The 114,610-nt window shown below is 38.5% G+C and overlaps 1 protein-coding gene across 1 annotated transcript; it reads left to right on the forward strand.

The window, feature by feature from the left end:
• Positions 1-15,638: 15,638 nt before the first annotated feature.
• On the forward strand, positions 15,639-107,290 carry LOC139710809 (DNA polymerase lambda-like). The gene is made up of 9 exons (XM_071622717.1): positions 15,639-16,436; positions 17,539-17,616; positions 18,926-19,033; positions 20,184-20,363; positions 21,091-21,219; positions 22,431-22,599; positions 101,627-101,718; positions 104,048-104,161; positions 106,414-107,290. The coding sequence occupies exons 1-9, from the start codon at positions 15,639-15,641 to the stop codon at positions 106,567-106,569; spliced, it is 1,824 nt and encodes a 607-aa protein (XP_071478818.1). The 3' UTR covers positions 106,570-107,290.
• The last annotated feature ends 7,320 nt before the right edge of the window (positions 107,291-114,610 follow it).

Raw genomic sequence — 114,610 nt, forward strand, 5'->3', positions numbered from 1 at the left:
TTTATTGTTGTTAATCAGGCAAAAAAAAAAAAACAAACACACACACACAGAAACACACACACACACACACACACACGCAGATAAGAGGACTTTTGCGATTCTAGGTAATGCGTATAAAAGCCACGTAACACAAGAGCTCATCGAGCCAACGGACGCTCAACGAGTTCGAAAATTTGAAGATGCGTTCGCATCCATTGCTAATACTGAAAGAGTTCGTAGAACATGTTTGACGTTCTTTGTACCGGTTAGGTATTCACAATGAACCGTTTTGTGTTGTTTTTTCTTTTTGGACACATCGTTTTAAAAAAAGCGCATCTCTATCAATAATTGTGAATCATAAACTACAGATAAAAAAGTCAATCATTCTGAACTAAAATTCGTTCGGCATTCGTTGACTCGATGTTCCCTATTGAGACGATGCATTAAACTGAGTGAGTCTTCTTAAACGTCCTTTACTCCTCCATTCAATAGTGTGTAACTTCCTGCCTTTTGGCGTAAATCTGTATAAATCATAATCAAGTATAGATAATGATCTAATAGTAAAAGGGTAAATGACAACGGAGTTTCACCCTTTTTATTACATTCTTAAGTAGAGCTTCTGTTGAAATGATTTGTAGGGTTTTGATGTAGGTAACATTATTTTAGATTATAGTTCCACTATCGATTTCAGCATTTCCTGATAATGATGTAAACCGGACATCTTAATGCAGAACACTGGATGAAAGATGGCTCTCCTATAAATGTATTTAGACATCTCTTCATTTGTTTGAATTCTCTTCTCAAGAAACCGGCAAAACGAAAGGGTGACGTGTTTTGTGATGCAAGGTCACAGCTAATGGCGAGCTTCAGATCTGCGACGCGAGCGCCAAGACGACGCTAATCAAACCAAAAATGGCGTGTTACACATCCGCGAGACGAATTTTTATCGTCCAGCCAGGAAAGTAGAGTCGTCTTGATATTCGCGTCACAGATGTAAAGCTCGCTAATATCAATACCATGTTTTCAGATATTTTGTTTTGCCGACAGGTTTTTGTCCACCCGCCTGAATCCCTGTGGAGACGTTTAGGTGAACAACGCAGAAGAACTAGAAGCACCCAGGAATGGCTTCAGCTTCATCTTTGAGACCCCACCACACTAGAGCTAATGTCCAACGATTTCGAAAATTTGAAGATACGTTCGTATCCGTTGCGAACAGTGCGTAATGTTTAATTTGCTTTTTTTTTTCATTCATTAGCTATAGGGATTTACAAAGACACGCTGGAGCTGATTTTTCCCCTTTTTATTTTGGGCACGTTCAAAATTGTGGTGGGGCCTTAAATGACTAATCGTCCAACATCTGATGTCCACCATCACAACATGATAGATGTCATCAACCCCTGGTCAAGCATCAAATCTTTAGTATATTGCTTCATGAATTTCTTGCAGATAATCTGGTATAGTTGATTGAGATAAAGAAGAAAACGTTACAAATTGAAGTTCATTATAAGAACCTCTAGTCTTGTATTTCAGTGTGCAGATTTTCTGTTCTATTTGTGTGCACATTATAGTGGTGTTACATCAGGGGGGTCTGGTGTCAATGTCGGGTGGTGTTACTGCGATGTGGTGTCAATGCTATAGTGTGCACCAACATCAAACCCCGTTGGATCTCCATACTTTGTACTGTGACACCAGTTTCATTTTGTATACAGAGTATACAAAATGAATTGGATAAAGATTACTTCGTTCATTCATGTCACTTCTATACAGACTATTAAGGTGTGGTGTGACGAGAGTGTGCCAGACTCAGGTGGGTGTGGTGTGACGAGAGTGTGCCAGACCCAGGGGGTGTGGTGTGACGAGAGTGTGCCAGACCCAGGGGGTGTGGTGTGACCTTTTTAAGGGGGATTGGTGCAGGGTTGTTAAACCCACAAATGTAAAAACGCCCACAAATGTAAAAACGCCCACAAATGTAAAAACGCCCACAAATGTAAAAATACATCGCCCACAAATGTAAAAAATCGACCACAAATGTAAAAATTTAACATCGCCCACAAATGTAGAAAACGCCCACTAATGTAGGAATGATTTCAAACGTCGCCCACAAATAAGTAAAAACGACAAGTACTGAAGTACATTGATATAAATAGAGTCACTTCTCTAGGATAGCAGTGCACTTCTTGCAAAATAATGTGTACGTGTACGGAGATGAGTGCGTGTGTGTGGGTATAGTTACGTAGTGGAGAGGTAAAGATTCGGCGGGGGAGATGTGTGTGCGTGTGTCTGTCTGTGTGTTACGGTGTGCTGCGTGTCACACCTTTCCGGCGGGCAGCTGCGCCTCCGGGCAAGTTACGCGGGCACGTTGCGAGTACGAGCAGTACAATTTCTGCGGGTACTTGCGTTTTACCTGCTAGACGCGTGCCACTTACCTGCTATTTGCATGCCGACCTGCCATGGAGTATCGTTGCATGTACTACTGTGATAACATGCTTGTCTTCTGTCTGTGTGTGTGTGTGTGTGTGTGTGTGTGTGTGTGTGTGTGTGTGTGTGTGTGCGTGTGTGTGTATGTTTTCCTGCAAGTTTCTGTTTCTTGGCGGCGGGTGAGGACTGACTTATATGCAAAGGAATCCCTCTGAAGTAATTTGAAATGGCAGAAAGTCATACAGAATGTCTATATACTCTCCACTAACCAGCAGAGAGGCAGTAACTGACCCTCAACATGCACGCAGATGACCAGCGACACTGGCAAATCAGACTTGCGTGCGCATCTCCGGGTACTAGTGCCGGCCGGCCAACACCACTGCGGGGAGCTCCGGAGGAAAAAAAAAAGAAAAAAAAAACTCCCCGCAAGTTAATCCGCAGGCTTCCCCAGACACAATGTGGCAATTAGGCCTTTAGTTTTAGAGCTCCAGTCCCCGTATGTCGCTCGTAACTGAAAACGGATCGGATTCGACAGGTCACAGTACACGGAATACATGCAATTAATAAGTAGCGTGCGTCTAGTAGCGTAAGACGCACGAAATAAGGGTCTACATAAACGCACTTAGTAGAAATATATACGTCAACCACAAATGTAAAAAATTTTTACATTTGTGGTTGATGTTTGAATTCTTTACTACATTAGTGGGCGTTTTTTACATTTGTGGGCGCTGTCGTTTTTACATTTGTGGTTGAAATTTTTTACATTTGTGGGCGGTGTTTTTTACATTTGTGGGCGATTTTTACATTTGTGGGCGATGTATTTTTACATTTGCGGGCGATTTTACATTTGTGGGCGTTTTTACATTTGTGGGTTCAACAAGGGTCTCCTTCGGTTACTCCCTGGGCCACACCCCTCAGTCTTGTATACACTCTTGTCAAGCCACAGTATATACGTTTTGCACACTCTAATCACCCAACACCATGGGCGTGGGGGATGGGGGATGTATCCCCCCTGAAATCGAGCAGGGGGGATGACCTATTATACACAATCATCCCCCTGAAATTTGAAAAACTGGAAGAAGAAATGTGATTGTATTAATTTTGGCATATTGCATAACGTTCTTACGTCCGGCTTGAGAGAGCGAAACAGTTTAACAGCATTCTATCTTTTAGGATTTGTAAACATAATTTTCTCAAGCGCTCTCGAAAATAGTCATATCGGCATAAAGCATTGTTCAGATGTTGTAAACGTCAAATGATATACATGCTATATCAGACTATCTGCAAATTACGTATACGAAAACAAACAAACAAACAAAGAAACAAAAATACTGCCATAATTGAACCCCCTTCCATTTCTTTAATTACTGAGTAAACGATGACTCAGTCAGGATACATCTGTGGGCATAACACAGGGCTGATCAGGGGCGTTGATTTTACCGGGGGTGGGGGCTTTTGCCCCACCCCCATGGAAATGTGGGGGCAAACAAAATAATTTGTCCCCTCCCCAATAATTCCCGAGAGGATGACAATTTCGATTTCGACTTTTCAATGGAAAATTATTGTCCAAATACCACCAGAAGTATATGCACAAGATCGTTGAACTGCAATGATAAAAATGCAAAAGCTCCCTCACTCGGTCCCTTTCGGTAGACTTTGTACTCTTTTGAGATTGACGTATTTCGTAATATTTTATCAAAGAATGTGCTGCAGATCTTTCACTTACAACATGCAGAAATTCCCTTATGGATCCCTCCCATACCCTCTCCCGTTAGGTCTTTTCTGCTTAGTACACTTTTAGATTGACAGATTTCTGAACGATTATTTCATCAAAAGTGTGCATCAGATCTGTCACTTCAGTTTAAAAAAAAAATGCAAAAGTTCCGTCGGATGAGTGGGAGGGGATATCTACATACTTTTGCTTAACCCTAATTCCCATCGCTTGGTTTCCCTCCATATATTGGGATTGACAGTTTTCCATATTCCATCAAAAAAGTGTTTACGAGATATATTTCCTACTGCATAAAACGCTTTTCTTTGTCATATGCAACAAATCATTACAAAGCATTTTTTTTCATATCATGAGAAAGGCAAATATGAAGAATATCATTATTAATGAAGTTTGATCAGCATGAAGAAACAATGAAGTAAAGAAACGATACAGAAAACAGAATAAAAGTGAGCATTAAACGAGTGCGCCTGTCTCTGACACATTGTGCGTGTGTGTATGTATCTGCATAATATGTCAAACTGTATAGTCCGGGAGCCAGCGGGGGTCAGCCTAGCTGAAAAGGTTACCAATTTTTACGTATACAGCAATTTAATACATATGCCCCTAAGTATGGAAATGCACGTCTGGCTGGTCATCGGTGGTGGGTGTGGCCAGGAGGGCCAAAAAAGGACCCCTCAAAATTAGGCTAGCCTAGCTGGAAAAGTAACCCCATGAAAACAACTGGAACTTGTTCGTTACACTTACAGGATAAATGAATGACCATTGCCAGACGTTTTAAGTGGTGGGGGGTAGCCGCCAGACGCTCTTAAAGGCCCCACTCCAGCTAGGCTAGCCTAGCTGAAAAAGTAACCTCATGAAAACCACTGGAACTTGTTCGTTACACTTACAGGATAAATGAATGACCATTGCCAGACGTTTTAAGTGGTGGGGGTAGCCGCCAGACGCCCTTAAAGACCCAAATTTTTCCAGCTAGGCTAGCCTAGCTGAAAAAGTAACCTCATGAAACCCACTGGAACTTGTTCGTTACACTTACAGGATAAATGAATGACCATTGCCAGACGTTTTAAGTGGTGGGGGGTAGCCGCCAGACGCCCTTAAAGACCCAACTTTTTCCAGCTAGGCTAGCCTAGCTGAAAAAGTAACCTAATGAAACCCACTGGAACTTGTTCGTTACACTTACAGGATAAATGAATGACCATTGCCAGACGTTTTAAGTGGTGGGGGGTAGCCGCCAGACGCCCTTAAAGACCCAACTTTTTTCCAGCCAGGCTAGCCTAGCTGAAAATATGACCTAATGATGATGAAACCCACTGGAACTTGTTATTTACACTTACAGGATATATGCATGGCCGCGTTGCCAGACGTTTTAAGAAGTGGGGGGGGGGGGTAGCCGCCAGATGCCCTCAAAGACCCAATTTTACCAGCTAGACTATAGCCCTGGCTGGAAAAGTAACCTCCTGAAAACCACTGGAACTTGTTCTATGTTTGTATCTCACCTGATAAACACTGTCGACATAGTATTCTGGTGTTCTTTCAATAACTTTCCACACTTTTGAGCTATATGACCACCAAATTCACTCCTCAGATCATCTAATGATTGCTGCCAACTAGTGTTAATATTGGTGACGTCCGACTACGTCAACAGTCAAAAAGTCAATGAACTAGGCCTATGCCATTTGAAAATCTCTGTAATCACAAAGTCGATACGTGGACGAGACATCACTTTGCTTTTGCCTTGTTAGATGGTGAATATTTGTAAGCTTCCGTTTCTAATTCATACAGCACCAGCATACATGTCTGAGAATAGCGGTAAAGAAGATTAGAGTCTTTGGCAACAAGTGCAAAATTAAATTCTGTGCCTTATTTGCTAAACAAACGTGGTATAGCGATAGGAGGACAACGACCTGTTAGGCAATATGGCGGACCAATAGCTCTATATTATTAGTGTTATAGAATAAATGACAATGATGCAGTTCTGAAGCATACTTTTCATTAGATGCTTTTGCAATGACTCAATGTATACTTTTAATCGAACTAAGTATATATCCATGACTTGCTCATGAATTACGGCAGAACGATTCGGTGAGGAAAGTTTTCTGTCATGTCATTACGGAAGAAGTGAACGTGTCAATATTTTGGTATTTGTTCCATAATCATTTCTGAAGTGGTTAAATGTATTTTCCTAAAACATTTTTTTCTTTTATACAATACCTACGTTGCATCCAAATGCCTATTCGTTGAAAAAATGCGGGCCATGTATTCAAAGGTCAAAGATCATAGGTTAATGGAAGTAGGGCATACATTGTACAACATTTCACTAAGTTGTTGTTGTTGTTTTTGTTTTTGTTTTTGTTTTTGTTTTTTTTTGGGGGGGGGGGCATGATTCAAAGTGTCCTAAAACCTTGTATAATACATGTATTTAGTTTTGTAGTCACGACTCTTGCTATGTATGATGCCAAACTCTTCCCGCTCATACAAATGCAGCCGTTTCAGGGAAATTATGATAATGATTGGTAATGCTGAAGTGGTTCATAACATTCCATTGATACTATGTATAGAACAGAAAGTGAATTTGACAATGGTATATGATATCCGCAGTCTACTCTTTGACAGGTTCTATCATCCGATTAATAATGTATAAATTGAATATACAGTAGTCCCCTATTCAGTAACTACAGGTTAAGTTAGATAAGCTGCATTCATTTTGCACGCGACCATGGCGTTATAGCCAAAGATGATTGAATTCTGTAAATCTCTGTGTGCCTGCACAGGATTGGAAAACGAAACAACTTTCTGTGTATAGAACAACGAAACAGAAACTGGTGCATGCATTATTCTCAGTCACTTTGTTATGCATAATGATGGTTTGCTCATTGCAGTTCCGGAATCTCAGCTCGAGGGACTCGAATTGATCCCAAATCAGTCGGCATGCGTGTATCACCCAAAACAATATCTGAACACAATTATAACTGCAGTCCTCCATAGTCTCTATTGGTTGCCGATAAGGGCTGGTATCAAGTTTGATTTTCATATTATTTACAGTACCTTGTATTTAAATGTTTTCATCGAAATGCCCGTATACGGTATGCGTATCTCAGTTAACTCTTTAAACCATAGTTGTAATCTACGTGCCAAGAATCTCATGTTTTCAATAAGCGTGAACTCCAAGACATGTCGTGATAAGGACTTTAAGACAATTGGCATCGTCATTATAAAACGAAGTCCCCTTTTACAAGACACGTTTTAGATTTTAGATAGAAATATGGATTCGTTTGAATGCATACAAACAGCTTCTTAAATCCTCTTACATTTTGTTTTTAAGAAATGGTGTATACTTTAGAAGTGTACAGAAGCATGCTCTTGTTTTAGAGGCTTTGAGTACTGGTAAGAAGCATATGTTATTCTTATAGATTATGTGAATAAGTACGCATTCAAGAATGTTTTGAATAAAACGTATCCAGACAACTGCATATATCATATTTTCACCTCTTCCTTCATGCAGATGTATACTCTTGCCGAGAAGGTTAACTGTTTGATAGATATAGTGCTCACCTTATTGAAAAGGTAATTGGGTAAATTTTTGGTTTCAGTATATTATTCAAACACAACTAAGTTAACTTTTACATTAACATTTTCACAACTCACAAATTCCACACGCACACACATTTCATGATTCACAAGATCCAAGTTACACTAATCCTATTTACTTTGCAGAGTGCAACAACAACATAAGTTATATACTGAGCAAATAGGCTTACATCAGTTCGCACTATTCAAGGTTTAGAGTAGTTAAGGAAATAAATCGTACCCGATTATGTGATGCTAAGTTGCACCTTGAGATGATGGGCAATATTGCCCCTATAAAGGAGCAGGCAGTGACACTGACTTGCTCCTTTAAAGGAGCAATTTTGCAGTAGTCATGGAGCAAATAAGCACCACATAGGTGCAACATCATACCAATAAGGCACAAGATTGCATCCTCAAGAGAGGGTACATTCTTGCATCCTTCGGGCATAAAGTTGCACCTAAAGGTACGAGGTGGCGCCTTTTTCAAGGGGGCAGAGTTGCTCCCGAGGGTGTAACTTTCACCCTTTCTTGCGGGTACAAAGTAGCACCCAAAGTTCCAAGATTGCACCCTCAAAACAAGGCACAATCTTGGAACTTTGGGTGTTTCTTTGCACCCTCACGAAAGGATGTAAAGTTGCACCAAGATGTAAAGGCTATAAACACGGGGTGCAAAGGTGCGCCGAAAGGTAAAGGGTGCAAGATCGCACCCTCAAGAAAGGTGCAACTTAGCACCACTTAGTGTGGGTGGAAAGATGCACCCTCAAGAAGAGGTGCAATCTAGCACCACTTAGTGTGGGTGGAAAGATGTACCCAAGGGAACATTTTCGCACCCTCAATAAAGGGTTCAACTTTGCACCCTCTCTGCAGTATTATTTTATACACACATGAATTCCTTGTTCCTGTGAGCTACGTTTAATATGAGCGTGACCCAGTATTAGACACGTGTCAAGCCTTTGCAGACACAGAATTTTTTTCTTCATATTGTTTAAAGGTCATTTAAAACAAATTTAAATATATATTTATTTCTTTTAAGTTAAGAGGAGCAAATGTGGAGATCATGACCTGTGATACATGTTACGGGAAGTCTATATTTTTATGTGTACTCGGTTTTTTTTCAACTACAAGGAATTACCTATGAGCTAATTGGATAAAGAAGCTGAGCATTCCTTTTTTTTTCATCAGTTAATGTCAGTGCTGGTGTATTGTTCTTGAAAAGTTGGCATCTAAATGTCCTCCAAACCAAGTACTTACTGTATAAAATTATGATCCTGTGAGTTACGTTTCTTATGAGCATGACAGATCTGTAGACACGTGTCATAGTGGTTACAAACACTAAGTTTCCTTTGCTTTCATCGTTATCAAGAAGCGATTTTGAACAATTTCAGATGTTCTGGTTTTTTCAATTTCGTTACGAGAAGGCAATAATGATGTCATGTAAAACATGTAAAGGAAAGTTGATAGTTTGGTTATTTTATCATTACTCATCTTCGTCTTCTCAACAAGAAGATGATACACATGAGCTCATTTGCTAAAGAAGTTGAAGGGTGTTTAATTGCTGGTAGCCACGTAGGGGCTTTTGTCATAACATTTTGCATCTTAATCCCTCGAAACTAAGTACATGCAGTATTAGTTTATAGATAACATAATATTTTTGTTGTTGCTGTGAGCTTATTCATATGAATTTTAGACATGTTTCTCATATGTTTCTGTCATATGCTTTACTGAAGAACAGCAAATGTTGAGTTTATTGGCAAGAGAGGTTGATCATTACTTTACATTTAAGTTCATTGAAGTGCCGGAGCATAAACTTGTCTTGAAATGTTAGCATCCAAAACCCTCCAAACCAAAAACGTGCAATACTAGACACGACAGGAATTCCTTGTTGTTGTGAGTTATGTTTCTTAAAAACACTGATTTTTTTTCTGCTTTTGCAATGTACTATGTTCAAAAACACTCTTGAACAATTTTCAGATTTCGTTTCTTTCTTAAGAGAAGAAAACGGTGAGGTCATGTGAAGCATGTTCCTATAAGTTTTATTTCGTTAATAATTTTTCTTTACCCATCTCCTCAACCGTAAGGTGATACGGTACCTAAAAAGTCATAGGCCAAAGGTGTTGAGCTTTACTTCCCCTTTTTAAAGTAAATTTAAGAGCTGGGGCATTATTTTTAAAAAGTTGGCATTTTAAGCTTTGTACACCGAGGACGAGTCTTACTGAATGGATTTCTTGTTGCAGTAGAATTGTATTTTTTATGAGCTTGATGGAGTATTAGACAATTGTATAAAGTGTTTGCAAAAACTGTTAATTTATTCCCTTTTGCTAATGTCCGAAGAGTTCATTTGCCAAGTTTTGATTGTCTTTTGTTTTAATCATCAGGGGTTTGTTTTATCATGGTCATAGAGGAAAGAAACTTAATTAGAAAAAAAGCCTTCATATAAGAAGAGATACTGTAGGACGCAATTTCATCAAAAGTTGTGATTTTCAACATTTCCAAAATGCAATTGATGAATATTTCTCCCCAGGGCACAGAAAGAAAGTAGTTTCTGGTCTTGTTTTTTTTTTCACGTCAGTATGTTATAATACCCGCGGGTTTACGCCCATCCCACCAATTTCCATCCAGATACTGTACCCAGCCCTGTTTTTTGTTTTTCGTTTTTTATTTTTGTTTTACACTGCAAAGAAAATGAGAACACTGATGTTTGAGAAAAATCCCGACATGTTTGATTGGGCAATTCTTTTTTGATGTCTATTATTCTTTCCAAATAAGTTTTTTGGTTATCACTGAGGACAAGTACAGATACCCTATTTCTTCTACCAAAACCACAGCACTGTATATTCTCATATTTCTACAGTATTTCGTCTCAACACTTGCCCTATTGATATTTCAAAGCATGTTTCCCTGTGCGCTCAAGAAACTCCCCCATTAAAGGAGACCTCCGGGTGATTCTCAGATTTTTACATTTGTACAACTATGAATTAGTTATACTGAGGACAGAGTTTCAGAATTTGTGATAATTGGGATGAAGAATAAGAATATTTTCAAAAAATAGAACAAATTGCAATGAACAAGGATGATGACATGGGAGAGTCACCATAAGAATGCATGAGTTGGAGCTCAAGGAAGCAGAACAAAAGAATAAGGCATGCATAGATTATAGACAGGTGAACTCGCAAGCAAGCGGTATTGTTATGGAATTACACTGCTATCATTTCTGAAATATGTGAACCTTATAGCTGGTAAAATTGGGTCTTTGAGAGCGTCTGGGGGCTACGCCCCACCACTTAAAGCGTCTGGCAACGGTCATGCATTTATTCTGTAAGTGTAAGAACAAGTTCCAGTGGGTTTCATGGGGTTACTTTCCTAATTTTCAGCTAGGCTAGCCTAGCTGGTAAGAGTTTGGTCTTTGGGGCGTCTGCCGGCTATTGTCTGGCAACAATCATTCAATTATCCTTTGAGTGTATTACAAGAACAAATTCCAGTGGGTTTCAGGAGGTTATTTTTCCAGCTATATATAGGCTAGTCTAGCTGGTAAAATTGGGTCTTTGAGGGCGTCTGGCGGCTACCCCCCCCCCCCCACCACCACCACCATTTAAAACGTCTGGCAACGGTCATGCATATATCCTGTAAGTGTAAAGAACAAGTTCCAGTGGGTTTCACAAGGTTACTTGTTCAGCTAGGCAAGCCTAGCTGGAAAAAGTTTGGTCTTTAAGGGCGTCTGGCGGCTACCCCCCACCACTTAAAACGTCTGGCAATGGTCATTCATTTATCCTGTAAGTGTAACGAACAAGTTCCAGTGGGTTACATTAGGTTACTTTTTCAGCTAGGCTAGCCTAGCTGGAAAAATTTGGGTCTTTAAGGGCGTCTGGCGGCTACCCCCCACCACTTAAAACGTCTGGCAATGGTCATTCATTTATCCTGTAAGTGTAACGAACAAGTTCCAGTGGTTTTCATGAGGTTACTTTTTCAGCTAGGCTAGCCTGGCTGGAAAAATTTGGGTCTTTAAGGGCGTCTGGCGGCTACCCCCCACCACTTAAAACGTCTGGCAATGGTCATTCATTTATCCTGTAAGTGTAACGAACAAGTTCCAGTGGCTTTCATGAGGTTACTTTTTCAGCTAGGCTAGCCTAGCTGGAGTTGGGCCTTTAAGAGCGTCTGGCGGCTACCCCCCACCACTTAAAACGTCTGGCAATGGTCATTCATTTATCCTGTAAGTGTAAACGAACAAGTTCCAGTTGTTTTCATGGGGTTACTTTTCCAGGTAGGCTAGCCTAATTTTGGGGGGTCCTTTCTGTGGCTCTCCTGGCCACACCCACCACCGATGACCAGCCAGACGTGCATTTCCATACTCAGGGGCATACGTACTAAATTGCTATACACATAAAAATTGGTAACCTTTTCAGCTAGGCTGACCCCCGCTGGCTCCCGGACTAGTATGTGTAAGTCTGTGTAGTTCGTGTTGATAATGTGTTTGCATGCTATGGTTTGAAAAGAAGGGGAAAAAATGAGACGTACCACCTAGAACCACTGCTTGTATCTCAAAATGCCACTCGCATTACATACATGCACACTGGAGTTGTGCGCTCTCATATACTCACCTTTCTAGGCATTTATATTACCGCGAATTATGGGTGGGGGTGGCTGTTCTTCATAAATTCCACTCTGCATGTTTTCTGAGAGGAACATGATGAATGTTCCTGTCAATATTTCCTCATCACGCACCTATAACGGGCATTTTCAGAGTCTCCTCTATTTTATCTTCGTCTTGACCACATCAACAAAGTTGCATGTTCTAATAAAAACAATTTTGATCTTGTTCTCATGCCTCGTAAATAGATGGAAGGGGCAAACAAAGTTTCTGATGGCACTGTGACAAAGTCGAAAATTAGAAATCCTTCATGGAACATTCTTTTATCTCACATAATATATATATATATATATATATATATATATATATATATATATATTCCTTCATTGAGAAATATGAAAATAAATTGGATTGAATTGAATTGAATTGAATATAGGCGTTTTCATTCAGCAGGGTCACAAAATATTACAAACCTTTTTTTTTTAAAATTACCATATCATTATCATCATGTGCCATGATTAGGCCTAACTATCGTTATCTCCTCCAGTAGGCCTAGGTTTCGCGTTCGGTTCCGTATGGGCCTTATATGTTTGTTTGTTTGTTTGTTTGTCTGTCTGTCTGTATGTTTGTGTACAAGATAGACCTAACTCAAGATCTCAAGATCTGATTTTCACCACTTTGCAGAATGTGTCTTCGCGATGTGTCCATAGGCCTAGAGAAGTATAGCCTATAAAGAAACACTAATTTTGGGTCATGGGGTCGACTATAACGTCCAACTTTGACGTCATGGGGTCATAAAGGATATAAAATAAACTGAATTACAATGTATCTTCTAGTAACTCAACAATGGATGATCGGATTTTCACCAAATACATTTGATGTCCCTATACATACCTCTATGTATTTGTGTTGGCGATAGCCTATTTTAATCATGGCGGCTCGATCAGTGTTTTAATTATTGCTTTGTGTAGGTTAATTTCCTACCAGTGAGTACCATCTGCTTCACCATCCTAATTATTATCATTATCTTGTCATGATGGTTTTCATTATTATAACCTTTATTCATTTTTTCCATTTTTTTTTTTTTTTTTTTTGGGGGGGGGAGGTTGCGCGTGTGTAAATAAAGAAGCAATTAAAGTGAATTTACATATGTTATGCAAATTGAGGGGCTACGCGCATGTGCCTCGGATAACAACAATGAAGATTTCAGAGGGAATAGCTAGGTTGCCTGTAAATGTTATCTGTGATGCAAGGCCTTCATCATCAGACCATTTATCGAAATCAATCATTTGAGGCCTAAGCATCTGTCACCTGTACACAAACATAACTCGAATTCATGTATCACAGCTCCCTAGGTTGCGGTACAGGCTGTTAGCAGGTCATCCCGACACAAAACTAAGGTCACGGGAATGTAAACATTCGGAAAAAAAAAAAAAAAAAAAAAGCAACGGACGACCTATAGCACGCCAGTACTCATACTTCGAAATCCCTAACATACAACATGTGCCGGCTTGTCTGAAGATTCTTGTCGATACATGGCTCATTTCTCCGCATCAGTTCCTTTGTGAAGGTAGGGATCAGGTTTAATATCTGAAGTCTATTTCAAACTCAGAAGTTATAATGTAAGTATAAACTACTCTTCAAATATGCAAGCAGTAAACAGTCTACACTATACACGTAATTCGTAAGGTTCCAACACATTTGATACCATGTGGGACTGTATTGAGCTCGCTGTGATAGAGAAGTAAATCTTTGTTTTGTTTCGTCTCTTGACATTTTAATCTCTGATTTTTTTTTTTCGCGTTTAATACCCAACGTGTTAATAATGTAGAATGCATGTTGTCTGTGATGTTGTAATGAAGGTGCTCTCGTATAATCACGCATAGAGTCTATGATACTGTATGACCAAACATAAAAAGCCAAGTAAACTACTAGACCTAGGTCTATTACAGTAATATTTATAGAAGTCTAGTTCCATAGGGATAGCTCTAGACTGTCTTTAGTATGCTGTGTAGTATTAATATCTGTCTTATATGAAACCACAAACAAAGCAATACAAGTCATATTAAGTATTGACATGTCTAGCTTCTTCAACAACCATCGCATACCATTTAAGTTGTCCATAAAATGTTTAGTAGTCCATCTTAGCCCATGTACTACATGATTAATAAGTATAGAATTATGTTAATATTGTGATTTTTATATCTATTTTTTTTTTGGCTCCAAGCCAAGTCAAACAGTAGGCCTATTGATATTAGTTTTCTCCCTTCCTGTACTCTACCTTGTTTTGACGGAATAATTTGTTACAGTGACACTCCTATCAGGAAAATTTGTTTTTGAGTTTGTTTTGTAAAGTCACATATGTGATATATATATTCAGGGAGACCCTCTTTCTTGAAAAAAGGGTATGCTGCTGGGGGGGGGGGGGGTGTTTCATGTAAAGCTGTTTGTAAAGTTATTCATGAATGACTTACGAGCGACTGGTGATCAGTTCTTGTGCTGAATTATAGAAATTCTGATAAGTATAGCACATCAGAACTGATCACCAGTCGCTCGTAAGTTAATTGTTCGTAACTTTACGAACAGCTTTATGAAACAGGGCCCTGATGTCTTAATTTTAAAGTGCAACCACATACATGTAAGGTTGGACCTACTACTCATAGACTGCTTTTTGATTAAATAGGCACCTACCTTGTATCTTAGAAAATTCTCCTCAGTTTCACCTTAATTTCATTTCACTAAGCAAGGCAGAGAATACCACAGATTCATATCCTGGGCTAAAGAATGTTGACTTGAACCATATGTGCAGGAATTCTTGGCGACAAACGTAAGTGACTTTTTTTTTAAAACCGACTGCCTGCTCTCCATTGATAAAGCACGTAAATCTAGAAAGCCCTAGGGAATGGCAAAGACACGCTAACATTGGTAATGTGTATTAACTAGTAATGAGGATTTTCTGTAATTCTTTTTCCTCCCTTTTCCTCAGGTTATACCTGTCCCCTCCACATTTCTTGTGATTTGTATTAGGGTTGGAATATTCTCGCGTATTACGCCCCGTCCCACACAAACTTTTCATTTTATGCACAAGAAAGCCATTGTGCTAACATGGTCGATCTAAAAGTAGGTGGTCGATGAGTAGTAGGCCTAGACTTATTATAATTATGACAAATTCATAAAGCTAGCACTACATTGCAAGTACCACTGGTACATCAAGTTGTATATTGGTATCACCAGCAATGTTTCAGCAGGGAGGTGGTGTCCACCTCCATGGTTTCAGTGACCAGTGGATATGAAAATGATAATCATTTTCTCAATTCCATTTTATATCAGGTTGATTGGGATACCCAACAGCAAGCCATGAAGCAGGACAAGGGAACAAGTGCAAGTGACAGTGGTGTGTTACCCCCCAACAAGAAACGGAAGACGAGCGCATCCCCTGGCAAGCCTTCAAAGCAGGAAACATCTGACAAAACTTCTGCCTCCTCAAGTGGCATCTTCTCTGGCATCAAGGTCTTTGTCCTCCAAGCGGGTCTTGGGAAGGCCAGGACCGATTTGTTCAAGAAGCAACTCAACAAGCATGGTGCTCAGGTTCATTTGGCCGTCAGTGATGGAACAACTCATGTCATTGTCGACGAGGAGATGACCCATCCCCGATTCTGCAGGATCATGAAGTATGAGGAAGACGAGGTGCCAAAGCACTTCCAAATCATCAAAGCCAAGTGGCTTAGCAGCTGCCTGTCTGAAAATCTACTAGTGGATGCCGAAGAATTCATCTTGGCTCCAGCCCCAAGGATGGAGAAAAAAGCAGCTTTGTTCAGACAAGACGATCAAAGTGGAGTATGCGGCACGCAGGACACCAAAGAAGATCAATCCAAGGCATCTGCTCTCTCTCGGATGGACCAACCAAATATGCTTTTAAATCAGCCCAGCACTTCCCACACCTTTGGACTCACAAGGACCACTCCTAGCAAGAAGAAGCCGGTTTCTAGGGGTTATGACAGTGATGATAGCAATTACGTCCCCAGCGATGACGACATCGGTGGTGGTGGTGATGATGATGATGAGAGTGATCTGGAGGGGAACGGAAAGCCCACTTCTGGTGATGGGTCTTCTTCCAATATATCCACACCCAACACCTCACCAGCAAAGCTACCAGTTAGTAATCAAACTTGATTTTAGTAAATAAGTTTTAGTTTTAAATTTTAGTAAAGATTTCACAAGCGTGAGGTGGAGAGTCTCTCATTTGATAAATGACAAAAGTGGGAATAAGATTTGGGATACTGGTACTTTTTGGTGTGTATTGTTTCTATTGTCATGTAACTTTTATTTAAAAATCAAAGCCATTATGTGACAGTTGGAGACCAATGCTGAGAAGGAACTCTGCTCAGTGAGTTTTTACACCAAAGACAGTTTGTTTCATTGAATGATATCATTCTTTATACAGTTGAACCTCTCTTATCCGGATCTCTCTATTATACGGACGCAATCTCGCCGTGATTTTTTTTTTTTTTAATAATTGCGGGAGGAAAGGGGGATTCCCAACTCCTTGAGAAATAATATCCTACACAAACACACATGAATTACATATTACTTCCAACATGATTAACATACATTACATCAAATTTCCTTCCAAATTGCTTACCTTCAGACATTTTAACATCTCCAAACATCCCCAAATGTAACAATGAAAAGGTTGCAGTATACACATTACTACATGTGGTACTACAATGGGCTACATCAGTACATGTGTATGTACATGTATAAAGCATTGAGTCTCCCGTATCCGGCCAAATCCCTTATCCGGATGAGCCCCGGTCCCGACTTGTCCGGATACGAGAGGTTCAACTGTCATAGCACATCACCTCATTGTCCAAACATTGGATATCGAGCACATTTTTTGTAAAAAGAAGATGTGACATTAAGCTTAAGAGAAATATGTGAAAAATATGTTAGTGGACTGAATGCCATTAATGTTTTTTGTATTTGTTTGTTTGTTTGTTTTTTGGTGTGCTTGTTTGTGTGGGATAACTGTTGTAAAACCCCCTGAATTATAGTGATAGTCAGATAGCCAGAAATTGATTGTTATGGATGACAATATGAGATATTATGCAAACTGATCCTGACATGAAGCTAAGAATGTCATTAAATCAACATGTCATCTGATACATGTCACGTTTATTTCTCTGCCATCTGACCAGCATTTGACTCTAGGTGTTTCTTTGCTGATTTTTTGTTCTGTGTGATTTTTGATTTTCAGAGGGGAAACTGGGTCTGCTCCAAGCCCTCTACTACACACACCACTGTCCACAATGAACACATAACAGAGAAGTTAGAGGTATGAAGTATGAGTGATTAAAAGTACTATCATTTGCTCATTCTCTGCATAATATCTATGAAGTATGTGCCAGCTTTATTTCTAGTTCTTGTAGAAATTTGTCTTTTACAATTTTTTCATCATGTCATGCCTTAGTTTGGCAGTAGAAGAGAAAGTCAGCCCTAATTCTTTTTCTTACGTAGAATTTTGTAGAAAAGGCATTCTCCACTAACTGTACTGTATGTCCAAAAAAAAAAATACAATGGGACCCTCCGCAATGATAATGTGAAAATGGTGAATCAATCCAAATACAATTTCAGGGTGCGAAACTATAACTCATTGCCCACATCGTACAGAAAGCCCCATTCGATTTGCTTCAGTGGTCAAAGAGAAATGAGGAATTTTGTAGAGCATGTCAGGAATCTCTTCCCTACAAGTTCTGTCTATGTGTTCACACACAAGAGCATCCAAGTGCTAAACTTGGAAGAATCAGACTCATGACATGCTTTACAACAATCCACATTTCTCTGTGACCACTTAACCAATTCGAATGAGGTTTTCTGCAAAATAGAGCTAAGATATTATATTTTAAGACCCTGAATCAGCATTTAGACAGTTGAATCATATTGGGTGTTATCACGTTTTTATGCGAAAATCAGATTGTAATTTTTTTGGGGGGACATACTGTATAGGAGTTACCCCAAAAGAAACTCATTGTGAATGAAACTAGTGATATGAAAACTGAGTAAAATAGATTTAGAATAAAGTCAGATAACTAATGGGAATATCATTAAACTACTGTTTTAATGTCAGTTACTATGTTGTCCATCTAGAATGTGTTATTTTTTATCAACTGTGTAACTTGACATTGCTAATCATTGTACTGCGCTAGTCCCCATTTGTTTTGTCCATGAAACATACCATGTATCACTCTTAGGGGAAAAAAAAAAACCTCTTAGGTTTTGGTGCAGATCTCCTTGGTAATAAGCAAGTTCAGGTAGTTCATTTGAATATTTCAAGTTAGTGACAACATCATTCTTTGATGCAGTGCATGGATGTGCATGGTAACTCTTCAAAACAATGTAAAGTTAAACTGAAATTTGTTTCAGACATATTTACTGAAAAGTATCAAATTGTTATTAGATATCACAAGAGTGTATCAGTGCACAATTTCCTACTTTGCTTTGTTGGAGCAAATACCAAACAAAACACACACACACACAAAAAAAAAATAAAACTAAAAGCAGCAATCAAATGACAACTCTCTTGATGATGTGTAAGTAGATAGAAATAACTCATCTATGAAGTATTTTTACTTTTTTATGGTCAGATTCTGATGAAGACATATGAAAACACCAAGGACAGGTGGAGAGCGCTGGGCTATAAGAAGGCTATCTCCGCTCTCAAGAACTACGGCAAAGATGTCACATCCTGGGAGGTGAGAACAGATGAGATTGACTTATTATGAAACTGAGGCAAAATTCTCTGAAATATGTTCCTAAACTTTTTTTTTTTCGTCTCTCACAAGGAGTTGCCAAGAGGAAATAAAAAAGAGAAAAGGAATGTTGTTGACTTTGTGGAAACATGAAAAGTTCATTCAAATCAGACAATTATTATTATTATTATTTTTTTTTTTGCACCAGTTTCAAAAGAGGAAATATAGCAAAGATGTGTCTCCAAATCGGTAGTGCACCTACTAGGGAATGATGTCATCACCTCACTGGATATACACATGTGATTGTCACCAATCTCACAATTTCAAGTTGATGTCTAAACTCTGAAATTCCATAATTGTCTTAGTTTTATCACCTTCTGATGTAACTTTCACACAAAGAAATGTTTAGGCACAAGAGCACTTGGTCCATAATGGAGTCTGCCATGGAAGTGAGCTGCCATTGTTGTCATGGGAGCTTGTCTTGCCTGGATACTGTACAGTCATTGAACAGTAGATGGCAGCACACACAGTTCTTTACTCTCCACATTTAAAGCAAACAAAAAGTTTATACATGTTCACTACTGTAGATACTCGGGCCCTACATTATAATTACTTGAATCAACTGTAGTACTCAAATAATCTTGTAGTCTATTCTTAGTTTTTGATTTCTGAATTTAAAAAAAAAATCCCTTTGCTCTCAGCCATAGTTAAAACAACATTATGATCTTGTGAAAATCAATATCTGACCAATGAAATGTTATCATGTTCCTTAATAGAATATACATATATTTGTATAAATGACTTAATACCATTATGAACTAAAAGATATGACTTGAACAAAGATACCATCAATTCCCTGATCTGTGCATGTGCTACCCATTCAGTTTTAGATGTCTCAAATGTATGAACATGTATGGCCAGTGCTCACTATAAATCTCTTTGCTTTCACATCACAGTTCTGTGCTTTTTATTTTACTTCTTTTATCATGGTCAACTTAAACAATGAAAGGAGTTTCCCTTTGACCTGGCCGTTGTGTGCTTTGAATGCTGATTGGCACAGAAAACCCCATAACGTTGGACACACTGCCCAAAGTCCTTAGAACAGAAAGGGGAAAAATATAATACAATTTTTTTCTCTCTCTTTTCTCTTCAGGAGGCCAGTGCCATCCCCAGCATTGGAGCAAAGATGGCGGACAAAATCTGGGAGATCATCCAGAGTGGTCACTTGCGCAAGATTGACTTTGTCTGCAAAGGGGAGGACATGGAGGCCATCGACCTTTTTAACAATGTTTGGGGGGCGGGGCCAACGGTTGCTAGAGACTGGGTCCAGCAGGTGAGTTGTGAAGCATGAGAATCAATGCCAGGAACCTTGTTGCACAAAACTTTGTGAGTTGTCAAAGACTAGACAAACAAACAAAAACAACAACAAGAACAGTATCAATGTTTCATACTCCTCTTAATGTATGATTCTGATTGGTTGGCAGACTTGTTACATTGTTTCCATGACCTGCATTAAGTGGAAGGATATGCCAGGAGCAACTGGGCTCTGTATTTTCAAACAGTATTTTGTATGAGGTAAACATCATCTTTCATTTGTTTTGATTGCAACTACTGTTTTTTTTTTGTGTGTCTATATTCAAGGATTTTTTTATTAGAATGTGCTTTTTTTCTAGTTGACTGAATGAGTCACAAATATTATTTCATCACTCTGTATTCATGAATTTTGAACTCCTCTTAACTTTCTTTTATCTATCCAAAAACGTTGACACAAGATGGAAATGGCTTTGGCATGTGCACATACATAATGCAAATAAATTAAGAGGAACCTGAATATAGCAGAAATGCATTTTCGATCTGGCAGACATAAGAAATTCTTGCTTTGTTTGTAAATATATGTCAGGCCAAATAGATCCTTCATTTCAGGTGTGATTTCTTTGAAAAGAAAAATGAAATGTGTATGTGTGTGTTGTGTGTATATGTGTGTGTACGACCATGTAAGTTGATTATTAATATCACTATAATGACAGACTTATGTTAAAATGATAATTCCAACACTCCAGGGGTACCGCACTCTCGACGATTTGAGAGAAAAGGCCAAGCTGAGCAAGCAGCAGCAGATTGGGTTGAAGCACTACCACGAGTTTCTGGAGAGGATGCCACGCGAAGAGGCCGGGGACATTGAGAGAACAGTGAGTGATGTAATAGAGCATTCAAACCCGGCCATTGTTCAGGACCATTGTCTGTGTGTTCCCCACACACTCCCATGGACACCAATTGACCCCTGTGCAAAGTTAAAGTTCTGTACAGAGGGTTGAAAATAGAGCAAAATCTGAACCATCACTTAAAAATCAATCTTGAATTTAATGAAACTACGTATTTGGTGTAACTTTTCTTTTTCCATTTCCATTTTGTAGCCATATATGGTATATGAAAGTATTCTGTAAAATCTTACTAATGAAACCGAGCAAAATAGTCAGCAGTAACATTTTCTACTTTGAATAAGTCATGAATGATTATGAAATATGCTTCATTGGTATCAGATTCCCTTCATAGCAGTTGCTCCAGTTTCGAATCCCTTCTTGTGCCTTGAACAATGAGAAGTTAGCAGTGCACTTTAACAAACCATGAACTCTAAGGCTGTTTACCTTAAAAAATGCAACATTCCTAGCAACTGGATTTTCAGTCTTTTATTTGAGTTGGATTATAGGAACAGTCAGTTTGGATGAGTTACATACTGTATGCGTCATATATTTAGCTAGTCTCACGTTTTGTGAATCTGGACTTCCCAATAATTTTGCTAGTGGTTAACTTTGTGATCATGGAGTACAGTAATGAATGGAGAAATATACACATGCACATCATATTTATGTCAGGATCAGTGTTAATATTTTCATGCATTATTAAATTTGTGACTAGCACCGCACCGGACTTCCGAAGTTTGTGAAAATTAACACCATGCAGAATATATGGCATATACAGTATGGTTCCATGACATTCGCTCCTGTAACAAAAGTTTTTCCCTCCCATGAGATATCTGCATGCTATGCCAAACAAGAATTTCCCCCACAAACATAACCCTAACCCTAACCCTAATCCTAATCTTCACATCAAACTAAACCTAAAGCTCTTTCACAACCCTAACCCTAACCTTCAGTCCTTGGTGAAAATAAGACCTGAGCAACTGTTGCAGGACCAAAATGTTGTGTCACCGTTACTGTATAAGCAGAGGCTTGGGAATCTCTTCTTCTTTCTGTATATGACCTGAAGTGAAAGAAAAATTCTTTGTTGACCTTTTTGTTGGTTTTACAGGGAGAAGCCTCATTATTTTATTTCATCTTTTTTTTATTTCATTTTTTTTTACATTGGTGCTATCTCTGAAAATCACCCGATGCTGGCACAGGTGAGAGAAACTGCAGCGTCGCTCTTTCCAGGGATGCTGTCTGTGGTGTGCGGGTCGTATCGACGCGGGAAGGAGACGTGTGGGGACGTGGATGTCCTCATCTCGCATCCCGATGGAAAGTCGCACAAGGGGGCGCTGAGCAGGATTCTCGACGCCCTCCGCGAGACAGGTGAGCCCATGCTACTTTACATCAGAGCATCATGTAAAATGGGATTTGTGTCTGTCTGTATGTTTGTGTGTATAAAAGGATGTTTGATTGGTGATGGGTAAAAGTGTCGGATGTACTCTGTATGAGGGGAGACATTCACATGCTTCATGTTTCATGGTATGCTAAATTCTGTAACATGTGTCCATTCATGACTTCAGAATATCAGAATATATTTGTATGGAGTTTGGTATGTCAGAATATATTCCCATCTTGTCATTTTTCTTTCTTTCTTTTTTCACAAAAATTCTGCTGAGTGCAAATTCCATAAAAAGTTTTATGTTGCAAAGTATTCTGTATTTACATTACACTGAACCAGGACTCCATGTCATAAGTTGCTATGGTAGCTACCCTTGCTGCAATGACAAGTGTTGTGGTTATGACAAGAATCCTACTTTCTGATTAACTGTTGCTACAAGAAGTTGCCATCCTAGCTAGAATTGCAATCATGACATGAAATGAAACCCCGTGTAGACCCCTGATCAAGAAACTAATACTGTATATGCCAAATATTTCATGAGGTTTTTGTTTTCACAATATTTGTGAGTCTGGTGCTATTCCTGATTTCAAAAACACATGAAAATATCATCTCTGATCCTGACATGAATATGAAGTGCACACATACATTCCTTCATTCTGTCCTATACTCCAAGATTGTGAATTTAACCGCTCGCGAAATTGATGGGGATTCTAGAGTCGTGAAAAATTAGACTCGCTAAGCATGTGGCTTATATGGTCTCCTGTTGTAAACGGACCACAGAACTCGGGGTAACCTCAGGAGGACACCCAGAGAACATTGTTATCTCATGTCTGTTAAGACGCAATACAGTGGCAGCCCTGGGTAGCCTCTGGATGATGTGGGGGTAAATTTTACCCTAGACCGTCCAGGGTAGACTCTATGAAGCCTCCGGAAGACATCAGGGTATTAAAGCTCTCAAGGTAAATGCTACCAAGAGATGCCAGATGACGTGATCTTTGCCAGAAATCTTGTTGCAACCAGTGCATGCTCTGTATGCTACGAGTCGAACTGTATAACACTGTAAAGTTTTGGTTGTGAACAATGTTTGCTGATTTTATGATTTACATTTTCTCTATTTTCTTATGATATCCTTAGGAAATGAAAAATAGAATGCATTGACATAGTAAACATATTTCAAACAAGAAAACCGTAATTGAAATGTCTTTATTGACAATATATGCCTGTAATAATACACATCCGCACAGTATACACTTATTATATACTTCAGCAATGCTGATGATGTGCTATGTGCTGGTGATACACATTTCCTGTATGTCAGTTATGGACTGGCCAGGGACGGTTGAGTTTCCTGTAGTAGCATGCCCAGAGAAGGTCTTTGAGCAGTGGTGGTTAAAGGCTAAGGCTAGTAACTGATTCGTGGGAATCAGTGGAAATGCTGGGAGATGATTGTTCCAATCCTTATGGGATTCATTCAAGAGTTCATTGTATATCTATTGTTGTGTGAAAATGATTTGCTTCAGAATGGTCTCATATACAAGTAATGTGCAGTTTAATGCTTCCAGATTAGCGTCCCTGGTCAGTGACGGAGCATTAATCTGCACATTACTTGAATATGAGACCGTTCTGAAGCAAATCATTTTCACACAACAATAGATATACAATGAACTCTTGAATGAATCCCATAAGGATTGGAACAATCATCTCCCAGCATTTCCACTGATTCCCACTGATCAGTTACTAGCCTTCCCCTTTAAGATGGTGCACTCATCGTTCACCCTGTGTTTTGATATTACTATCTGTGGAATGTTGCCCCGTGTTTCGTCTCTGGACAATACTTGGGGCCTGTTGCATAAAACTTTTTACCTTGGTAATCTCAGGTTACTTTTCAACAGAGTTTTCCTGTGTTGAATTCAATGACTTTGTGTGATTTAGAATTGTTTTTAAGAATTCTAAAAGACAGGTCACTGCCCTCTTTCAAAACAACTTTCAGTATGAGACATTTCTTTTTTTTTTTTTTTTTTTTTTTACAAGTTTTAATGACATTGGTTTTACATTTTGTGACAGAGGATGACACAAGTCTCTCAACTCACTGAATGAAGTTATCAGTAATTCTGCCTCGAAGAACTAACATATTAAACTGTCACAAGTGTATAAAAGGGGAATTCCACAGCAGTTAAAAGTTAGTCTGAAAAGAAAGAGTAGAATTTATCAAGCACAACAGTTAAATTTGATCAAAATCCCATAAAAATTAGGGTAGTTATGAAATTGTGAAATTTCTTTGTCTCAAAAATGCAGCTTTCATACAGGCAACATGAGTATGCAAATAGTGAGTTGATAATGCCATCGCCTCACAACTTCCCATATAGTTGTATATAAAATCTCAACATTTTCATTTTTTTTTTCTCACAAAAGCATGCCCCAGTATCAAATCCTAACATATCTGACTGATCAATATCTTGAAGTTATTTGGCCAAAAGTTGTTCTATATTTTTGTAAGCAGAAGAATAATTTTTTTGGGGGGTCATTTCTTTTTACATGATTAATGGAAACTTGTGAGGTGATGACATAATCAGCTACCTCATTTGCATATTCATATCAACCTGTGTCTCAAATTTTAGCATTTTTTTTTTTTAATTTAATAACTTCTCTTACCTTTTATCCAGATTTGAACAGTGCTGTGCTAGTAAAATGTTACTCTTTCTTTTCAGACAAACTTTTTAAGATGGACGGGAATTTCCCTTTGAGTGTCAGGTGGTTGTTGCTGATAGCAAATGGAGGTCCAATCGTCCGCAGACTTTTGTGATAGATGGAGTGGAATTGTGTTGGAACGGAAGGGAGGTGGGACATGGTTGGCTGACAGAGTGTGAACAAGGTAATCTGTGTTTGTTCAGCTGTCATATTGCCTAACTGTATGTTTGTGTGTGTGTGGGGGGGGGGGTGAGTGTGTGTGTGTGTGTGTGTGTGTGTGTGTGTTTGTGCCTGTTTGCAGCTGTGTATGGTATTCTGTTGGGGGGGTACATGTGAGGAAGGATGAGTTTTGTCATTTTGGACGGTTGTAAAGGTATAGGGTTAGGAAGGGCAGCTAGCAAGAATTTCTTGGGGTAAATGGGCTTGTTAGTTTGAGATTATAACATACTAACTTCCATTTTGTTCTTTCTGTAATTCTTTTATTTTAATTCCTTTTGTTACAATGAAAAAAAAAAGAAATGTGTGTTCAATCATGACCTACGTTAGAATCTATTTCCAAAATGAGAAAATATCACAGACCGAAGAAACTTTTCTTTTAAATATTACAACTTACCTGATACTTCATGAGGTAATCCATGTTGCAGCTCCAAGAAGCTATAATGGGATGAGCTACAAAGGTGTCATGGGGAGGTGTCATAGTAATGATCTCTTTAATATTTATAATAAAATTGTGTGCTGTATGAGTAAAATCTGACCAATGATGAATTTTTCTTATGTCGCATACATAGTAATGCCAAAGTGACTTTGCTGTCCTTGATACTACAGTTGAACCTCTCGTATCCGGACAAGTCGGGACCAGGGCTCATCCGGATAAGGGATTTGGCCGGATAAGGGAGACTCAATACTTTATACATGTACATATACATACACATGTACTGATGTAGCCCATTGTAGTACCACATGTAGTAATGTGTATACTGCAACCTTTTCATTGTTACATTTGGGGATGTTTGGGGATGTTAAAATGTCTGAAGGTAAGCAATTTGGAAGGAAATTTGATGTAATGTATGTTAATCATGTAATTCATGTGTGTTTGTGTAGGAGTTCTCAAGGAGTTGGGAATCCCCCATTCCTCCCGTAATTATTAAAATGAAAAAAAATCACGGCGAGATTGCGTCCGTATAATAGAGAGATCCGGATAAAGGGAGGCCGGATAAGAGAGGTTCAACTGTAGATAGATATTGAGGGAAAAAAAGAAAGAAATCCTGTCTGTTTGAGTCTGCCAGTGGTTGGGTGTAACTGTTTGGCTACCAGAGGTCAAGGGTGTAGTGAGAGGAGACTGGTAACGATTTTTACATCTGTCTGTCCCAAACAGGAAATACCACTTCCCCCTCAGGATGGGGCATACACAGGTCACCTTCATAGTTCCTTGTATGTATGCGTTTTCCAGTCTTCCCACAGACAACTGTATCCCGGAAGCATGGACACTGGTTTGATAATATACTTTCTTCCCTTTTCACTATGCTTGATTTCTTTGTCAAAGAAGAATTGAAACTTCAGAGGAGAGCTTTTGTTTGGATTTAAACTTTACAAAAAATGTACAGGCATTTGAATCATAGTCATCCTATATTCAATTGCACGATTACTTCAATTAGATTGCCGTAATCAGGCCAGTGTGATGGTGCCTGCACGTTGTACTACCCTTGTGTTTTATACGCAAAGTATGCATGACTTCACATATCTGGGAAAGTTAGCATTATACTCGTGACACTGTTCAAGATACATCGTGATTGTTTCCTAGTTATATGACCTAGAGCAGAGGGAAATTTCTCTCCATTGTCCCGTGAAAGAACAAATAAGCCAAAAAAAAAAAAATTGCTTTAGATTTTACCAGAGAAGAGATCACCCTGAAGAAAGCATGGTCTTATGACTGTGCTAGTTGTTGTTATTCTTCTTCTTGTATTCTTGTACCCATGGGATGCCACACAATGTGAGATAATGACACAGGCCATTTTTTTTCCCCCTTAAATTTCACACTGAAATCCCAAGGTACTTTATCTTTTTTTGTTTGTCATTGTTTGTTTTCGTGTATTGTTATGCCACAGGAAATTCCTGGTTTCTTTGTTTGTCTGGTTTGTTTGGTGGAGGCTTCCAAAAATCAAAGGAATTCCCCCAAAAGAGGACATGGCTCATGATGGTTTTACAGCATGACCCAGTTGGCATTTGCAGAGAGAGAGAGATAAATAAAGAATTTATAATGGTGCAAACAAATCAGTCATTTCTCACCAGTGAGTTATTCACATGTAGCTAAGGTCAACCAAATACAAATATCAAACACAATGTTGTGGACATTAGGAGGACTTTAGCAAATGAGTGCAACTACATTGAACATTCAGTCTATCACTGTTGTAGATTGACCAGTGCATAAAATACACACTTTACAAGAGTTCGGAATACACCGTCACAACTACTAGTAGCGTGTCATAGTGTACCATATATGTCATGCCGTGCTTGGCAAGCTGGCCAGTCACAGAGGCTCCGAGGGCTCAATACATGTTGAGTCAGAATTGCAAAAGTCAAAGTTTGCTAAGTTGCAGTAAATGCTCAGACCAACGTAGAAAGTGTGTGTATATTTCATTATTTAGTTGAAAAAATGTCCTTTGAAGTATTAAAGTCAAAGTTGTTTTTTTTTTTCACCAGTCTCATTAGAATAAACTCTTTTTTTTTTTTGTATTTGAGTCATTTAATGATGTATCATATGCCAGTCTACACAACCAAATGTATACTCGTCAGTACATATGCAAGCTATGTGCAAGCTAGCCACACACGTGCATGCTGACTGGTATAGTGACTGAAACCTTTGAGTTTTTCCTTTTTCTGTCTGCCCTAGATTTAGTTGATGTGATTCAAGACAAAACACTCCCCCCAGCAGATTTTTCATTTTATTTCATGTTCTTTCTTGATACATGGCACTGGTACACTGCATAAGATGTAGATGGTTGGATAAGACCTCAGCCAAATCTATCAAGTTAAGGGTCACTCAACTTTGGCTAAACATGTCTTTGTCTAGCTTTTAGGTAACTAGAAACCTTTAATTCCTACAAGCTTTAGCTTTTTGGAGGTTTCCTTCGTGTTTCTCGATCTGCTCTTTTATTTGATATCTGCTATTGCTTTAAAAGTTAGACTGATGAAGGTAATTTTTATAGCCGTAGCCTCATCCAGGAAAGTCCAATGGAAAAGTGTTTGGTAAGAATACTAAAAAGTGGAATGTTTCTGTTCTGCCAAGGTCAAATTTCAAGATCAGTGAACTTCATCTGAACTAAATGAAAGTTGGAATCATCTAAATGGAGTGCACCTGGAGTCAAAAAGCTCAAGTTGTTTTACTAATGTTTTGAATTTATAGAGTAATCTATTTATTCCCACTATAAGACAATACGTGTTAGATTGATACTTGTGAGATGTATTTGTATAGCTCCTCTTTTCATTTTAACTCCATGTAATGGGTTTCTGCCCTTCTCACGCAGAGTGTCATGCTAGAAAGATGTCCTAGCTGCTCATTAGTGATGCAAGACAAAGAAAACCACGTGATTCATGTGCTGTGATCTCAAACTTATTCAATTCAATATATTTTGTATCTCATTCTTTTCAAAAGAGCAACATTTCTTGCAATGTGATAAGCACACAGTCATGAAGGATATACATAAAACAGACGAAAATTCACTGACTGCTACATATAAATGTACAACATGTGTAAAATACTTGTAGCAGTATCATAATGAATTATGATAGCACATTGAATGCAAGAGAAACATGATGAAATCTATACACAAAAGCAAGCTTTGACCACCTTGGGATCTATACTGATGGGGAAAGTACAAAATACAGAGAAATTGTTTAACTCAGAATAAACATAATGATGGAATGAAAAGAAAACTGAATGATAGTTCAAAGTTTGTGCTGATTTTGCATCCGACAGAGTTCACAAGGAGAAGTGTGGACTTTTATAAACAGTGTCTTTTTTCATCTGGAAAAAAAAAGTTACCATATCATGCTGTAACTTTTCAAGATCTTGGATCATCCACTTTCCAATGAGTGCAGTAAATATTATATATTGATAATGTGTGGCATGATTACCATTCAATATCTACATGTCGCTTCGAAATGGCGCATTAGATAAGATTTATTCACATTATGGCTCGATAGTGTGTGATATTATCACATTATATCAATGTAAGTACAAACATAGAAATAGATGGATGTCTGTATACTTGAGATAAAACTTCGGTGAAAAAGGTTCAAGATGAGACGTTTTGTAACCTTCGCTTCTGTACAGCGGCCAGTGCCTCCATAGGGCCCGAAATAAAATTATTATGAAGTGATTACGGGAAGGCGAATCTTGTTAAGGAATCTAAATATAGGAATCAGACTGCTTGAGGTTCAAAAATAGAAAAAGTGTCTTTTTTTTTTCTAAGAAAAGGGAATACTGTGTTTTCCAACAATGTGTCCAAGAATGAGTCTTGTGAAACGTTGTTAATGAATCTAAATAAAGATGAGTACAAGCAGTCTGATTTCTATATTTAGGTTCCTTAACATTATACGCCTTCCTTAATCACTTCATAACAATTCTTCACAAGAATGAGTCTTATGAAATGTAAAACTTGAATAATGATTTCAAAGCGTTTGTAAACAACTTGCAATTTTCCAGCAGAATGACTTTAACTTTGTGAAAGGAAGATCACATGGTTTGAGCTGGGTACTTGTCTTAGTGCTTGTATGCAGCTAACATACAGGTTTACTTGATCTCCGATCAGTCACGGTTATTTACTGAATCACATATACATAAGATTAAATGTAACGACAGTGGATTTTATCGATAAAAAACTAAAAATCTGTTTGAAGACGCGCATAGTGGCACAAAAAAGACAGTGTAAGAAGTTCGTTGAAATCGTGCGTACCCCTAATGCATCAGACAATCTCATCCATCAAATGAAAACCCTTTCTTAACAGTGTGTTCACGTCCTTGCCAGAAAATAATTGAATTTCATCTGCTGGCTAGCCAGTGAAAGTCAGCGGTGTTATTGGGAATTCCTGCCCATCATGATCGAAAAGAGGTCATGTTATCAACATCGGCTTCATTGGATGGCGCAACACGATGCACTTTTCTTCCTCGTGTCACCCGCTCCCTCCCTCCATCCACCTTCTCCCCCCCCCCCTCCATCTTCCGACACAAATCTCAGAATCCGCTCTGTAGGCTGCCTGCCGAGAATCTTTATTCTAGAGGGATTTTCGATTTTTCTCGGGAAAGAAGTGAATTCAAGAAGACGATGACTATCAGTTGGCAGTTAGCGGGAATACGGTGCCCGCTTCGGAGAAAAGAGAAGAGGAGGGATGTAAAGAAGGAGGAGGAGGTGATGTCGAGAGAGAGAGAGCGAGAGAGAAGGGAGGGGGGGGGGAGGTGAGGGGGACGAGTATGAGGAGTGTTGTCGACATGCTAGCCCGAGGGTGGCGGCACCTTCTCATGCAGAGGGAAAACAGCGAGCAGGTTGAATTGTGATGCATGCAGTGCAAATTGACTTTCTCCCCAACCAGGTCAGCGCGACGGTAGTGTCAATACCAGACTCAGATGTTGCTTAGAACTTGACAACATCTTCTTCTTCTCGCCACTCCCTTATCATTTCGCTCCCTAATGTTTAAGCTTTCCGTGACCTACGTAAAACTTCTGGGAAATTGCGTACCGTGGTTTGCTTTTATAAATAATAATAATGAAATAACAATAATTGGGAAATCTACTTGCCCGAAGGGGTACGTGGCCCACCCCCCCCCCCAAAAAAAAAGAAAAACTGTAGTACCCTGCTAGACTATTGTGTTCACCTCATGACAAATAGAAAACAAATCAAAACAAACCCCTGCCTTTGAGTTATAAACATTTTGATGTACATGCATAAATGTAAGTCTTTGTATGGCATGATGCATGATGACTCAAATGTGCAAGGCATCAGTGAGGTGTAAACAAACTCCTCCTTTAGATATTATCAATCATGGGTTGATGATTTTTGACGGTATTTCGTGATAATCAAAGGTGATTTTTCGACCAATTCTTGTTTGTGTTGAGTTGTTGGTAAGTGATATCAAAAAGAAGTGAGACATTATCAGTATTGAAGTGAGACATTATCAGTATTGCTCCAGTCAGTGTTTTTTTTTTTAAATATACATTGTTATTATTATCATTATCATAGTTATCATTATCATTTTTTATTATTATTATCATCATCATCATCATTGCCATTACTATTGTAACAATTACATATGTAGCCATTGTTATAATTATCCGTTTTAGTTGTCGTCACTATACTGTCACAAGTTTATACAAAATAATGAACTTCACAGACAGCGAGGACGAGCAGTATACATTCGTGTAGAGCATTGATCTATACAAAGATAAATAGTTTATAGAGGAAAGTATAAGAACTGAAGATTCCTTTAAATTGTCATGAGGCATTGTCAGAAATCCAGCATGTCCTTTTCCGAGTGGTTGCATTGGTCTGAATTGGAGACTACTGAGGTGTACGCCTATGTCGAAGGAGTCCACATCTCACCGAGATAAGCCGCGCTGCGGACCGCTCCCCGTTATCCGCAATTCCCGCGCCAATCCGTCTTCCATAATCTCCTCTCCACTTCTCTGGGGAGAACCGATTCATCGGGTCTCTGCAGGCCGGCCGGCTACTAGGAATGTTTCGAGGATGATGATGGAATGGGAGGGGGATGGGGAGGGGGGGGGGGGTGGTGGTGCTGGGGAGATGGTCAGAGAAAAGAAGTCAAACAGAGCTCAATAACTGGAATTCGTTTCACCGAAGTCATAGAAAACTGAAACAATGAATAATTAGTTGTTCATGCACTAAGTTGGCGGTTTCATTCTTCAACGATGTATTTATAGCAAGCCAAAGATTTCTAGGTGATTCATCAGGCCTCGCTCTTCTTTTTCAATATTCTAAAAAAGGAGGCCTAATTTGTAAAGGGGGGGGAGGGGAGGGAGAAAGAACCCCCCTCCCGTCTCCTCGCATATCAACAATTATCCGAGTAGGTAAGAGAAGGGGTGTAAACATGTCACCCATTTCTTCTTCAAACACTCGATGGCCTCCTAGTCCACTGGAACTGACACGTAGACTTGCCATTGTCATCATGTTGACCCGTGCGTGTTCGAGGGAGAGCAACGAGACATTTCCCGCTAAAAGGAAACTTGAGAAACAATGTCGCAGGTCAGTTTTAAGCCAAACTAATAAGTCTGAGATGCGAACTAGGAACTGAGCACGAATCAGGAAATGTCATTCGGGCTGTGAGTGATAGAATACAGAGTGTTATCACGTTTCTGGAAAACGCACTAACTTCTTGAGTGGTCGTGCGCAACTTTGGTTAGTTCCATGCAACTTCGAAGTGATAAACTCTTCATACCCTCATTCCAGTTCGATTTTTTTTTTTCTCATCGGCCACTCGTCGGATGCCAAGTTTGTTGCTGCTGGCCACGCTCCGAAGTGCATCGGATCGCACTCTGATGAATCCGACTGTGTTAGTCGATTATCAGGTCAGTGTCGGACATGTCGCGCGTGATCCTCATCGGACGATCTTGCCTCATCGGATCACCGCCATCGGATCTGACACTGACCTGGTAGTCGATCGACACAAGTCGGATTCATCAGACTGCGATCCCGCACACCTCGGTTGGTGGTTGGAAGCAGAAAACTTTGCTTCCGACGAGTTACCAATGAGAAAAAATATCTGTGGAATGGGTGTATGCCTATAACATACGTTTCCTCCCTCTCATGACGCTGTATCCAGGCTACACCTATTTAAATCCATGCAGTCAACCGCGATGTCTCTAATGGCTCCTCAGGTATACTCACACACTCTCGAAAAGTCTAGGTGTCACCTTCAGGAATATTGGAATACCTGTCGAGGACAGGTGTTCCGTCCTCGATCGTACTGCCATTTTTAATACAGTGTATGCCAGACACGCACCAGACCCTGTGAGGGAGGAAGAGGGGGAGGAGGGGGTGGGTAGAGGAGAGTTACGGCCCTCATCAAGCAAAAGAAATAAATAAAATTAGAAAATAAAAATGAATTAAAAATTAACCATTTCAATACACAATTAGTGAGAATCAAAATTCCAAGAGCACTGAAATGTGATCACGTTTTGCTCATTACTTCCATATTGATAGAGTCTTAAAGTTCTCTTTTTTGTGAATTTCCTATAAGACCTATTAACAAATCCTCCCCCCCCCCTTTATTCTTCAGCTATGTGCTCGTTTTTTGAGGGTTTTTCCCTTTTTTCCTTTTTTTTTCATCGTCTGTATGGATAGTTAATCTCAAATAGTAATTTCGGTATTTTTTTTTCAATTACTTTTCCAGGTTTATGCAAGGCAACAGAATACTTGTGACTTACACTGTCACATTTATTGCACCATTGGAGAGTATGATGTATGTAACACGCGTCGATTTAGCAGGGAAGATGCGTCTTCTATAGTGGATAAAAATCTTTAAGGAGAGTTGCAAGCCTCTTTGATATAACCCTTCCCTTCCATTACATGAGACTTAATTTGCGTTCTTATGAAGTAGGGCCTATATGCAGGAGTTTAACCTTTTAATGTTCTGTCAATTTCTGGAGATCCCACAACACTCGGAGGGTTTTTCCTCCTAAACTTGTCTTGTTCTATTTTTATCCATGTTGATTGCACACCATTATTCTGTGCAGGGAGGTGACCTCCCTGTTCTGCGGCGAAAAAGGCATGGAAAGAGATTAAAAACAAATGTGCCCCTGGCATCTGTTCTTATAAGCGATGTCGAAGAGCGAAGAAAGCAGTGACAAATTATATCATGATCTCGCATCGTGAGCACTGGAGATGGACGCCGTTCAATGACTGCCCTATCATACGGCTTATTGCTCAATGCATCACCACCAGCCATTGCGGCCCGCATGCTTTTCTGTGAAACCATCTAAAAAAGGAAACCAATTTCGGAGATTTTGTTATAGTATTCCATGTCGTATTATATATTATTCATATTCTACAAAGCATGCCCTAAGCTTTACTGCTTTTAAATACGAAAATCGCTTGATACACCTTGGATTGCGAGATTGATATGAATTATTCTATATAATCTTATTTAGTTATAAACGGAAAAGAGAATACATCTGCCTCATATGCCGTAAACAATAGTACTTTGGTAGGTTTTTGAAGAGCCGGACGAAAGAGTTGCAATTGATTCGAATCAAAGTTCCCCAATCGATCGTGGCAACTTTGCAATTGATTTCAGATCCATCTTATCAAAAAGTTGCGATTGATATCAATGACAACAATTTGTCGGACTGAATGGATTGAAAATCTGTCAAAAGTTGCGATTGATTTTAAGTCAATCGCTAATTTTAGGTCGCCGTGGAATTTGCAATTAGTTATTATCCATATCAAAAGTTTGAATAGGTTATCACTGCATATAGGGGAGATATGACTCTTTACCATGAAAGTAATTCAAAGGACACTGAGAATTTAGATTTGTAATACGAAGATACCGAAGTTACTTACGCATTTCGTGTCAGTGTTGTAAAATTAATACACTTCATCATCATACAGATTGATAGCAATTTGAGTCTGATCTTTACATCACCTGGAGGGCCGGTTATGATTAAATTCAAATGATTTCAAGTGCTAGAAAATTGGTATGAATTCCTTAAAATCAAGTCTCAACGAATCCATTTTTAAGTTATTCGGGGGAAAAAAAAAAGAAAGATCTGTAACATTTTAAAAACCCTATAATGGGCTTTTAAGGCAGAACGATTTCGTGGATATGAGCTAAAAATATACCTTAGTCTCCATTAGGCTGGTCACGTTTAAATATATTGAAAAAAAAATCGGATCGGGAAATGTTATTGTTGTACAAGGGACGAATATTGCCTACTGGGAAATCTCCAATGAGCGTCCGTCGCCGAACTCCGTGTTGTGATGGTTGACTCTGAGCGCGACAATGACAAGCTCTCCTGGCACCGGTCTCCGTGTTCAGTCGGGAAGATTTTTTTTTTTTTTTTTTTTTTCATGGAAAAGCCATTTCTACAGATACTGTGCCACATCGATCCAAATTTCGAAAAAAAGTCCAACCAATTCATTGATCTCGATGTTTGTTCAAAACCAGCTGTGAGTTGCGACCGCGCACTTGTGTGTCGGTAATAGAGTAATGTATGGCTGTCGTAAGATTCATGCTCGCGAAAGTAATCGCAAAGAATTAAAATGAAAAAAAAAAACCAAACAAACAAACCAACAGCAACGTAACAACGAGAAGGAAAAGTGTTTGCGTTTGACGTTAATGTGTTTGAACATTAAAAAAAAAATCGTGGTTTATATTTCATTTATGATGTGTTTATGGCAGATTGTCTGAATCAAATGACGTAAGCAATGACGATAAGCGATTAAAAATGTTGTCTAATGGTCAAAGTTAGTGCAGATCGTTTGCTTCACTTAAACAGTTCTGACTTACCGCAGATTTTTCGTTTCGCTGCAGCTAGGATGCCGAAGGCGTTGTTTTTGGCATTGACGAGGCTTCATCCCTTTGAAATCGCAGCTTCCAAGTATATTGCTATGCTGATGTCACACTGCCTTTTAATATCACGTGAAGCAGAGCCATGAGGACCGCGAATGACCCTTTGTGATATGAATTTGATCGTGGCTCTATCGTGGCACTTAAGGGATCGTAATGACACAAGCGAATTAGAGCCAGTTTGTATACAATATGTAATACTGTGTAATACATTATAGTATCTACTATAGTAGTGATGGAGTATGTGATTTGATACAGTATAAAATACAATTTATATACTGATACAGTGCATACAATCCCAAACCGAGCTAGCCCCAAAAAGAAAGAGAAAAAAGCGGTCTCCTCTCCTACTTCATTAAAAAATCCCAAAACAAAAACAAAAACAAAAACAAAAACAAAAACAAAAACAAAAACAAAACAAACAAATAAAAAAGTGTATGAAACCAATTGGCCATGGTTTTTGCTCGTGATCTTCATTTTACGTCTTTATTTTCCGTCTTTATTTTCATCATCATAATTATTATGTGATCCATATAGTTCTGAAATTGCTATTCCGCTATTGATGGGTTGGCGTGCTGAGCACCTCACCAATGTTGTATATGCTAGGTCTGGGTATGACGGTACCATTGGTCACATTTCTCTTTGGTGATGGCATGTCCATCCCATAGGTGGCTGAATATCAACTTCAGAACTATAATGATGATGAAAATAAAGATTAAAAATGTGGATAAGAAAAGAACTGATGATCATTATGAAAATATAGATGTAAATTGAAGATCACAAAAACAATGTGATTATTATTATGAAAATATAGATCTATGTAAATTTAAGATCGCAAGAACATTGTGCTGATCATGATGAGAAGAAAGATTTATGTTGACAATCACAGTATGAAATGTTGAGCAAAAGAAATATGTTCAGATTTAGAAAAAAACAATGTTACTCATGATGATGATGAAATTAAAGATAAAAAATACAAGTCTCTTTCAATGATTAAAAGGACAAAATCACCCTTGCTTTTTTACGTGTATTACGAAATTAAATGCTCCGTTGATGTCGTGGATATCAATCGCTCAAACACGAAACTGAAATTTATACTGTACCCCGCCCATTGCATGCACTGCTGTATACTATTTTGAATGCAAAAATGTGGAAATCCATGCCCAAGAAAGTGACCTTTAATTGATGGGGGCCTAAAAACGAATTCGAAAGCACTTAACACGAAATCGTTTCACCCACAGTCACTCCACTGCTTCAAACATATACTTATGAATTTGAATGCACATAAAACGAAAACGAAAATGGGTGATAATAAATTTAACGAAATTGGCGGGGGAAACTATATACTAGTAATACGGGATCGGTTAACATGTGACATAAAATTTTCTTCCTTTCCGGAAAGACTACAATAATTATGATATAGCATGTGATCTGTGAATATGAATATGGGCATCAGAGCTCGTGAGGCCTGAACAATGACTTATAAATTATGTTATCTCACCACTAAACCAAAATTAAGGCCCTCTCTTTGGGCTTGAGGCAAGCAGTCAATTATTTCTAAAAGATGGAGCTGGTATGACATTTATCATATAGGGATGTATGTTTCCATAAATCTTTTTCCACAAATAATTAAATTGAATTGATTTGTTCGCATTGCAGTGAATATATACTTGTCAATGTTGAATGAAATCCATGGTCAAATCTGTATGGGAAATCATGGTCATCCTATTCGCCACGAGAAAACCTTGTCTGTTCATTATGTTTTCGAAGAGTTAACGAAATCCTTTTTTTTTTTATCAGCGTTGCCCGAGTATATCCGTTTGATCATTTCGATGTGTGCCCAACTCCACAGCAATATTCACATCAATGCGCGAAACAGAGAAAGAAATATTTTCATTCCCATTGTACTATGACGCATCTTTGTATATGAATTCATATTGTTGTATTGTATCGTGTGATCTTCAGGTACCATCACGGCTTTTTAACAAGCTGAGAGTATAAGATTTTAAAAACACAAATCAACCGAACACAGTCATGGACAGATTGATTTTTGAGCGATTTTATTTCCGCGAGATCAATTTAAAAAAAAGTCCAATACTTACCACTGAATAATACAAAATGTTGCAAAACAAGAAGACTTGGGCACTTATCTGGCCCGTTAAAAACGAAACTCTTGCGTACGAGTATTTTATCTTGTTTGAAGTTTTATGTCCTCTTCCGGTGAAGTCATAACGTGTGTGGCGGGCGATACTATACAATGATATTGTGATCTTAATCGTTATGTAAACGAATTACGTCCGAATGATAAGTAGAGGACAGGGCGCACACCTGTAAACAAAATGGTTCTTCCGGATCCTGTCATTAATTCGGAAAAAGGCCTTAAAATTAGAATACCAGCTTTGAAAACGACCAGTTGTATGTAGTTGATGAGGTGTGCACCCCGTTTTGATATTCACCCCATCTAAAGACTGTGAAATGTTTTCCTTGAAAGTATCTATTATGAGGGGCTTTATCTATTCAATGGACCTGTAGGTCCATGATCTAATTCAGCGTACACTCCCGAATTTGTTAGTGGGTGACAACGTATGTAGAGCGTAGAATAGGAGGGGAAAAAATGCTTTACACGGATATCAAACACATGTCACAGAAAATCGTTCATGCGTTTTTCATGATGTACCCTCACTCAGTAAATGAATAGATGTAAAATATGTGAAAGAATGCGTTTGTGCATATATGCGCATGTGTGCATGTAATCCTGTGACCACATATCCTTATAGATTTTTTTTCCAAACAGATTTGAGACCTATATGACCATGATTAATGTGTGGTTGAAACTGAACACGTGTGATGTAAGAGACAGAAATGTGTAGTTCTACAAATGATTAACGTGAGAGTTTATTATTTTTTATACCACTGTATACCATACTATGGTATATGTCAGCTATAAACTGGAAGTACTAATACGTGGAATAATTATAGCATCATGTTGTTGGTTTGTTGTTGTTGTTGTGTGTGTGTTTTTTTTTTTTTGGGGGGGGGGGGTTCTATGACGCTGAGACACATGGTGATATATACTGGTCTTGAAATTATTATTCAGAAGAGGGTATATAACCTTTTAAAAAGTGCAGTTTTCATCCTTTCCCCTTCGCGATATTTTACTTTTGCCTTGTTTCGTTGGTAAATTAAATTAACTATCTGAAGCCTATAATAACACATATCGTTTTCACTCTGAATGAAAAACAGTGGCAGAGAGTGATAAAACTTGAACTCTGCAGTCTGGTGTCATTTCCGTGATGATAATTGTTGGACAAAAGAGTGCTGCAGTGGAATCGAAAATCGTTACGGGGTGTGAATTTGTCGGGATTTTTTTCTCTTCTTTTTTTAGTTGATGAAGTGATTGTGATGTCATAGAGTGAATGGATGGGAAGTGACACGGTGGTATAGAACACGTGGTATAGTCTTTAATCAATAATTATCTAACTATACAATGGAAGCTCTCACAGCTTTACTTCCGCTGTGTTACATACAGTTCCATAACACGTTTACCGGATAAAACCACTTGCGAACTATTCATCCTCATCCAACGGAAACCTTGGTCTCGGGTAGTCATACACTTATTCTGGTACGCTCCGGTGATAAAATTTTGCTTCTACTCATCTAGCCTGACGCCGTTCTCGTTTGATACTCATTTAATACGTCCAGCCACTTAGAACCCATTTCAGATTTTCCGTACAGATGTTCACGAACGTGAATATCATTAATAAGCCAGTTTGGAGTTAGCTCATGTGCACATGGGCACCAATGACCTTTCATTTTTTTTCAGTCGCACTATGAGTTCCCGTTGCTGCGTCAAAGTGTCACCTGATGACAAGGCACGTGACCGGTCCTTGCTTTTTCTAGGGGCGTTCCCGACTACCCGAAAAATGAGCGATTTAGGCGATTTCCCACTGAGATTTTTGAACGTTCACAGATCTCGTTGAAGAAAAGCATATGCGATTTCTATTAGTATTGACACAGTGTTTTCATATGATCATGCATTATAAAATTAAAAGACCCTCCCTTTAAGCGCTTTATTCGTTTTCAAAGCGACATAATGCAGAAGTTCGCCAGACATAAAAAAAAAATTATTTAATTCAACAGTCATGTTCAAAGGAAGGATGAACTTGCCATAGATCAGGTGACCAGGATGGGAAACCATCCATTTCGTTATTTTGCATTCAATGTATTACAATCTTATTCTATTGGTGTCGCCAAATACCGCTTTTGATGTCGGGGGTGTGCTGGAAATAAAATATATATAAGGATTACTTGGATATTCATTAGGTTACAGATGCTTATCGCGGTAAATTTAAAACCCAACATGTCCTTTTGATACCATTGACCTTCTTCTGCTCATGCGCAAAGTGGAACCCCGAACTGGCTTATTCTGCCAGCCTCTATTTTATAGAGCTGCCAGTCACAAGAACACGAACTTAACCAGTTAAGTTGGCTAGTACTTCCCCCTCGCAGATTGAATTATTGCATAAAAACAAAATAAGATTAGCTTAACATTGAATTTTATCCATGTAGCATTTAACGATGAATGCTTTCTTATCTATGACTCATTCTAATTTTCGTATTAGCGACGCTCGGGAAAGCGACGCTAAGCGCTCGAGATGAAATACAAAATCGAGTTCATGGGACTAAGCAAACATCGCTTGTTTGCGATGCGTCACCGAAGTGCCTTGATTCGATGGACTCTTTTGCGGCAGGACAAAATCATTTCACATGTACGTGAATAAAAGATTGGGATATAGTGTGCTTCTCTAGTAATTTAACTTCCAACACTGCATTTTTGCGGAACATAAAGGATGAACGAATCCAATTTTATTTTGAAGTCAGTGTAAGCGGTTATTGTGGCAGAAGAAAAAGTAAGTATGAGCTGTGACAAGGCCGCCTTCGCAGATCGAACGTGAAAAAGAGAATAAGCTTGCGCTAGCACTAGCTTCTATGCTCTTTGATGAAAATGATATCGAGGAAGAACCATCAGGAGGAATGTGTAGACAGTTGCTGCGCATGCGCATTGCCTTAACCCGAGGACGGACTGATTTTGCTACAACACGTATTTCTCATAGACACGTACCTGCCCACGTATACTCGGTACTATAATCTTCGTGGATGTGCAACGTCGAAAATTCCCTACGTGCCTGAGAAACCCCTCAACCGAGCGTAATGAAACATTAAATCTTTATTTTTTCCTGCACAGTTTCTTTTTTTTTTCTCTCTCTCTCTCTGATGAAGGGGTCCCGTCATGAACTCCACTTGTAACTGTGTACTTGTAACTTACAAACTATTGATGAATTGTTAAAATTCTAGAACAATCAGCCCAAGGAGATTTCACTTTTATATAATAAAAAAAAGGAAATTAGATCCACAACAACCATTCTCATCTGTTGTGATCATGACTGTTTTCACTGGTCTTAGAAATCGGTGAAACTTGTTTGTTTGTTTGTTTGTTTGGTTGATTGGTTGGTTGGTTGGTTGGTTAGTTGCTTGTTTGTTTGTGTGTGTGTGTGTGTGGGGGGGGGGTGATGGGGTTGGTTGGAACTCCAAATGATATTAATTAACAAAGTGATCAAAGAGGGAATCTAAACGATTCACTTCACGAGCTCGTCGTTATGTCTGGAAAAGTGAGACTTTGAAAAAGGTTTTACGGGAAATATATCGATGAAATGGCAGTTCTTCGGGGCATAAGAATATCCCGGTCCGCACAAAACACATTTTGCTCGTCATTACCAAAGCTCTTCTTGCCAATTGCAAAATAATAAATTATGCTTGGTGGCAGAATGTTAATAAGCCATCATGATAAACACCCAGTCTTTTGTTAACAGAATATTACAAGGTTTATAGCACGCAATGACGCTGAAACAAAATGATGCGGGAGTTGTCATTTACACGTGACGTTGTGACGCCAGTATACAACGAATTGGGGTATGATAATTATCCCCCGCTTTCCTACCATTATAGAGTGTGTAGAGCTAAACTACCCGAGGAAATAACATTGATGACGGTCGTAGTAATTAAATAAATTCTAGCCTGAATGGAATCATTATGCGTATTCATATCCGAAGGAAAGTTTTGAAGCACTCGATGACATGACAATTGTCTGCAGGCCTGTATAATGACTCCCGGAATTTTTCCACGAGTGAGAAGAAGAGATTGGAAATGTTTATGTCTATCATTGCGTCACGAAGATAATGACCTTGTTCAATGATTGTCAGAAAAGGGAATGGATGTAACTTTTTTTTTCTTCTTCTTTTGTTTTATCAGCCTCCCAGATTTTTACCAAACTTTCTGAAGGAAAAAAAAAAATTGTTGGATATGACGCAATTGTAGAAGTGAATGAGATCATTTTATTGTATAAAACACTTAAAGAGGTGTTTTGGTTGAGATGGGGGATTAGATTTCAACTTTTTTCAAGATAACGAGAAACTTCCTCGTGAAATATTAATCTAAGAGAAATTCAAAATTGATTTATTTGATGAAATTTTTTTTTTTGAAATGGCTTAGATGTCCAAAAAAAAAAGTAAACCAAAATGGTCCTAATAAAAGATGGGTCCCACCTTTTAATAGGATCACTTTGTTTTTGGATATCTCAGCCATTTCAAAACCGATTTTCATCCAATAAACTTTAAATTCCTCTTAGAATAATTGCTTGCTCTTTAATATCTCCTGAGAGGTTTCTCACTGTCTCACAAAAAAAAAAAAACCCTGAAGCTCCATCTCAACCACAACTATACAATCCCTTTAACTTCCAGCAGTTTGTATCAAGCTGTGTTAGACAGAGATTGCATTAATAATCACAGTATGTGGGATATCATGCATTTTTCAAATTTTGTTTTATACTTACACCAGTGAAAGTTTTTTTTTTAACGTTTGATATTCGACAATTCCTTCTGCAGTACAGAAAATATCAAGGAAATAACATCAATCACTCATTGTACACACACACACACACACACACACAAACACACATTTAAACACCCACAAATGAGTCTTTTTTTCTTTCCCTCCAATTTAAATTACAGAACGATGTTCGACGCTACTATAATTGTGCTGTACCCTATATTGACTGATGTAAAATCGCGAAAACTTAAGCACCGTAAGAATGACGGAGGGAAGATTTCGTGCCAGCCGCCAGGCCTTATACCCGGACCTCGAACTCATGATTCAAAACCCTCCGATGGGTCTTCGTAATACATGATCTCTATAGCCCAGGGAGGTGGAAAGAGATTCCCTCCCTGATATAAGAGTAAGCAAGATGAAGTGTATTTATAGGTGCGCTGAATACAGTTTGACCAAAGTCCCCCCAAGATCCCAGGTCTTAGTTTTCAGAAGTTTGGCAGAAAATGGCGTTCTATTACAGCCTACATAAGCTATATGAGACTGTCCAATGGTACTACACAATTATTAAGTGACATGTATTGAAGTGAATATAGACAGTGGTATCATTTAAGATGAAAGCACGGTCTGAAGTCGCAGATCTTCAGCTAAAAATGTGATTATTTTCAGTTTCAAGGTCCGTGCACATTGGCTGTGGAATCGCCATCCATAACAGCGGATAGGTAGCATGGTCCAATGATTAGACGAGAACTCTTGGAAATGTAATTGTGATATTTGTCATTGATTCGGATATGGAGTTTAAAGTTTTAAGTTAACTCTAAATGCAAATGAAGAGCTATTGTGACAATATGTGGGGGCGCTGTCGTGTGGCACAGTGGATAAGACTGTCGACTCATGATCAGAGGACACGAGTTGGAATCCCGCCCAGTGCTTATACGTCCTTGGACAAGATGTTTTGGCCACCATGTCCCTCTCGACCCAGGTGTATAAATGAGTACCTGGCAACGCTGGGGTGATGATAATGGCAGGGACCTCTGGTTAGAGCAGTTACAGCACTGAAGAGGCTACCCTTGATAAATAAGACATTATTATTATTGTTATTATCATTATCATTACTAGTGCCACAATTGTTATTATTAAAACAGATTGCTTCTCACGATCGCTGTGGAAGGCAAAGGCATACAGACAATTACGAGCTGCTGTCGAAATGCTCTTGATTGCCCCTCATGAAAATAAACATAATATCATGAAACTTGAACTTATTCCACTTTTTCACGCATTGTGTTTTCATCTTTCATCATATTTGGTTTCTGTAGTTATTTGACAATTTATCTTGTGTGAAGTATATAGGTCAAATAAAATAGCAGTCATTGAAATATGCATGTAGCCCATTTTTGTCGAGCCAACCGGAGGTGAATTCAAGGGAGACTAGGGGATCGCCTACGGCGTCTGTCCGTCCGTCGTCCGTCCGTAACGCTAAAGAAACTTAAATTACTTTGTACTGAGTGCATCAGTGTCAATCAAACTTGGAGTGAAGAGTGTTTATGCCAAGTTACACATGTTACCAAGTAGGAAGGTCACCTTCAGGTAAAAGGTCATAGACGGGTCAACGAACTTTAAAGGGCCAATGTTAAGTTTTTATGACGCATTTTGATTATGGCTTATAACTTTTGATTGGTATGTCCATTTGTGACCAAACTTGTATGGTAGGTGTCCCTTGAGGAGTTGAAGGTCACCACAAGGTCAGAGGTCACAGTATTGGGTCAACAAACTTTAAGGGGCCAATGTTAAGTTTTTACGATGCATTTTGATTATAGCTCATAACCTTTGGTGTGTCCATTTGTGACCAAACTTAAATGGTAGGTGTCCCTTGCGGAGTTGAAGGTCACCACATGGTCAAAGGTGACAAACAGGGGTCAACAAACTTTTAGGGGCCAATGTTAAGTTTTTACGCCGCGTTTTGATTATGGTTCATAACTTTTGCTCGGTAGGACTGTTTGCGACCAAAGTTTAATGGTAGATGTCCCTTGGGGGAGTTGGAGATGACCACTAGGTCAAAGGTCACAAACAGGGGTCAACGACCTTTGAGGGCCAATGTTAAGTTTTTATGGCGCGTTTCGATCATGGCTTATAACTTTTGCTCGTAGGACTGTTTGCGACCAAATTTTGGTGGTAGATGTCTCTTTGGGAGTTGAAGATCACCACAAGGTCAAAGGTCACAAACAGGGGTCAACAAACTTTCAGGGGCCAATGTTAAGTTTGACTGTGTTTATACCTAACAGAGTATTTTTTTCTCTGTTTTCCGATCATGTTCTTTCTAGCAATCAAATTGTATGTACACATTTTTTTTTTGTCAACCGTATGACATTTTCACAATTATTGAAATATACTATTCCGTGGGTTTTTTTTTAGCCATTTTCTTACCAAATAATTGTTGTTTTACAAAGCTCTTGTTGTACTAACACTTTGCCTTGATTCCACTTTTTAACAATCAAAGTTAGATTTTTACAAATGTGTTATGGTACATTGGTATTTTCTGAGCGAGACACATTTCGGCACTTGCCTTGTGTATGAGATTCTTCATCGATACATTTTTGTGACGGAGCAGTGCTGTCACCTGTCATGGTTAGGTGCTGTTTCTTTGATGCGGAACTTCAACTTCGAAATTCTGACTTTTTCTCGAGGTTGTTGATTACTACTATATGCCCTGTCGGTGCTAAATCCCCTAATCCTCTCTCGTTATCATTTTAATGCGTTTACACAAAAATGTTAACATACACTATCATACACACACACACACGCGCACACACACACACGCACAATCGCACACATTCAAACTCTGAAAACGGAACTTCAACTGCCTGAACATCACATAATTACTATAGCGTGAACAAATTGTCGTATGATACCTTATGCAGGGCTCCACACTAACTTTTATTTTTGGTGGCCCAAAGGCAAACATCCGACCTTTTTTGGTGGCCCGATCGGGTCCCCAAATTCTTCATTTCTGAAATTTTGGTGGCCCGACGTGCGATTTTGGTGGCCCCGGGCCACCGTTAGTGTCGAGCCCTGCCTTATGACTACCAAGGAGCAGAGGTATATGGCCTATAATGATGTTTGCCTGCGACATGTATATTGTTGAGCGAGGCATGAGAGTTCTGTACTCACAATGCACATTCATACCAAAAGCAAATCTGTCGTGTGAAATTACCTTTAGAATAAGATTTTTATCTCAGGCCAGCAAAGTTCGCTTTCCGTATCTCTACTGGCGTGCCAATGCAATCTCTGTGCAAACATACCTGGTTATCGTGTGACGTCAGTCCGATAATTACGAGGGTATATAGGTAAACGATGACAAGGCAGTACTCCAGAGGGGGACTTTTCGGTCGGATTGCGTAAAACAGAGAGGGGAGCGGGAAGTAAATTCAGAAATCATATTCATTGTGACATGTTTCATGACGGATGGTTGAGAGTGTTGATATGATTTTTGTGTTCTCTTTTACAAGAGAGGTTTTCCCGGTCGGCCTACACAGGAATAAATGGGAGAGAGGGGAGAGAAGAAAATTAGAGGAGCATGGCCATAAAAGATATTTCTCATTCCATTTGTAATCAAATCTTCATCCTTACGGCAAGAGGCGGTTGGGTGGAAGAGTGCTGAATTGAAAGCTATACCAGTCCCGTATATATTCGGCTCTGATCATGGCATAGGCCTATAGGCCTACATGTCTCTCCCAGCACACCCCCCCCCCCCCCCATTTAAAGTAATATCGCCTTGGTCCGTCGTGTTCTCTATGTCATGATACTCCCTCGATTTGACAATTATATAGTTCTAACATTATACTGCTGCTGCTACGACATTGCAAATTAATATCAATCAGTAGACATTTATTTTTTATTCATCGCATCAATTAAGGTAATCATATTTGTTTTTTTGATGTAGTACAGTGTAGTAACACTAACGATAGTTATAGCATAGTATAGTAGTAATAAAATATTGTAGAAAAAGTAGTAGTTGCAGTATATGATAGTAGTTGTTGTTGTTGTTATAGTTTAAGTAGTAGTAGCAGTTAAAGTACAAGTACCAGTAGGGTTTTATACTACTGTGCTACAGAAGTTGTGTCTCTTCTATTCAAAATTCCTGGACTCTATACCAACACTAACTTGATGAACGGAAATTATGTCAGTCTCGTTTGATATGGGTCGAGGTCAAGTTAGTTCTAACATAGACTATTATGCCTCAAAATCACCCTCAGAACATGGCCCATGTGATTTTTTTTTCCTTCTTGAATTTTGAGTGGTTTCATCCTGTTCTGTGGCTGTATGGTTAGGAATTGACATTTGCACCATACGCTTCTCATAGTATGGTGTCGGAGGGCAGCTTGAGCGTTTAAAATCGGGTCAGGTCACTCGTATAAGTGTCTATCATGTGAATAATACTTACTCGTCAGGGCGCTCGTTTTACGCAAGCCGGTAACCCAAGACAATCGACTTCATAAAAAAAAGGAAGAAAAATACGGAATTCGGTGACCCTGGTCGCAATATTTGTCATGTACAGTCTGTCGCAGCTGTTTGAAGTTGGTTAAAATATTTGAGTGTATTCAAACGTCAATGGTAAATACCACTTCCTTCTTCCATCCCCATCTATACACACTGTAATAGAGGACAAGTATATACCATGTGTGTATTCAAATGATATTTCGTTCCTACACTTAACGTATATCAAATGCCGTCTTAACTAACATCAATTCTCATTTGTTATCTTGCTTTTTAGTGAAAAATTGAGCAAAGAAAATGGGATTTCATTGGGATTGGAACACGAGACCTCCGGATTGCTAGCCCAGTGCTCTACCGACTGAGCTATAGAAAGCCCTATATAGTTCAGTGTTCGTCCCGAAACCCTAAATTCTCAATGCTTTTTATCACCATTTAAAGTGTTATCACTTCGGTTAATATTGAATCCCATAAAATAGTGATAGATATGATTGATATCCCATAAAGTGGTAGATTCCTGACCTCTTTGATAAAGTTATCGTCGTAAATGACGGAGCGGTGTGGTGAGCCCTGGAGGATCAATAGAAATTCATATCTTTGTCAAAGAGTCTTTCAGTCCCAATAAAAGAGGCCGTATTAAAAAAAAAATAGTTTGCTTTAACCGGGTTTCCTGTGACTCCTATTATCATTACATGTGCATTGATTGGATCATTATACTCATTATCTATAATCGTGTCTGATCTGCGCAAGACATGTACATGCTCATCCCACGAAGTCAATTAGTATAAGTTAAACTCGTGATCAGTAACGCTGCAAGTGACCGTGGCTCATATGCATCTACCAAATAGATATAATCCATGATGCACAGCGAGTGTTCGGCCGTCTTACTTGCGTCTTACATTTCTGAAGAAAGTCAAGCGCTTCGAGTACATTACGGATGTCTCTAACATACATTCCGAACGATTTGTTGCATGCGCGTTTGTTGCGATAAACCTGTATCACATTCAAGCAAAGTTGCAGCGAGTCCCGCAAAAATTAGCCCCAAGATATCAGAAGCGGATCTAGAGGGGGGGGGGGGGGGGGGGGGTTGGGAGGGGGGTTGCAACCCCCCCCCCCAAAAAAAAAAAAAAAAAAATAATCCGGGGACCATTTTTTTTTTACAATCTTATCTTTTTTTAATTTTCATGGGGGGGGGGGGTTAATTTGGCAATGACCTCTTTACCAAAAATAGTGGTGTTTTAGATGCAAGAAAACGCCATTTTCACACACAGATTTTCAAAAATTCTCCCTACTGTGGGAGGGGGGACAACCCCCTCCCACACCCCCCCCCCCTTTATAAAAAGCTAGATCCGCCCCTGGATATTGTCACGACAGTTGACAAGAGGTTTCATGCAACAGCATATATTACTTCCTCTTTAGTACTCTTTGCAGCTTGTAGCCCCAACAGTAATTGGGCATTTTGGACATATAAGTTGTCCCTTAATCGCTTACAGACTGCTAAAGAGTGTAAGTCACGATACTGCAATGCCACTTCTTGTAAAGTTGTGTAAAATAAATAGAGTGAAAGGAAACAAGTTTCAGAGTACTTGGGAGTCTAAAGGAGAAGGGAAGAATATTGAATTCAAAAGTTTTAATGTTTCTTTAACGAAACGGTGATATCGGTTGCAATTAGACAATGTTTATGAGGTGGGACAATTTTACTCTTTAACGACTCTTACTGCCATTGGTTTGGGGGGGATGTGTAAATAAAATCATGTCTCAGGTGGATAATACGTGCGGCAACTATAACAACCCATTCCTCCTTGTCACGAGTTATCATAATCTATACAATAATAAGTGGTGATGTGGATACAAACATAACTTCTCTTTTTTTTTTCAAAGCGGAAAAAACAAACAGTGACGATTTGCACACAAGAACAATACAAGACGATGACATCATACCGTTGTCATCTATTTTGTATAATATTTGAATGTGCTTGCATACGACCAATATCTATCTTTTAGGAGGAAACTTTGAAAGTCCACAGCGTTTTATCTTAGCCAGCTTGTCTCCATTTTTAGCTCACCCGAGCCAAAGGCTCAAGTGAGCTATTGCGATCGCCCTTCGTCCGGCGTCCGTCGTGCGTCGTGCGTCGTGCGTCGTGCGTCGTGCGTCGTCCGTCGTCCGTCGTCCGTCGTCCGTCGTCCGTCGTCCGTCGTGCGTCGTGCGTAAACTTTTTACATTTTCATCTTCTTCTTGAAAACCCCAAGACCGATTTTCATCAAACTTGGCAGGTAGCATCCCTAGGGGGTTAGGAACTCAATTTGTTAAAATGGGCACCATGCCCCACCCAGGGGGCCCCCAGGGGGGCCCAAACCCCCCAAAATTAAGGAATCTGTAAAAATCTTCTTCTCTAGAACCAGAAGTGATAGAGCTAAGTTAATACTATGAGTTAGTACATTGATGACTGTAGTTTCAAGTTTGTTCATGGCAAAATTAGGGGTGCCCCCCTTGGGACCCAGGGGAGGGGGGGGGGGGGTGGGGAGGGGTTCTAATGGGGCCTAAATTGTACATTTTCATCTTCTTCTTGAGAACCCCATTACCCATTTTCACCAAACTTGGCAGGTAGCATCCCTAGGGGGTTAGGAACTCAATTTGTTAAAATGGGCACCATGCCCCACCCAGGGGGCCCCCAGGGGGCCCAAACGCCCCAAACTTAAGGAATCTGTAAAAATCTTCTTCTCCAGAACCAGAAGTGATAGAGCTAAGTTAATACTATGAGTTTGTACATTGATAACTGTAGTTTCAAGTTTGTTCATGGCAGAATCAGGGGTGCCCCCCTTGGGACCCAGGGGAGGGGGGTGAGGAGGGGTCCTAATGGGGCCTAAATTGTACATTTTTATCTTCTTCTTGAGAACCCCATGACCCATTTTCACCAAACTTGGCAGGTAGCATCCCTAGGGAGTTAGGATTTCAATTTCTTAAAATGGGCACCATTCCCCACCCAGGGGGCCCCCAGGGGGGCCCCAAACCCCCAAAATGAAGGAATCTTTAAAAATCTTCTCTAGAATCAAGTTATAGAGGTAAGATAATACTATGAGTGAGTACATTAATGACTGTATTTTCAAGTTTGTTCATAGGAGATCAAGGGGTGCCCCTCTTGGGGGCAGGGGGGGGGGGGGGTTGGTTGGGAAGGTCCAAATGGGGACCTGCATTGTACATTTTCATCTTCTTCCTGAAAACCTCATGATGTATTTTCATCAAACTTGGCAGGTAGCATCCCTAGGGGGTCAGGATCTCAATTTATAAAAATGGGCACCATGCCCCACCCAGAGGGCCCCAGGGGGCCCCAATCCCCCCCCCCCCCCAAATTAAGGAATCTTAAAAAATTTGGGCCCTTATTGTACAGTTTCATCTTCTACTTGAGAATGCCTGGTCAAATTTTGGTAGAGCTGTGAATAATTTAGATTAGTGACTGCGTGAAAGGTGAACTTGCGATACTCAGGTGAGCGCTAGACCCGCGGGTCTCTTGTTAAAAATGAAATTTGTACCGTTGATTCTGTAATTGTTTAATTAATATGATCTATGCGTTCAAATCAATTTGAATATGGAGTGGCATTTTTGCTGATGAAGTTTGAACAGAGGGTTGTGCAGAGGTGCGGGCTCACGTCATGCTTGAAACCTGTAGTCTCATCATATTAGTTTCAGGTACAAGTATAGTGAAAGGTAAAAAGGGCGCGAGTTGTTAAAGAGCTTCATTTTCGCTGTCGTTACTTCCCAGCCGATCATGCTCGGTGGTTTCCTCCTGATTGATCGCGCGCACTGTGCCGTGACTGTCCTGATAGGAGTAATGAAGATCCTATCGCCTCCGTGTTTGTCTCGTGCAATAGGAAATCACGCTGTGATAGGAAATCACAGCTTACCGCAGACGGTGATGAAAGTTGCACCATGGAGCCTTCCAGCACACATGTATGCGCAGCACGCATGCATACTGACCACACTAATGATAATGATACGACTACGACGACGATGATGACGACGATGACGATAATAATAACAACAACAATAATGATAATAGTAATAATGATAATGATAATGATGATAATAATAATAATAATAATAATGATAATAATAATGGTAAAGTAATACGCATATTATATATAATATATATACATATATGTATATATATCAATAGTTATATTGTTATTATTGTTATTATTATTATTATGACACCCATCAGTCAATATAGAACTAACTAAAAATGTTTCATTAATGTTTAACGGAGGTTTTGTGATCAATGATTAGTTAGTCTACAAAAGCACGAAAAAGAGAAAATCTTTGATGATAGGATGAGTGATTCCGTGTATTATACACCATCTCACCACGCTCACTTTATATTGTGATAATAAGCAGGTGAGCAAAACTATGAACGTGCTTCATATCATATTTCAAATATAGGCTACGAAAAAACAAGCAACTTTTGATACAACTCATGACAAGGACATCGATATTTCTCTTACTATAGTACCATCTGTAAAAACTATACTTGAAAGTCAACAGCCCTACAGAACAAGATATACCATTGCGCAGGGGCTGATATCTTATAATATAAATACACTGTAGTGCTCTTGGCGCGGATATGAACAGCAAGGGGCGTCCCATGTATATACTGAGTATACATATTAAAAAAAAACAGCGCACAAAATAACATCTATAACAGAGGCTTCGTTGCAACTGACTGCAAGTTAAAGTCCATTGTCACTGAGCTCTTGCGTATCAAAATGTCATTTCCAACCATATCTCCAATTAGAATATCCAGTGGTGATGTATAGTTTCGTAAAGGAATGATGGAAAATGAAATACACTAATTCAGACAAAAGTTAATGATTGGAGCAAAAGTAAAGTTCAAAGCTCATCCAAAATCAGTTAAGATGTAATTTCTAGACGTGTTAGGCAAGTTTAGTTGAAGTGTAATGTCATTATTCATGTCATGATGTATCACGTTTTTATTTTATTCACAAACATGCATACATAATTATATTATATCTCCGCAACATGGGGGTTTGATTACTCGCGTTGTATATAATGTCCCTCACATCACTAGCGAAGAACCCTGTCAGTCTATTATTATTTTGACTGCGTGCGGTTTTCCCCCCTCGCTTTTTTTTTTTTTCAGCGGGGAAAGTTTCCTCTCACATCCAGCAGCATGTGACGCGGTCTTGTCGTTGGCATTGGCGCTTGATCACGAGTCGTGTTCGAGGTTTCACCCATACAGCCATCGTCATCCGTCACATCAGCCGAGCAGTGCCGATGTGTCACTTCCCACAGTACAGTATACGTTGTACATTATTCTTATCAGAGTGGCAGACATCCACCACGGCATTTAATGGCGAAATATTACTCTGCACAGAAAACAAAAAACACCTTCGAACAAGCAAGACACTCGTATAAGTAATGTCGCTTGCTTCTCGCGACTTTTTGATGATTACCTTCCCTTGGGGAAAAGTGAATGATTTTATATATATATATATATATATATATGACTGAAAGCATAGAACTCTCCTTTATTATTCCTTGATTGATACCTTATCGCTTGTTGATGCTGTATTATAGAGAAAAACACCACTCCTATGTATGTTCCACAAGTTTTCTTTGATGAGATTGAGGGTTATCAAAGAAACTGAGCAGTGAAATTGTCACGAAATTCAGCAAAGATAAGAAAATTTTAAAATTTCGAAAGATTTCACAAAACAGTAATATCAGACCCAATGACACCTACAGTATACAGATGAGTACATGATTGTTATCCGCTTTGCAAATCGCTCAGTAACTTGTAATATCAACTCCATTGATGGTTTTAGTACCATTTCCAGTTTTTAAATGCCATTGAAGGCGTAACTGCCTTCGCGTCAGATCATAAATCATTGACTTGCAATGAATAATTAAAAAATGATTATCGGAAGGGTGGAGCTATACATGTTGAATTATTGATGAAAGCCATTTTCGTGCAATATGATTAATGAACCAGATGGTGAGTAGATGATTCCCAAGTCATTATTCCAACTGACAATAAATTTATGACGCCCTGATCTGTAGTTTGCGGACGTGTTTGGCATTGATGTCGCGAACATACTCAGTAATGTCTCATTCTCCCTTGGTTAAAGGGATGGTATAGGTAAATGTGGATGAGATGGGGCTTCAGGTTTCCAACTTTTTTTGTGAGATAATGAGAAACCTCTTATGATATGTGAAAGAGCATACAATTCATTGATGAAAATACAATTTACTTGATGAAAATTGGTTTTCAAATGGCTGAGATATCCACAAACTGAGAGGTCCTAATAACAAGTGGACCTTTCCTTTATCTGGACCAATATTTATTTTACTTTGTGTTTTGATATCTCAGCCATTTCAAACCGATTTTCATCATTCTAAACATTGAATTCCTCTGAGAATAATTATTGTATGTATCCTTTATTATTTCATAAGTTGTTTCAAATTTTCTGCCGAAAAAAAATCCGAATCCCCATCTCAACCAAAACTACAGGGAATGACGCCCATATATACACGTAAATCGAGTATATCACGGCATGTCCAACGTAAAGAAATTATACAGAGAATTCCACAAAACTTTCATTTTTCTGTAGTTGAAAATACACATTCCCTCGACTTGTTATAGTGACATCCATATGTTTATATCAAGCGAACATTATTTTCAGTCCCGTTGCTTTCTGAAAGAGGTTATTCACGTGCTCTGTGGAGAGCAGGTTCACAGTCCTTTTCAGGACTATACACACTCTAGAAAGAATACTCTCGCTCACTTTCTCGCCTCTTTCTCTCCTATCCTTCTCATTTCCTCTCTCATGCCAACAGTCCTTTTCAGGACTCACACATGGTGAACCGAAAACCTATAGCATATGTTAAGAGTGAAATTGATATCATGTTGAGTTCTCTTCATATTTCCTATATCGTTGTCCTGCGGTCAAGTAATTCACAAACTGTTGCAGTTTGCTCATTCAGCAATGACCGCATAATTCCCGATTTTCCTCAAATCTTACTGATGTGTTCTACTAGCACTGCCTCGTTCACTCATCCACATATTACTTTTGGATGTCATTCTCCTGTAAAGAGGATTTTACCGCAATCAAAAATGTGTGTTCAGTGAATCAAGAATTACTACCATATCTCACATCAGTAAAGTTACGGTTTTCAAATTATGTTTTGTATGAAAAGCATACATTCCCTTGACTAATTATTCTGTTGATTATCATTTTCTTTGTCTTTGATGCTTTGTGCAGGAGAAAAGTCAAGCAGATTTTATACAAAAGGGCTCTACAATTTGTCGAATTTCCTTTGGATTTTTATGCCTCCGCCACGAAGTGGTGCCGGAGGCATTATGTTTTCGGGTTGTCCGTCCGTCCGTACGTACGTCCGTACGTACGTCCGTACGTCTGTACGTCCGTACGTCCGTCCGCTTTCGTTTACGCGATAACTTGAGTAATATTGACTTGAATTCTACCAAACTTGGTCCAAGTATAAAGTATGATGGGGCAATTAGTTGATAAGATTTTGGGTGAAATCCGCCAAAGGTCAAAGGTCAAGGTCAAATCATGAAATTGTATCCGTTTACGCGATAACTCAAGACCGGATCGAGCAAATTTCACCAAACTTTGTCGGAGGATGATGTATGATGGGACAATTACTTGATTAGTTTTTTAGTGAAATCGGACTGAGGTCAAAGGTCGAAGATCAAGGTCAAATCCTGAAATTTATCTGTTTACGTGATAACTCAAAACTGGATGAAGCAGCTTTCACCAAACCTGGTCCAAGGATGATGTATGATGGGACAATTAGTTGAGTAGATTTTAGTGACATTGGCAAGAGGTCAAAGGTCAAAAGGTCAAGGCCAAATGCTAAAAATGTTGCTATTTCCCCAATATCTATGCAATGCCCTAAGGTATTTTCTTGAAACTTGGTGTAGACATGAACTACTGCGTAAAAATTCTCCAGAGAGAGTTTCATGTCATGAGGTCAAAGGTCAAAAGGTCAAAGGTTAGGTGAAAATGTAATATCACTTTTCTCACAAGTGGTTCAATGTATCTTCATGGAACTTGGTACATACACATGTACTGACTGGCAGAGATTATCTAGGGAATTTAGGGGTCATAGGTCAATAGTCATGGGGTCAAAGGTCAAGGTCAACTCCTCAATATTTTACTATTTCCCTCATACACTAGTATATGAAATGCTTGCATTATTAGTTTTCAAACTTAATATATACATGCATTACCTAATGGAGATTCTCCAGAAAATTTCCAGCCAGAATGTCAAAGGTCAAAGGTTAAGGGTAAAAGGCCAGGTTTCAATGCCCCCCCCCCAAAAAAAAAAAAAAATATATATATATATATATATATATATATATATTGTACTGTAATTACACTCTTTCTTCATACCTTGGAAATTACTCAATGCATAAACTTATAAAAGGGTCCGTCAGAATTCAAGTGAAAATTCTCAATTCCCCATTTATGTGTACCTGCACTCTACGACAATTATAGCAAACCCAGTTCAAGGAAAGTGAACATTCAAGTCATTTCTGACAAACCTGTCACATCAATATTTTGCCAGTTATGTGAAACTGTCATGGATCTCACATTGTGAAGACATTGTACTATACGCCTACTGGGAGAATCATGCATTATGGCGGAGGCATCAGTCGCCATAGCGACATTTCTAGTCTTGACGTTATATATTCCACTGTAACTGGGACATCTCGAACTGGCAAAGCCTTTTTATCAAGCGATGACAGCACATGGGATTTATTAAAACATTTAGATTGCATAATTCTTTTGACGGATTGACCGGCTTTCCCCTCAAACAAATTTCTGCATCCATCAAATACACATTTTTCGAGAAACTTCCCTTGGAACGGTCGGATATACAACGTATCAGCCAGTATTTTATCAAGGCATGAAGGAGAGATTCCCGTCCCGCTCATTCATCATTGTACGCCATTGTTTGTGATGATTTTCGTTTATCAACGGCGAATATTACATAATTATGACCCATTGAAACACTGAAGTTATGTCATCCCATTAGTGAGTCCAAACTTCACAGTGTGATTGATGTGCGCTTCAGACACTTAAAGGGACTGTACAGTACTGGTTGAGGTTGGGATTCATGTTTTGAACATTCCTAAGTGAGATAATGAGAAACCTCTTATGAAATATGAAAGAGCATGTAATTTTAGGAAGGATTCAACGTTTATTTGATGAAAATTGGTTTTCAAATGGCTGAGATATCAAAAAAAAAAAGTGATAATAATAGAAGGCGACAAGCCACGCCTTTTATTAGGATCTCTTTGTTTCACCTTGTTTTTGGATATCTCAGCCATTTCAAAACCATGCAATTTTCATCAAATAAACTTTTGATACCCCTTAGAATTGCATGCTCTTTGACAATATCATAGAGTGGTTTCTGAATATCTCGCAAAACATTAAAAGCTAAATCCTCACCTCGACCAGAACTGTACACACCCTTTAAAGGGACTGTTTACCTTTGGGAGCAGTGATTTTAAAAAGATTCAAAATATCGCATTTGATGCATAATGTGTAGGTCTGTTATATCACAAAACATCCTACCGTATAAAATTTTCGAAATAAAGCCTAAAATATAAGGAGATATCAGTATTTTTCTCAATAAACCATAATTGTAGATGGTTTAGTCTCGAAGCATTCTTATTATAACTGTTGTTCACATTTTACTGTGTATTTAACAATACTTATCATCGATTATACGGATTCAAATTTTTACAGTGGTTGTTTCGATCCCTATCTCGTATTTTAGAACTATTTTAAAGCACAAATGCAGGTTTTTTGTTTCATCTGCAAATGGTGAATTATGCCTTTAGTTACCCGAACTGTCTGTGAAAAATTGCGTGTCCTCAAGACACAAGGCAACTTCACGTTTTTTGCAGCCTTCTTCAGTACCTCAATCCTTACTCGTGGCTTTATCATCTTCACCGTCGTACTAACCTTCGGCGCAGGCGTATAGTCACGGAGATCGCTCATTAATGATGGTGACCTCGAATTTTAATATCATCACTGTGGGCCTTGTCATTTAACATTGACCCAGATGGCGCCCATAATTAAGAAAAAAAAAGAGAGAGATGCATGACCTTGTCTGAAGTTTTCATATCCCGTGTATTAAAAATTGCCCTTTATAAAAGATTGCATTTCACGTGCTTTTGGGTAAACAATGTTTCGTTTCCCGTTTTAATTACGTTTTTTTTTTCTTTTTGGTGAGCAAAGTTTCCGCAAACTTGCCCTCTTTATTCTATATGTACCGTCTAAATTACGAAGATATACTCGAAGACAAAATTCAGTATAAAGTATCCGTTGTTGTTTTTTTTTTCAAGGAAAGCATAATATCAGTACAGTCTCTGACTAGTCCATTCACGGTCTTTATTCATTTCCGTAGTGGTTCTTGTCCCCCCCCCCCCCCCTCTCTCTCTCTCTCTCTCTATCTTTCTATCTATTTTGTGATATATGTTTATATATATATATATATATATATATATATATATATATATATACATATATATATGTATATATATATATATATATTTGTTTCTGGTCAGTTTTCCCTTTCTTTGTTTCAATATATATATATATAAATATATATATCACTTTCTTTCGCCATATATTCCATAATGATAATATGCTAACCTCGTCTCTTGTTTCAGATTTCTCCTGGTACTTCTCCTCGTATCCCTTCGCGATAACTGCTGCTGTTAATACGAACTATTCTTCGTCTATATACCCCCCCCCCTCTCTCTCTCTCTCTTGTCATATCAAATCCTCCTCGTGCGCTTCCCTTATAATTCTGACAGTTCTTGTCGGAACTAATACCGCATCAGTACACATATTATGGTATAGACCGCAAATTACTGTGAAATGGAAAAGACAACGCAGTTAAAAAAACAACAGCAACAACAGCAATATTCCATAACATTCTGCGTGACTATTATCGAGTCAGTGTTAATCCGGCATGTCTGCGACCAGAGGGACTTTCCCGATAATTCACACGCATGGCATTACGATTTTCAGTTTCCGTCGGTCTCATTCTCGAGAACGGACTTGTTTCATTTCTTATCATTCTTTGCTTTGTTGTCTTTGTTGATTGAGCTGTTATCGTGAAAGACCCATGCTGTGTTTGCGGTCAGTCATCAGTTGTGTGGCCTGGTAGATTATGATGTCATATTGTGTGTCAACAACGAATTGTGAAAATGATCGCAGCCACACCACAATGAATAGGAGGCAATGATGTCACAAAAGTTTATAACTTTACGATCTTCAATTGGTTTGTAGACAGAAATTTTGTAGATTTTTTTTTCTTTTAAAGCTGGAAATGTGGCAACTACAACACCCTTATTCCTGAGAATAATATCGTTCCAAAGTCTACAGTAATTTGAGACGACTTCTCCTTGTTGACTTCACTTAAAAAAAGCTAAGGATTTTAGTGAAGGTATAGGCATGCATTTCAATGGAAGATTCTAATGTGATGATATCGTCACGTCTAGCACTATACTCATTGTGGTTTACCACTGATATCGCCGTCTTGTTTAAACATGTCAAGCCTTGAGGTTTCATCTTGGGACCGATTTTGATGAAATTATACCCCCATTCCGTTCGTCTGATTTTATACTTAAAGAAGCCAACTGACACATGATGAGAAAATACACTCTAACAAAATACGCCCTCATTATATCTGATAATTAATCTGTTCTATCTTATGATCAAACAATACAATGTCAACACTCGCAACACAGAGATTTACCGTACGAAGTCCCTCCTTTATGGTGTGATGCGTTCCATGCACTATAACCGTGTATTGCATCACGCCATCTAAATACTGGTTATACGTTGTCTCTGAGAGATCATGATCATATAACATGACAATATAATACAGACATTTAGTTCTATACGAGTCCAATAGGCCATTGTCTGTATGTTCTGTTTGGTAGTACAAATTGAAAGAACCAATTGATGTTTTAGTTGGTGTGTGTGACTGATGTCATCAAGTCATTTCGTGTTAGGATATCCATTATATTGACTATTTTGTAATTTGACCTTTTTATCAGTTTTATGAGAGATTCTCATGTAAGTTTTGTTGATATCTAATGATTTTGTTACCATCATTCCCCCCCCCCCGAAATTTCAAATAGGCCATGCTGAAGTGATTAACGTTATACTGTGGAAAACCCCTACTGTTGTCGTTAACACCTATTGTAATCGGTGACATCACTTTTGACCAATCAGCTGCGTGGATTCCCAACCCTTTGTTATGCAATGATGCGAAGAATAATAGACGGTAATGGGGCAGATCGTATCTGATAGCACCAACACGATAGTCTTACCATTCATACCTGGTTAATCAGATGTTTGTCAGACCAAAGGTCGTTTTCACGTTACGTCGTGTCTTGTGTCAAGTTTACCGCAGAGCACAAAATTGATGTCAGTCATGATGATTCCTAGTTCTTATCATTTAAAAAGAAAATTTTTTAAAACTTTCAAAGTGTTATGCTGTATGAATCGTGTACGAAAAATAAGTTATGTGGATTTTGTAAAGTTTTATATTTTCACAAAACAAATTGGACGTAAACACCCCATGCAATTTACATCAGGGGTCGTTCCATCTTTTCACAACTCTCCCGTTGGTTTGCAGGCATTATAGATATCTAACGTGATACTCCTCTCTAACGTGCAAAACACGTTGAGGTCACCAGTAAACCAAGAATCGTAATCAATCTTAGCACTGTCATTGCCATTAGCGATCCTCATATTTTTGTCAATCATACAGAAGATTTCAGTGTGGCAAGAAGGCGATGGGTTGAAACTCTGCAAGATGCCTCAGTAAGAACAAGAAGGAATAAGGCAACGTGATGTGAAGTGATGGCTCATTTTGTAGGCCCCTCATAGCGAAGTTTCAAAAAGCAAAGCGCCCCTGCGAGTAGCAAGTCACCTTGTCACCTTTTCACTCTCCCGTCCACAGAAAGGCACCTGGGTGAGTTGCCTTTCCCCTTTTCCCTTTTCGACGTGAACAAGGTACCTAGATGACTGATTCATAATACAGCAATTGTTGTGAGGGGGTTCATGAAGGACAAAATTGAAGCTTTCAACTCTGAGACTAGAAATCAGCTGCCAAACACTGAAAGTAACCACGTGCCTTCGCTTTGTCGGGCTGTATTTTATGTCACATTACAGTTACACTATTTATAATTATGTATTATTATAATCAGGGTTTGCATAATTAGTGGTGCCGCTACTGAAAATGTATGTCGGACCACCAAATTTCCCCTAAAGGCTATATTTTCGTTGATGGCCCGATCGGGCTCTAAAGACTATAAGAGATGGGCTGTTATGTTTTCGTTTACATCGGACCACTGTACATTTATTTTTCATGGCCACCATAAGTTCAGATTTAAAGAGGTTTTTTTTTCTTTTTTCTCAAACAGACCACCAGAGGAAAAAAGTGTCGAGCACTGCGTATTAATACACACTAAAGACTTAAAGGTTCAAATTTGCACCCTATTTGTCTCTATAGCAGTACCCTGAGGTGCACAAGTGCACCTTTTATCGTGCAAGTCGAAAATTAAATCTCTGAATATTTATATTCGTACCAAAGATGCAGACATATCCATCAGAGTGTAAATTTGATCTTACGAGTAAAACCTTGGTACTCGTGGTCCAAAATTTAAATTCACGAAGTATTAATGTTTATGGTGCATGTTTGCACCCCTGATTAGCACAAAACTGGGGTTGCAAATTCGCCCCCCCCCCCCCCAAGCAGGTTAAAAAACTCAGCGTATTGCACCTCTAAGGTTGCAAATTGCTTATTTGGGTGCAAAGTTGCACCCTATAGGGTAGTTGTATATATACAGCAACAATTTGGGGGTTCAAATTTGAACCCGTATTTTTTAGAGTGTATAGTCACGTTATATTTCCGAGTGTTCGATGAGAGTTGCTGAAGGCGCCCCCTATGTATGATGACAATGATGTATAGCTTGTGACAGTGGAATTACTAAAACCTCTATATAATCACTGCAGATACATGAATCATCAGAGCGATGCTGAAACAACGTGAAACAAACCAAACAAACTCTATGAAAAATGGTGAGAATACAGAATAGGGCCTACTTCTCGCATACATATACATGTATATGCAATATCTGATGTTCGTTGGACACTGAAATCGGTATGACGTTTGCACGGTATGTTATGGTGTGTAATTTGTCATCCACACCATCCCATGATTATGTTATGGCAAGTTTCAAAACTCGGGTGGACATAACAATACAGGAACGAAGCACAGGCTGCTTGCTGTCCTAATGAAACAACGGGTTATGTTTTACAAAAGGCGATCTTTTATACTCTCAGACTGTATTACATTTCTTTTGAGTTTTATTGAGTAACATCGTTCGTGCAATATGTGCTTGAAATTTTAGATCAAGCAAATCTAAAGAGTCAATTCTTGAATTCAAGTGACGTGTCCTTTAATTCGTCACGTACAGTATGTTTGAGTTATTTACGATATTTACATTGACTAGAGGATTCTGAGTATACATTTCTCTTCAAGGTTGGGCACGTCTATCAGAGAATGATACAAACTTAATGATTTGTTTAATGTTTAGGTTAAATAGGAGGACCTGGATAAATTTTTCGTCGAGAAATACTTGACAAGGAAACAAGTATTCTTTCATTTTTGTGATCTTCCCTGTGGATACATCATTATCCTCTGTGGGGCGACTATTATTATTATCATGAAATCCCTTGTGGAGATAGTGTATTCTGATACATTTAAAATGATGTCGTTTGAATTGTCAGTAACTATAATAATTGTTTGATCATTTTGATACCATTAGGACTACAGTTTGTTTGTTTGTCTGTCTGTCTGTCTGTCTCGTCATAAAACAACAGGTAATATGTTATAGATGAACTCCTCTCAGAATTTGTGTGATATTTAAGATTCCCTTCTACCAGGGTTCACCCTTTTACCAGGGCAAATATGCCCCTGATTTTACTGTGGATGACTTAATTTTCCTCGACGATTCCAGCCATACAAAAGGGTAAAATATTTCCCCATGCTCTAACATCATTGCGAAATGAGCGCTTCAAGCACTGATATGGAAGGAGCTTCATGCTATATGCCAGTGCCAGCTCACGTAAAAGAGACGGGGCTGCGAAATATAATAGATGTCGTCGTTCTGTCACTCCTTGTGTCGCGCTTGCTATGGGGGCGTGTCTGATACTACGTCACGCCACGGACTGTCGCCGGGCGATTGCTCACTACCCGCATGAGGCCTGCTGTCATGTGCGATAGCGTGCTGTGAGTGCGGAGGCCGATTCTCTATAAATGCGCCGGTAAACCAGTAGCTCGTCATTACCTGCAGCATCCGAGTTTACATTACAACTCTGAAGCAAAGCTCCGTGCTCTGTGGTTATTCCTACAGGAGAAACTGTATGTTTCATAGCTGCTGATACAGCATTTGATAACATTTTGAAGTATCTTGACTGAGGCGTCGAACAAATATTGTATCTTCTAAGGTTGATGCCTGCTATGAGTTTGGCCTGCCAATTCACTATCATGTCTCCTACTGCCTCTTCCGCACCGGCCGATCAGCAGCCCAGCCGCCTGAACCAGCGGCGCAACGCAATGGCCAATGTCATGGACGGCGTATCCGACGCTGACATCAGTCTGATCAGGGACCACGCTCTGGCTTCTTCCTCTCTGAGCACCGCTGGTCCAACGTGCACGACGATGAGAACGTCGAGTGATCGCATGTCCTCAGTTGACTCGAGCAGCAATGGTCTTGGGGCCCTGGCCTACCAAACACCATCGCCATCTTCATCCCATTCAACCTCCCCGCCGCTGAGCCCCAGCTGGAAGCATAGGAGGAACGCTGTGCCCGACGCCCTGGCTGACGTCGACCAGGCCCTCCTTCGACGAATCCGGGAAGCGTATCAGCAGTCTTCGCCGAGACACGACGTCGACGGAGATGCCGACCACCACTTCAGCTTTCACTGAGTGGACATCACTAGTCAGCCTCGCCAGTGCAGTTGAAATTCCCTTGACTCAAACTGTTACAAAAGGGCCATTTAATCTTTGCTGACGACAGTGCAGTGGATGGACGAGACATCGCGTCAGGACAGTCCACGCGGGAAAACCGCACATCATTTCATTTTCAACATTTATCATTGTGCTAGTCACATGTTTTGTAAGTGTTATACATAATATTACACATGCTGCTTTCACGTCAAGTGTTAATCCTTTTATAATTACTGTACTATCTATCCTGTCTTCACTGAGGGTACTTCTGTCTGCGGTTGTGATTCTGAAGTTACGAATGCATATTGCCTACAACATTGACAAAGGAAATAGCATTGAAATGTTATCCCCGATATCTTATTGTAATGTACAAGGTAAAATACGGTAATGCTTGATCCATTATTTTTTGTGGATAAAGACCATTTAAGACCATAATGTCATGTCAAATGGGTATCATGGTATATAAGAATCATTAATATGATAAGCTGGTGTAACTGATGCTGCATTATTGTGACGTCATGCTTACGCCCGTAGCGTTCACATTTCCCATTCCAAGGCACTGATGGTGCATGATGATGCATATACATTGTACTATGGCTGCCGGCATGTTATGTAGGCCTACTATATGTACCAGCTTACTGTCGCTTCTTGTCATTTGGATTTAAGGCACTTGAATGACTAGTTGAGTAAGAAGTTAGCTAGTAAATGACATCATTCTTTCATGTCACTGAAGTGAAACGAGGGGAGAAAGGTGTAATCGCCTCTCAACCATAGATCAGATGGTAAAGACTATTGTAATGAAGCAAAGGCCGCGGCTTTCTGGGTCGCATTGTGTGAGTAGACTGACGCCGACGCTTCCCAGTAGAGCACATCTCTTTTTCCACTAACCGAGAGATATCTAGCAAGCCTCGGCAAATCAATACGCAGTAAATTGAATCTAGACCGTGGACAAGCGTGAAATCCTTGAAAATGTAGGGCAGAAAACATGCCAAACGGATGAGTGTAAAGGCGAAGCGTGTCAGCGTGGTGTCTAGTGTCGAAGAGCTATCTCACAATCTTTGTTTTTTGATTTATCTATTTGTTTATTTGCTCTTGCTTGAAATGTACACAGTGCGTAGAGCTGCGTGGGTTTGTAACTCACTGGGAGCAGCTGAGCACAGATTTTCTGTCACCCCTGACCGGCGTCTGGTGAAATACATCAAGGCTTAATCATTATGATTAACGGAGGTGTGCGATAGGTGTGACGAAGTTTGAATATTTGTGGCGAGTGACAGACAGATTTCTAGTAGTATTTCACCTCAGAGAAATATTGGTACATTAAAGCCGCAGGATTATCGGCGCCTGATAGTTTGATGTGAAAATAATTAATGATCTTTACGGAGTTGAGCCTCGGGGATCAATAAGTTAACCGCAACGTTTTAGCCCTCATTCCAAAGTCTCCAGCTATAATCGCTGAAGAGGCGTTTTCTTTTCGATTTTCTGACAGGTCTCAGAAAAGGGTATTTGAAATCTGTATCTATAAAGTACGACTTCAATGATTGGATAGAAATTGGTAGAAAATTGTTACACCATTTCGAAGAAGTACGCACTTTGAAACCATTTCAATTTCAACTTGTCGCAATTCACTTATTCTTATTTTCCATATCCTGAGCTGATGACATGGTTGTTTATTTTCGGTAAGATCGTACAGCGTTTCAAATCACAAAGATGTCACTTTTGTTTTCTACGGCTATACTATCTTGTATAATAATGTTATTTATGATGATCATGACGTTTTGCACTGACTTTTAATAAAGACAAAACTCACGTTAACTATAGTTCTTATTTGTTGATACCGTGTGTTGTGTGGTACATGTGGTACAGAATAAGGTACTGCATTATACATACTAGTAAATGATAGTTTAGATTTATTTCAAGAGTCAGATGACTCAAATGGTCCATGGATGCATGGTTTATGTTGTGTAATTACGCATGAATGTATGGGTGTATGGGGGGGGGGGTGTTGGGGGATGGGTGAGTGTGCGTTGGTGTATGGTATGCTGCGAGTCTCTCCGCGTATGGGTGTATTATGTTTGGTGTATATGTAACCTGTGTGTGTATGTGTGTGTGTGTGTGTGTGTGTGTGTGTGCGCGCGTGTGTGTGTGTGTGTGTGTGCGTGTCTTTGTGTCTGTTTGAAAGCCCTGTAGAATACTAGCACCCAATGACTGGATGAATCATTGTCGAGGTATTACGCCAAGAGCCAGTTCATTGTCAAGGGTGCCCACGCAATCTCGACCTTTACATTGTGGACAGGATTCACCGTCAGCAGGGACACAATCACAGTACAGTGTAGGGACACAATCACAGTACAGTGTATACGCACAAAGCACATTACAACCGTGCTCCTACCGTGCTATGCCAACGTTGGACATTGATTGTACACAACATGCAACATATTCCATAATATTATATGCCTTAAAGGTGCAGTTTACCTTTGGGAGCAGTGATTTACAAATTTTTCAAGATATCACATTTCATGCAATATGTGTAGGTCTGTTGTATCACAAAATATCCTACCATATAAAGTTTTCGCAATAAAGCCTAAAATATAAGGAGATGTCAGTATTTTTCTTAATAAACCATAACTGTAGACGGTTTGGTTTAGTCTGGAAACATTTTTGCTATAACTTAATTCACATTTTGTGTATTTAACAATACTTAAATCGATAATACGGATTCAAATTTTTACAGTGGTTGTTTCTATCCCTAACTCACATTTTAGAAGTATATTTTAAAGCACTGCTGCTGGGTTTTTGTCTTATCTGCAAATGGTAGATTATGCCTTTAAATATACAGGAGTTTTATGATTGCACCATCTGATCTCCTACTTTAATAGCTGATGCAATAAAAACCCGGGAAATTAAAGAGAAAAGCTGGGAAAGACATGCACCTTAAATGTGTGTATTATTTTGCGGCATACACGCACGCATAGACATAATATACTCCAAGTGATACATTTTTATATACCTAGACTCAAACCCTCTTTTCACACGTTTCTACATTGTATCTCTAAACAAGTGATAAAGTGGAGGTATTCCGTGCATAATGTAGCCGACGGTTTTGGCTTAAATGTCATCACATAAGTCATAGTCATGTTTGCATAGTAGAGCGCTGTTCTGCAGTCTTTGTTCCAGACCAACAGTCAAAAACAGACAAAGGGGAAATTTCACGACTCTCATGAAACGTTGTGATCATCCCACAGAGATATAATTATGTAGAGGTCCTTCTCTGCGGGCCATCCCGCCAACAGTCTGGCCTGACCGTGGCCCCAATGAGTGGACCGAATAGCAATTTGATGACGTCATTAAACCCTGGCCCGACTCGATCTGTCATTGTGTTTCGTTTTCGTGATATGAACTTGAAGTGTGGGTCTGTCGTATCATGTAGGCCTATAATGCATCACATAACTGTCTTAACAGGGGAAGTTGCCGATCTGCGATGTCTTTATACGATCGTTAACGATCGCATTTTGTGGTGGAAAGCCTTCGGTCATTAAGATAGATTTTTTTCGAAAGTGATCGTTTATCCAATTAAAGGTATTGCTTACCATTGGGAGCAGTGATTTAAAAAAAAAAATCGTTCGATTTATCACATTTGATGCATGTGTAGGTCATTTTGTACCACAAAACATCCTACCATATTAAAAAAAAAAATTGGCAATAAAATCTAAGGCGATATCACTGTTTTTCTCAATAAACCATAATTACTGTAGATGGTTTATTCTAGAAACAATTTCATTATAACTATCTTATACGTTTGTTCACATTTCGTATATCTAGCAATATTTAATATTGGTTATACGGATTAACATTTTTACAATGTTTGTTTCTATCACACTTTGGAACTATTTTGAAGCACTTAAGCTGTTTTTTTTTTTCATCTGCAAATGGTAATTCCCTCGAGGCCACATGCAGAACATCTAACGCAGTAGCGTTGCCGTCGGAACGGAGAGGTTTACGACAGCCATGCTGAGACCATGAAGCTACATGCTGAGACAGAAACTACATTTTTTCCCCCCGCTAAACTCGAAGTTCCAATGCTGATGAAAAAACGGTAGTTTTCTTTACATTGATTATATAAGTAATGTTATATATACCGATAAATCAGATGAAAATGCGTCCAAATAAAGGCACCTCAAAATTCGTCGTCCTTGTAGATGAGATTTTGTGAGTTTCTGCTTATATTTTACCCTATGTTGTTGTCCAAATGAACTGTAGTAGTCTTCTTATCCAGCGATGACGGCACCGAAACTAAAAATTCATTTTTTTTTTTAATCGGTTGTCCGATTTTCCTCAAACTTTCACTGAAGTGTATACTCTACAAATGGCTCCTTTCACTTAATCCACATTGATATTGGGATTGGGTTTCCTTCAGTGTCTCATTCTGTTTCAAATCTTGCTCTCTGATGGGCTTCACTCCCAATATCACTGAATATATTAAGATACAAAGTTGGCTTCTTGAACAGGAGAGTCTACTGTTGTCGAAGCAATTCGTCATGCACGACCACTTGGGTTTACGCAAATAAAATTATACGAATAATGATAAACTCTGCTTATGCACTGACACGCATACCAATGATGTAAAAGTTAGAATAACAAAATGATTATGAGTGACCTGGATATTCCTCACATCACTATGACGCATTCAAGAAAGATCGCTATGTACTCGAGCCGAGTACGTGAAGCAATTGCAAAAGAATGAATATGAGAGGAGGCAGAGAAGAGAGAGAGAGAGAGAGATGGGGGGGGGGGAGATTACGCATCTCTTCAAAATCCTTACAAGGATGAAGGACGCGCGAAGACGGATGAATGTTTGAGATTTCTGTAAAATGTAACATCAAAGGCAGCGTAAACATCACGTTAAGGACGAGATTTACAAGACGTGACGCCAAACAGTTTATAGCAGTAGGTTGCTTACGTCCAATGGTGTTTCTCTTCAACGCTATGCAGTCTTGTTACCACTGGAAAGGATTAATGTTAAAACCCACCGTATACTAATGACGCAGATGTAGTGTTTTGCTCGTACGAGCATGAGACAAGAGGCCTTAGAAGAAGCATAATTTATATACGATCTGCCGAAGACAAGGGAATCGCCCACCTGCCTGATACCGTTTATGCACAAGCCCAAGCTTCCCACCTGTAGATGTTCAATAACAATATCTCTTCGAGCCAGAGAGAGATAGAAATCTTTAATGATCAAGTTAATGATAAAGACTCATTGTTAGAACCTTGACGAACCCGAAGTGTTATGATGAACGCCAACCTGGATATCCTTATGATAAGCAGATCAATATAGTTTCATGGTGACGCTTGAAAATGTACAAATCTCGCACTAATTAATACCGCATTTCCAAGGCTTCAGGGGTGACAGAGGAGAGCACACTATTACATTTTAGTTTCGAACAAGGAAGTTATTGAACACTTAATGTGTATAAATCACGTTCCCCCGTATTATTTTAGTCTTCATTTCTTTTTTACACGTTTGCTATAACCTAGGGATGTGTTTAACATGCGTAAGATCTGTTTTGATAGACCACGTTTAGAAATTGTATATATTCTCGGCATTATCACTCTGCTTTCGCAAAAAAAAAAAATGACAAAAATATTTGTAACTATGCGTTTCACGTGAGATAAATGATTGAAGAACTGAAGATGAAAATGGATTTGAAAAAAATGAAAGGAAGATTTATATGATCTTGACTTTTATTAATTCTAACGGAGCGACGAGCAGTTGCAGTGTATTTCATCATGAGTTATTTGGGTACAGTGAAGCTCCTAATTGGTACAATGCCATAGAGGCAGATGACGCCGTGCTATGATAAGACCACATATACACCATTACTCTGTGGGCCTTTTCAATCCCTCTCATGCACAATGCAGCTTTCCTCTGTAGAATCAAAGATACGAGGCGACAACTTACATGTAGCGTTTTTTACGTCAATTTCATCAAAGTTGCATCTCCAAGATATAGCTAAATTGTGCAGATTCATTTTGCCGAATGCTTGGAATCCAGTGTATGCAAGTTATGAAGTTTGGAAGAGTTCTATACCTGACTCACATTTGCACTGCTTTGGAAAAAAAAAATTGTATATATGCTGTATGTTTATGTCATGACGCGATACTTGCGGTTATAGATCCCATGTTTACAGCATTTTAGCTGGTACATACACAGATGACTCATCAGTGTTTTTTAAGTCTCACTGTCGGAGTGATTATGTCGATGTTTTCTGTGGGTATAATTTGCTTGTGAAATGATTCCGAATCTTAAAGCATTGAGACTGAGGTGAAGCTATTATGTCATCGTAAATACATGAATTATATGAGGAGTAACTTTGTAACTTTTTTTTAATGAAAAGCTTCGCCAGACCATCAAACTAGAATATGGAGACGACGTCGTTTATCTCACTCCGTTAACGGACGATGAAATATTGGTAACGCTCATATTCTGTGAACGTTCCTCGTCACTTAGCGTTCTTATCCGAGTTGAACGCTTTCCCCCATAAGCACTGGAGGACATGTCAAGGGGATGTGGAACCGGGATTTGTAATAACACCGGGATTTGTAAAAACGCCGAGATTTGAAAAAAAGGCCGGACGACCATCATAACAACAAACATCCCCTTAACTCAGACGGCGTAGATTCTTTGGTTAATGAGATGAGAAAGTGTACATCTTTGTGTTAATTTGTTCTGTTATGCACCTAATGATAACAAAAGAGCAAATGGGTCAGCGCACACCTGAGTACCGCAAGTTCACCTCCCGCGCATTCCTGCAGACTATTGCAGACTATTGCAAAACATGGACGAGGTCCATAGTCAAAATACATGTAATGCCATGGACCTTCAACGAAAAGTTTCGTTGGAGGTCCTTGATAATACGTAGCAAACTCGGAGAGCTTTGGAGAACCTCCGGGGAGGCATGGGGTCCTTTAATATACTCTATTAGGCTGGCTATGACATCTATCAACCTGTAGGGCCCATTACATTGTACTAACATCATGGTTCAATATATAGGGACTGGCGTAGAGACATGGGAGTTTTCGATATGTTTTCCCTTTACTCGATACCATGACTTATTGTATGCGAGGGAAATGCGAAACTGTTAAATATTTTGTGGTATAAGAAAAGAAAAATGTGCCTACGAGATCTGATATCAGCTTCGCTTCTACTATTTGCTTCGTAAATACCTGTAAAAAAAAAGTCATACATTGCATTTGGTCGAATGACGTACATGTACGTCGTGTAAATTGACTCGCAGTCCGATTCACACGCTGTGATATTCTATCCGATCATATTACTTCATCATGATATTATTGTTTGTTTTTTTTTAGGGAATTTTAAATTTTAGAGATGACGATCACGGGCGACCAATGTCTCATTCTCAATCGCCCCTCCCCCTTCGACTCGCGTATCACAGTCCTGTAACACGTGTCAGTGACGAGTTCCATGTCTCGTTTTCATTCATCTTTCTTTATACCCCCGCCAAACGAAGTTTGAAGGGGGTATATTATAGGAATCAGCGGACGGTCGGGCGGTCGGGCGGTCGGGCGGGCGGTCGGGCGGTCGGTCGTTGCAAATCTTGCGTCGCGAACTACTTCCTCAGTTTTCGACCGATTCCCATAAAACTTGGCACAGATGTGTGCCTTGGGTTGTAGATGTGCAAGACGTATTTTTTGACAGTACCAAAAGTACGTTGCCATGGTAACGGCATATTATGGGCAAAAATGGGTACAAATCTTGCGTCGCGAACTCCTCCCACAGTTTTTGATCAATTTTTATGAAATTAGGTACAGATGTTCATCTGAATATGTTAATGTGCAAGACACATATTTCCGCAGTGGCAAAAAGTGCGTTGCCATGGTAACGGCATGTTATTGGTAAAATATAGGGCAAAATGCTTCATGGCAAAACTGCTTCATCAGTGTTCTTCCAATTCTCATGGAATTCATATTGAATGTTTGTCTTAGGATATAGGTCAGCATGACACATTTCTTGACAGTGACAAAAAGTATGTTGCCATGGTAACAGCTCACATATTATGAGCCAAAATGATGGAAAATTTTGTGTTGCAAACTACTTCCTCAGTTTTTGCCCAATTTCCATGAAACTTGGTACAGATGTGTGTCTTTGGTTGTAGATGTGCAAGACGCATTTTTCGACAGTACCCGAAAGTACGTTGCCATGGTAACGGCATATTAATGGCAGAAGATCAAGGAAAGATCTTGCGGATTTAACTACTTCCTCAGTTTTTTGACCAAAGCTTATGAAATGTTGTTTTGACCAAAGCTTATGAAATGTTGTTTGGCGGGGGTATAACCAGTCGCTATAGCGACATTTCTAGTTCTGACATGTTTTGTGAAAGAACCTCAGCAATGGCTTCACTTGATAACATGAACTCTTCCATCCTCTTATCTCATACAATATCAATAAATTGTTTCTTGATACATGAAACTTGCGCTTGATTTGGATACCTGATACAACCAGTGGGAATATCCGTAGAGTTCCCGCCAAGCTTGACCAATGACAAAATGATGGGGGGGGGGGGGGGGAGGGAAGAGGGATGCAGGCAACTGAGGATGTCCTCAGAGGCCCCCCCCCCCCCCCCCCGAAATGCTTTAGGTATTGAAATGATTTAAGTACTGAATATTATTTCAAGTTTATGTATTGCAGTTCCAGGCGAGGCCCCTTATAGTGGCCATTACTAAGCATGGGGCCAATTTTTACGCTCTCATCTTCTAAATACACATTGCCAAATTTCAACCAAACCCGGAGGATAGAATATGATATTTAGTCTTTTGAGTGTATTTTTAGGTGCTTTATTGGGTGCTTTTCGTTATTCCGAAGGTTCGCTATTCCGAAGGTTCGTTATTCCGAAGGGTCGTTCCTCCCAAACACACAAATTCCTTATACCTATATGAGGTTCGTTAATCCGAAAATGAAAAAGGGTTCGTTAATCCGAACATTTGTGGCGTTATTCCGAAGGTTCGTTATTCCGGAGATTCGTTAATCCGAAAATGAAATTCGGAATAACGAACCTTCGGAATAACGAGCTGTAACCGCTTTATTATCGTTGTCTAATGGCAAGGGGCGGGCCCCTTGAGGCCGAAACCAAATAGGGAGTAAATTTTCACATTTTAATCTTTTTGAAATCGCGTGGCCAAGTTTTTACCATCTTGCCAGGTTGTCGCCAGTGTGATGTAGAATAGATTGACATCATACCCCTGGAGCCCCCCCCCCCCCCCCCGATTTGATATGTTCTCAAGTAATACAGTCTGTTGCATGAAGTTGAACGTTAGACCCGCTGGTTTTCTTATTTGACGATATGCAATTTTTAGTGCATAAATTTTATTAACCTTGATATGTAAACTATAATCTGCTTGAATCTCGACTGCAATCCTTGATGACTTTTTGATGAATTATACTTTCCAAACATATTGTATTTCCAATGCTTGGAAACACATTTATTATTTTTTATGTGTATTTTCAACAAGTCCCTATAACTGCTTATACGACGGGAGGTTGATTCGCTCTCTCGCATGTATCTTCCAAGTTTTGCCACCCCCCCCCCCATCCTGAAAACAGATCAACGCCCTTGCTTCAAGACAAAATATTCGCTTCAAGAAAAAAAAAAACTTCCTGCAGACAAAAGCATAAAAAGAAAATATAATAATGAGGAAGTGTCAAACAGAGTTGTGTTAGGAAAGAAAACAAGTATAAGATGAATCTATCCTATCGAAAGTGACACGTGGGAGGCGCATACATTGTATTCGCATTATTAACGCTTTCCATCAGGCGGATACCACTTAAGGACTACAATCGGTCGAAAACAAAGTGAGAAATCGGAGGCACAATCCATGAGTAAGATACTAGAAGAGTTGTATCATCAGATTATGTTCGCCTAAGAACGTCGGCAGGTGATGTCGTAATCTGTGAACCAACACATGTGGCTATAGGATTGAAACTCGGCGATGGCAATTTGCATGAGAATAGTATGCGTCAATGTGAGCCGTGTGACAAGCTACACTTCGGCCCTTGGTCTGGGAAGATCACGGAAAACTTTCTGGATATCTTCCAAGGCATCATTAAGTATACACGTGATTGGCGTGGTTTCTCGGTTAAGCTCCAATTTTGCAAAATCACCAGTAAAACAAAACAAAACCAAAATTCCCCAACAAACATGTATGGCCTTATTGCCTGATGGTTATAGACTTTATAGCAAATAACTGTGATCCATACGTTTTCACAATTTAGTGTCTATGTTACGTGTAGTAACTGCTTGGGGGAAATATATCTATTGTTCTCCTTACTTCTCTTTTGATAGAGATGTAATGTTTGTTTTATTCTAGCAGCCACGTAAGAAAAAACGTTCAATCATTATTCAAATACTTCACAAGTCAAACGTGTGTATAGACTATCACGAATATATTGGTTTTTGATACCTGAATATTCATGTGAACACATATGATCCATTTGCATCTGCTATCAATAATCATATTGCACCCAGCTGTTTACTTTAAATTCGGTTCATGAGTTGTGTTTGAAAATAAACAGACCACTGCCCGTTTTGCTGTAAATGGTTTGCCACACTATGTTCCTTATAATCCTGTTCTTGGTAGCATTTTATAAATGAATTTGTTCACGAAAAATGTCATGTCATTTTTTTTTATATTGTAGCCCGGTCTTGAACGGACTTTTGATAATATTGAGATATTTCATGCTGTGGTGTATTATATGGCGACATTCTGTGGTAAACATGTAGTATATTCATTGAAAAGAAATAACAAATTTTAATGAAATCGTTCTCGTTAAGTACCTACCCGAAACTGTATACGCTAAGAGGGTTGTCTTGGAATTGTTGAGGCATTTAAGTCTCACCACATATCATCAGTAACTGTATGTGCATGTACGGTATGTATGTATGCATGTATGTATATGTGTGCATATAGATAATACCATGTATGTAGGCCTACATGTACTCATTCAATGAAGTAAATTTGAATGTTAACATAAAAATTAACGACACATGAAAAAACAACAACTCCATTCCATAATGCGCACCTTCAAGCGAATCAGATATAAAATAAGAAAGATGATAACGTATAAATAAAATGTCAAAGTCTCTTATGTGTTTAGGCAACAATTATATATTTCACCCTCACCATGCTCACATTTTTCTAAAGGGATAAGTGAAAAGAAAGTGTGTTTTAATGTGTCGTTAATGGCCCGTTTACGATCGCCCCGTCACTGTACAGGCATGCTAGCCTGGAAACATTAAACTGCACATTACTTGAATATGAGACCATTCTGAAGCAAATAATTTTCACACAACAATAGATAATATAGTGTACTCTTAAATGAATCCCCGGCAAGGATTGGAACAATCATCCCCTAGCATTCCCACTGATTCTCACTGATCAGTTACTAGCCATCCCCTTTAACCAAAGACAAAATAGGAAACTACGGGGAAAGAATAAACATTTTCTGTCAACTCCAATTTCAGAAGACATAGGGAGTAAATTTAGCCACAAAGGTAATCAAATTGACAGAATTTCATAATTTAATTCTTTTTTATTTTTTTTAATTTAGGAATCCATGAAACAAATTCAAGAACAAAATTTTGTTTCCAATTTTCGATAAATATTCAAATTTCTACCTTTTTGCTGATACTGCTTTAATGTCATTTGAATTTTGATGTGACAGAAGATTCTTCATTTTCCTCCATTGTTTTTAGCCTTTCTTTATCTTTGGGGGTTCAAAGACATAGAAATCATACATTTATTTTTGCAAATTTCATTACTTCATGTATCTTATTATTATTCTCATCATCATTTTTTTCTTTTGTTCTCCATATTTTATGTGGAGGAGTACTTACGCATGAATCACAATTTGTTCATTTTTGCAACTTTTACATTTGTGCCTTGGAAGAGAAAAACGGATGTGTTTACTCATCCGTTAAAAAAAATCCCTTTTTATTGACCTTTACTGGGTTGATAGCTACTTACATTACCTTTAATATGGTATATATAAATCATTATCTTTTATGCAAATGTTCTATGAGAAATACGAGCTTAATTAAGTGGTTTTTTTTCTTTTTCTTTCTTTTTTTACTGAGTGTATTGTTTTTGTATGATTTTGTTCACATTTCTATTCTTCATTTCTATTTCTATTATTTCTTCCTCACGGACCTGCGGAAGAACAGTCCCCGAACTGACGCATGTACCATGCATATACAAAAGAAATAGATGAAGACTACATGTTAGGTAAAATAAACTCGCCACCACTCTCTTACCTTGTGTCTGATGTAATTCCACTTTAGTCATTGACGTCTAATCGGACACGAATTTGGATTTCAACTTTAAAACAACTGATTGCTTTTTGACGCTTTCTGCAAATGGCTGCAGTCTGTCCTTTCTGTCATAGGTCATTGCTAAACAGCCACCATGTACCATTACAATAAGATTTGAATTCTGCAGCTTACATTAAGACGATTTTTCGTGTCCACGCACAGTTATACGACCATAACCACGCATCATGACTGCAGGATCGACAGCGCATGGCCTTAATGCATTAAATGAGATTTCATGCGAGTCGCTCAACTCGAGAAGGTCCTATTTTAGAATAATGCCATTATCAGTTGTTCATTTAAAAACACGATTGTTACGTCAGCCAATCGGAGATATTTATAGATGTATGTTCGCAGGATGATGACTGACGCCGTCATCATCGACGTCCATCAGGAGTTAGACTTGAACCTGAACCGTCACCGCTGATCCACACAACGCAAAGTGCATGGCGCCATTAAAATTAATGTTTAGTGCTAATGTGTATATTAAAGAAACTTTCAAAAGTTTAACCTGAACTATTGAACAATTAATCTTGCAATGTTAATACCACTATTGATTGGGTGAACTGACATAAGTCACACACTCATAATTATTTACAAACACTGATTAGAAAGTATGTAGCTCAGAAACCATTTACGTATATGTTCGATTATTTTGGATTCAGCAGTAATGCTACGAGTACAAGAAAACTACACAAAATGGCGCCATTCCATTCATAATGTGTTAATGTGTAGAAACTTTCAAAAGTTGAACCGGAACGACTGAACAATATTAATCTTGCAATGTTAATGCCACTATAATTAATTACTTGGGTGAAACGACATAAGTCACAGGCATACGTACAAACACTAATTAGAAAGCATGTAGCTCAGAAACCACTTACGGGTGTACGGCTATTTTGGATTCAGTAGTTGGAACACGAATATGAAAGCTACACAAAATGGCGCCATTTCCATTCATTAAGTGTTGATATGTATTTTGGAGGAAACTTTCTAAAGTTTGACCTGAACGATTGAACGATTAATCTTTTTAATGCCACTATTGGTTGGGTGAACCGACATAACTCACACACATTTTACAAGCTCTGATTAGAAAGCATGAGCTCACAAATTCTTTACGGATATTAAGTACGGGTGTGTTGGAATCAACAGTGATACGAGTACAGGAAAGCTACACGAAATGGCGCCATTTCCATTCGTGAGGTGTTAATGTGTATGTTTGAAGAAACTTTCTAAAGTTTAACCTGAACGATTGAACGATTAATCTTGTTAGTGCCATTATTGATTGGGTGAACCGACATAACTTATATACTCATAATATTATTTACAAACGCTGATTAGAAAGTAATATGAGCTCAGAAATCCTTTGGATTCAGCAGTGATACGAGTACTGGAAAGGTACCCCATGAGTATTCGACTGCCTTGATTTCTTGTCTAAACCTTATTCCTTTAGAGTGGATGCTCTCCTTTTCATGATTTATGTTTTCACATAAATTTCACATAAAAGATAAAATTCATTATATATATATATATATAATTATATATATACATTATGCATATATCGTCGGCGTTTTCACGAACCGACGCTATTTCGTTTTTGAGCGAAAATGCAGTTCTGAGAAAAACGCGTTTAAAGATCTCACAAGTTTTAGACAACGTTTTCAATGACTTTTCCTGTCTTGTGTGTGAAAATTTTGACAGGGTGATGAGAGTGGAAGTTGTTCTTCCTATCCATAGTGTAATTTTAGTGTGAATTCAAAAAATTTACGATATTTCTGTCTTCAAACTCACTGCGTCGGTTCGTAAATCCATCGTTTCTTGCGCGCACCATAGGTTATGTACTTAAGCGCGGGTCTCACGAACCGACGTAAGTTGTATTACGCCGGTTCGTGAGACCCGCGCTGTAGGGCCTGTACAATAGGTAACGTGCAATACGCGTGTATTTACGAACCGTCGCTATTTCATTTTCGTATGTGTTTACATACAAATACTATTAGGGCTATACCTGCTTATCAACAATAACCTTATTAATTGAAATTAATTGTCATGTAATGATTGTTGTGATGATTACAATACATTTAGTGATAATTAAGATGATAATACAAGCCAGTTTCTCTTAATTGTTCTAAAAAGAGTGTTGTCATTGTTTTCATCTTCATTTAGTACACGCATGTATTGTTATTATAGCTGTGGTTGATCGTTCCAAAGATTTCTTTGCCCCCCCTTTTTTTGTGGATATATTATTATTTAACACTTTTGCATTTGGACATCTATCATTTGGTAATACATGTATTCGGTATACTGTGTTACATATTTTTTACTTTTTACTGTTTTTTTTTTTTACTTAATTAACTTACTTTTTCATTTTTTCACATTATTTTTAATTCAAATTCAGTTCACTTCTTTCATAATAATTATGAATGTTTGTTCTAAGATGAAGGATACCGCTAAATCTTGGGAAAAAGACGTGCCAGTCAATAATAATTATTTGTATTTACTCATCTTTCATACTCATGCATGCACTCTGTTATTTCTTTCTCTGAAATAATATATTAATTTCTTTATTTCTTATTATTCCACATATTTGTGACATTTACTTTGTCACAATTTTTATCAGTGTCATTATTGTCATTTGGCTCGCATGCGAATTCACTCATAATTCCTCATTTTCCATCTTTCTCTTTCCTGCTCAACAGATTCTATGATAGCTGCACCTGATCATATAAAAACATAAACTCATCCTGCATGCACTCTTCGAAACTGATAAACTCCTAAAAATACATGAATATCGACACTATCAGAATTTCAAGCTTCATTTTAAATATATAATAATGGTCATGTTTTATTATGCCTTTTGCAGCAATATATTGAAGAGGTACATTATGTAATCGAAGAAACATAGGTCCTCAATAGAATATCAAATTTGAATTATTCAGAGATGAGTAATGACAATGGGAAGGATAACAATTGTGGAAGAGCTCCATAAATCAATACATATCTAATGGCAAATGGAGATGGAATCAAGATTCAAGAGTATGTGTAATTCAAGTTCATTATTATATCAGTTCTTGTGTGTTCACAAAAAGAGGAACACAGTTCGAACATGCACACCAAATCTTACATCGTACATTTACATCTATAGAGTGCGGACGGAACATATACAAGAGAAAGAATAACATTCTCAAATTAATATATCAAGCATAACTACATGTATGTATATCACCACACAAAGATGTTGCTGCATATGCATGAAGCTTGAGAGTGCTGCAACACCCATATGCTCAGATAAAAACTTGATGTATATCATACAAAAGAGAAGAGGTACTGCATGTACATGTAGTTACACTATTCACAGGACAGTAGAGAAAAAGCACGAGAGAGAAAGGGAAATGGGTGTCTAAAATAGGTCGATGTAAGGAGTGCCAAGCCAATTAAGTCTCTAATAGAAGTCATACATATATAAGGAAACAAATTAATCACAACATAAATGATCATGCTCATGTTAACCAATAATTAGCATCTAAAAATGTGTGTAGAAAGCCCATAATATCAGCCTTTCGCCCCGAAGGCTTGTTACATATGAGAAAAGAGAAATTTTGGCCGACCCCCCCCCCCTCCCTGTGAATCCTTAATCCACCAGTACTATAAACACATTCTGAGAATGTGTTTTAGTACATGTACTAGCAAATTCACAAGAGGGTTGGGGAAATTCAGCCAAAATTGTGTGTGGCTAAAATAATTAAAAAGAAAGGTCATCAGCAAAACTACGGGGTGGATGCAGACGAATTTTCATGTGATGACTAAAAAATATGCAGCTAAAGGAAAAAAAAAAAGACGGCGGAGAGGGGCCAAGGCTAATTTGACTCCCCTCCCCCCCCCCCCCACCAAAAAACAAACAAACAAACAAACACCACTGTTTTACAGCACCTTTAAAGGACTCTTAATTTTTTGTTTGTTAAAAACAAACGTCTCGAAGTAAAGAATTCCATATTGTAGGCGAAATGTAGACCGATACAGTGTATAAAGTGTACATCCCAAGCTATTAAAGAAAAAAAAAAACAGATTATGAATATCATTTAAAGTAAGAATTTCAGTGTGTTTAATCATCTTTAGTTGAGTTGCAAATGACATGTACATATTTAATAAGAGCAGTAAACTTCGAAGCGCCCCCAAGCCCTTCTATACTTAATTATTCATGTGTAAAGGTAGCGCCAGGGCACTCCGGTGGTCTAGTGGTTATGACGCTGGTCTAGTAATCCAGAGGTCGTGGTTCGAATCCTGCTTGGGCTGCCTGTGATTTTTTTTTTTTTTCACAGCAGCCTACAAACTGCACACTGCAGTTGCGTGCGTTACTACGGATGGAGACAAATGAATAATCTATTATTTTAATATACGATGTTTGACATCCTTATTGCAATCACTTTCTTTAATTGTAAATTTAGAGACATAATGAATTATTATTAAAAGAAATCAAATTTCTGTATTTTGTTGTGAGTTTGCATGGGAACATACACGTATCATAATTTACAATTTTAGTTAGATAAAGAACATCTTATAACAGAACTGTCTAGTGATGGTTGAATAATTATGTCAATTTGTTATAAGTCCTATCATTTACATGGAGTGCATGTTCCCATGTTTATAAGAATCATACGTGACACATTCAAAGTGGGTTGAAGACAACAAAATAATAAATAAAAGAATAAAGGAGAATAGAACTTAATCTGATTACAGCATCATCTAAATATTGCCAATGTGCACTTAGAAATCTATCAAGATTTATCACAAGGTTATGATTACCACACAAAACCTTCAAGATTTATTATCATGAAATACATACCAATGAACACTTAAAAAAATCTAACATTCCATATCCACATGAAGCTTTCCTTGATATAAATGTCTCTCTGTAGTGTTATTAAAGTGTAGCAAAATTGTAATTACGACATCACAGAATGGAATGCCTTGTTTTCACCTTCAATCTTAGGATCTCCTTTCATGTTTCCACTTTACAATCACATTTCACTGTAGATATACCGTCCTTATGTTGTCGCCCTTCATCCAAATTTCTCCCTTCTATCCTATCTGTAGATTGTCTTCTTTCCTAAGCCATTGTATTCACATTCCTTGATGATCAGCACGATGCTGTACTTTTTTCTTCTTCTCTGAAACAGTCCAGCTCTTCGCTACTGCATGGCATCAGTCATCTGAAAGAAAAGACAGAAATTAAGAACTTTCAATTAAAATCAAACATCATGATACAAGATACAACTTTCATTTTGAGAAAAAGAAATCAGCCAACTAAACTGTAGTTGAAATCATTTTGCTCTATTTATATTAAACATAAAACAAAACGGTATACAGGATCAAAGAATGTCAAAAAAATACTGCTGTTTTTGATGCATATTCAAATTGTCTCGCCTTTTACATATTTTAATGATGCAAGATCTTATGTCTAGCACTTAGTAAGTCTCATGTAGAATTTAAATTATTATTCACATGAATAAATCTGCATGTCCTTGTAAACAAGGCATTGCTTTGAAAAAGCTGAATATTACTAATTGCATTTGGGAAAGAGTCTACGACAATCAAACTTGTTTATTATCAGAGACTTTAACATCTTAATTAGACCTAGACTCTACATTACCATTGTATTCACATCCGTTGGTGATGTACACGACCCTGTACTTTTCCTTTTCTTTTCTGAGACAGTCCAGTTCTTCGCTACTACATGGCACCAGTCATCTGAAAGAAAAGACAGAAATTAAGAACTTTTGATTAAAATCAAACATCATGGCACAAGATACAACTTTAATTTTGAGAAGAAAATAAATCAGCCAACAAAACTGAAGTTGAAATTATTTTGCTCTATTTATATTAAACATAAAACAAAATGGTAGGCCTATGCAGGATCAAAGAATGTCAAAAAATGCTGCTGTTCGTATTTGATGCATATTCAAATTGTCTCTTCATTTACACATTTTACTGATGCAAGATATTATGTTTAGCACTTGGTATGTCTCATGTAGAAATTGAATTATCATTCACATGAATATAAATCTACATGTATTTGTGAACAAGGCATTGCATTGAAATAGCTGAATATTACTACATGTACCTGCATTTGGGAAACAGTCTATGACAATCAAACCTGTTTCTTATCAGAGACTGTAACATCTTAATTAGACCTAGACTCTACATTATCATTCAGCTTTTAAAAGGTATTAACCATTCACCTATAAAACACTGGCATTGTCATGTGCATCATATTTCTTTGATACTGCACATATTTTCATGAAGTCTGCACAAGAATGCAAATGAAACACGTCTGCTGTTTGGTATTTATGAGAAAAAAAATCACTAACCCGGAAGTCCTTGGCCTTAGGAATAACACGTGGCGAGTTAGTAGGAATTGACGTTAAAATAGAATAAGAATAGATCTACTAAATAGGCCTTTGCCTCATGAATGTCTGGTCTAATTATAGACTAAGTGAAGTCTAGACCTTTCAATTTTAAGTTACCAGTGGTTCACAAAATTTATATTATAGATCTAGACTACATCTAGATCTAGACATCTAATACTATTAGATCTTGGCAACTTTTGTCTTTGTGACACGAAATTAACACGTCACGGATGATATTGCGGCGATATCCAACAGGATGACAGTACCACTATTACTGACTCAGTAAGTTGACATAGATAACTAACATCAACTTGTTAACGTACGTTAGAGATGGCACCATATACAATAACCGGTGACACTGACACTGACAGATCTAACGACTACGTTTAGACTAACGTTAAAGAGTTAGACTCGCCATCTCAGTAAGTCGGCCAAAGACAAAGTCAATACAGGGCTAAGTCAGTGTTACTGTTATGTTAGGCCTAACAAATGTTAACGGTTACTCGGTTAGGTTAGGTTTACCAGGACTCAAGAGTCCTGGTTAAATCAGTCGAGGGACATTTCTTAGAAGTCCTTCGATTCCAAGAATAAAAAGGGTGAAAGAACAAAGGGAAAAAAGGAAAGAAGAAAGGACAAAAGATTATGTATGGATGCTGTGGAAATCGACAGCGCTACTGTATCACTATCGATCACGCGTGAATATGTAAACGCCATTTGGTTGGGCCGCATTCACAAGTTTTAGGGAAAAAAAGCCCCACCGCTGTGCTTCAAAGGTACTCCACTCGAACTAACGTTAGACATAATGTCACATATCTACACACAGTACGGTACTAGGGCTGAATTCACAAGTATACTATAACACTGCACTGTACAGGAAAGCCACCTAACCTGTAGAGTACTACTCGTAGTGTTTAGGTAGTATCACTAGACCACATACTGTCATAGATGACATCTACACCAACGCTGCACACTGGCACTGGTCCGACGGTCCCTGACCAGGAAAAATCACTGTTGGACACTGACCAGTAACTTTTTCAGGAATGGACAAGTAAAAATTGGGGGAAAAAATGGGTGGACTCTACCTACTATTACCACTAGTCTAGATGTAGATCAAGAGCTAGACTATAGACTCTGTGTTAATTTGACTTGGTCTTAGACTTCAGCTGATCTTAGTTTTAGTAACTGGCATTACAAGTAAAGTCTTAACTTAGACTTAATAGTTAAACTTGAAAGTTAAAGTCTAACATGTCTAACTTTATTCTTTACTCTTCCTTTGAGTTTTACTTTTAGACTTTTTACTTTTTTTTTTAGTTTAGTAGGCCTACTTTGTCAATCTCATGATTTCATTTTCAACTCAAGTCAAGGCATAGCCATGAGTGTCTTCGAGACTTTGACATCTTGCATGTCTTGCACACAGACGTTACGACTACAGTACTCTGTAGTCTCAGAAGTAACGACATAAGTTGAAAAGAAACTATAAATAATATGATTTGGGATCTAATTTGAAATTGGATGGCGTTTACAGACTAGGCTTCATAAGCATCACGCGATTGAATACATGGGACTACACTCTACCGCAATTAATGGTTATGGTAGTCCAACTGAAACTGTTATTTTGAGCATGATTTTAATAGGATTATAGCTTACCATTCACTTCACTCGTGGACAGTGGGCTGGCTTAGGTCGTCATTCATCTTTCAGATGGTTTGGTTCTCACTCTGAGATCTGGATTAGGGCCAAAACCTAATTCTAGGCCAGTAAGTTGAACAAAGCTCAAAATAATGCAACTGCGACGGTTCGTAAAACCCGCATTGCTCTTCACCCTAGCAATTCGGGTTTCACGAACCGGCGTATCTTTACTGCGTCGGTTCGTGAAACCCCTTTTTCTCAATTTCTCGATATTTCGAGTACCGTCGTTTTTTTCTTTCTTTGATAAAATTAAGAATAATTAATTTTGTGATCTAAAATTTTGGGATTTGGTAGAGTTTTGAAAGCACTTTCATTTGGTACCAATATCTCGATTTTGAAAATTTTGACCAAAATCGAAATAGCGTCGGTTCGTGAAAACGCCGACGATATGTATAGATATATAGTTATATATATATATACATTATGTGTGTATATATATATATATATATATATATACCACTATATTGCAAGCTATTGTTCGATCTTCATGTAGGCCCTATTATAAATCAGAAAATATATGAACATTTTCTTTAATTATAGTAATCATATGCGACTATACCAATCCTGTAACATGATTCATTCATTAATTAATGACATTCGATATAAGATATTATAAATCGCATGAATGGTTAGCATATAGACAAGAAAATGTGACTGGTGTTTCCGGTTCATTATTACAGAATGATTAGATATAACTGCTGACGAGTGTTCACGAGGTCTTGTTATACGCAGTATATACGTATTACTAACCTATAGCGTCATAAGATGGTAGCGATTCGGGGGGGGGGGGGGGGAGGGAGGGGAGATGGTTGTTGTTGTTTTTTTGTCTGAATTGTTCTGCTCGATATCATTTTGTTTATGCCTCGACCGCATTCGTCAAACTGCATGCGTACGAAGGTGATGCGAAGGTGAGGAGTCGCAATTACGCTGCGGACTCGGGAGGACATGGCAAGTATTAAGGGCACTTGTTATGCATTTCGCTCAATGTTTATCTCGCTGGAATCGTTCTTCCATGACATACGTAATGATGCCATGACGTCACAAAGACCATCTGAAGCAAAGAAAATGAAAGTGTATGGGGCGTGACGATGATTTCATTGGCGTTTTGTTGTTTTTGTTTTTGTTTTTTAGTAGCAGTATGATACTTCACGTGTTGTTATTTTTCCTTTATACTCTGAAAGGGGAATTCCAAACCAGTTGAAAACTATGTATGAAAAGAAAGAGCACAATTCTTTAGGCACATCAGTGTAAATTGTATCGAAATCGGATAAGAATAAAGGAAGTTATGAAATCACACAGTTTCGATTATTTTTGCAAAACATGCTCTTCCAGAACAGTTATGTGAATATTCAAATGTGTGACCTGATGATGTCATCACCCCGTAGTTTTTCGATTGATCATGTACCAAAAAAAACAAACAAACAAACAAACAAACAAAAAAACAAAACACGAAAATTAAAGTCTCTGCCGTTAAAGTGTAGAACTTGATCTCTTTCTGGCTGAATAACTCCTAACTTCATAATAATCACTCAGATATGTATAGGGTTTAAGATTACGGTACAGTTGCATTTGAATAAAAAAAAAAGATATATACAAATTTTATTAGCTCACCTGAGCCAAAGGCTCAAGTGAGCTATTGCGATCGCCCTTCGTCCGGCGTCCGTCGTGCGTCGTCCGTCGTCCGTCGTCCGTCGTCCGTCGTCCGTCGTCCGTCGTCCGTCGTCCGTCGTGCGTCGTGCGTCGTGCGTAAACTTTTAACATTTTCATCTTCTTCTTGAAAACCCCAAGACCGATTTTCATCAAACTTGGCAGGTAGCATCCCTAGGGGGTTAGGAACTCAATTTGTTAAAATGGGCACCATGCCCCACCCAGGGGGCCCCCAGGGGGGCCCAAACCCCCCAAAATTAAGGAATCTGTAAAAATCTTCTTCTCTAGAACCAGAAGTGATAGAGCTAAGTTAATAATATGAGTTAGTACATTGATGACTGTAGTTTCAAGTTTGTTCATGGCAGAATCAGGGGTGCCCCCCTTGGGACCCAGGGGAGGGGGGTGGGGAAGGGTTCTAATGGGGCCTAAATTGTACATTTTCATCTTCTTCTTGAGAACTCCATGACCCATTTTCACCAAACTTGGCAGGTAGCATCCCTAGGGGGTTAGGAACTCCATTTGTTAAAATGGGCACCATGACCCACCCAGGGGGCCCCCAGGGGGCCCAAACCCCCCAAAATTAAGGAATCCGCAAAAATCTTCTTCTCTAGAACCAGAAGTGATAGAGCTAGGTTAATACTATGAGTTAGCACATTGATGACTGTAGTTTCAAGTTTGTTCATGGCAGAATCAGGGGTGCCCCCCTTTGGACCCAGGGGGGGGGGGGGGGTGGGGGTGAGGAGGGGTCCTAATGGGGCCTAAATTGTACATTTTTATCTTCTTCTTGAGAACCCCATGACCCATTTTCACCAAACTTGGCAGGTAGCATCCCTAGGGGGTTAGGATCTCAATTTGTTAAAATGGGCACCATGCCCCACCCAGGGGGCCCCCAGGGGGCCCAAACCCCCCAAATGAAGGAATCTTTAAAAGTCTTCTCTAGAATCAGAAGTTATAGAGCTGAGATAATACTATGAGTGAGTACAGTAATGACTGTAGTTTCAAGTTTGTTCATAGGAGATCCAGGGGTGCCCCTCTTGGGGGTGGGGGGGGGGGGGTGGTTGGAAGGGTCCAAATGGAGGCCTGAATTGTACATTTTCATATTCTTCCTGAAAACCTCATGATGGATTTTTGTCAAACTTGGCAGGTAGCATCCCTAGGTGGTCAGGATCTCAATTTATCAAAATGGGCACCATGCCCCACCCAGAGGGCCCCAGGGGGCTCCAATTCCCCCAAATTAAGGAATCTTGAAAAAATTGGGCCCTTATTGTACATTTTCATCTTCCACTTGAGAATGCCTCGTCAAATTTTGGTAGAGCTGTGAATAATTTAGATTAGTGACTGCGTGAAAGGTGAACTTGCGATACTCAGGTGAGCGCTAGACCCGCGGGTCTCTTGTTTACAAATTGTATGTACAAATTATAAATGTGGCAAATTGTGAGGCGATGACATCATCAAATTTCTCATCCGCATATTCATCTTTACACACTCTTCTTGTATAGTTGGATTACTGTGAGTTGATGACGTCATCATTTCCACTGAATTTAGCATGTTTAGATCCATTATCACCACCCTACAATATGAAAACATGAATCTTCTTAATTTCATATCATGATAATTATTTCCATTATTTCTCTTTGTTTAACTTAAGTCATTTTGAGTATCCGGCTTCAGTCATTATACCAGAGTTAACATGATTGACGGAGAACTATACTTGAAATTGCTATTACTCACCATGTCCAAGTTAAGACTAGAAAGTGTGTAAACATCAGATGAGCAGAAGAAAATAAGTTTCATTAATCTGGACATCGCAAGAGAGTTATGAAATTCTAAAGTTTCAAATGTTTTCGCCGAATATATTTGTTTTGACATAGTAATAAATATATAGTGTCAAGTAACTGAGGTAATGATGGTGATCAGCCGACAGATCTGCCTTTAATTCGTACACAAAAATAACTTGATAACATTGGTTGATAATCTAGCAACTACAACCATTTGCGAGTTTTTCTTAGTATGTACAACAAACAGTTGATAAACATTATATTCTGTGATGTGCAAGCTAAATGTTTTTCTTTTTAATATCATGAAAAAACAAAAACACGAAGAAATGCATTTAAGATGTGTGTGGCTCTGGCATCGTAACTTCAGCTAATTTGCATGTGCGGTTGCTGTCACTTTCGTAGAAACCACTGAAACTCTTAAGAATTCCAGTAATTCTTGATGCTAAGCTGCATTTTGGTGAAACCCCTATACCATTAATTATTTGAAAGCTTTCTATCGCACTGAAGAACTTAAACAAGGTTTTAAGAAATGTGCCCCTGTGATTCCCCCAAAACTTGTATAGATCAGCTTGTTTCCCATGCAGTGACCCCTTTATAGTTTCTGCGCCAAAGAACTGAAACAACAGCGAGTATTTTGCACGTCTTCAAAATTACCTAGCTGTGATCGCGCTTGCAGAAGGTCGAAATCTGTTTTCCTGTCGATACAATTCATATGATACGTTATTTCCTTGAATCATACTACTTCTGATGATATGAATTAAAGTGATCCAGTTAGTGAATGATACTGTATAGGTAATGGTAGGACATCGTGTGAACATGCATGCCTTTGTATCATTTACAGAGAAAGCAACTGTAAAAAAAAACAAACAAACAAATATATATATATATATATATATATATATATATATATGTGTGTGTGTGTGTGTTTGTGTGTGTGTGTGTGTGTGTGTGTTTCAGCATACGGAGACGAACAACGGAGGCTTAAAGTAACGGATCAATAATGAGACGCTGAACAGTCATAGCGTCTCTCAAGATCTAGTGCAGTCTAGTGAAATTTCGTTGTCGCTTTTCATTCTTGCATGCATCCATTATGCATCCATTACTCTTAATGGCAGTGGAAAGTTGGACGTTCTAGTGAGCAAGTTGTCAGAACTCAGTAGTCACCACTTTGAAGTATATGCAGAGATTGTTGGTGCTCTGAATTCCCACAATGCTCAAGCGACGGCCCACGCGCGTCGTGCGTCACTGTTCTGATGGGTTCCCTGCTGTGTCAGCGTAAGATGCACGCTTCTCTTCACGGTCAACTTGATTTTTTTTCTTCTCATCCAATGACGAAGAATAGAAATAAACAAACAGCGTGGCTGAATTGTCATTAAAACATTTACGGATTTCCCCCATGCTCTTATGAAGCCACGACCACACGATCAACATTGATTATTCATATAATACTGAGAGGCAATGATGTCACATTTTATGTTAAGTTCCCCATTATGGTTTGTTTCGACATGAAAAAGTTCTGTAGAAATATCGCGATACTGTTGATATTAATAATTGCAACAATTTACAACGAAGCATCATTTGTTTTGTAACTAATTTCAACACTTGTTGTTGAATGGTTGCAAAATGATGCTTCCTAATTCGCTTTATTTGATTTTTGACAGGAGTCTTAACAAAACAGGAATCTTAATAAAGATTTGTGTGTATAGGTCAGAAGGAGACTTACTGGGTGATAACAACATCACCTCTCCCAAAGGTATGGGTTTTCAATTAAAGAAAACAAAAATGAATGTCTGAAAATCTCTCTTCTTTGATAAACCCTATCCGATTTCAGTGGAACTCATCATTTTGGGGTTTTCCCCCATTGTTTATGTACAACTGAGCCAACTCGAGTATGGCGTGCCATTTAGTGCCCGTAAAACACTACAGCTGTATATGTATACGGTATACACTCTCACTGTTATCCTCACACGAAACATACTATCCGGATACATCGTATCAAATGAACAGGAAGTAAACTCTTCCCAGAAGACCTGGAAACTTGGATTGGTGACACTTTTCCCAAGAAAGCTTGATAGATCGAAAGTTCAAGTAACATTCAGATTCAGATTTCATTATATTGTCCAATATAGGAAATTCGTTCTGTTGGCATTTATACAAATATACGTAACTATATCTACATGCATATATACATACATATGCATAAAATACAGTTCTCAATATACTATTATACGATCATAATTATACTCATAATAGAGTAAACAAATACATAATTACGGGCCGTTTATTATCAATTGCATTTACGGATCGAGAGCTGAACATAATGAGTTAAGGAAACGAAGTCCGTGCTGTCATTGACCTGTACCCTTTCTCTGATCTCATTAAAGTGTTGATGAAGAAGGTGATCAACTTTTCCTAATATTTATTCACAAAACTTATTTCAACATCATAATTACATTCATGTGTCAGATTTATCCCTTTGCAGTCATCTTGCCAGCATTTCACGACCTGCGCAAAATGGCGGCGATTATGAATGTTAAAGAGGATACAATTCTAAGAAGAATTCAAATTTTACTTATTGAAAATCGGGTTTGAAATGGCTGAGATATCCAAAAACAAAGTGAAACAAAGAGCTCCTAATAAAAGGCGGGTCTCACCTTTTATTAGAATCGCATACGTTTTGGATATCTCAACCATTTCAAAACCAATTTTCATCAAGGAAATTTTGAATTTCTGGTAGAATTATATGCTTTTTCATTTTTCATAAGATGTTTCTCATTATCTTAATATATATATATATATATATATATATATATATATATATATATATATCGTCAAGAGAAGTCAGAAACCTGAAGCCCCATCTCAACCGAAACTGTGTCATCCCTTTAAGAACAATAACGGTCTTGAGCGCAGAGCTAACAAGTCTCCCTCATTGTGTAGGAAGCTCCTCGATATGACATGAACAGTCTCTTCTGGTCATGATAAGGGAATGATAATACAAGCTCCCTCATTTTTGGAATGAGGTAATAAAAATGAACTCCAAAACTCGGTACAAATGAATTCCAAAAATGAGGGAGGCTGATGATTTTGTGGAATGTCCCTGATTTTGAATTGTTATGATTGTTGGCAGCCCTGGGATAGGGTTAGACAGACAGACAGACAGACAGACGGACAGACAGACAGTCAGACAGACAGACAGGCAGACGGGGAGAGGAGGACGAGGAGAGAGAGAGAGAGAGTACGTGTGTGTGTGTGTGTGTGTCTGTGTGTCTGTGTGTGTTTGTATGAACTCATGAAAGTAAAAATGTCTTGAATTTCTTGTAATGTGCAGAATATCTTTTATACAAGTCTGTTTTGGGAGCAAAACCGGGGTTTTACACATGCCAGACCTTCGTCGAAAGTTCGGCTAGAAACCCCAGAACGATCTCCACCTCCGCCTTTGTTTCGCCTGATGTTTTTGAAATTGCCAGTATGAACGCGTATACTCTGCCTCATCTCTCAGCGATGAAAATCTTTCTTCTTCTTCTTCTTCTTCTTCTTCTTCTTCTTCTTCTTCTTCTTCTTCCTCTTCCTCCTCATGACTGTGATTCTCCCCCATGACCCTCATCCAAGCATGGGGAAGTGGTATTTTTCGCTCACTTTCTGCGCCTTCAACATGTTAACCTGACTTAGCGCGCCCCGGCTCCACAAGGAACATCACATTACAAGGACTTACAAAGCATTTACTACTAGTATTTTTTCTGGCAGTGACAACAAATAAGATGGGAAAAGAGAACTGGGATTTATTCATTTATTATAATTTTTTTTTTTGAGGGGGTTGTCAATGTGATGATCATTGTTCTGTCTTTAAGATGAGGAAGGGGGAGCTAAAACGCATTTCAAAGAACTGTGTTAATCAGTTTCGAACTTTAATTCCCCAGCCAGAAACCAGAAACGGGCTGCCTGTCTTCTATACGTCTTTGCATGGACGCGTGTTCCCGCGCCACCATCAAGAAAGATCCTTTAAATCGGCGTGTGTTTCCAGTTTATACTTTCACAGCCAGAATGTAATTAAGCCAATTCGTGTAAGACCGCGTACAGCCACTTTTCCGGGTTCGACACTGATTTCCTGCTACTGGCGCTTTCTCTCGATACACAGCTAGTGAATACGTCAGAACTTTAAGGAAGACACTTAATTCCCCCTCTTGATTCAGTAGTATCAATCCGCTTGTGAATTAAGAAAAAGGGACTATATGGAACCTGTGGAAGATTCTTGTGCATGCCTGACTTGTGAGAATGTGTGACTGAAGTATACGCCTCAGGCTGGAAGGTATAGACAAAAGGATGTCTAGCACTTGTTGTCCCCGCCGAACGAGTTCGAGCAGGGGACTATGAAACGGGCTCCGTACGTGTGTGTGTCCGTGTGTCCGTCCGTCCGTCTGTCCGTCCGTCTGTCTGTCTGTGCGTCCGTGTGTGATCAAAATGTTCAATTTGCTACTTCTCTGTCATTTATGAGCCAATTTTGATTCTGTTTGCTTTATATGATAGCACTACATGGGAGCTTTGAAACTTCTACACAGAATTTCAGTTGTGACCTTTGACCTTGACCTTTGACCTATATTGTACATTTTGCTTCAAAATGCTACTCCTTCGCCATTTCTAACCCGATTTCGATTCCGTTTGCTTTATGTGATGGCACTAGGTGAGGGCTTCAAAACTTCTACACAGAATTTTGACCTTTGACTTCTTTGACCTTTGACCTTGATTTTTGACCTATATTGTACATTGGCTACAAAATGCTACTCCTTCGCCATTTCTAACCCGATTTCGATTCCGTTTGCTTTATGTGATGGCACTAGGTGAGGGCTTCAAAACTTCTACACAGAATTTTGACCTTTGACTTCTTTGACCTTTGACCTTGATTTTTGACCTATATTGTACATTTTGCTACAAAATGCTACTCCTTCGCCATTTCTAACCCGATTTCGATTCCGTTTGCTTTATGTGATGGCACTAGGTGAGGGCTTCAAAACTTCTACACAGAATTTTGACCTTTGACTTCTTTGACCTTTGACCTTGATTTTTTACCGATATTGTACATTTTGCTACTAAATGCTACTCCCGGCGGGGACATATTTTACGCACCGCGTAATTTCTACTTTTCCTTGTGAATGTTTGCTAATGGCGTATATGATGTATAAAGCAGTGCCGTATATTAATATACGGCACTGGTATAAAGGATTGCTCAAAAGAGTGAAATTTGGTATTTAATGCCACATTTCTGTGAAATTAATCAAACTTGCCAAGAGAGAAAAAATAAAGACAGTTGCTGGTGCTCAATTTGTGTTTTCATGTATTAATTCCTATACTTCTTAGATTTCTTAGGACTAGAATCATTCTTATATTATACCAGACAAGGTAAAATTTTTTTCTTTCCCAACTCTATTCATATTTCGAAATATACACAATGATGAAATATAAAGGTCCTCTTTTATGGAATGTTTAAGCAGATATTGCCTTATGTTCAGTACACCATCAGCCTTTTTACAATCTTGTGTAAAGAGAAATTTGAAACATCTTTTCAGGCGATAACTTTACTCCTTGCATACAATGTTATTGCAAATCATGCCTTTAATCCGTGGGTTTTTAAAAGGGGGTGGCTAGTAACTGATCAGTGGGAATCAGTGAGAATGTTGGGGGATGATTGCTCCAATTCTTGTGGGATTCATTTAAGAGCACATTGTACTTAGTATATCTATTGTGTGAAAATTATTTGCTTCAGAACGGTCTCATATTCAAGTAATGTGCAGTTTAATGCCCCGTCACTGTACAGGCATGCTAACCTGGAAACATTAAACTGCACATTACTTGAATATGAGACCGTTCTGAAGCAAATAATTTTCACACAACAATAGATATAATGTACTCTAAAATTAATCCCACAAGAATTGGATCAATCATTCCCCAGCATTCCCACTGATTCCCACTGATCAGTTACTAGCCATCCCCTTTAAAAATACTTGTCACATTCTTGCATGTTCTCTCTTAATATACGCCTTTTATGTAATGTTGTGTCTCACTTTTCCTGTAATCCTTTATAGAATTATTCTTGTTTGAGATCAACCGTAGTATAGAGAGGCAGTTAGGCCGGCAATAATTTTATTGCTATTTTGATGCCTTCATTGAATTAGTTGACCTTTTTCGACAGTTTTACTTGGTATTATAATCTTCTTTTCAAGCAGCTGGTGGAAAAAATGAAATAAATGAAAAAGAGAAATGAAAACCATACTATAGTGCGCCTGCTGTAATCAAAACAATACAAACCAACTGTGAGAAGTTCACCGTAAACTTTTAAATCCGGATAGCGGATGTTAGAGACAAGAATTAACGGATGTAGGAGGAACTGTGGTTATCTCCATGATCTCGGTGACTTTCAGTGAAAAGAGCTGAAACCATAGCTTTTTGTTGTTTTTATTCGAACAGGCTGTATTGTGATTGATCCAATTCCTTCCCACAAAACTTCCTTCCTATCTCTCCAGTCACCGGATGATATCTTCCCTCTGTTTTATTGTCATCATATGACTAGTTATACTCTCCCTTCACGCTGTTCTTGTCATTGCAAAGAAAGAAGTGGCTGTTGTTATTTACTTTATGACCCACACCTTTATTCCTGATCTAGGAACAATGCAGTTACTTGTATTGTCAATGTGATGTTAGTTCAGAGCACCAGATCGTTTGAAGTGCATCTAGTTGTTTTTATTTTTGTTTGTTTTTTTACTACTCTGTACATCTGCCGGCAAAATCTTTTCCCGACGCTCCTGAATAACGAATAATTATTCATATCTTACCGCTTATATTGTTCGTCCGGATTGCTTGACATCGTTCATGTATAGAAGACCGCGAGGGCGGTATTATACGAGGCATATCACATGCATCTGGAATAAAGAATTTCGATCACTCAAACATTATTATTATGATATCAAAAGCCCAGGTCACATTGGTAAAAGATCGCGAAGTTTATCCTCGAGAAGTCTTCGCGATATTTGCTCGTCCCTCCACACCGACAGCCTAACTTTTCGATGTTTCAGTTCTGGAAGTAATAGGGTTGCTGGTGCGCATGCGCAACAAAGAAGAAGGAGCGACCGTCTGCTGTGACAGCTAGCTATTGGTCACCTGACAAACTTTGGACGCTTTCAGTCAGTGTCACCTGCGAGCGTTCAAATTTCCTTATAGTTTGAGTGGGAAGTTTCGCGAGAAGTTTTCGGGAAATTTGCGGTCATCCTGGCTATTATGGCAAAACTTCGAGATCTTAAACTACGCGATCTTTTGTCAGTGTTACCGCAACTATTGTCGACATTCTAAGGACTTGCCTAACATGCCAGTAACCCGTCGGGCGGTTTCAGATTACATTGTGAGGAGGAAACTCCTCTCCATCTTCAAGTTATCCTCGATAAGGAGAATAAAAATATGAAACAAAAAGATTCCCTGGACGTACTACAATCTCAGAGCATATAGGCCTATACCCGATCGTGGTTGCTATACAATTGTACGTAATTTTGTACAATTGGTTATCGATATCAACAAATCGGGCCACATCAGTCTCCATCGATCTTCCGCGCTATAGTGTGAATCGCTTGCAGCTTGGTGGAAAATACGATTGCTATAAAGCACGATCGATCATCGTGCACGTAACTTTCTACCTATACCACTTGTAAATGGGGAGGGCGCTTCAGTATAAATCGTTTCAGAGCCTTATGCATATTGTTTATACATAAATCGTGTATGCATACGATCTAAATCATTTTTGCACTATTGATCTAAAATACTCCAAACAACTCATTATCCTGGCAAATCGCGTCAGCCAGACAGGTTTCTTGGTAGACCCTACCTTGTATTGTGAGCAAATTCCAATTAGTGGTGGAAGATGAATTGTGAGTCCTTCTGAGAATTATGCTTTCACTTTAAAGAAAGGTGGTTACGTAGCTCGATAACTTTATTAAAGGTATATCAATCCATCACGTGTTTGAATTAATTTCGAAGTGAGTTACGATATATTCAATGTTGAGAATACTGTGCATAATGCGCAAAATTGTGAGTTATTTGGGTGACCTGATTTGCATGTGTATACCAATGAGCATTATACCTCATTTGTCCTTTGAAATTCCACAACTCTCTGTAATTTCTGTGTTCGATTTTATGTCACTTTCACTTCATTTTTGACCGTCAACCAGTCACGAAAGGGAATTCCCCTGTGAAGAGCAAAATTTCGATGTTGCGTATTCAACTCCTGATCTTAATTCAACGCGTGTTGAGGTTTATTGTGTTGCATGCAAACCAAACGCCAGACACAATGTTGTGAAGAGTGAGCGAAACTGTTTTTGTTGTGTTGCTATTCTAATCTAGCTTGGCATTGTTCTATATGAAAGTGAGATATTTTCGCTGAGTGTTCGGCCTAATCTAATAAGGAAGTATAGATGAGGAGGGTTTTGTCATTGAATCAGTTTCTTAGTAGGACCATCATTACTTTCCGATTTCATGGTTTAGAGGAAATGGAAAAGAAGAGAGGGTAACATGGGAAATATCGCATGACGAGGGAAAGAAGGAAATACTGGACATCAATGTGAACAACCGATGATTTTCTGAACCTTTGAGCGCGGTAAAGGCGCTGAGGACCCCTTTTGTGCGTGTGTGTGTGTGTGTGTGTGTGTTTGTTTTTTTGTTTTTGTTTTTTGCTTGTCAGCTGAAGAAACCCGGAAATGGAGTGAGAAAGATGCGGCGAAGACCTTTTTTTTTTTCTTCTTCTTCTTCGTGTTATCTCATGAAACCCGGAAGTGCCCCCCCCCCCCCCCACACACACACACACACTTTTGAAAACGTGGCGCCGGCCATGTCTCACACCCATTAATAAGTCAACCATACAGAAGCCCAAAGATAATGACTGTTTAGCGATCAATGCAAAACAGTTTTTATTTCATTCCAGCAACTCTCCAACACTGATATGAGGAAGTCCCAATTGCAATGTGATACCAACACTTGATCGAACCAAGTTTGTTACTCCAATGTGTCAAAGCGTGTGAATTAACGTATGCTGTCTAATACTTTATGATTTATCAGACCCTTGACTCACAAGTTATTTTCTATATAATTCATTTTCTGATATTTTTGGACTTTCTTTTCCGGGCAAGTAGAATTCAAGTGTTCTGCAGCAATTTTGAAAATCTACTTGCCCGTCTGGGCAACTGGTTATGTATATATATATATATATATATATATATATATATATATATAAGTAACAAAGCTGCAACAAAGCTCATGCTGTATTCACCAACGGTTTATTTCTTCGCACAAATTTTCGAGCGTCTCGCCGCCCTTTCTCAAGTGTTGATACTCAACACTTGAGAAAGTTGGAAAAGTGAAAAAGTCACTTTGAAAAAGTCACTTTCTCAAGAAAGTGACTTTCTTGAGAAAGTCCACATATCCAAGTGTTGTATCAACACTTGAGAAAGGGCGGCGAGACGCTCGAAAATTTGTGTGAAGAAATAAACCGTTGGTGAATACAGCATGAACTTTGTTGCAGCTTTGTTACTTATCTTTTTACCTTGCCAACACGTGGACTACCTTATCAACATATATATATATATATATATATATATATATATATATATGTATATATATATATATATATATATATATATATATATATATATATAGCGCCCTGCCCATTACAAAATGTATCTAAGCGCTTCACAGATAATAACGCCGTATGAACAGTGACAATTAATGAAAGAAACAAACATACAAACCAATTACAAGTTCGAAGTTTCTTTAACTACATTATCATCAGTATTGTTCTTCAAAATCTGTAATAATTATATAGGTGCGTCTGGTGAGCCAATTCTCGGAAGCGCCAAGAGCCTCTCTCGTATTATCGCTGTATCAGCGAGCAGTTTCCTATACATAATAGATGCCAGGGACTAATACATTGTTGTATCGAAAGTGTCAAAGGAATGAAGAGGCCGGGCCAAATGAAGCGTTTGTTAAATTCACGAGGGTCTTTCCCCGTAGCTGAGAAGGGAGCGCAGAGTTGTCACGCTATCAGGCAGAGTCGAGCAACCTAAGCATATGGCCCAGAAACCCGTCCGATTTTGTTACCGATATCGTAGAATTTACGAATCAGCAGAACTCTGTTCAAAGAAGTAGTTTTAGCATAATACATTGTGCACTGAAAATTTAGCAATTATTCCACCGGTCAAAGTGACTAGTTGATAATGATGATATGATAATGATAAACACGAATTTTAATATATCAATATACATAGGGCATGATACAATAGTAGTGCGTAATCTCCCTATGTGCTCAAGAAAAGGACAGATTATTAAAAAAAAACATTCAATTTCAATTCCAATGATACCGAGTTTCATGTTTGTTTACACTGTAAAAAAAAAGCGTTTTCAATTAATTAATCATTGTTAGTCGACGCTGAATTATTCAAAATAATATATAGGTGTGGTTAGGTGCTTTTTCCAGAGATATGAATATTACTGACTCGCCCTGAATTTCATTTGAAGATGACAGTTGAAGTCAAAAATAGCACCCGTCCTATTATTCTCCACAATGGTCATGGAGATGAAGGTGATGAGGATGTGACTCGGCTTTCCTCTGGTTTTCTCTGCAAGCTGATTGTTTTCATTTTGTGTCCTCTCTGATGTGACAATGACAACAACGATATTGCAAACACATCCGAAAGCTTATTTTCAGTATAGGCTACATCTGTTGTCAAACTAGAGTTTTTGCGGTGTGAGTATATCACGCGGAATTGATATTTTAGTGATCAATTCAAGGTATTATCTCATCGATTGGTAATAATTTATCATTGTTGTTTTTGTAATTTTATATTCTTCAATATTATGTTACTTTCCCATACTAATCGTGATGCTCGAGGCACTCCACGACACAAATATATAGGCCTACTTCCCGTTCGTTCCTTTCCTCCAAGACGAAATAACTTTCTACGATTGTTCAGCTGAAATGGCAATTTAGATAGCTTTATTGATAATGTAATGGTATAACTCTAACCTTGGAAAATCAAATCCCATTTCATTATTCGGTTCTAGCGCGTCACGACATTATAGGTCGTATATAGGCCTACCCCCTTTTCCTCGACGACAAGACGAAATAATTTGGTGTAATTGTACCATTGAAATGGCAAATAGCTTTATAAATAATCAGGCACATGTGTACTTTAACTTGTGAAAAATCAAATCCCATTTTATGATTCAATTATGGCATTGGTAGTTTGAATACACAGACATAATAGTATACGTCATGTATATAGGATTGTGTCTCTGTACAAGTGTTTTATTGAAAGCATCATTTACAGCACAAATCTGAGAATATTCTAGAACCGTATTCAATATTTTGTAAATGATAATAAAATTCATTTCAACAGCATAAGATGATTTCCGAATCATTCATATTATGTCGTTTTGTGGCAAGCATTGAAGACGTCATCGTGGCAACGTGTTTCGAGCGTAATTGGACCCCGCTTATCGTTGGCACACCCAAGTTAAATATGATCTGAAATTCGCGGTCATATTGGAATGCAACGAGTCCTGCAATTAAAAAAAAAAAAAGATGTGGACCGCGGTGTAGGCCTCTTGTGTGTGTGTGTGTGTGTGTGTGTGTGTGTGTGTGTGTGTATGTGTGTGTGTGTGTGTGTGTGTGTGTGTTGTATGTGTGTGTGTGTGTATGTGTGTGTGTGTGTGTGTGCAGTGGCGGATCCAGAGGGGGGCTCAACCGGCTCATGCCCCCCTTTATTTTTCGTTAAAAACAAAAGAAATAAAAAGAAAAAAATGAAATGAAACCCGGAAATGGCACCAGAAATAGGGCCTGTAAGTTGCGCCCCCCCCCCCTCTTTACAGAATTTGGATCCGCCCCTGGTGTGTGTTTTTTTTTTTTTTTTGGGGGGGGGGTGATTGGAGGGTTGGTTGAATCTGGAGTCATATAATATTGCTTCCTTCCCCTCCCCCTCACCACCCTCCCAGTTATCTTTTCTTCTCTTTCTTTGTATTCGCCAAAGGAGTTAGTGTGCGGTAGGGGTGGGGGACTGTCCTGACTCCCATCCCCGGTTCCCCAGCCCCTGCACTTGTCGACATTGTAATACGCAGTTTTCACGAGCGTTGGGTCTCACCAAACCAAGGAGGTACTTGGCAAGCTCGCCCAAACAAAATACAAATTGTACCTCCGTAGATATTACTCACCTGTAATTTCACCGGATCCTACTTGCCATATCCGTGGCAGAGATAGAAAGATAGTACAGTAGGTACACTTGGCGCTTATAGATAGCAAAGGAATGGCAAATATCTGCATGAGAAGGAAGCTTTAGATTTACATCTGTTATTTGTTTTCTATAATGACGTCCTATTTAATTTGATGAAGCTTGCAAAATTTTGTTTGTTAGACGATGTGGAGTGTAGCCAACTTGAACGTGGTGTAGAATTACATTCACTCATAATGCATGGTCCACCTGTTCCAAACCGACGCGCACAGTGAACTTTGACCCCAAGCGAACAGAAAATGTCAAAAAAATAACTGTGACTCACTGATCTCTATGTAGAGGTCATTACTGTGACCCCATTGATGATCTCCACCGTGTACAATCACTGGCAATCGCGGCATTTCGATGTTACAGTGTTCACTCAGAAAACCGTCTTTATAACCCACGTACGATAATGTCTTATTCAATGTCAACAATAAAAAAATACATCGATTACAATTGGTGATGGTTCATTCAAAATATGCACACACACAAAAAAAAAAAAATCGGGGGGCATGAAAACATGCTGACTCACAAACACCGGCGTGTTTGACAGGAAAATGAATTCGCAAATTGAGTGCCTCGTGGGATGTCGTCTGTACCATAATGACAACAAAATACTAGTGATCATTGTTTCTCGCACTATTGTCTGTTATTGCATACATCATCATGTTTTTTTTGTGTGTGTGTGTGTGTGTGTGTGTGTGTGTGTGTGTGTGTGTGTCAGTACTCTTGTTGTTTGTTTTTGTTGAGATGGTTAATTAACATCAGATGGAAACTTTGTCTTGTGACGTTGCATTAATTCTCCGTTGGGTACTTTTTAAACGTTTCTTCTTCTTCTCCTTTTTTCTTACTGTTTACGAAGCAGAAGTGATGACGGGTTCTTTATAACGTTGTTAACACGTATGTCGATTTGTCGCGAGGATGCCCACGAGTATGTCCAAACACGAATGGTGATTGTTACGCTTGTAACTTCCAACTCTGAAAAGTCCCCTATGGCTTCCAACTCTATATTTTCTTCGCCAGCATGTATTTATATTAGAGTCAATAATTTGAATCGAAATGCCAAGCAGATCCAACAAAACCATTAATTCACTGACATCAGCGTTTCATAAGACTGGCAAATCCTCTCACGCCACTACCATGGTCGTTTCATAAGACTGATAAATCCTGTCGCGCCTTGCGTGGTATATACCCTTGTTATTGTGTGGCTCATCAAAACAATAGTGACGAAGGAACCGACGTACATGATGGAAGAACTAATAGCGGGAGGTGGGAGTAGATAATCCCGTGGTGTAATTATCGTCACCAAGTTGCTATGTGGGTTAGTCAAATCTGCTTTTTCACATTGTATGGAATAGGCAAATTTATCCTATCGATTGCGTAAAAAATATGATCGTTCAATCGTTTGGTATCGTTCGTCATTTTGTTACGTGAAAATATTTTCCCATGGGAGAACATTACAAAAATGTTCTGCCCATGGGCGAACATAACCAATGTGCCTCCATCACGTGACTGTGTTTAGCCAATCACTAACCGGTATTTGACTAACGCATTAATATAACGCTTTGTAGCCCGGATCGATAGCTTTTTAACATGCAGAGTGGATCGCAATAGAGAGCTTTAACTGAGATCTATATAAACAAAGAGCAAAATATTATGTGAGATAGTAATATGTCAATTGGCGTCTTTAGCGTCTCATCTGCTCAGCAAAATTGTATTTGGAAAGTTAAAATACAGGAAAGTTGTTTGGAGAATGAACATTGTAAACTGTTTTCAGGAGACGGTAAAAAAAAAAACACCACACACACCCACACACACACACACACACACACACACAAACAATTACGCGTAACGAGCATTGAGAATTTAGGGTTTCTGGGACGAATACTGAACTAGGGCTTTCTATAGCTCAGTCGGTAGAGCACCAGGCTAGCATCTGGAGGTCTCGAGTTTGATTCCCGATGGAATCCCATTTTCTTTGCTCAATTTTCCACTAACAACCTTTTCAAACACACTGTGTAAATTCACTCGGCTATATAAGAATTACATTATCATAAACATTCGTATTTCATTGTTTTCCAACCACAGGTTTTATCACCGATGATCTCATTAAAGTTGAAGAAAAGGGTGAGCAAAGAAAGTACATGGGTGTGTGCCGACTTCCGGGAGAAAACAGAAAGGTACAACGAAGAAATGAGCAAAATATTGATTCTGCTGTTATACGCTTTTGTTCATTGTAATCTTAATCATCATTATGTCACTGTTATCATGACTGTTGTCATTATAACATTAACTTCATGATTATCATTATCATTGTTCTAATTATTATTAGTAGTTAGTAGCATATAATCCTGTATTTTTTTTTTTTTTTAGCCTAAAGATTTTGAGCACACTGTGCTGAAATGGTTCGGTGACTATTTTCTTTAATACCTTAAACAGCAAATTACATCAGTACTCAAATTGTCATGAATGTCAAACCATGGTCCTACTACACACATGGACTAATCACATAGGTCTTTCTTTGATCCTAGCATCACTGCTGCCACCTGAGTATGTACATCTGAATGAGTACATTCAGATGTTTGGATATGAATTATAATGACGATGTTGTAATCGGCATCGTCACTTACAAAAGAATCATTTTATTCATGTCGGTCTTATTTGGCTGAGGTGTCTTTTTAGACTAAACTGCCTTTGAATAAACACCAATGATGGGGAGCGGCAAACCTGAAAACATGACAATTTTTGTGACACAATATTGGTAATTACTGCAGTGGACACTATCTTGTGGACACGCAGTAAACATTGATGGTATAAAGGCATACATGTCGGTCTACGGATACTGTCCGTGTTTACTTTGAAACAATGTGCGAAAAAATGGGAAAAATTAGATTACAAGTCACAACCAACCTGCCCAAATATTTTCTTTCTCTTGTAAAGCAAGTGCATTCCGCAAATGAAATTGCTGGAGCGATGATTTCCCAAGAGAAGTACACCGACTACAACTACACATGAAGACAGCTAAATATCTTTTGCGCATGTGGTTTTTAGATTTCTCAAAGCGCCGTGTTGTTTTTGTCCAGGCTGGCTGTCGGCGAACATGATGGGATCAAAGCAGGAAAGCATGTTTAGAATGTTTTGTGATACTTTTGACAGAAATAGGTACATGAATTAATTAACGAGCGATGGACGTCCATGTAGTAGGTCCATGGTCAAACACTACGTTCCCCTGGGCAAAATTCTTGGCCCGCTTCTTTTTATCTTGCATGCATTTGAATGACCTCCCGAATGCGATGAAACATTGTAAGATGTCGCTGTATGCAGACGATGCTTGCACATTGTGTGTCGAGTCAAACGATCCAAATCAGTTCTATATAGACAATAATCTATTGTTCGAATATCGATCTGAAATCAGCCACCACGTGCCTCTGTCAATGTGGGCTTTTGTTGAATGTATACAAGTTAGTGTAAGCTGATATTGTTTGGAACAAAGAAAGAAAATTAATAACTAAGTTTAGAGGTGTAAGAATTCACATACACGAAAGACACCTGGAGACCCTTTGTCAATTAAATACCTCAGAGTGATTTTAGACAATCAGTTTCCTTGGGCAGGTTAATTTGAATATGTAAAAAAAAATAGTAATAATAAAATAGAAATAAAAATCTGCGAAACTTTAGTACGTTGCCACGAACAAGAGAAATAAACCTTTGATAAAGAAACTGCAATCATTTATCTTTGCAATAAGGGGCTTTCTGAAGAACAGCTTTAAGCTGTGTGCGAGTTTGTACTTATCGTAAATAATGTATAAAAAAGAAGTATTAACACTCTGGTTATGATAATATACAGTCCCGAGAACATGGTTTAGCTATGACACCATTCTCAACTTTTTGCCATCATTTCAAAATCTGACCCAAGTGTCTCCAATATCTGGTGATTTCCCGTGTACTCAGCACATCCGGTTCCCATGTATTCAGTATAATACTAACAACACGTCATTACTAGTAATTATAAACTGACACTCACTATTGGTTTGAAATAAAGAAAACAAACAAAAACTCTATTTCCTGTATTCTTGTGAACGTCCGGAGTCAGGTTTTGATTTCTCTAGCATGCAGTGCTAGTAATGCTGTTACTACATCCCGCTATATCTCGTCATCATACCAGTAGACATCGTAGTCTGTTATCTGTTGAAATGAATTTATAGCCTTTGTTCGATATCTATAAATTGTTTACCGAATCTATACATTGCATATACAATGTACTGGAAATTGGTTGCGCTACGTGCATTACAGCATATCGCAGGCAATGGATTGGTATCACAAGCAGAATTAAAGAGCAACAAAACGAGACATGCAATTATAAGGCAAGAAAGCGTGGTGAATTAACCTGAATGGCCACGGACGAAATGGTAGAAACTTAAAGCTGAACTTTTTTTTTAAATCCTCTTATGCATTTTTACTTCGTTATTTCTATCTTAGCTTTGTGTGTTTTGTGTTGTTTTTTCACAGCATCGTCGCATTGATATCATAGTTGCACCGTACAGCGAGTACCCGTGTGCTCTTGTTCATTTCACGGGATCGGGGCATTTCAATCGCTCCATGAGGGCGCTCGCCAAGAAAAAGGTACGTGGCGAGTTGCACACAGTGTAGTGAAAATAATATCCCCCATGCGAAGGTGTTTTACCGTGTATAATGTGTGTAATTCCGCCGCAAAGCAATGTCAACAAACAGACGGCAATTGTCGCTGATTGGCAGAGCTGTGGCATTTTCACTTTCAGAAATGAAAGCCAGATTACTCGATTTATTTTGATTATGGTTCTTTCAGTCAGTGCCAGGTCTTCATCAATTTATAGTTGCTCATCACCTAGGCAATCATCAGGATGACAAATTGAAATCTCGTTCTGGTTATTTTTCTTTCTGTCGGTGCCAAATGATTGCTCATGATAATATGATAGCACTAAAGATCGATGCTGAGAAAAGCCGACACTTTCCTCTAATAGACAGAAAGAGGGAGAAAAGGGAGTGCTGAAGAAAACATTTGACAAGCAAGCCAACCAAATAGTGTTCGCAAGTCATGGTGAAGCTATTTTTGTGCCGGAGGCATTATGTTTTCGGGTTGTCCGTCCATCCGTCCTTCCATCCGTAATCAATTTTGTGGACAGCGTAACTAAAAAAACGGTTTGAGGTATCGTAATGAAACTTGGCATGTATGATATATGTATGAGTGGGCAAAGCTGTGCCTATCAACTTTTAAGTGCACATGCTCAAGGTCAAATGCTCAAAATTTCACTATTTCCCCCATATCCATGCAATACAAACTTAGTGTATACATGAACTTCCAAATAAGGATTCTCCAGAGAGAGTTTTGGGTCATGAGGTCAAAGGTCAAAGGTCAATGGTCAAGTCAAAATGTTGAAATTTCCCATTTTTCTCCAAATGGTTCAAGGTATCTTCATGGAACTTAGTATGTGTGCATGTACTGACTGGCAGTGATTATCTAGGGAATTTGGGGGGTCATGGGTCAAAGGTCATGGGGTAAAAGGTCAAGGTCAACTCCTCAGAATGTCACTACTACCCTCATATTTATGCAATGCCTGGAGGATTTTTCTTGAAAATTAATATATACATGTATCACCCAATAGAGATTCTCTGGGAAGTTTCTAGCCCAAAGGTCAAAAGGTCAAAGGTCAAGTGAAAGTGCTAAATTTCACTTCTTCCTCCATATCTCAAAACTGACTCAAGGTATCATCATGAAACTTAGTACATATTTATGCATGTTCTACCTGACAGTGAATTCTGGGAATTTTAGGGTCATAAGGTCAAAGGTCAAGGGTCAAAGGCCAAGTTTAAATGCTAATATTTTATTATTCATTACTGAAATTATACTTTTTCTCCATACCTTGAAAATTACTTCATGCATAAATGTATAAAAGGGTCGAAAATCAAGTAAAAATCCTCAAATTCCCAAATACCTGCACTTGGTACTTGGTACTTGGTACTTAGTTAAGATCCTCCTGAATACTCCCACTGGAGTTTTAACTCCAGTGGGAGTTAAAAGACAATTTAGCCATTCATCCAATTAAGTGTAGTTCAAGGAAAGTGAATATTCAGCACATTTGTGACAAATCTGTCATTTTAATATTTTGCCAGTTCTGTGAAACTGTCATCCTACATTGTCAAGACATTGTACTATAGACCTGTTAGGAGAACCATGCATTATGGCGGAGGCATACCAGTCGCTATAGCGACGTTTTTAGTTGTAAATGTGAAGTAAAGACCATTTTTCATTTCTATCTTTCCTGAATTTTCCTTACGTAAAGCCACTTTCAATACACAATGTGTACATCTGGAATGCAGATGATGAGAAAATTTGTAAATTTGGAAGAAACTTAGAACCAAATCGTCCTTGTTTCCTATGTGCTACCTATAATATTGGGCTTTTATACCTTTTTTTAATTGCTGTGCAACATCATGAAATCAATGCCCAAGTTACATCTGACCTAAATGGCATGAAATTAAGTTGATAAAAAGGTAACAGTATTCGTACGGGGTGAAAGCAAAGTTTCAACCACATAAAATGTACTTTGCTCTTGTTTGTTATCATGGTACAGACCATAGTATTAAAGAAATTTTAGGATTACATTATTTCATTAACTCTAAAAAAAAATATATTTCTATGCCTCGTATCAATTTATTATATTTTTGTTGTATGCTCTTTTATATTTGAATTATGTTATGACATGTGAATGAAATGAAATATTTTGTAATGTTATGCTCTAATAAAAAACAAATAAAAAAAGTAATCAAATATGAATTTGAATTGCACCAACCTACTAGACCTAACAATGACTCCTCCTTCTGGTTATTACTTTCAGGGCATGTCCCTGTCCGAGCATGCTCTGCGGACCGGTGTGGTGCGGCGAGGCAACGAGAAGATTCACGAAGGAATACCTCTCCCAGTCAACAGCGAGGAGGACATCTTCCGCCATCTTGGGCTAGAGTATCGGGAGCCACACGAGAGAGATTACTGACATGATACCGGGCTTCTTTTCACCGTTGAAATAGGGCTTTATGGGGAATTGACAAGTCGAGACCAGTCCTGTTTTATTCATTGTGGGAATAAGGTCTGAGAGTAAGTGTCCTACTTCATGCAGTGTAATCTCCATACAAAGTTTTCTGTCAAAGGTAGCTTATTAGTTGATTTACCTTGCACAAATTGATTGAGCGCAATGTCTAGTTGCAATTATAGATATGAATTAAGTATTAGTTATGAGTTGAAAATGTCATACATCAAAGATATTTTTTTGATTACATTGGATTGAATCTGAAATTTCCACGTAAAATGAAAGTGTATAGATGCATTGGGAAGGAACCTTAAATTGCTGTCCTTAGAAAGACTCTGTTAGTATCGTGGTGGATATTTATTAGTCAAACCTTGCTTAAAGGGAACGCAAACCCAAAAAGCGATGTGGATTGAGTGAAAGCAGCAATATTAGTAGAACACATCAGTGAAAGTTTGAGAAAAATCGGACAGTCGATACAAAAGTTATGAATTTTTAACGTTTTGGTGTTGGAACCGCTGGATGAGGAGACTACTAGAGGTTATGACATATGAGTGGACCACAATACAAAGAAAATATAAAGGAAATTCAACAAAAATTCACTTTTCTAGCATTATGAAAAAGCACTTGACTAACCGCTTTCAAAAAGCAGGGGGAATAATTGCTACCCTTAACATATGTCAGTATCAAGTTGATGGAATTTGTAATTTTCATGAAAAATGAATTTTTGTTTTGATGTTTTGATTATTTTTGCTGCTTTCACTCAATTCACATTGCTCTTTGGGTTTGCCTTCCCTATAATGAGTTGTTTGATAAAGTTCAACTGCATCAAAATGGACTCCAGCATACAAAAGTTTTCAGAATTATTTGTGGCATCACTCAAAGAAGTGCAGATATGAGCCATTTTTTCTGGTCAAAGATGTCTTCGGTCTGGTCCACTGATCTCTACCCACGAGATCAGTGGTCTGATCTGGTTTCACCGATAATTTACACATATGGGTTTGCGCCCTCTGTAGTTACAAAAATTATAGTGTTTGAGGCATAAACGCAACTACTATTATGCTGTCACTTTTATGAGATCTGCGAAAAAAATGTCAGCATGCTAGTAAATCTTACACTGAATGATTTATCCTAATGCTAGTGTCTATAGGAAATTATGTCTATGCTCTTGCATAGATTTGCACTTTTATCAAGCACTTAATGTTTATCTGCAGCCTTCATATTTTCATAGCTTCATATTTAGACAATATCAAATAATCTGGTTGCAAGTAGAACTATGCAGCTGAAACTTACCACAGTGAAAACGTTGTTCAACTAGAAAAGCAATTCTAGAGGGCAGACCTTCGCCACGCAGCTCATTTTCGCCCATTTAAGCATTCTGAAAATCACCCAATTTTCCAATAAAGGAGCTGAGTGTTTATGAGAAGTGTCATATTGCGTGGCCCCTCGAGCAGAGCATGAGCTTTAGTACGCGTATGCAAACCTCAGATATGCAAAGCTTAGTTTGAACTCTCAAGTTCATTGACCCTATTTGCCAAAAGATTTGTAAAAATCGTTCAAAAATTCATACAAATTTCCAGATCACTACTATAATGTAATCATCCATTCTGTGTGTCATTATCAACTTTTCCTGTAAGTTTAATCCAAATCCGTTCACAACTTTTTGAGTCATTTTGCAAACAGACAAATGAACAAACAAATGGCCACCGACAAAAACTTAACCTCCTAGGCGGAGGTAACTATGCCTTCATTTATATGATATACCGATGAATGGAGTCTTAAAGGGGTACCAACGGAGATGTGTCATCGAGGTGAAATCACCTCAAAGCTAACATGAGGATCAACGAAATCACCATACTGAAAAAAAAAAATAGAAGTTTTCATGTACATGAAACTTTCTTGAATTTTGCAAGAAGCCGAGATTTACAACGTACAACAAATCCCTGTGGTACATGTAGTCTACTGGTAATGTTTCAAGCCATTTAAAAAAAAAAAAGGAGGCTTTTGGCTCTAATTCATGAAAGTTTCATACCAAGAATGTTTGTGGTTTTACAGTATTTGGCAGATTTCTTAGCTTTATCAGTGCTGATGGCACCAACAGACCAGACAGGTCACAGTTGATTACACATATCTTAGCCTGTGGCTTCTTTTGTCTGAAATCTGTTTTTGCACATATATTTCTCATGTGACATCTTCTCTGTTATGATGGTAGTGAAGATTGTGAATGAGAGGGCCGCAATTTTCATAGGTTTGAGTATGTTAGCATACACAGAGGCCTGACAGTCACCCTTTGTTGAGTGGCCCTGTGGTGCTTGTACACTTCATTTATTCTTCTTTGCCATTTGTCGCAGACATGTGATCTTCTCAGGGTTGCCTCATTTCTGCGAAAATGACATCATTTTTGGCTCGATGTCAGCAAAGAAAATTATGCATGGGGGGGGGGGGAACTGACACCCTAAGAGATTAATACTTCATGTGAGGAAAGAAGGGAGTTGCTTATTGATTTGTCAATCAGTTGCAAGACAAATCGCAGTCTCATGAAATGAATTGAAGTGAGAGTCGCAAAGGGATGTATTACTTCACTTTTGGTAGACTTGAGAAAAAAAGGCTGGAAGGAAGAATAGTACACACTTTACATCAAAATAATAACAATGTTAATAATAATAATAATAATAATAATAATAATAATAATAATAATAATAATAAGAATAATGATAATAATGATAATAATGATAATAATATTAATAATAATAATGATAATAATAACGGTAATAATAAGAATAAGAATAAGAATAATAATGATTTTCATTTGTATGATGCATTAAAATCTTAAAGATTTTCTATGTGCTTTGCATAACTACATAACTGTCTTATACTTCAGAAAAGAGCTAAGTTCTCAACAATTTTGCAAGTTGCTTAGTGTCTGTTTCAGCCCTAGGTCTGTCTGGCAGCATAGTCCTCAGAATAGGAGCTGCATCAGAAAAAAAGAGAAAAATAAGTGATCTCCACATGAAAAGGTGGATGATGTCATCTCTTGACCATTTGATGTGATGGTCTTTGTCAAGATCATTATGGAAATAGATACCAATGTATGTGCCATATATTTAGCAAGTATAATTTTTCAAATTCATGAAATGAATGTGTCTTATTTATGTCGATGGAGGGCACTTTGATAATCAGCTGCAATAAAAACAACTCGACGGAAGAATTCAATGAATTTGAATAATTATGCAGTACTCGCTGCAAACTACAAGGATTAGAGCCAGCACTGGCTGTCGGGCGGAAGCTCGGTGGTCTAGTGGATAAGAGGCCTGTGCGGAGATCAGGAGGTCGTAGGTTCAAATCCTGCCCGAGTATGTACGCCCATGATTTCTATTGGCATGTCTGCTACTAAAACATTGATCAATTCAGTGCTTATCTATGTCAATGTAGGGCAATTCGTTTAATCAGTTGCAGTATAATTTTTCACAAATCAGGACTTCCCAACAATTTTGTGAGTGGTTAGATTTACAATCTTGGGATCTTGGAGTACAGCAATTTACAGAGAAATGTACATGTTGCATTCATGCCAGGATCAGAGCTAATCCTTTTGTGTGTTTTTAAAAATTCGCTAATAGGTTTTCATGTGTTTTTTAAATTTGTGAATAGCAACCAACTCATGAAATTCACAAAAATGAAAACTCCATGAAATAAATGGCGTGTACTGTATGTGATCATTTTTTAACTTGCAAACAATCGCACTCTATCAGGATAGCTTCTGTGTAGCCACACATTTACCTCACATGCAATTTATATAGAGTATAGTTTATAGAAATAGATTTTATATATCAGAGACGCCATGTTTCATGCATGCCACCATGTATTAGTCCAATCAAATCGACCATTGTGTGTTTATTTAAGTCTGAATTCCTTGAAGTTGCATCGAAGCTGCAAAATCTTGTTCATGACAGAAGGTGTGTCAGTATTTAGCCAGATGCTCTAAAACATTCGTTCAATAGCAAAAGACACAATGTTTACAAATCAAATGTGGATTTAAATTATTCAGTTGCAGATGTAAGTATGTATTCGAGAAACCGGAAAATAAAGAAACAAACATGTCAGCGGGTCAGTTAACTTTGACCTCATCTATAGTCCAAGAAAAGACGGGTTCCAGAGACACATCTTTTTATATTTCATAGTCAAGAGCCAAGATTTTGCATAGATGCAAAAATGTTATGGAAATCTAATATATTTACTGCAGCATGGTGTTGTCATTGTTGATAATTATAGAAAAGACAATAATCTGTGAAGATGCTCAATTTTTTTTTTCTATGAAACTTATGGTTATCATTTATATGATGCTGCCCTGTGTGAGACCAGAAAATGAGGAAAGCACAATGTGTCAAAATATGGTTCATTTCTACAAACAATGAAATGCCTGGTAAAAGTATTGAGTGTATATATTTCTTAGCAAAATATTAATATGTACTTGTATATCATACCTTGATATCTTGATGCCTATGCTTGTTTTCCCCCTCTCTCTCTGTCCCTCTCTCTGACTACTTTCATTTGTAATTTGCAATGGATTTCAATGGAATGTAATATGTATTTTCTGTTATACATGGTATCTTTCCGATTTTGAAGTTGCTGTTCTTGAGGTATGTTATTGATAAATACAATGTTGAAATCCATGCCTCTAATATCTTTTGTACATTGGTGATACATTGTCTTACAGAATGAATTTGAACAAATTTTCATATGTTCGTGGTTTTGAATGAATTTTTTTTTTTTAATTCCAAGCATGCATGCAGTAATATCACGGAAATTACAACTGTTCTTGTGAGCTTTTGGAGTTAATTTTATGAATTCAATGTCTCATTCGTAACAAAGGGGGCGCATGTACATACCTGATGAATGCCTGCTGTGTAGCGTAGTGTAGCATATTTAGATGTTTGCATTCCAGGTTGTACGAGCTAATTTGCAGTAGAACAAAATTGAAGAGGAGCATATTCAACCGTAATTTAAACACTGCTAACCCATGTAAAAACCAGACTGCATTTTTCCCATGTTACTTGTCATCTACTGCTGCTTGGAATCAGAGGGTAGTTTGATACATGATTAACCTGTAGAATCATGACTGTCAGGCTTTAAAAAAAAATAGTAAGAAAGGAAACAGTAACATTAGAAATCCCAGGAAAATAGCTAAGTGTGTTTCTGAAATGGTTGATTAATGTTCATATTTGAAAATGTTGACTAGCACAATAAAAGCAATATTTTTGTCAGGAATATATATACGTGTACAATGTATGTCAATTTTTGTATAACTATATGCAGTATACAGTATGTCCCAAAATAGATATATACAATCGTATTTTCCCATTGATAACTTCCAATATGATAAAACTGTCTGAATGCTATTTCAGGGTCTAAAAATAACATCGTAACCTATATTTTGCAGAAAACCCCATTCAATTTGGTTAAGTGGTCACAGAGAAACTGTGGATAGTTGTAAAGCATGTCATGGGTCTGATTCTCCCAGATTTAGCGCTTGGATGCACTTGGAACTGTATATTAACTTGGAAGGATGGGATTCCTGACATGCTCTACAAAAATCCTCATTTCTCTTTGACCACTGGAGCAAATATTGGATGGGGTTCACTTTAAGATGTGGGTAATAAGTTATAGTTTCATACCCTGTAATTGTATTTGGATTGATTCACTATATTTGAAGTTATTGTTGCAGAGGGGACCATCGTATTCTTTTTTTTTTTTTTTTTGGACATATATTATATATATATATATATATATATATATATATATATATACACACATACATACACACACACACACACACACACACACACACACACACACACATGCATATATAATCTATGTATTTACGCATGTATAAATACATTCCCCCGCCCTCCGACCTGTAGGATGCTGTCTTACAGGAACCTGTATGTAGAATTTGTTATAGACCAAATGTTTTATAGAGACTACATGTTGCATTTAATACATATGTTAAAATACATGTTCCCATAATTCTCCCATTCCAATGCAAGCACCAAACCAATTGTTTCATTCTCATATCTTAGTCCACAAACATCACACACGAATGGCACAGAAGGAACAACTATTGCAACATAGCTTGTATTGATCACTTTATTTTTTATTGATAATTTTCCTTCTTTTTTTTTTTTGGAACAGGCATGTGAAATCATTGCATAACATCATCCATGAAACAAAACATAGTGGCTGCAGAGAAATGTACACATGATGAACTACACATAATAAGATGTCATGCACAGTGAAACCGTACGTCTTCTACACAGCATCTGCATTGTTTCCAGATGAATCAACCTCACATGCTTAAAAAAAACAACAAAAACCGAAATCCACCAAAAACCAATCGTCATCAACCCAGGCCAACATTCTACGACACATTGAGCCTGGCCCCCCAGAGATATGACTACATGTATTTCTATCGACAAAATACCACACTGATATCGATGCTCTGTGCTATTCATTCTACAAGAAGTCAGCGGTGTAGATATATGTACATTTATACAGTATGAGCATGAATAAGTATATACACACTACCATAGAATTTATGAACAAATCTTTTCTCCCCTTACACCTTGACAGCCAAACCCAGTGTGGATGAAGTTTGGCAAAAACACACACACACACTTTTCACTCTATCAAAGACCTGCAGCGTCGAGACGCAAACTGGATTAGAATCAAGGACAGCGAGATGTGGCACAATGGAAAGCTAGCGGTAGCAAGAAGGTGAATGCCATGTGACAATACGGAGACAAGAAACTGTTCTTACTGGAAAATGCAGCTTGTGGCACAGCCTCCATGAACTGGACGGGGGTTTCACCGACAAAGCTAGCTAGAACTCTTGAAAGAGCTTGCTAACACTCTCTCCCGTCACAGTGTCATGCATGCGTCAACTCGCTGAAATGTGAAAGATCACGAACTGCAGAAGGCGCTCAACCACACAGAGGCTAAAATACTAAAATCTGGTTCTCATATGATGACACTGTCCAACAATGGGCTCTCTCTCTTAGTGAGCCAAAATTTCAGCCAATAATCGGAGGCCAATGTTCTCACTCATATATCCCTTCTTTTGTCTTTTCTGTTCCAACTTAAGAGCAGTATTTCATAGATATATTTCAAAGAAGTGCATCATTCCATTAACAGGAGTACATTGTGTAATGACATTGGATGAATTAGCACTGGATTTTTGCCCACCTATTGTATTCTCAGTCAATTCTAAGTTAATTTTTTCCTACTCCAACAAAATCGTGTTCAAATTGAAATGAATGAGCACTAAAATAAATACACTGCTGCACAATTATCTAAACAGACAAATACAAGCATGCATTTTTGATACTCTTACAAAGCAAACAGATAAACACAAAAAATGTAGACTCTGCTTGCTTTACATGGGGTACCAATGAAATATGAATTAAGTACACTGCCCTACTCTAAGAATGGGGGAGGGGCATTCCAGCAAAAATAGTTTTCCACTGCAACCCAATCAACCATTATGAAAGAAAGGATGTGCCACCTTAGACAAAAATCCTTACCCGATGTGTTGTGTGATTTATATGCCTATATTAATAGCGTTTAACATTGCACCACAATGTCAGCCCAACCACGTCCTTAGAATACCATGGCAAAGTTTCAAAATTTTGGAGTCACTGATTTAATACACAATGTATGATAAATAATACATCAGTGCTTCCTCAATTTGTGGTCAGAAATACATGATAAAATTGCCCAAAGACCCAACACTTAAAGATATAACTTCTGATACATGCATCATAAGGGGGGACTTTGTTTGGTCCAGTAGGATAAAGGGTTGACTGTTATCAAATATCTATCAGCAGACAAATTACATGGAACTTTTTTTACACTCATAGAGACATGAGGAGTAGGCAAAGGGGATGATAAATGGTCCATGTCCAACAGCAATGCACATACAGGATCTACTGCCTGCTTTTCAAGGGTCACGTAAAAA

The sequence above is a fragment of the Diadema antillarum genome, unplaced genomic scaffold (genome assembly GCF_040938485.1).
Source record: "Diadema antillarum isolate AM-2024a unplaced genomic scaffold, OU_Dant_1.0 seq00001569_RagTag, whole genome shotgun sequence".
NCBI classification, from domain to species: Eukaryota; Metazoa; Echinodermata; class Echinoidea; order Diadematoida; family Diadematidae; genus Diadema; species Diadema antillarum.

What these genes read in the sequence shown, in the direction of transcription:
- LOC139710809 (XM_071622717.1), top strand. Translation starts at nt 15,639, where the DNA reads ATGAAGCAGGACAAGGGAACAAGTGCAAGTGACAGTGGTGTGTTACCC. An exon ending in CCTCACCAGCAAAGCTACCA is followed by an intron (nt 16,437 to 17,538) that starts GTTAGTAATCAA and finishes TTTGATTTTCAG; the next exon opens with AGGGGAAACTGGGTCTGCTC. An exon ending in ACATAACAGAGAAGTTAGAG is followed by an intron (nt 17,617 to 18,925) that starts GTATGAAGTATG and finishes TTTTATGGTCAG; the next exon opens with ATTCTGATGAAGACATATGA.